Source organism: Atheta coriaria, unplaced genomic scaffold, assembly GCF_025399875.1.
Source record: "Atheta coriaria isolate IRGN ID8LTWV9N9 unplaced genomic scaffold, Caltech_Dcor_3.1 hic_scaffold_10_pilon, whole genome shotgun sequence".
Classification (NCBI taxonomy): domain Eukaryota; kingdom Metazoa; phylum Arthropoda; class Insecta; order Coleoptera; family Staphylinidae; genus Dalotia; species Dalotia coriaria.
Window position 1 is genome coordinate 5,437,577 of NW_027045452.1, and position 121,896 is coordinate 5,559,472.

The window sequence follows — 121,896 nt, forward strand, 5'->3', positions numbered from 1 at the left end:
GAACGTTAATTTTTCACATTGTTTGCAGGCTGACCGCATACGATACGATACTTTTTATGCATGTCCTTGGGATGGTGACGTGAATACTGTGAAGATTCTCATGTTCATGAACTTGAATTCTAGTCACAGGTTATGCCTGCCACTTGGTGATTATGGAAAATGTTCAAACGCTCTCGTGTTTTCTGTATCAAAATTATACGTTCATTCGAAGCGATATATTAAATTCATTTTATTTGTAGGTGTTTCAGTTTGCTTACTCTATTGTGATGGGATATATTAATTCCATTAAATGAGACAAAACATTCAGTGCTAGTTAAACGGATATTTACTAGAAATAATTAATGCAAATTTTATTCGTTAATTCAATCAATTTAATGTTAGTGATACGAATTGCAACTTCTAGCTATATCAACAAATAAGCTCATAAAATGAGCAATGAAAGTATTTAAGATTAGAATAATTTATGGCACGTTCAAACCAATAACTTTTTTCATTTAAATTGATTCATGGAAGCACAAAAACAAACAATATTTATTTGCGCAATCCTGTTTTTATAATTAATATTCTATGCTATTATAACTAATTCTACTAATATAAAGATTCACACGTTTCAGTATCTGATTTTTGTATTAACTCCACATGTCTGCGGAAAGCTGTTGTCGAAAGCTGAAAAAGTTCCTTCTTTCGAAAAACCCTAACATTCTTTGCATATCATATCATATCACTTTCAAGTACGAAAAAATTTAAGAATCATTGTTATTTTACATTCCACATTCTATATCAACAATAAGTAATACAAGAGTATTGTGCACTAGTATTTGAGTAAAACAATTTATAAATTCTAGTCTTGTATCAAATTTTACATCAAGATAATACATATATGCATACATTATATGTTCATTAGTTTGCTGATTTCTTTTTGATGATTCTATAAATTATTGATGCAATGTTCATCATAAGAATGAATTATGAATAATAAAACAATAATAATATAATTCACGGTGTCTATCTTACAAAATGCAGTTTATCGCGCATATTGAAGAGCTATTTCACAACATACTCAAACAAACGTCACGGAATAATACGTTAAAAATGAAGAAAGCTGTGGGCATTAAAATTTTATTAAGAAGTGCACAGGGGTATTCCTACTTAAGTTTAATTAAGTTTAATTAAGTTTAATTTTTTATTCCGGAAATATTAGATATATAATACATCAGTATCAACACGGAGGAACATTTGCTAATGTAACCTTCAATTTAGCCACGCATATATTTGCAACATTTTGTTTTAGTACTATTTACTATTTGAAATACAGTTTAAAATCATCTTTTAATTTTATAGGTGACAATCAATAATTTAGTATTCAGAAAGATTAGAATTTATGAGATTTTCACTTTATAATCAAAATATTTAGGTTTATTTATATTTAAGTAATCATTGTAGCCCCCTATTGCTGTGTTTTTATAATTGAAATGCAAACTTGTAACAATGATTTGCAACCGTATGCATGCGGACACATTTTTCCTAGCGTTTGCTGAAGACGTTGGTATTGCCTCCAAATACAATTTTTCTACTTCTACCTTTAAAGCGACAGTTTTTTTCATGAATAAAGAACTTTAGTCAGGGGTTTTAGTCACGGGGTGGAGCTTGCGTCTGCGTATTTGCAATGCTCCGCAAGTCAAAGCTGCTGCTGCTCGTGTCAGCGCGACACGGCATTTATAACCAATACATTTGCCAGTAGTATGTGAGCGAATTTCAAAGATTTAAAATACAGAAACCCTAACGTGAAAATAAAGTGGAAGTAGAAAAATTAGGGTAAGCATCATAAACGTTGTCAAACACTCGATTGATTTAACGTTCGCTACGTTTGCACTAAATTATCGTAGTTAAAGTGCCATTAAGTCCACTTGATACTGAATATACCTACTATTTAAGCTATAATTCCATTTTATACTTCACGCGATTACACGCTGCACTGAACAAAAGATTATCAGTAAATTTCATCAATAACGGTCTCGTCGCTTTGCTGGCTATATTACATACATACCTTTATTTGGAATTTAGATATAGGTATCTCATATTATAGATATTATCATTGGTATAATTAATATCCACATCCATACATTATAATAATATTATAATTAATTATTAATTGTAAATATCAAGCAAAATCGGAAGTTAGACATTCCAAGATTATATTACAAGTAAGATTCATTCAAGACACATACTCCTTTATAATTTTTATTGTGCAAAAGAATGAATAGAAACTTGGAACTTACGGCTCTATTAAAGAGTGCAAATCTCTATTCAAAATACTATGGCTCCATCCCCAACAATAAAATAAGATGTGCATTGAAAAACGTAGTTTTTGTGATCTGCGCTTTAATATTTTATATTGGAAATATCGGTTATTTAGTTCATGAGTTTGAACACGGAACACATTTGGTCAACGTTTCCTTTACTTTGTCCACTTTATTATCTTATACATTCGCACTCATCTCAACTATTTGGCTAAAAAACGAATTTAACGAGGTTTTTATGATATTCAGCATGATCGAAAATAATCCATATCTAAGTCTAAAAATACAAAAGTGTTATGTGGTTTTCATTCCAACAACAAATTACAAAAGTTCCTATATTATTATGTTGCAATAACTGCTACCTTTGGAATGTTGATGAATGAATTGCAAACGTGTAATGATAAATCACAGCAGTATTCTTGCGGATATGTTTTTCCAAGTGTAAGTTATTAATTTATTCAAAATACTTTCCTTTATAATTATTCTTGTTTTAGTACTTTTTTATTAATAACATTGAACATTATCAGCGCATTCTCTACAATTTATATTCAGTTTGTTTCATTGCCGGCATTACATTGGGTTTGATGAACACCGTGCTTTTAATATACTGTCTGCTGATATATTTTGATTCATTTTATGATGTATTTAAAACGAATTTGCAACAAGTTCAGTCTACAACAAGACCGGAAATACGTTATCGGAAGTTAATAGTGGCTCACAATCAGCATTTATACTTCATTAAGCAGGTCCGACGGACAGGGATAAAATGTTTATTAATATTTACATTTTAGAATATGGATGACCTTCACAAAAGTTAATGGATTGCCCACACTTTTATTGTTTGTGTTTGGCGGATTGATAACTGCGTTGCTTTTTATCACAGTGTTAATTGTAATATTTTAATTTGGGTGGTTGAAAATTCTTTTTAAATTTTAATTTTTAGCAATTTGATATTGTATCATTTTGTCACATATCTTTGTATATTATAATATTATTCTCAATGGGATGGATGGGGGAAAGAATATTAGGATTTGTAAGTGCACCTAATTTTAATTCGAACATGCTTAGCTTAACCTTAATTTTTCATATTGTTTGTAGGCTGGCCGGATACGATACGATACTTTTTACGCATGTCCTTGGGATGGTGATGTGAATAGTGTGAAGATTCTCATGCTGATGAACATGAATTGCAGCCACAGATTATGCTTGCCACTAGGTGATTACGGATCATGTTCAAACGCCCTCGTGTTTTCTGTATGAAAACTATACGCGTCGCTTCCGTTATATCAAAATATTACATTTATTATTTTTTGCAGGTGTTAAAGTTTGCTTACTCTATTGTGATGGGATATATTAATTCGATTAAACGAGACCAAACAGTTAATGTTAATTGATCGAATATTTACTAGCAATACTTACTTATACAGTACTAATACAATCTGAATTTGTTAATTCAATCAGTTTAATGTTAGTGATACGATTTGCAGCTTCTTGTTATATAACTAACTAGCGACCCGCCCCGGCTTCGCACGGAAGTAAAAAACCGCATCAAAATTCGATGCGTAGTTTCAAAGATTTAAGCATACAAAGGGACAGACAGAGAAAGCGACTTTCCTTCTTCAAACAAAAACATCAACCGGTCAACTTCAACCCACACGTACACACATGCTCACGTCTATGCTTGGGGTGGGGGGAAGCAACGAAGCATCGTACATAAAGGAGACGGGGATAATAGAATACTTTTTTAAAATATGCAAAATTAATGTATGTTTTTCAATCTTTCTGAGACATTTTCCTAATATTTTTTTCCGTAAGAACCTTCTACAGAGTATTAGAAAACTACAAAAAAAATTTTTTTTTTCATGTTATGGCGTGACAACGGGAAACGGGTTTCATTTTTATATACAGTAGAACCTTGATAACTCGAACCTTGTTAAGTCGTAATCCTCAGTAACTCGAAAAGATATGCTATTCCCTTCCGCTGAACCCCGAACGACGCAGTAACTCGAATTTTTTAGACTCAGTAACTCGAACAATAAGTTATTTCCCTGTGAGGCATTACTCGTACATTTTAATACTCAGTAACTCGAACTGCAAATACTACCTCAGTAAGTCGAAGTTCATAAAATTTTATGATTTCTTACTCGAGATTCCCGGAGCTCAAAACTCGGGATTCCCGGAGCTTAAAACTCGTGGCAATAAAATCAAAAAGGACTGTTCGGGGCTCGGGGCCTCTTATCTATTGTTTTTGTTTTGCACACGTGCAAGGAATGAATTCATTCAATAAACTTTCTAATTTCTAAGAAACACAGATGTTATGTTTCTTCATTTTTGGTCACTTTTGGTTACTTGGCTCAGTCAGTACATATTTGTTTGGCTGTTAACAAGCAACAACATGAGTACAATACAGCAATTGATACACTACGAACTTACATTGAAAGATGTAATGATATCGAGTATCATATATTCGGTTCACTATATGAACTAGAAAAAATAATTGATAAAAAATCTGTAAATGGCTTGAATCAAACGAAGATAACAGATTTTTTATCAATTATTTAAAACATAGAGTGTAAGTTCATTCATTATATTTATGTACTTGACTCTCATTTTATGTTACCTAATGTAATTTGTCGTAATAAATGTTCTATGAAATTGTGCCTTTTTATGTCGAAATTTGATGAGTTAAATCTTCATATCTCGAAATTCTTGTTAAGTCGAAAACTTGCTATCTCGAATTTTTTTTGGTTTCCCTTGACATTCGAGTTATCAAGATTCTACTGTATTAAGATAAGGTCATAAAAATGGCAATGAAAGTATTTTAGAATGGAATAAATTAGTGCACATTCAAAAAAATTACATTTTTGATTTAAATCAAATCACTCTATATTTTTAAATTTAGTTTTTATGGGAACCGAAAAACAAACCATGATTATTTGTACTATCCACTTTTTTGAGAATTAATATTCTATGATATTATAACTAATTCTACTAATATAAAGAATCACACGTTTCATTATTGGTTTTTTTATTAATTCCACATAACTCCCCCAGTAGTCTGCCAATGAGAATACAAACAAAAAATCATTTTTATCAACAAACCAATAAAAAATTTAATACAAGAAATGATTTTCTAAGAATAAGCTACAATATTTTATTTCGAAAATATTGGTTTATCTCATAAATCAGTTTTATGATTGTAATAATATCACCAATGTGGCTTTTACGAAATCAATTGTATTTTTTTACACACATTATTTAATTACTATTTACTATTTAATATTCTCCTTTAAAACCACGCATATTATTTTTAATATCATTTATTAAATAACTTCATTTAGGGGTTGTCCAAGGCAACTAAAGCTATTTCTTACATTACATTATATGTTCATTACATGTTCATTAATTCGCTAATTTCTTTTTGATGATTCGATAAATTACTGTTTGCGATGTTCATCATAAGTTTGAATTATGAATCCTAAAACAAATATTATATACTTCACGGTATTTACCTTACAAAATGCAGTATGTCGCGTATATTGAAGAGCTATTACACAACATACTCAAAAAACATAACGGAATATTACGTTGTAAAAAATGAAGAAAGCTGTGGGCATTAGAACTTTATTAAACAGCGCATGGGCGTATACCAGCTTCTACGACAACACATTTTCTATTAAAAATGTGTTGAGAGATATTATAATTTTAATCTGTTTTGTTATTTTTTATTCTGGAAATATTGGATATATAATACGTCAATATCAACACGGAGGAACATTTGCAGATGTATCCTTCAATTTATCCACGCTTATATCAGCAACATTTAGTTTGTGTACTATTTACTATTTGAAATACAGTTTTAAAATCACTGATACACTTTTTAATATGATAGATGACAATCCATACTTTAGTATTCAAAATGAAAAAAATCTACGAGATTTTCATTTTAATAACAAAATATATCGGTTGCTTTGTATTTATGCACTCATTGTTGCAATAGGCGGTCTTCTCATAATTGAAATGGAAACATGTAATGACGATTATCTACCGTATGCATGCGGATACATTTTGCCAAGTGTAGGTTAATAATTAATGTGACTAATTTTTACTTGGTGCATGTTTATGTTTTAGTATTTTTTCATTGATCACAATAGCTTTATATGGCGGATGCTGTATAATTTGTTTACAGTTATCTATCTGGGATACCTGGGACTTAATGTGTTGAACAGCGTATTTACGGTTTATGGTGTTTTAATTTATTTGGACAATTTTTACTGTATATTTAAGTCTACACTTCAGGAAGCTAAATGGATAGACAACGTTGTTATTAGAAAACACAAGATCATTTTAGCACACCAACAAAAGATGTACTTAAAAAGGTTTGTATTGTTTAAAAATACTTCTTCCTTTACCCGTAAATAGACGCTAGTTTTTTCACGGTTTTGGGGCATAAAGAGTGGTACTTTAAACTCGGGTGTCCAAGGCAGTGAATAAAGTATTTTACTCACGGACGGCTTTCATGGGGCGGAGCTAGCGCCTGCGCATTGTCTACGGTGCAAAACAAGGCCATATGAAATGCCATGCGCGGTCCGTCAAACAAGTCAAGACTTACAAAAACTACAATGTGAAAATATAGTGGAAGTAGAAAAAATAGCATCACGTGGCTAAACGTTGTTAAACACTCTATTGATTTATCGCTCGCTACGCTTGTGACAAAAACTCCCGTTTATTCACTTAATATTTAATATAATATTAAATTTATAACACGATGATCAAATATTAACATATTAAATTATAGGATATGGGTAAATGTAATGTTAACAATTAAATGGATAGTACTGCTATTTCTTTTGTGCACTGGATTGGCAATGGCGTTAATTTTTATAACACAATTTATTGTAATATTTTAGAATACATAGTTGATTAATAATCAAATTATTAAATACGATTTGCTTTTAGAAATTCAATCTTGTCGCATTTTGTCAATTGGAAGCATATATTTTTGGTTTATTACTCTTGGGAGTTATGGGAGAAAAAGTGTTATCTCTGGTAGGAAAATTATGTCTCAGTTAAACAACAAATCAAATGTAATAATATATTTTTATTCTATTTCCAGGGTGAACAAATACGTCATGATACTTTTTATGCATGTCCTTGGGATGGAGATGTGCATAGTACAAGGATTCTTATATTAATGAATATGAATTCTGGCAATGGACTGTTTTTACCTTTTGGAGATTATGGTGTTTGCTCATCTACCATGGTGCTTTCGGTTTTGCGATTTGCTTATTCCGTCGTGATGGTATATCTTAATGTAACAAACTATTTTCAATTTTTAAAACTTGAAAAATAGTGAAAAGCACCAATGTTTCGTCAATTTTGTTGAAAAATGTAAATGTAAATGTCACATAACAGGTATCATAATTATATAATAAATAATACAATAATACATGAACGGCAGTATAAATTTCAAGTTTTAGATTTCAGAATATCAGGCATTAAAATAAATAATTACTTTATTACAGTTGTTAAATATTATATATTCGTCTAATAACTTTTTGATGAACCGAGAGACGATTAGTTACGACATTTCATTTTTATATACGAGCATTATTGACTAAATGTTTTTAAAAAACGTTGGCTTATTTTGTATATTTAATAAAATATTACCCGGCACTTATATTATCAGTTAAGATTATTCTCATGTGAATAAAATGCATATTTTTGATTAGTGGACTAAACTAAATTTTTGACCCTCATATTTAGTTTGATGATTTTCATGGCTTTTTGCTTACCACGCTCGTTTTCCAAGTGTCACATGTCGGCCGTGTATAATAGGCGATGATAAAAGAGGCACATGGCTTACAGCGAGGCTAAAATATGAAATTTGCTCACTTTTAATTAATAACCGCCGGTTGTCACTCAAGCTGTCGGCGGCAGGCCAGTTTCGTACATTCGTCAAGCTCACACCGCCCAGAGCGATGAAAAACGTTAAGCGTTTACTGTTTAGTTCGCCGCGACTCGCATATAATATAGCGCTGTCGTGTGCGTGTATAATTTTTGCTAGATTTTCATTTGTGAAACATTTTATTCAATTGCATTATATATATACATTAGTTTTTGCCTGCAAATATGTCTGAGTAGTTTATAATAAAAATTAATTCAATATTTACTTTTTGGTTTCAGGGATTATGTGTCATTAGCGCCATTTAATTATATAACTATAACTATGCTTTAATCATTATACCAATTTTCAACCTTTATTTAACACCCTTTAATATGTACTGCGCCGTAAGTAAATGCACAAGTGCAAGCTCTACCTGTGACTAAACCACGTGACTAAAATATTTTAATCACGGAATTGGCAATACGTGACTAAAGTGCCACTTTTTTGGTTACAAAACCATTAATGGTTGATGCATATAAGTGTTTTTTGCAAGTTTGAAATTTTGAAAGTCAAGTTTGAAACTTAAATTACATTCGTAGCGATTACACTCGTGTACTTAGTTAACCTCCTCGTGGAGCGTAACCTACGCTTTCCAATCTCAATGGCAATAGCCACGCTCACTTGCATGACATTGTGCGCCTGCATTTCGACGTGAATTGTGCGAGTGGCGCTGGATAAAGCTATAATTTATCCGTGCTAACATTTCGCCGAACTCTTGCGCTGCGTGGCGCTGAATTCCAGTTCGCGCTCGTCGACGAACAAAAGCGCATACCCAGTGCACGCTCGCTGCACGCTGGGGCTGCCAAGTTTCGTCTTTTGTGTCGTTGTTCGCGTTTGTTTTGTCAGCCAGCGCACGGGGTGATGCAGAGTGAAAAGTGGCGAAGAAATCAAAACAGGGATTGCAGGCGAGCGCGCGAATTGTGTACAAAACTTTTTAAACTTCAACATGTCCATGATTATGACGCTCTCCAATTTTTTATCTTCAAAATTACGAAGAATTTTTATTCAAAGACAGGAAAATTACGTACTACTTCATCAATAAATATCATTTTTAATTAGTTAATAACTGCGCATATACTACATTTTTCATTTGTTATAAAAATATAAAGAATTCTTAAGAGGAAAAAGGATTAAAAATCTTTGCGTAGGCTTATATTGCGTATCTATAATATATATAATATGCTTGGTAAGCACATAACTCATCAACGCCTACACCAATTTGGCCAATTTTTTTTAAATGTTTGTTAAAGTCCAAGGATGGTTTTTACGGCGAGAAAAATTTGAATAATTACCGGGAAAACCCTAAAGACAGCCTTTTTCTATAGGATAAAAGTTGATATTGAAATTCAATCATAATTATAGTTAAATAGTTAAATTCGAGATGGCGCGCTGAAGTGCATTATTAGCAATTCTTTATATAATTAATTTCTTTAAAATAAAATTGCGAATCTTATTGATAGAATTGACACATACTATGTCTAGAACAAGGGAGTATAAACTAATTACATTTTTATTAAACACTATCGGAACGAAGTCGCGGGCAAAAGCTAGTTATTGAAATAAATGATATTTAATATTTCTGCATTATTGCAAATTTAATCCCATCCATGCACAAGTATAGATTAAGCAAACCCTAAATAAAACCCTGAATTAAATTTAATGAATATCCAGCATAAAATTTTAATTAGCACGTTAAAAATTAATCTCATTTTATAATTCGGCGTAAAATTGCATATTGAACTCCACCGCAAAAAGTTGATCCAGCAAATTAATTTAATCAAAAATAATAAATTTGCGCAAATTTCATTGTTAATTATGTTTCGTCTACATTATAGTTAGTTATGGCAAAGTTAATTAAGTAGCGAACTAGAACGTGCACGTTAAGTTTAGCAAACTTGTAACAAGTGAAACCAGCGAAAACATCAGTTTCGCCAACTTTTGTTCAACTTGTAACTTTATCATTCATTACAACCTTCATTAGTCCAAGCAACTTGCCAGAGACCCCAACACGCCAGTCTAATGTGTCTTATGTCCTTGCTGACCTTGAGACATAATTACTTAATAGCGCGCCATGCGGTGTTGGCATGGGATGAGGTCAGACTCTGAGGTTGCTGGGGCAGGACCTTTGTGACACGCACTTAGAGTGGCAGAAAGCGTTAAAGGACTACACGGACGAAGGCATTGGGATTCGAACAATGGGGGCGGCTGGTTCAAACAATTTTCCACTTTCCACGCGACAACGCACCAACAACGACCGATTACAAAGGCCTGCAAAAGGCGATCAAGATTTCCGTGGACAAATTTGACAAATTAACTCCTTTTCTGTTCTTATTCTAAGAAATGAATTAGGTTTTAATTGAGGGAATGTAATTAAACCAGTTGATATTAAAAATTGATCCGTTCAAGAACAGAAAAAAAAAACAAAAGGAGACAAAGAGTCTAAAGTAAATTACATGTAGAATTGAACGGATATTTTTGGCTTTCTAGTGCAAGAATCAAGAAGCACAGCGGATGTGAAGCACATCGTTCCGCATTTTCGACATTATCTATCGGCATAAATCACGAACTCAATTTGGAACAGCTTAGCCCGGCTGGAAGGACGACATTAATCTGCGGTCGGGATTTTAATAAATGAGAATCAGATTTTTCCGAGCGCGTGCTACTTCAAAACCTAGCCTCAATAAATCGGATTACATAACCTTCGACTTTAAATTCGGTAATATTCGGTAGTAATGTTTATTTTTAGTATTGCAGCGATTGGTTTAATTAAACGTCGTCGAGTGCGCTCGTTATCTTGTGTTTTATTTCGCATCGTACCGCCGCCATTTAATAGCGCAGTGCGCCGAATAAAATTGACAATACAAGCTTTCGATTACGCACGTAAATTGGAAAGCTCGGCGGCGACCAATCGCGCAACAGGCCAACGCTAATAAGTGCCGAATGCAATGTTTACTTTTTCAATTAATGGTTTTAATTTGACGGCAGTCAAAATGTAGGTCGCGCCATGCAAATTGCAATTACCGTTTTGGAAGTTTGGATAATTATCCAGTTTTCTATTTGGGGACTGACAGTTTTTGATTGCACACTAATTTGAGTTAACCAATACACTGATTTAAACAGAATTTCAATGATTTGGTTCCATACACTCATCTATAATATAAAAATGAATTGCAAAATGTGTTGGTAAGCGCATAACTCAACAACGCCTAGACCAATTTGGCCAATTCTTTTTTTTTAATGTTCAATAATGTCCAAAGATGGTTCTTACGTCGAGGAAAATTTTACTAATTGCCGGAAAAACCATAAAGACAGCCCTTTTCAATAGGATTAAAGTTGGCAATGAGTTTCAATCATAGCTATAGTTAAATAGTTGAATCCGAGATGGCGCGCTGAAGTGCATTATTAGCAATTCTTTATATAATTAATTTCTTTTATATAAAATTGCAAATCTTATTGAAAGAATTGACACATACTATGTCTAGAGCAAGAAAGTAAAACGAATTACATTTTTATTAAACACTACCGGGACAAAGTCGCGGGCAAAAGCTAGTTTAAAATAAAACTTCAAAAACAATTTTTGATTTTTGATTTTTTGACACATTTTTTTAGTTCTTTGGCGAATTAAACGTGAATAAATGTATATGTGAATCTTTAAATTGTGACTTTCGTGAGTCTATTTCATAAATTTTGTGCATCCTGATGCTGAAAGGTGGAAAAAGCGAAAAGGTTATCATTGTGCATGCTCACGGCACGACGCAGTATATTTTTATTTCGTGCACGATTTGTCGCCGTAATGGAAAAACGTGTTGGCCCCTACCGGCCAAGCTTATTTCATCTAATCATTATTTATATACGAGTAAGGGTCTGCTAGCAGCTCGCATTGAGATGCAAGCAATTTAAAATTGCAATTTTTATAAGAAAAATATTATATTTTCTATAAAAAAATTGTACTTTCTGTTGTGTGAATTTAGTAGACATGGAAAATGTAGGTACGAAAATGTAAGTAAAACTGGGCGCGGTTTAATTCGCCAAAGGGTCATATATCAGCATTTAAGTCGAAACCTTGGCCGCCTCGTGCCGTCTCACCCTCGGATGGTTGTTATTACACTCGTTTTTGGTAACCTGCCGTCCGTCGGTTTGTTTCTTGCTTTTCTTTCACCCAGCTCGCTTTTTTCCAACTGCGCGTGCGAGTTTTTTGCGAATATCGCATTTTGCCTTTTGCTTTTTCAATTTAAACTTGAAAATTATATTTCTGCGGGAATTGCGCAACAAAGCATCTCATAAATAATCCACGAAAAAGAAATACAAAAACAGAAAGGACGACGGCAAAAAATATTGGAAATAGAAGACCAACAAAGAAATAAAAACGAAATAATACAATAAACATCCTGCAGGTATAAAACAGAGCCGAAATTTAAATATATTATTTATTAGAAATTTGTAATTCAAAAAAGAATGGAATCGAAACCAATTAATAACAAATTCTGCCAATACTTTTCGGTGCACAAAAAATATATCCTCAATTTGCTGTTTTACGGCTACACCAAGCAAGTTACCCTGCAACCCTTTCACCGTTTCAACATGTGTTATAATTCACGCGAATGCCACCCTTTTTCACCTTTTTTAACAAAAAAATTCGAAAAACAAAAAAATTCAAAAAATTGAATTTTTATTATGTCCGACAGATGAGAATATTAGAAAAGACAATAACGTATCACAAGAAACAAAGAAAAGCAACAAAAATTAACAATTACATTGTTTTGACCAAAATTGTTGCAAATAAAACTTGACGTTTTAAAGTATAAAACATTGCTGGTGATTCTTCAAGTTGTTTATAAATATTTCACTCTTTTTACTTGCGTTTATGGTACAATTGGAGCTTTTGCTTGAACGAAGCTTCTGTTTTTGTTAAAAGGGCTGGCAACGAATATAATGGGCGAAATTTTATTATGCGAACAGAATAAGCATCAGAGCGCGTGCAATTTAATTTGCATTTTATTAGCGCCGGCAGCCCGAGAGGCGCGGAGACGCACCCGAAGGTGTTGTTGCTACCTTGGTGGGTCTAGACGTCGTTTACGTCCCTACCGATGCCCGGGCGGTGCAACCCGAGGCTCGTTAATAAAACTAACGCGTTTTAAACGTTTCTTCCGTCTCCGCACGCCGCGCCGAAAGTGGAAGCAATACGCAGCAATGACTACCAGTAACCGGAGTGTGCGGAGTGAGCAGTTAAGCGCGAGGAAGGACGACTTTTACGACGGCACGATAGAATTTAGATCGATATTAAGGATTCTTGCACTTTCTACATGCCGGGCTTGTTTTTATTTTTGGACTATTAGTGTTTAGTTAAAAATAGCAACATAAACGGTTGATTTAGGGCTGTTGGGATGTTAGAACTGTCAAAAAGAACAAATTTAACCAAAATTTATACAAAAACAATATTAAGACATAAAAAATTATTATAGGACTTAGATAACTTGAACTTATCTTCTAGTAGCTTTTGTCCGCGACGTTATCCCGGTAGTGTTTAATAAAAATGTAATTCGTTTTTACTCCCTTGTTTCAGATAAAGTATGTGTCAATTCTATCAATAAGATTTGCAATTTTATTTTAAAGAAATTAATTATATAAAGAATTGCTTATAATTCAACTATTTAACTAAACTATGATTGAATGTCAATTCCAACTTTTATTCTATAGAAAAGGGCTGTCTTTAGGGTTTTTCCGGCAATTATTTGAACGTTTTTTAAAAACCATCCTGGGACTTCAACGAACATTAAAAAAAAAAGAATTAGCCGATTTGGTTTAGGCGTTGTTGAGTTATGCGCTTACAAACAAATTTGGCGATTCATTTTTATATTACTACTTCTATTAGTTTACTAAAAGTTTAAAGATAAATACCTACCGAATCATTGCATTCAATTATTCCGCGTAATAAACGCTAACTACTTGAAATATCATACGAAAAGTGATGGTGCATTTGTGTAAACATTAAAACATGCATGCGTTACACTCAAAGTTCTTTAACTTCCTGCATTGGCGCGTGTCGGCGTCGGTTTTGTTTTCCACATTCAAAACTCCGCTTTCCGCTTACGCGCGCGCGCGCCTTGCCCGATCGGTTTGTGCGACAATGAAATGAAAGTTTACGCGGAAACTTCTTCTTACCGAGCGGTGGCACGCCATCATCGTCGCAACGCGTGTTCGGGAAATTGCGAAATTAAATTTTACTCAGTGGCAGTCTAGGTTGTGGCGCGTCGGTGCTAGGAAAACGTCGAGTAATATCATAAAAAGTTAGTTGAGTTCTAACTTTTCTATAGTAAATTCTAATATATTGTTTGAGAATTTTATACATATAAAATCTTTAAAGTTTTTATGCATATAGGTATTTCCTAAATAATACTAAAAGTTTTGATTTTTTTCTTCAAAACTTAAAAAAGAGTCTTACATTATTGAAATAATATTTTAAAGAAAATTAAATATTTTAAATAAAAATATTTTGTAAAAAAAATTGTTTAGGGTACACCGCCAAAGCATTTTTGGGTGGTGGTGGCAGGCGCCTCCACCACCACCATCCGTGTAGCTCCACCGTTGCCACCGCTGCCGCCGCCGCCGAGTCGGGTAGTCACAGTCGAGGCTTCGCGCTGAACGCACGCTGATTGTCTCGCACAAGCCGCCACCGGCCGCGATCTCGCGTAGACGTATTCCGCCAAGCTGCAGCTATCTCATCCACCCGCCGAAACCAATATATTGTCGATAATTCTGCCGACACAGTTCCAACTTTGTTTCGAATTTCTCATTCCTGTATCAGAACCACAAGTTTAAAGTTTCACGCGTTCGCTGTGACATCGAGTTAAATCTCCGCCTTGTTCTAGTGCTCGAGTTTTGCCCTCCCAGAAAAAAAAACAGTGAAAAAAAAAAGAAAAACATTTGGTATAGGTAGAAAAAGTTCAAAACAAGGTAAGTTTAATAAAAAATATTTTATAATACAAAAAAAATTCAAAAAAATAATCAAAGTGATTTTGCAAAAAAAAATTGTGAATTCAGGCGTAGGTATACAAAATCAAATTTCCGGTTTATGTGTTATACAATACATTTTTAGCAAAACTCAAACTGATTTTGATGTTTTTTTTAACTATAAATAAATATATCACACTGTATATTCTTGTTATCTGTTATGACGTTGGTAAAAACGTGCGCGTTGTGCAAGGACGCTAATCCACCCTCAACCCCCAAAGTCGGCGCACTCGTGCGAGAGTTATAGTGCGAGTTGCGTCCCTCGCGAGAAAGTACCCGCATCACGGGGTGTGTTACGGGGTGTGTTGCGAGAGCGCATGCCAAACAACACGTATAGTTTCAACGCGAGAACATATTCGCCACGTACGCACAATGTACGTTTATTCGTTTTTCTTCCACATTTTCGTCACTTTCGCTCTCGTATAATCGCACCCTAGCAGTGGTACTTGTTTTTTATACCCACCTACATATCCCCCGCTTTATTTCTTACTTATATAGAAAAAAATATTAATATTTTACCCATTTTGTCTGTGTAGTCTAAGTTTGCGTTTTGCTGTGCTTAGCAAAATTTGCAACGAGTGGGATTACAAGGATTCCAGCGCGGTATCAACAATGTACAAATCGTCCTCATTTGTATTTGGAGGCGGCCTATATTCGCACAATGCTTTGTCGCCGAGATGGAAAACCACCCCTCAGCGTCGGCGCGTAATTGTCCTTGAATCCTTCGGCGTTATTACGCGTAATGCTCGTTCATTTGTGGCGGATTACCTAATCCGCTTGCAATTTATTTGAAAATCTTAAGAGACAAAGTTAAAAAAAAACAAAATCTTATGGCACAAACCTTGTACACTCAGGGAATTGATTTTAAGTTCGTTGCGGTTGTTAGCGAGAAGTTGAAGTAGTTGACGGAGCTATCACGGTAGTTACCGGTCGATTCACTCCCTTGTTAATTACACCATCCTTTCAACAAGAGTAATATGTTGTTCTTGTTGTTGAACTTATCCAGCTAAAACTATTCATATTTCTCTGCGTTGCTCTACAAACACAAATATTTATTCTGCATATTTCTGTATCCTACTAACACACTGTATAATTAGTACATTAGCACAACTAGTATGCAATATCATGGACGCCGCCTTGCATAACGAATTCCTTTCATGCTAGTTATGAATTTTTAATAATTAAACAGGCCTAGCCGCCGTTTCCTTGCTGTTTGCTATTCAGCAGGATGAAGCAATTTGCGCGTCGCATAATGCCAACCCAGGTACCGAAGCGTATTCCTGCTGCGTGTGGAAACGTGTGCGCGTGTGTGGGTGTGGTTGCTCTAAGAGATAATCTCGCAACTGGATGTTTGACGCGCTACCATAGTCCTGTTTTCCTGTGGGTTGTTACGGTGTACAGCCGCAGGGGCAGGATGTGGCGTTTTACGACCGACCACAAATTTACTCAAACAGCAACACACGGCTTGATTGATCTATTAATCATTCATGTTTTATGGATTTGTTTTTATACGCATGCGCGACCGCGAAAAAATTATATTCTTTTAAATATTCATTAAAACAGTTATTAACTGGAATTCTGTTGGAATAATTTTTGTTTACGAGGGAACTTTGTTCGATTTTTTGGTTATTTTCAGTGCCGTGGTCCAGCAAGATAATAAATAACACAGTGTTATGCAGTGGCCAGCAGGACTAGAATATTTACCGTTTGGTGTGCACTTCAGTGACGCGTTCGTTACACGCCAAATTTGTAATTATTGCGGTTGCGTTCAAAATGTCACATAAACTAAATTCACCAGCGGTGTGCACGGCGAAACTTGCTAATTTGGTGTTTTCATTGTTTTACTAACATAGACTACATGCTAACACGGTAACTCCAATAGATAACATTAAAATTTAGTAGAATTTATCTAAATACAAGCTTTTGCCTGCGACTTTGTTTTGGTAGTGGTTAATAAAAATGTAATTCGTTCTTACTCTTTTGTTCTAAACATAGTATGTGTCAATTCTATCAATAAGATTTGCAATTTTATTTTAAAGAAATTAATTATATAAAGAATTGCTAATAATGCACTTCAGCGCGTCATCTCAGATTCAACTATTTAACTATAACTATGATTGAATCTCAATGCCAACTTTTATCCTATAGAAAAGGGCTGTCTTTAGGGTTTTCCCGGCAATTATTCGAATTTTTCTTACGGTTTAAACCATCTTTGGACTTTAACAAACATTTGAAAAAAAGAATTGGCCAAATTGATTTAGGCGTTATTGAGTTATGAGCTTACCAACAAATTTGACAATTTATTTTTATATGTATTATAGATTTTTGAACATTAATTCGAATAACACTGGAAACAATGCAAATGGCTTGATAAGTAATTAACTCATAATTAAAAAATAACATTTTTGCCGGCGGCCACTTTTTAATCCATTTGCCATTGTCCCAAAATTTTACTCAGAGTGTTATAATTCCATTGAAAATATTAAATTATTCATATCTCTAGTAAATTGTGTTGTGATGAGTTATGAAACACTCTATAAGTCTAAAATTTTATATCTGGCTAGAGGGTCGTTGTCGTTATGCTCGAGCTGAAGATTATTATTTCTTGTAATGCGTCCTTTCGCCTGTTACAGTCTACGTCCCGGGCCGAAACGATGATAGTAAAGTTTTCGAGTTCATTTAAGTAAAGTGGAAGTCCTTCCGTTTAGCCGCCGCTCGACGGTGTGGGCGTGTTGGCCTCGCACTGCAAGGACAATGAATCCAGACTCAACCAAATCCAAAAGCTTTCGTTGAGAATAAATGTCTACTACGTATTTGAATGTTTTAGGTTTAAATTTTAAGTAAAATTTAAAATTTTTGGTAAAATATTAATTTTAATTAGGTTTATGAGCAATAAATTTAAATTTCCTGCATTTTGCCCTTAACGAATTACCAATTTCCGGCGTTAACTACAACTACAACTCAGCAACATTCAAACATTTTGCATCCCACCCTTTGGTAGAGGCAAACGCAAAACTTTCCCAAATGCAGGACCGACTTCAAAATATCGCATGCACGTTTCTCGATGCGTATCCACTCGTCACGCTCGCGGATCCTCGAGGCGACGGCAGAGATTTTGGCGCAGGATCGATTAGCTCGCCCAACCTACCGACACGCGCGCGAGTATGAACTATATTGTGGTAACACGTTATTTCCCTTTCGAGTCGACGAATAGTTGGTGTAGCTAACGGTTGAAGCGCGTATCGAATGCATTTACGGCTACATGTGCCGTGCATAAATACACTCAACACATATACACATATTCATATTCTCGTGAAGCGAGAGTTTGGAAGTTACGAATAGAACTAGGAACAACGCGAAGTGGTGGTATTTGCAGCCGAGGATTTTCATACCGGCAATATTTCTGCATGGGTCGAGGTCGCGCTTTTGGCATAACTAGCGTATAACTGGAATATAACTTGCTCGATCACTTGTGCTTCAACTTTAACAACTTTAGTTTTAATCGTATCTAAAATACGTACGATGTGTTTATAGCCAATAATATAATAAAAATGTAAATATATAAAGAATTGCTAATAATGCACTTCAGCGCGCCATCTCGGATTCAACTATTTAACTATAACTATGATTAAATCTCAATGCCAACTTTTATCCTATAGAAAAATGCTGTCTTTTAGGTTTTCCCGGCAATTATTTGAATTTTTCTCGCCGTTAAAACCATCCATGGACTTGGACAAACATTTAAAAAAAATAATTGGCCAAATTGGTCTTGGCGTTGTTGAGTTATGCGCTTACCAACATATTTTGTGATTCATTTTTATTTCTTATAGATATTAAATTTTGAAAAAATATAGACGAGTATTACTTAGGTTAGAGTTTGATGAAACTTCATTTTAGGTTAGCGTCGCCACGTCAGAGTAGTAAGCAGATAATATAAAAATCCAATTTGAAAGTTTTGTACTTTATATCTAACTCGCTGATAAATTCAGAAGGCAACTCGACCAGCTTATTATACGAGGTGTTATCTCGTTTTTTCATTTTACTTCTTTCCGCCTTTAGTTTTCAAGTCTATTACCGTCTCGTTCGCTAGTTTGCATCAGCATCAGAGCGTCAAGCGTCGTCGTCGGCGTCGAGCTTAATTTAAAATTATCGAGATGAAAGTTTACAATCTTAGCACTTTCATCACTCATCGCTTAACCCGTTTAATCTCATTTGTGAAGTTTCTCAAAAAAAGTTTGTAAAAAATTTACATCTATTTAAATTATCATTTTTTAAGTTTTCTGAAACACTTTGTATTATATTGGATGAGAAAAGTATGTAAAACAAAGAGTTGATTATATTTGCGTGTGTTTCTTTGATGTCTTAATTTGTAATTTCCACTCCTTTAAACTTATTAAACGCGCGTAAACTTTTGATGCAGATATTAAACGAAGCGTGAGTGGGGTGGAATAAGGGCGTAAAATATTTCCAACCGAATAGAAATTAGAGATTACTCGGCTGGCGATGGCAAAGGATGCGGTGGTAAACGCCTGGATGGGTTTGCACTTTGGGGAACACGTTTGGCAATAAATGTAGATTATGCGCGTGACTGTGTGCGCCATGCGGGTAGCCACGAGATGTGAAAGTATCTAGGGACACTGGGGATTTCTAGTTGGTACTGCCTGACATCAAAGCTTAGCCACTAAACCAATAAATCAATACTATCCAAATTGAAACAATGCACGTATAAACAAATAAAAAATCTTCTTATAAACAGTTGTAATTGTTGATGTTCATGCTAATGTGGATGTTGATGCGAATTGTCAACACACATCAACAACACGTCGAATGGTAATAGTTGTTTTCCGCACGTAAACCAGGTCCATAGCGCGGTCCAAATGTTTGTACGCCTGTTTCGGGGCCTGGTGCGGGGGTGTCGATATAACCCTCACTAATGACCGACTGTATCGGATCAGTGTGCCGCTGATTGCCGCCGTCGAGAGCATTTGCATAAATTCGAAGAGCGGGTCCCGCAACTAAAGAGGAGAGCGACTACCACCACAACACCGCCGTCACCACCGCCCCAGAGTGGATTAGATGGCGAGATGGGCCCATGGCTTCAATACTCGTGATTGCCGGGCGCTGAATAGCATTCATTTGGGTTTCCCGTTTTATGCGGCACACGTGGCGGCCGCCAATGTGCATGTAGGCGCTAATAGCGTTAAAACGCCGTCGACAGCGGTTATTAGATTAGGACACGGTGGACGCACTGTATGCGCATACGGTGTCAAACATTGCGGCTTCAAATGCGACAAACAATTAGTGCCACCCTTCAAAAATTTACATTTTATCAATTTAAACATGGTTTATAGCTTGGGAAAATGTTGATGAATAAATTTCAAAATAAACCATTTGGGAATAGTGCCATTTTTACATACATCCGGTTTTGTGATGAAAAATAAATAAAAATAATATTTTAACAAATTTTATAAATTTCTAGAGTCTTTAGCTTTTGTCCGCGACTTCGTTCCAAAAGAGTTTTATAAAAATGTAATTCGTTTTACTCTCTCGTTCTAGACATAGTATGTGACAATTTTATCAATAAAATTCACAATTTTATTGTAAAGAAATTAATTTTATAAAGAATTGCTAATAATGCACTTCTGTGCGCCATCTCAGACTCGACTATTGAACTATAACTATGATTGAATCTCAATGCCAACTTTTATCCTATTGAAAAGGGCTATCTTTAGGGTTTTTCCGGCAATTATTGGAATTTTTCTTGCCGTAATAATCCTTGGTCTTTAACAAACATTAAAAAAAAAGAATTGACCAAATTGGTTTAGGCGTTGTTGAGTTACCAACAAAGCGCTTACCAACAAATTTTTCGATTTATTTTTATATCATACGATTAGATAATCATTTTCATTAACTGAGTGTGTAAAAATGGTATAAACTCTGATTTTAACTAACCCTTAGCTTAATTAAAACTATATATTTTAGAGTGTGTTAATTTGCGCTTTCTTCGCCGTAAATGGCCTGCTTCGCATATATTACCAATGTGCATCCACCCTTCCGCCCCTGGAACATTAACGGAAAGAACAGCTTTCGCGTTGCGCCTCGCTGCCGCGCCAAAAGAACCGAAATAAAGTCACCCCGTCAGGTAGGCGAGAGCGCGAGGCTTTACTTTAATTAAGGCGCCATTTATTTCTGACGCGCACGCTAAAATCTGGTTAGGAAGCGAATCGAAAGTGCCCATTAAGATAAATATCTAAAGTGCTAATAAATATCCAGGTAATTGCTACCGCGTGCACTTTCTTTCTCGCACCCAGGGCGCGAAAAACTTAATAACCCATTGGTGTGAGTATATCAACCTCATGGTCTCACTTAATGGGTGCAAACAGGATAATGTCTTCTTTTTTATAAAAAATTTCTTTGTTAAATTCTAACTTTATTTCCTAAGGGTGTTTTTGTGATTTCAACCCTCTAATGAGTTGCAACCTAAATTCACAGATCATTTAGGATATCCTGTGTAAATTTAAAATTAAGGAGGAGTTGCAAAGGGGAGGTAGATTCAGAAAGTGTCCAGGAAGCAAAAATTTATTGCGTTTTTTAAGCATTAACTTATTGCAGCGTAAATGAGCAGAATGGGAGGCGGATTTCCTGCTTTCTTTTAAAAGCTAGATTTTGTATGCGAGGGTTGTTGCTGCCCCCCAATTTGTTGGCGCAGAGAGAAACGAACAGGCAAAAAAAGCGCTTGTCTACGGCGGCGAGACGTAAGACATGTTCGCCGGAAATTCAATTAAGGTAATTTTTCATTAGCGCAGAGGGTGCCAACCACCCCTAGTGCAGTCGCACAGCGTGCAAGCATCGAATACCAATGACTTTTACATCTTTGGATCGGGGAATGTTTGTTTAACGTAAACAAATACAGTTTACTGTGGAATTCTTATCCAGGCATAGAAAACCGAACCTAAAATATATTTTTTTTATGTGTTGACGTTGTAAACTCTAAATATTAGCACAGCGGGCTTTTTTTGCACCGCAACATTTTTGCATAATAAAATAATGCGTTTGAGATGAATGTTAATGACTTCATCGTCTTGTTTTACGTCGGTGTGTTTTTTATTTTGCATTTTTGTTCGATGGTCTTGCGAGGCCAGCGAGTCCATCACCTCGGGGGCTGTATTAGCCTACGTTATGTTCCGCATTTTTCCTCCCACAAGACTGAAGCGTGCTTCGTGCATGAATTTAAATTGCCAATTTAATATGTAAAATTATTTTCCATTTATTAACTCGCACCAAGCGCGGTTTTTCTTTCTTCGGCGCGTTTTCCATAACGGTATAATTTAAAGTTGAAGGAAACTAAGTCAAACTTTATTTAATTTTGTGTGGCAAGGTTCAAAAACATTAAATTTGCAACAGAAAAAAACTATTTTTTCAAAAACTCAATTTTGGAAGACAATTTTTATGTTAGTCTGAGATGGAAAGAAACCAAGTGAAATATTGTGATCGGATGCTCGTATATTGCGTTGAAGGGCGACCCTTACAACGGCAGGGTGTTATTTTAACAAGCATATAAATTGCGTTTTATGCCTTTCACGTTTCATACATCTGCCAAGTGCTTCGAACTCTGGTCTAGTGTGAATTCAAGAAAAACGAAAGAAAACGCAACTTACAACATCAAAATAGAAACTATTGAAACTTCTAATAAATATTTAAATATGTTTCCTTAAATTTAATAAAAATTGAAACATTTTAATTGCTTGGGACAAAACTTTTTGCTTCCTAATTAACTTTTTTCAAAAACTTTTTCCAATATTTTGTAGCAAACTTTTTGGTCATTCTCGTTAATTCTTTTGATTAATCGTTCGCGAACCTCCATGCCTCGGTCGCTAAACTTTTTTGCCTGCGAGCTCGGAATTCACTAGCACACAGGATGTACGCCGTCGCATTCCATCAATAATATAAAAAAAAACGCGTTTCGTGCCAGCGGCGCCAATAGAATCTTTCCAGTCTCGTCATTGTTTCTCGCGATGCGAAGGTTTTGCGACTTTTTGTCTTCTTGTCCTTTTTACAATTCGGTTTTCTACTTGGGCCATGGAAAAGTGTGTCGCAACATTCGAAAATGCTTTATAGCTCTCTTTGTGTTTAGCTGTGAACAGGATAAAATACGACTGGCTCGTGAATGGTCCTGAATGCCGGACGAATGTAGGACAACAACACAAAAAGCGCGCCAACTGTAAGGAGGAGGTATACAAAAAAACACCCACGCGAACTTCAGGGTACCGGACAAAATCGCGACCATTTAATGCAATTCCATTAGCAACTTAGTCCAAAATATACAAAGTCATTAAATTCATCCATTCAAATACTTAAAACTTCTAATCACATAAATTTATTCTTAAAGCTTTAAATTATTATTATTTTCTTTTGGAATTTTATATTCTCGATATAATTATTTGAAAATTGAATTATTTAATACCCTGTAGAATACATAACACGCAATGGTGTATTTGTGGATGAGAAATGCGCGTTTTATTTTGTTCTGAGGTGAAAATGAAAATGTGTCAATGAAACTTGGCACACGCGACGTGAAATGAAAAAAATCCTTTGTTTCCAGCTGAAAACAAAACGCGCACGTCGTCAACATTTAGAGAACGCATGCTAGAAGCACTCAACAACTACTTTAGAAAATATTAACAAAGCAACAAAAGAAAAGGTTCTCATTTTCAATTTCTAAGATTTTTTTGTTTAATTCCAGGGTTTCATCAAGTTTTGTCTAAAATTCTGCTTTTCCTTTATTTTGTTATAACGCACTCACAATACTAGATTATTCAATTATGAATATTAATAATTATTAGTGGATTAAAATTGTGCTTTTTAGTTTTAAAGACTAATTTTAAGAAATACTGGCTTTTTACTTAATTTCTGCTTTATGTTACAAATATCCAGCTTCTACGTTGGCGTACAAGATCCTTCGGTTTGTTTTGCGTGAGAAAATGGAATTGCGAAATTGCAACTTTAGAGCATAATAAATCATGCGAGAGGGCGCATTTATTGCTTTGCGTCGGGCACGTTTCCGGCTCACAATGGCGGCGTGCCTAGCCGCCACCGCCCACACTACTCGCCTTGTATAAACAACTATAAACCACCTAGCACAGTGCCAGATAGTATTGTCCTGTATATCCTACTACTCAAATAATCTACTCCTACACAACCTTTTACATATTAATATACAAAGTGTTGAAACATACTGTATATTTTTTCTCCAACAACTTTTTGTTCTTTGAGTTATGAAGTAGACTCCAAAGAATATGGGTTAACATAATTTTTTGTTCCGCATTTTGCATAAATTTTCATGTTGATGTTGCCCTCCAAGAGTAACGTACACAAAAACAACCCTGCCGGATATCCAGCACTTTGTGCAAAATGTACGCCATCCTGTACGCTGGAAACGAGGTTAAGTGATCCCCTAGGCCCACTAATGCCTTTTCTTAAATTTAACCCTCTCACACACCTCCAAAAAAGCAGAAAAGAAGAAAAATTTAAATGTGTAAAAACTAGCAAGCTCCAGATGAAATCACTTGGTTTCTGACCCTCGACAGTGAGAGTAATCAAGTTAAACTGTGGTCTCTGCCGGCCGCAGTCAGCTGACTACATAATTAACAACGTAAAACCCGAGAATTGATTTTCGTTTAGGTTTCGCACGGCAACTTTCCGGCGCCGCACGCGCGTGGCGAGTAAATATTTAATGAGCTTTGCAGTTAATGTCTTTTCTATCTGACAAAATCTTCTCCGTCGCCTGACGCCTGAATTTGCTTTGGTACATATGTAATGCTCGGGCGGGCGAGCGGCAGCTTTACGACCAAAGTTGAATTATGAAAGGGTTTATGAGCGAGTTTGTCCGCGCTAATAAGGCGGATGGTTTACTATCATGATTTCATGATTGCGTTCGGCCCCGGACGAAATTCGTTTAGCTACGGTCGTGTCTAGAACTATGCTTTTGGTCAGAGCTTAGTCCATACAGAATACGATAATCAGTCTTACATACAATGTGTTTTAAGTAATTAAATACAGGCACAATTTAAATTTTCTACTAAAACATAAAAATAATTATTTTATTAATTTTTGAGGACAAAAATTTGATTATACATTTTTTATTCATAAAAACATGCTGTATATAGTATAGTTTTTAGACATGCTCGTAGGCTTGCGGCCAGTGCTTAATTAATCCTGGTCCGTTGTCGACCGGCAGCTTTTGGGCATTCGGTGCTCTACTTTCCACATTATTGTATAAATTATTCCCTCACTTTTCACATTTCCGTATTAAAATATCTTCGCCATCCTTGGTAATTAGCGAAAGAATAAATCATAACTATTTTTATTAGGAAAAGAAAGAATCAAATTGTTATTTTTTTATTTGCATGAATGATTGTTGTTCTCAGGAATCTCCTGATAGCAGGGCACGTTAATTAAAATTGTTTAATTAACCAGACGAGATCCCGACGGCGAAAATTCTTGGTATTTCGAGTTGTTCGCATTGTTATCAAGTTTCTCTCAGATTATTGATGTTTTGTTCTGCAAATCACATCCGTCTAATAATATAATGGCCCTTGAGGAGAACAAATAATTGGAAGAAACGTAATTATAGGTTATGTACCTGTTATAGGTTAAAAGTAATGTCATCTTTTGAAAACAAAATAATAGAAAAATAAATAAATATTTAGAAATAAACCTCTGCATCCATCTTTATTGTCCAAACGGAGAACACTTGTCTATTTACGCGCGGATGCTGCGTGGCTCGAAAGAAACAACAAAAACTACCCTACATAACCTACAAACCGAGTATAAAGGCGCGCAGAGAATGAAAGAAAGCGGCATTTCATATCGTGACAAGTCGGCGCGGTCGCCGCGAGCGCGTAATGCTGAATATAAATAAAGCGCATACAAGCATGTAACAACATAACTCATTTCGCGTTCTAAATGAAAACGTACATCATGTACTCGACGCGCCCGCTTGATACTTGTTTACATATCTCTTACAGATGAAGCATGCAGAAATGAAAAAATTAAAATACAGACAACGAGGTTAGCTGAATAAATCAGAGATAAATACAAAAATATATAAAATGTGTGTTATATAATTGAATAAAAGTTGTAAAATGGCAAACTATAGTTTTCCAATTAGTTGCACAAAATCAACAACTTTATGATCGCTAACAGTTAATTTAATAATAAATATGATTTATACGTCTGTGCACAGAAATGTCTAAAATTGAGTTTTAAATTTAAAATGAATATAAACAAAGGTAATATTTAAACAAAACGCCATCATGCCCGATTGCGTTCCGGAAACGCGCGTAGCTCGGTGTTATATAAAGGCAGTTCTCATTTATTTTTATTTTTTCAAGCTCTTTGCTCTCACGTACGCTTCGACTCCCACGCCGTGCTGTATCTAACCTCACACCATTTTGTTCTTTCGTTTGTTCGTGTTCACGTTATGCGCATTATTCGCCCTCTCCTGACGCACAACCTCTGCAAGCACAGCGTTAGCAGTGAACGAACAACTCCTGCGACTAGTAAATTTCGCCGATTCTAAATTGCTTTGCCCTTTTTCGAATCGCGCTTTTTTTCACAGCGCTATGCGCCCAGTTCCTTTATTACTCCTCCGGCGCGTTCACAAAGAGTTTTTCCACAAAGCGCAGGTCAGGATATGCGAAAAAAAGCAATTGCAATTAGCTCTCGTTAAATCGTTAAATTGCTATTCGTTGTAAAACTTGATTTTTGCCAGACTCACAAAAAAAAATGTACAAAAAATTGCGTTTTGAGGTCAAACATTGAAATTTGTTAGGAAAGTTATTTCCAATTCGATACGGGCGGGTATCTGTACGATTACCGACCTTTTATGCGAAAGTTCGAAGTCGTCGGTGGGCTTCTGGCGTTTCGTTTTTATCCGGAGCGAACAATTTCATCCTCCGGCTGCCCGAATTTGCGCTCACGGTTTACATATAACACTTATCGCCTCTCGCCCGGAGAGTCCTTTGGGCCGAAAGGTTTTTACCATTTTATCGAGCCAGGGGCGGCAAACGCGTTGCTGCTTTGGGGCCAAACTATGCGCAGATAGCCTTTTCGACCCCTCTTATTCGAAACCCAGCCGAGCGTCACACCCATATTCTTCAATTCGGCGCAAAGTGTGGGCAAATCGAACGGGATGCTCCACAGCCTACACACAACGCACATGTTGATAAGGATAAGCGTTAGTATATGGGTGGTTTTATTTTACGAGATGGAATGGGTCTTAATGGTGCGATTTGCATATTTGGCAATCAAACAGAGGAAAAAACAGAATTTGGCTAACAAATAACTTTCAACAGCCATCTATCGGCATTATATTATACTACAACCACCAATACGTTCCTAATTCCTAAAAATTATAATAAGAAATAATAAAAAGTCTGTTATAAATCCGGAAACGTTAAATACATCACGTTTTCTTACCAGCATGCATAAAATAAGCAATATAACAAAGTTTACTCTCAAGTTTACGATAATGCCTTGGTTGTTCATGTTTGCGCACGCTTGATTGCTATTTATTTATATTTTTGCAATAAAAACACGCTGGCATAAAACAAGCAACTCACACATATTGCTCTCGTTCATTTTGTTCGCAACTTTAAAACGCAATATTATTATAGAGGCCATTCGCGCTTATTATATGACTTTACGTCTTTAATTTACCAAGTTTATGACGCACTCAAAGCTGTCGACTGTCTTCGCTTCTCGGTTGATATTCTCAAGTATCGGACTAGGGATAATACATCCCACCAGCCGCTTTACAGCCTTGTTTATTGCTCGAATTAAGAAACTATTCGCATTTATAATAAAGTTATACGAGTCTCGTAAACACCGCAAACAAAATACACAATGAAAAGTTTTACACACAATAAGCAAGCGTAAAGTTTAAATAAGTCTAAAGAACTGTTGTATTATAGAGAAGCACTTATGCTACTCGTACTTACACCTAAGTATTTTATTGTGCATGGCGCTATTGTGCTATTAATGCCACCTGTCGAAAATTATAGAAAACTTTGTTTGTTACTAGTTTGGTTATGCACACGATTACCAAGATATGCATGCGCGCTGACGAGGGATAATAAACAAGGATTGTTTAAATATTTACGAAATTAATGCTCGCGCACTCGCGCGCGAAACTTTCTTAATTAAAGCGATACGAAGGCAGCACGACACTTTCGCCTGGTTTCGCCAACGCTGCGAAACGTATGTGTATATATATATGTGTGTGTGTGTAATTTTGCGTGTAGATGGCGCAGTAAATTTCTTGCGTGCCGCCATATCAACAAACGCATCGCAGCCGGGCCAAACAAGAAATTTTCGTTGCGATGCGGTCGTGTATAATCATGCGAAATTTGCTTAATTACTGCTCTAACTGATGCCGCCCCCTCCAAGCCACTGGAAACTTTTGTTGTAAACTGAACAACACTCGAGCAAAACTTTTTAAGTATATTAAACTAGTAAACAACAATATTGTGCTTTAAACTTTAATCTCGTAGTGAATATATGTCTATAACTAAAAATTAGGCAACTTTATGTACATGTCATCGAATAAAATAAAACATCAGCAATTTTTTGTCGATACTATTACTTTTTTTTATTTTTGTGTAAGGATAAATCAAGGACGTCCATCAAACCGGGGAAAAACATAAATGTACACGACTCACGCCAAATGATCGTCGAAATAGTTTAGCTGTTCACTCGCCCGTCGTCCCTTCGATCACGCTCTATTTATCACAATCAGATAAAGAGTTATCAAATTTATATCTTTATATCTTTCTTGACAGGACTCCTTCGTTACTTCCGTTATCTTTTAGTTTTTTCTTCTAAATATGCTTCGTCCATTCATTCAACGGAATATCAGTTATAAACATAAATCAAACAAAATAATCTGCTTGTTTTGCATGAATACATTCAACTCGTAGTAGGGAGTTTTATTTAAAAGCGGAAATAATTCCTATGAATGCCATAAAAAATAGATTTTAATATGAGCGACCATTAATTATGCTGAAATTTATTGTTTCAGAGAGTGCGCTTCTTCGACGTTATGAACCTGTCAGACCCTTCTGGGGGGCGCGCGTGATGGACTCAACCAAGGAGTGAACGCGAGGAACTCAAGTGAAGCAGCCGGAAGAAGAAATCGTAAATAATACGAAATTTACGCGTCAAGAATATAAAATGAAATCGTTGTGCGGGCTGATACTGCTTGTTTTCCTTGGTTTCGTCTATGCTGACGACTGTACCACGTAAGTAAAAAAAATATTTTGTGGTAATACAACATCATAACCTATATTTTCAAAAATTAATCCTGCTTGATGAATTTCCTTTACGAAACATGGAAAGTTGTCCTCTGAGAGGCCACAGAGTGCATATTATCATTGATTGCACAGTGCACTCGGTCGGCCGTGTGTTATGCGCAATGAGTTTATGGAGTTTATGCATTATTGCGGTGCTTGTTAGCAGTCCCCGACGGTCAACGCGGGAGTCAACATTGTTAACTTTTGGCAATTGTCATGCACACAGCTGTGCTCCGCATGCATAACGCGAATGGATTTGTTGTGCACGTCGTCGAGGGTAGCGCGTGACTCCCGATGCAATTTTCGGACCGAAATTGCGCGAGGAATATTTGATCAGTTTTGGCTTGCTAACGTGTTCCCCGGTTGATGCAACCCTCCAAAAACTTGTTTTTCATATCAAGATTGGCATACTACATAGTTATGACTGAACGATGCAATTTTGAACAATTTACATGTGCATTTGGTTGCCTATGTTATGTGTTATATATGCTTCAATTAATGTGGTGGTGTTGTTGCAAATTAAAATCTGAGATAAAATTTTTATTTGTTTGAGCTAATGAAAAACTATTTGCGCATTCAATGAAGGTGGAATTTGTACACATTTGTAACCGTTTTGCGTTTCACTGCGTTTTGTTTTACGATTTCGCCATCGTGCGAGCAAATAACGGCCGCAATATACAAGTTTATGAGCATATGCATACATTGCGCACGTACGGTCCCAGCAGCGTCGGGGTGGAAAAGTTGGAAATATCCCGATGCGAGCATATAAAAGAGTGGATTTTAAACGAATTTAAATCCACAGCAGCCATGCGGCGGTGGACGGTGTACAATTCGCCTCGCTTTCATAAACATACGATCGCATAAACTCGCTGCTCGTTTGCTTCCCTCTATTCTGTTTTTCAGTTATTCTGTTATTGTATTCAGAAATTCGAAATGTTTGCTCATTGCCGCCTCGCGCCTGCATTTGTTCTGGGCGCGGTGTTGTTTTAGGGCTGTTTGCGAACGTACGCAAGGCGCGCTCGCTTTTTTTTTCGTTTTCGTACACCAGCCAGCGCGTAGGGAGGACAAAACGAAACGGACAACAAATTTAGATTTCAATTAGAGATACACCTCTGTACAGCACCAGCCTCACAAATTTTGTATTATGGACAACAAGCACATAGAATCTGATTTATATTTCAGCATTTGCAAATTATTTAAACCATGGGAAAGGAAATGAATCATTAATTATTATTAGTGTTGTAAAACTAAAGTAAATAGGATTATAATTTTAAATGAAAAGGATTATCTATATTATTAAAATAAATCGCAAAATCTGTTGGTAAGCGCATAACTCAACAACGCCTAGACCAATTTGGTCAATTCTTTTTTTTTAATGTTTGATAAAGTCCAAGAATGGTTTTTTCGGCAAGAAAAATTTGAATATATACCGGGGAAACCATAAAAAGCAGTCCTTTTCTATAGGATACAAGTTGGCATTGAGCTACAATCATAGTTATAGTTAAATAGTTGAATGCGAGATGACGCGCTGAGGTGCATTATTAGCAATTCTTTATATAATTAATTTCTTTAAAATAAAATTGCGAATTTTATTGATCGAATTGACATATACTATGTCTAGAACAAGAGAGTAAAAACGAATTACATTTTTATTAAACACTACCGGACAAAGTCGCGGGCAAAAGATAGTTCAATATCATTTTTAATTATTTATACCAAACGTAGGCAATTCAAATGTCAAATACTAAAAGTACCTACATAGATTGTTTTGATAGATTTTTACAAAACAGTAAAAAAACTAGGTTAATAATTCTTTCAATCACTTTATTTCTTTGCAAAATGACCATTACTTCAATCTAAATAACTTTTCAAGTTGTAAGAATTTTACATAACTTTTTTATGCTCCAAGTTATTTCTGCTTCTTAACATCTCAAAAAGAGGACAACATTCAAAAGCTATAAAAAGTACATTTTGTATCAATATTCTTGTGAATGTTTGGGTCGTGTTGGTTTTGATAACACGATACTAAACTGCAGATTACAACATTGGCGCTCGTTTACACCCCTTCTCAATGTTGGTACCGCAAGCAGCAGGGTAGAGTTTAGAGTTTACGGCAATCGCGAACAATACTGTGGGAGTTGAGCAATCTCGGTTTTAGCGACCCGTTTACTTTCTTATTTATACCTTTCCGCTTTTAGTGGTCGGAGGTGTTAAATCTTGGCTGGCACTGCTCCCGTTGCCTTCGTCAAGAACAACCTAACGACTCGTGTCGAGTTTTATCACTTAACAATTTACAAATCTTTACTAAACTACTGAATTTATTAAATCAACTCAACGTTTAGTACCTACTACTACAACAATATTTGAGCAATAACTGTTTATTATCTGCAATATAAAACTGAATCGCAAAATCTGTAGGTAAGCGCATAACTCAACAACGCTTAGATCAATTTTGTCAATTCATTCTTTAAAATGTTTGTTGAAGTCCAAGGATGGTTTGTACGGCAAGAAAAATTCGCATAATTGCCGAGAAAACACTAAAAACAGCTCTTTTCTATAGGATAAAAGTTTGCATTGAGATTGAATCATAGTTATAGTTAAATAGTTGGATCCGAGGTGGCGTGCTGAAGTGCATTATTAGCAATTCTTTATATACTTAATTTCTTTAAAATAAAATTGCGAATCTTATTGATAGAATTGACACATACTACGTCTAGAATAAAAGAGTAAAAGCAAATTACATTTTTATTGAACACTCGCGGGACGAAGTCGCGGACAAAAGCTAGTAATAAAATAAAATATAAATTATTTTAAAAATTTTACAGAATAATTGCATTACATTGTGTTATTTGATTTGACAGAAGGTATGATATACACAAAATAGGAACGTGTCTCTATTTTCGTGTTTCCTAGAATTGGTAGATTGAAGGGTTCGGTTTGGTGAATCGTCGATATTCATCGACGTATGCAAATCGTCGCATTTCAATGCGTTCGTTTGACGATCGTTTCTGAGCGCCGACGATATTTGCATAACCAACGAAGGCTGACTGCAACTACGCAGCCAACATTTCGCTATTTCTCTTGCGTATCGGAATTTTATTTCGGTTCGTAGATATTTGTATACGAAATATATAAATATTGAAATAAAATTTTGTTTAAAAAATCGTATTCATAATATTAATCTTCTTCTTTAAATTTATAAACTTCGTACTAGCTTTTGCCCGCGACGTCGTCCCGGTAGTCTATCTATATATATAAATGAAACCCGTTTCGCGTGGTCAAGCCATCACATGAAAACGGCTAGACCGATTTGGCTAATTTTTTTTTGGCAGTTTTCTAGTACTCTGTAGATGGTTCTTACTGAAAAAAATATTAGGAAAATGACTCAGAAAGATTGAAAAAAAAAAAATAATACCCTTTTCCCGTTGTCACGCCATCTATGTGTGAGATTTCAGAACGCATATACAAACTTCGCATGACTTACTTAGTAATCTGTGGTAATTTGTGACATACCCGCCGCGCCAACAATATTGACCGGTTGATGTATTTGTTTGGAGAAGGAAAGTCGCTTTCTCTGTCTGTCCCTTTGTATGCTTAAATCTTTGAAAATACGCAACGGATTTTGATGCGGTTTTTTACTTCCGTGCCAAGCCGGGGCGGGTCGCTAGCGATGTGACTGGCAGAGAATGCCTTACGGCATTAAGTCCGCCTTTTGTACAATATTATTTTTTGTGTAATAAAGTGTAAATAAATAAGGCGGTATGAAGTTCGCCAGGTCAGCTAGTGTTTAATAAAAATGTAATTCGATTTTACTCTCTTGTTCTAGACATAGTATGTGTCAATTCTATCAATAAGATTTGCAATTTTATTTTGAAGAATTTAATTATATAAAGAATAGCTAATAATGCACTTCAGCGCGCCATCTCGGATTCAACTATTTAACTATAACTAAGATTGAATTTCAATGCCAACTTTTATCCTATAGAAAAGGGTTGTCTTTAGGGTTTTCTCGGCAATTATTCGAATTTTTCTCGCAATAAAAACATTCCTTGGGCTTTAACAAACTTTTAACAAAAAGAATAGGCTAAATTGGTCTTGGCGTTGTTGAGTTATGCGCATACCAACAGATTTTGCTATTCAGTTTTATATTATAGATTTATAAGAAAGAAATTTGGCTGTATTCTTCTAAATTAGTTGAAAAATAGAAATAAAATCTAGTAACACTGTGTTGAAATAAGAAATGAAATATTCATATAATTTAATGACTTAGTGTAAAATTGATGATACTCTGTATATTTGATTCTGCCGGAGATATAAACAACATTATGGTTGATCCTGTTTTTGCCGAGAAACTTAATTTCCGGATCGCCGCCGCCCGAATTTGTTCATTCGACGATGTGAGAGCATCGCGTGGAAATTTGAAATTTATACGCGCATGAATATTTGACGCTGGTCGCTTTCCATCCAAAATGTAGAAATACAATTTATTAAATATTATTTTTGCTACAAACAAATATATTCGTAGGTATTTTAGTCCAAATGCAACAAATGTGTGTAATTATGTAGATAAAGAAAATTATGCCTCAACCGCTTGGGAATTAACGTAAATAACATTTATGTTGATAAAATTGTTCTATAATTTTACTAAATATTAAAATATTTCTTTTTTCCGGTATATATACGCAATCCATTTTGAAACAAAAAAGAACGCACATTGACATGAAGTATTTAGTGTTTTCTTTGTTGATTTGCTGTGTAGTAAGTGTTTAAATTATTATTTTATTACATTTAAGTACATTTAATGATTTTCTTCAGGCAGCCCAAAACAATGTCTTGCAAAATTGTCTCATGACAAATTTAGAACCAGTCCAGAAATGTGAAGAAGTTGCAATCTTAAAAACCATGTTTTCAGATATTAAGACTTTGGAAGAGAACATAACCAATGAATACAAAATATATTCAGATTGTCAAGATATACAATGCAGGGGTCGATTTTTTTTCAGAATTTTGGAATTATTAAACAACTTCAACGTAAACGTTAATAGCAAAGTCGCCGAATTAAAGGAAGTATTTGATAAAGGCGACTTTTGCTTTATCAACACTTTAAGGGACATTGCACCCACTCTACTCCAATGTCTACAGCCGTAGATTTACGATTGAATCGCAAATAAAAGTTTTGTAAAGCAAAATACTGAATAAAAGTAATAAAACGACGGAAATCCGATGAAAATCTATCTACTGTCCGAGGGTCAGGGTTATAACTCACTTCCACAAGGATAACTCCTTTTAAATAGCGACAATAAATCATTTTCAGCAAAACACATAAAAAATAATTTATTATTCAATTTTTGTTTATTCTTTCCCGCTAGAAAATTTTGTAAACAAAATTGTGCGTCGAGTAAATTCGGTAAACGTTGTCTGCATTATTCAACGCACGGTTTTTCTTCTCAACATAAAGAACAAGCAAAAAATGTGAGCAAACATACAAACATAGCGCTTGTAAATAAACATGGCGATGGAACATCGACAACAAAATGGCCCCGAACAGCATCACCAGCAAGAATGACTGAGCGATGAGCACACAATGAAAATGAGCGAATGTCATATTAAATTTGCTACGAAAACATATTTGTGTTTGTGTTTGCTGCTAAGGCTGACGGTTGAAGGATGGCCACGAATGGTGAAAGCATCCTAGCATTAAGATCTGAGATGAATGGGAGCAGCAATACTCATAGTGACGAAAAGAGGGAATGATTGCTTGTCGAGATAGAATTTCTTGCTTCATTAAAGCCATGTCCTTGTCCTTGGCACGTAATCTGGCAATATGTTCAATGTTCACATTCCGCCCGCTTTGTATTCACGGCAATGTCTTGGCAAGGGGGAGAAAGTTCTAGTTCAATGTCTTTGATGTGTTCTTGGCTTGTGAGTGGGACAGAAATTTGTCAAAATTATCATCTACTGCGCTATAAATCTTGACGTCACAATGGAAGCATCTCTTACATATTAATTTTATTTATGAGTCTGGTTTTAACATGACATGTTAAAAATGTCAAAAGTTTTAATTTATTGGGTAATCAAGTCTCAATTGTCGAGGTAGTGTTTAATAAAAATGTAACTCGTTTTTACTCTCTTGTTCTAGACATAGTTGTGTCAATTCTATCAAAAAGATTCGCAATTTTATTTTAAAGAAATTAATTATATAAAGAATTGCTAATATTGCACTTCAGCACGCCATCTTGGATTCAACTATTTAACTATAACTATGATTGAATCTCAATGCCAACTTTTATCCTATAGAAAAGGGCTGCTTTTAGGGTTTTCCCGGCAACTTTTAAAATTTTACTTGTCGTAAAAACCTTCCTTGGACTTCAACGAACGTTTAAAAAAAGAATTGGCCAAATTGGTCTAGGCGTTGTTGAGTTATGCGCTTACCAACAGATTTTGCGATTTATTTTTCTATTATAGATGAGCAGAAAGAAAATTATAGAATAAAATGATATTCACATCCACAGAAAAATGTCATGTTAATGGAAAGCAACCACAATTTTGATTTGAAAGTTTGTAATTACATTTTTGTGCTCCGCAGTAGAAAATAGAAATTGTGAAAATCTAGGTTAACCATACTTGCATATTGTACATTGTATCGCGCATGTTCACGTGTCAGCGTGTATTAATTAGATCGGGCGGTTGTAATTAGCAATGTCGGCGAGTGGCGTTCGCGCATGAATTGCAAATTTGCAAGTTTGCTCACATTGTTCGACCGTTGTACGAATACGGGCAAGAACTGAGCGACAGCGAGACATAAATTTAATACAAGACGACAGCGACATGAAAACAATCTCACATAAATAATTAATTTCCCAACGCAATATCGGATAATTGAAATACGCACTAAAAAATTGAAATCAATATCAAACGATTTCAAGTGTTTGACAACGATTATCAATGTTCCAAACAAATACAAACACGAATAAATGTTTATTATGTAAATTTTTGTATGAAACATAAACGATTATCCACAAACGGGATTTGTTTGTGTATTTTTGTTTATTTGCCAAAGCACACGTCGGTAAACAACCACTACAGTTATGAGGATATGTGTGTCATGTGGATCTCTTTGTGCGGATTTTTAATTGAAGAGTGGCCGAAACGCGGTCATGCGGAGCGGCCGAGTTTTCAACACGGTATTAGGTTATTTCGCTTTGCAAGCCGCGGGAAGATAGGACGCCTCGAAAGCGGAAAGGACGATATACACAAAGCTAATATTAGCCGAGCAAAATTGAATTATACACATGTACAGATGGAATTTCTATCGAAACCTCTCGAATTTAACAGAACGCATAAAACATTCTGTTATATTTGAATAATACAAATATTACGCATCTGTTTAATAAAAAATAAAAATTTTATTTCTTAGAATGTGAAATAAATGAATTCAAGTTGAAACGTGTTAAGGGATCCGTATAAAATATTGGAACGCAAAAAGAAACCCGAAAAACTCATGGGGATCGCACCCAGGTTGTCTATGGCGGTTTAGTTACTTAGCGATGACGACGTCACCCCAATTTTCCAGGTTTCCTCGCATTTTCCGTGTATGTAGGCATAACCCCACAACCTCCACAAGTCACTCTGTCCCTATCAAAGCGGTTATTCTATAGGGGACGTTTTTCTTTGATTTCAGCACACATCTCCACCTTTTTGATGTATTTCTTCCTTCGGGGTCTTTTATACCGCTGACTCTGGCAGAAATTTTATTAATTGCCACCGAAATATTTCAATTATGTGCTAACACGGAAAATTCAACCATAACAGTGCTTCATTACGGAAAGAGTATAAAATTTTATTGATGCACTTTATTTCTCAAATTACCAGCGTACTACTCGTATACGCTTATTAAAATCGAGTGCCTCGCTTTTCCTCTTCGTTTTGAAGATACTATCGACCTAGTCAATGTTTTACTTTTAATGCCAAATGCAATTGCCGGCGAAGCGTGCATGTCGAGTGACTTGGCACACAAAGAACAGATGCAGCGCACGTAAAATGTTATTTCCTGTATCTCGTATCCCTGAAAGTACCTAAAGTTTTACGGTGTGCCGTTTTGATGCTCCTTACCCGGAATTCCATTGCGTCTACGTTTATTTAGCAATGCACCAATGCCAATTCCCTCACCAACAGCGCTGTATAAATTTGTACAACATTTATGCGGAATTATAGCTCGAAATAAAGCCGGTCTTGTCTCGGGAACCACGTGTATAATGCGTATGCGAGGGTGGCTGGGTCTCTTCATTTAATGCGCTTCGTTTGCGCTTCGTTTTGCGCTGCGCTTCGTTGGATCCGTGCGGTTTTTACCTTTGGGTTTTGTCGAGGGTTTTAATGCACGCGCCGGCGCTCGTTAAGTGACTCACCGCAATGAAACAAAGATATTCCCATGTCAATAAACATCATTTATGATTATAACCTAGTATACAATTGAGGTTAGGAAACTTTTTGCACAACAATGTAGAGGGCGTGGTAAGTATATACATTGCCTCGATTTATTTGTGGGTGATAGTAGAGTAGAGAAAACATAACCAAAAAATATATACATCATTCGTCCTTGAGTTCTTGAGGAGAAAAATCACAGCGCGCGAAATTTTTTAATAAAAATGCAAAACGGAATGGCAAAATATGCTGATTTGCGGCGGTGTGGCGGCGTGGTTGGTAAAGCGTGCGCGAGAAAGCGTCATAAAGCAGGTCGACGGCGGCGGCGGCGGCAGCAGCGCCAGGCAATTATTTAGATATAGATAGACGACTGCGAGCGTAACGGACGATCCTATTTTCATGATAATATATTTGCACTAAGCGCACATAGATTTACTCCTTTGCTTCTCGACGCAGAGTGCTTCTCATACAAACGCTTGAACGACACATAAACCTCCCGAGGCGACATCTATATAAACAGATCAATTTTTATTCGATTTTCCTTGGAATATGTTTGTAAAAATTTCAGCAATATTTTTGTTTTGTGTTTTAAACATAGAATTTTACAATGCACGATTTTTAATATAAAACACTAGCATTTATTGATATCACATCAATTTCCAAGTGTGTCGTAATGCAAATCACACAGATCTTGCCTGAAATGTGTGGAAATCTCAGCGATTTTGCTCCTCATCTCGTCAAAATCGATCCGCCGGCCTGTCTGCACGATGAATCCTCGCAATTCAATTCAACTCGTGCTCCTTCCTCTCCTCGGTCGTCTGCTTACTGCCAGAGAGTTTAGAGTGGAGTTGTTTTTCTCTCGTCTCGGGGCGTCCTTCGCTCGCGGCTTACGCCCTTTGGTTGGATGGATCTCAATCTCGCTCGCCTCGGCTAGATCTCGAATTTACGAATTTAACTCGCCGCGCGCGTACACAATGTGCAGCCGCGGAACGGATTCGCGCCTGATTGTTGTTTAATTGCGTATTGGGAGTTTGTCGCTGTAATGGGATGGATGCGCGACGAGGAAACAAAGCCGCACTTTCTCGGCCCGCCGCCGCCGACGCGCTCCTCGAGATATTCAAATTCAAATTGAAGATTTCGGGATTTACGGCGGCCGGGAGAGCGACGAGATTTGCGATTTTAAGTGGGCTTTATAAATTCGATCATTAATGACTGCGCGCAGCGTGAATTTCTAATCGGAACAGGGATTTGTTAGTGCAGCAAAGTTTTGCAATTAAAAATATTTCAAACACAGCAATGCTTTACGATTTGAACTAAAAATTTGTTAATTAATAATTAACCAGAGAAATTCGTTGATTATCTACCTGTTTGAGGCATTCAGATATTAACGATCGCACTGACTAATTAGTGAAGTGCATCACATTGGCACCCGTGCTGCATCATCGGTGCGCTCAAAATACGCCGTCGACCGGAAAACGCGCACGAAATTGAAAACGCGCCCTTCTACCACTGCCCACGAGCCAGCGGGCGTCTATCACAGCATAACCGCAACGAACCGTGATATAGCAAACCGTCGCACGCCACCACCGCCGCCCCCCGGTTCGAATTCGGTGTGCAGTCGCATTGGCGATGAACTTTTCGATTCAACGCGTCGCAATTTTCGACACTACTACGCTCGCCAACATTATATTATGGAATTTATTGCAGTTTAATGAAAGCTATTTATTCATTATACTGCAGGGAATGTGACTTGATGAAGAAATAATTTCAAATATGACTTAATTAATTATCGATGTTTCCTTAGGCGTCTGTCCTTTGTCAGGTAATCCTCTTGTAACAAGGATTAATATAACATGGACATGACTTATCATATAGATATTCTAAAACAGGGTTACCGTAAGTTTTAAAAGAATATATTATATTAGTTTTGACCGCGACTTCGTCCCGGTAGTGTTTAATAAAAATGTAATTTGTTTTTACTCTCTTGTTCTAGACATAGTATGTGTCAATTATATCAATAAGATTCGCAATTTTATTTTAAAGAAATTAATTATATAAAGAATTGCTAATAATGCACTTCAGCGCGCCATCTAGGATTCAACTATTTAACTATAACTATGATTGAATCTCAATGCTAACTTTTATTCTATAGTCTTATATTCTATAGTATGTCTTTAGGGTTTTCCCGGCAATTATTCGAATTTTTCACGCTGTAAGAACCATCCTTGGACTTAAACAAACATTAAAAAAAAGAATTGGCCAAATTGATCTTGGCGTTGTTGAGTTATACGCTTACCAACAGATTTTACAATTTATTTTTATATTATACATAGTTAAAAATTATAAACAATCTTTTTTTCAAATTTTTTAGATAAAAAATATTACGATAATATATGAAATTTTAATTTACGGTTGGCAACCCTAGTGATATAACACATCATTGCCATATTACCAGATTAAACACGTTGCTATAAGTTCAGGTGCCATGCACGAGGTCGAAAGCTATACCTTGGGACGGTACAACAATTTGTCGTTGAACGTAATTTGCGCACGTGTCGCACGTGTGGCTTCTGGATAGACATGATCAAGCAAATTTGCAAATTCAGTAGTGCAAGGTGAAGCGATAGGATATCAAAGATACCGTCGTTTGGTAACGACGAGCACAGCCGCAAAATCACAAGCAACGAGGTCGATTTTCACCAGGAGTATTAGTGATATTAGTAATCCAGCGCGACGATGCCACTGGTGTCACAGTTCGTACCTTTGGATCATCTATAATCAACTGTGTCTTTGTACATTCAGTAATTAGGATTGACTCTCACACTTGAGAATCAAAATGTAATTATATAATGCCTTCATGGAATTCGCAATGATATTATAGAGTCTGTAATCTGTACGTATAGAAAAGAAAATTGTGTTAGTTACAACATCAATAACTCAAGAACGGCTGGACGGATTTTGATGATCATTGTTTTTTGGATTTGTCTTTGCCCTGTAAAGCATAATAATTATTAAAATATTGCAAATTATTATTAAAAGAAGAGTAAATAAGGGATAAAAGTTTACATAGAGATGCAATGATAAATATAGTTCAATACTTCTATCAGAGATGGCGTTAAAGTTTGTTATTCGATTTCTCAGTTCTTTAACATGAAATAACAATTCTTATTGTAGACAAGCTCAACAAAATAAATCTTTTGAATAAGAAAATAAAATTTAATTACATTTTTACTTTGTTTTTACCAGAATATTAACTATTTTAGTGCTTAAACATGAAAACACCAAGATATATATATTTTATAGGTTATAATTAAATAGGCAAGGCGTTAAGCAGATTGTAACTTATTTAAGCTTAACGCAGTAAACACAGTTAACGTGTTTACTACAAAATTTCCCCACACGTCTTGCATTTACTGAAATTAGTCACCCTTTTACTAAAAACTCATAATATCCCTGATTGGTTTTTGTACGCAACTAATTAATTCTACAAAATTAAATTTAAATTTTTAGTAGATTGGTATAGGTATTAATGACGCACATTTTTGTTTTCAACATTTCGATTGTAATCTGAAGCGTGAGCCCGGATGGTGAGCGTATCACCATATGTTGTAATATGATTTTAATGCCGCCGGCTGGGAGCTAATGTGCGTCCACGCGACCCCGTAATGGCTCATAAAAAGTCCTTTTTGAGTTTAGGGCCTGATCCATGCGCGCGCTCCACCTTTACCCTGCCCGGGCCACAACCAACTCGCCGCAGATCGACGCAAAGTACGCTCGAGGCGCGTTTAGTTTAATGTCTTTTGCATTTTTGAATCCAAATCGACCTGATTATGCAGAACTGCCATTTTTATTCGTTTTATTACTTCTTTTTCTTGTGACGATGCTATTATTATCCAAATAATATGAACGCTATTCAAAATGTCAACAATTTACTTACAGATTCGGCCAACAGATGGCGTTCACATTAGTTTTTACTTGCAAGCAATGCTGCTTACATAAAAAACGTATATTTCATAAAATTATAAACAGAAAAGTGATTTGATCTTATTAGCAGACGTAAATATTTATTTTGAAATCCAAAATTCGATTTGAAGATGATAGCATATTTTCAAGTTTATTCACTTGAAAACCTTAAAAGCACACACATGAAAGCTTCAGTGAATAATTAATTATTGCTTTTAGCTCAATTCTCTACTCACGATACGATATTATTAATGCTTATGTATAAATAGCCGAGTTGACTGAATTTTGCTATTTGCTCATTTTATAGGATATAGAGAGGGATGCGCCCATTAAAGTTGTGAAAGATAAATCCGTAAGCGAATAATTAACGAATCCCGCGAACGAAGCCTTAATTAAAAATGCAAATAAATGTGTTAGCATTGCATAAAATAAACGTTAATGAAAATAAACAAATGTTCGAGGGTATCCGAGCGCGCATTGCGCATCAGTTTCATTATTCATTCAATTCTAAAGCTGGGCTCAGCTATCAAATCACGCATATATCGGAAAAACATACCTACTCGTTTGTAATAAATGTTGCCCCAGGGTTTTTTTGTCAAATTTATATAGTAACGTCACATTAATGTGATGAAGTATATATTTTTAGTTTCTACATTAATAATATAAAAATAAAAGGCAAAATTTGTTGGTAAGCGCATAACTTAATACCGCCTGGACCAATTGGGCCAATGCTTTTTTTTAATGTTTGTTAAAGTCCAAAGATGGTTTTTACGGCGAGAAAAATTTAAATATTTGCTGGGAAAACACTAAAGATAGCTCTTTTCTGTAGGATAAAAGTAGGCATTTAGATTCAATTGTAGTTAAATAGTTGAATCCGAGATGGCGCGCTGAAGTGCAATATTTGCAATTTTTATATAATAAATTTCTATAAAAATAAAATGACGAATCTTATTGATAGAATTGACATATACTATGTCTAGAACAAGAGAGGAAAAACAAATTACATTTTTATTAAACACTACCGGAACGAAGTTGCGGGTAAAAGCTAGTAATTAAAAAATATATATTTAGGGTCATAGAATATTCTTCTTTACAGAAAAATATTACCTGACGGATTCTACTCATATGCAAATATATTATGTGTCAATTTTTAACACAAAGGATTCCATAATAAATGAATATATAAATAATTTCAGAATTTTGATAAAATAAATGTTTTAGATAATTGGTTTATTCGTAAAAAATAAATAACTAAAACTGTATTATTTTTATAAGAGAAATATAATAATGTAATTTGATTGAAATGATTTTTAGAATTAAATTCAATTATGGTGATCAAAGCATCACAATACAACAACAAAGAATAATCCATGATCTGCTGCAATACATCAAATAAAAATTAAATATTTTAATATATTCTAGTTGCAAAAACTTTCAAAACTATTTAATTAACTTGTGTTTGTGTTCAAGCTTAAACTTGATGTGTTTATCCCGTTGGAAAATTAAGTGTCAGATTTAGTTGATTTTTAAATCGCTCGCTTTACGACAATTTCTTCATCAACTCAAAACTTGCTTTAATCCCGGAATATAATGTAACTCATGCAGAAAATAAACTAACAATTTTTCTTCGCATCACTCTAGAAGCAATTATGAAAATGTTCAACCTGTTTGCATATCAAAAGCATGATAAGCAGTTAATTTATATGCTCCCTATCAAATGTCGTTGTTGGGGCGGTTTGGGGATAGCGTTCCAATCAGCCGCATGTCGAATTCGTCGAAACGGGGCGCGAATATGAAACGCGTGCATAATTCATAAGACGGCGACGCCTAATGGATTCCGTAATCTGTGCGCGTCCGTTACCCCACTGCGCGGCTCACACTATCATGCAGCATCCGCAGGATGCCACGGAATGATAAGCGCCGATAAGCCACGTAAGCAATCTCGATTACTAGCGATTACCGACAGTGCGCCGATTGCCCGTTTGCGGGACCGCATGATCTACGATTCGAATTATGCGAGAAGGGTTGCTTACTAGTTGTTACTGTGTTGTTGTACAAGATGGGGCGAGGATGATTTATAATATAGGCAGCCACATATACACAGTCGAAAATATGCCACGTCACTAATTTAATCAATACTTAATTCTTAATTTAGATCGCAAATATCTTGGAAGACAATATTGCAGGAATGGAATTCTAAATCAACTGGTATCTGGCAAGTCTGGCGAGTGGCGCAAAATGCTGACGCGCTCTCAAACAACTCATTCGCTAATGAAACGCGCAATGTTCAATTTGAATTAATCACGCTCATTCTGAAGGGGCTGGAATTTTCGATAATTAATGAAGAATCATTAATCAATTAGTACTTTTGCACACTAGTGCGCAAAAGTAACTTTTACACATGTTGCTAACAACTTTCTTATTTAATTACCTAACCGACAAAATGAGCTATTTTACATTTTTATATTTTATTTCCAGTGGCTTCTCAGTGGTAGCACCGGAATTAGCTGTGCCTGGCAAAACCACAGCAGTTTTGATCACTCTGCATGGTCCAGCCAGCTTGCAACCTTTAAATGTGACGCTTCGACTACTCCCAGATCCTGCGCAGGATTTCAGCGAAGATGGACCGTCTACACTTGCTAATGACGTGCCGCTTGTTATAGCAACGCAGGAAATCAAAGGTAATTCAATCTTTCTTTGCATATCATTCTTTTTCACATAAAAGAAACTGTAGAAAATAAAATAAAGAATTTTTCCTTTTGAGGACTTGTTGTAATTTGGAAAGTATTGCAACAATCCTATAAAACATTTTTATTTTATTTTATTAAGAGTATTCGTAATTACTCTCTTGTTCTAGACATAGTATGTATCAATTCTATCAATAAGATTTGCAGTTTTATTTTAAAGAAATTAATTATATAAAGAATTGCTAATAATGCACATCAGCGCGCCATCTCGGATTCAACTATTTAACTATAACTATGATTAAATCTCAATGCCAACTTTTATCCTATAGAAAAGGGCTGCCTTTAGGGTTTTCCCAGCAATTATTTGATTTTGTCTTGCTTTAAAACCAATCCTTGGACTTCAACGAACATTTTAAAAAAGAATTGGCCAAATTGATCTACGCGTTGTTGAGTTATGCGCTTACCAACACATTTTGTGATTCATTTTTATATTATAGATTAAAACAACGTCCTTTTCTGAAGTAATTTGTATTTTATAGGTTAAAGTAATAATAAAATATTCTCAATATAAAAATAATTGTTATTCCTTTACTTCCCTCCTGGAATTTAATGTTTACGATATAAAACCGAAAGATAGAAGAAGGACATTCTTGGATGGACGTCTCGTCCTCTAAAGTCGGTCGGTCGTCGAACGTCGAATGTCGAACGAAATGACAATCTTTCGGCCCGTTGACGCGTGAAACTAGTATTGCGATTTTCGTTCGCCGACAGAGCCTTGCGCTTTCCTGCGCGCCTAATCGAGCACAGATTTAATTTATCCTGCCGCGAGGAATGTCATTACATTTCCTCAGCTTTCGGCATCACCGATTTTCAAACCTATTAAAATTATTTTATCACTATAGACGGATTTTTCTGTAGCTACATTTTACCCTCCGCAAACGCAAATTGTAAATTCAATTCAATTTTACCGCGCGCGCGACGTCAGCAATAAAATATTTTCGATGCAAGGATAATTTAAAATCGAATCACGGATGATTCGAAAGATGCTTCGGGCGCTTCCTCAAACAAGATTTAATTCGCTCGGAAATATTCGTTCGGGCGTCGTCAGCAGTAAAATACAATTTGCTTATGTCGTTTTTTTCTGCGTCCGCCTTCTCTGATTGCACGCGCAGGTTTCGGGTCTCCGGGTTGGGATTTCATTTCCACATTCCAGCCATACACGCGCGCCATCGGCGAATTCTGACGAAATTGAAAGTACACCTTCCACGCAGCAGAAAAAAAAAATGAAAACAGCAGTTTGAAGCTTCAGTATTTGAGCCGTTTATTTTGAAAGTGACCTAACTCCGTTTTTCAAATTTTTGCCGGTTACCATGGTTACATGTACAACTTCATGTTATTTATCAGTGACGCACTTCAGATTGCTTATATTCAGAGAAAATACGGTACATTTTTTTACACATAAGTTTTCCGAATTAATTGAATAACTGAGCCGTGCAGTTTGAAAGTGGCCTAACTCCATTTATAGTTAAATCAAGATATTTACTATTGATAATGTCGGAAAGCAGCGATGAAGGTAATTTCAATTAATTAGTATTTACAAGTTCACCTCATTTTTGGGACAATTGCGTTAGTTAATTAACCTGTACGTTTAATTAATATAAAACTTAAAATTTAATATTAAATTATAGAAATTATTGCACCCATGAGGAAGAACAGAAGGAGACCACTTAGTTCAAATAGTGAAGAAGAAATAGTAATTAATAATTTAAAAAAAAAGCGAATAAGAAAAAGAATTATAGAACAATATTCCCCGTCAGAGGATGAAGATTCAAATAACAATGGAGAAAAGAGTGATGCACCATATATCTAAAAAGTGCGAAAGATTAAACAGAATTCAGGAAAAAGATATTGCAGTCAAACCGGAAGTATTGTTCAAGAAAAAAATTTCGAAAACAAAGATTGTGGTTGTCGGAATGCGTGCACAAAAAATTATAATGAAGAAGAAAGAAAGAATATTTTTGAGAAGTTTAGGGGTTTGGCAGACTTTAACAAACAAAATGTATTACTTCACGAAGCTGTCTGTGAAACGAAGACGTTTTGTTTTTCAATTTGAAACATCTTAAATTATGTTGAATGGACTTGGGCATCCTCGAATTTTATAATGAATCTGGTTGTTAATTTTTAAAGTGGCCCAACTCCATTCTTGATAAGGAAACGCACGTTATTTACTTAATAATTGCCACTATTTTAACAGGAACTTTAAATTTAACATCCTTAGATACGCTTAAGCAGTATGACTCCTTAGTATCTTATACCTATATTTTTAAATTCATTGAAACGCAAAACTTTCAATATCTCGATTTGAAGATAAATGGAGTTAGGCCACTTTCAAAATAAGCGGCTCATTTTGTTCCTTGTGTTTCCAAGATTGCAAAATTAATATCAGCAGATTTTTGATTTTCCTCGGGAATGTCAAAAGTGGTTCGGCATCTAAACGAAGAGACACATCAAATGTTTGCTCGTTTACCAAAGGAGTGTTTGCACGTCCTTGCACAAAATCAATCCGTCGTCTTCTTTATTGACACGCGCCAACCACAACTGCTTTGCTTCATCAGTTCCAAACTAAGCCCTTCTGACGGGTGGAAAAATATAAAAACATATACAGTGTGTATATGCGACCTTATCGAGATACTCTATAGATGTGTGTGTGTTGGGTAGTGTAGCTGATGATCGAGAGCAAATCGGTAATCTCTAATCGTTTGATGTTGAATTTTCCTTGAAACTCACTTCGGATCCCGGTGCGGTTCGCTTCATCTCATCAGCGCCGCTTCTGTGTGTATCAATGCAGGATTCCTGGGTGGTAGGAGTGGTGGGCTTCGTAGTTACATACGTCGATGAGCAAACAACGTTTTCAAAGTGCCTCCGCTGCCGGCTCGCACCAGCGCGCCGCGGAAAACAAGCGGTGAAATTGAACGGGCGGCAGATGCGGAGCCGGCGACGGCGTCGGCGCTTACACAGTGGATTATGTTATAGTTTCGGCCCGCTTCCAGCACCCACCCGCCAGTGCACAAAGAGTAAAGCGATTTAATCTGTTTTTCTTCTATGAGCGCGGCGCCGCGTTGCCGCCACCAACAATTTTCACATACTCACATACCCACATTATAATTATACAGTTACTTTACAAAGAAATCGTAAATTACATGGTATATAATTTTTACAAAAGAGAATAAAACACTGATGTAGTATTTGTATAAGGAAATGACGTCTATTTTATTTAATTTCCCTGGAGAGTAAAATTCTGCACAATTTTTATACAACGCGTTTTTTATTAGGTAATGATGTTAAAAAAGCAAATAGTATATTATTCATTAGTTGAATGTTATATATCATGCATTAAAAAAATTTTAAACTTATATAAATGACACAATTTTATTTTTACTTTAATTTTCCAAAAATGTTATCAATGCATTTGTTGGATTTTTGCTATTTGATCTATTTTGAACCGTTTGCTAACACAGGATATGAACTGCTGATTTGATCCCCGCCTACAATGCATTGATTCCTCGAAGCGTCCTGCAAAACTGTACGAGGAATGCGAAAACTGGGACATTTAGAAAATGGAAAATTGAAAATTACATTCCGGTTACGGCTAGAGTGTGTATATGCTCGCTCGACCGGACATTGCATGCAATACATTCAGGAGGATTTAACCCAGAACACATGCTCCAAAAATTCTATACCTACCCTACCCTAAAACATAGAACAACAACTATGCGCTTCTATAGATGTAGACATTGCGGAAATTCGTTTTTATGACGTAATATTACAGAAAAATCGAAAATAAAAATAAATTTAGTTTTGCAGTAGACAAACGCATTGTATATTTATAAGCGTTGTGGTTTTACGCTAGTGTGTGGCGTTCATTTTCTTTTATTGGCGGCGACGATGGCGTCCCAGCGGAAATCCCGTCTAATGACAGTAACGCGTTCTTTGTGCGCTCGCGCGCGCGCACTTGCCTTCTTATGCAAACATTTATGCGGCAACGCCAAACCGACTTCCGCATCGTTTCCACACCGTAATCCTAGCCAACCCTTTGTTACCTGCATGCATGCTGCACATTCGCACTTCTACACCGCATGACTGTGTAATCCTAAGACAACAAACAACTTCAGATAGAAATATTCGCAATCTAGATATTTTTGTATGCAGTTGCAATGTAGTTCTGTATACTGTTTTTTGTTGCAATTCGATTACAGCAGAGACACACTGTATACACTTGAAACGATTTTCTAAGCGGTTCGACGTTGCGCTTCAAACGTATTGAAACAAAACAATATCGCATTCAGCATTCAATTATTCGTAGCCGACATAGCTTTGCACTGAAAGCGACGCTTTCGTTACGTTGACGTACGCCTCATGCAAGAGAAATGTTTAATGGAAATAATGGAAAAACAATGCAGCGTTTTCAAATGTTTTGATCGATTTTACTTCCAGGAAACAGCTCGATTCATATCGCAATAATACTTACAATATATTATGCAACGATATAAAAAATAAATAACAAATTCACATAAATTCGGTTCTTTATTTTATTTTCTAAACTTTTGTGTGAATGTATATTTGATACGCTTTCACGCATAAACTACTAAACCAATTTTGATCAATTTTGTTATATAGATATGCTTAATTAAGAAAAAGCAAATAGGCTAATTTAAGCCAAAATTTAATGTATAGCGGTTAAAATAAGAGATTAAAGTTAATATGATGATTCAATCACGTTTATAGTTGTCTAATTCAAATGTAGATGGCGCTACGGTACACTTTTTACATATTTTATTTTATTATATTAAAAGTTTTAATTTTACGGTTTACAAGATTAAAAAACAAAAAAAAACTAAAACTAAAATTAATTTTTTTATATTGTTGAGTACGTTGTTAGTCTCCTTGACTTTCCATCAATTCCTTGCACCTTGCTGAAAAGATGATTGCAAAGGTTGCAAAGTAATGCTAACTTGGTAGGAAGTTCCCGGCACTCGCGGGCGGTAACTTTCGAGCCCCAAACGTAATAATAACAATATTACAACTTTCAACACGGCCGACACGCGGCCGAAGGGGGCGCAAGGTTGCGTTGCGCTTTTGTTCGGCATACCTTTCGTTGCCATCGCTTCACATCAACTTTCCTGCAAGTTTTCACCCTTCTTCGGATTCTTCACTTCACCGCCGGTGGCTTTCTTTGCGAAAGTCACGCGGTGATTCGACGCGCTTCCTGCCAACGTCCGCTTCCGACTTGTTTATTCAACATTCACTACTGAACGATATTTCAAGCAATATTGCATTTGAAAATATTGAATGAAATATTTTGCGCTATCCGTCTTTGCAATCAGAGGAATATATACGGAGGATGCGAGCGAAGACAAATTTCGAAGTGATTTAAAAACGGCTTTGTGCACTGGATTATCGTGACTTATGCGCTCCGACGTAAAATGAAAAAAAAATGAGGAGTGTGAATAAAGCGGGACGGGCCGGGCGCGCCGGAAAAACGACGGCGCGCTTTTCGCACGCCATTCATCATCGCGCGCACGGCGCACTGTCCCAATTTCCGGTTTATTCGAACTGAGCAATCCATGCATGAGCTTCGGAGTCAGCGCGTTCGCAGCGAGGACATGTACGGAAATCTGATTTATGGATTTAATGCGCGAAAATATAGACAGAATGGGATTTGTTATGTGTTTGAGTGCTACAAATGCGATGGTGGGTTTGTGAAATATTGAAAAGTGTAGAATCATAAAAGAAAGAAACGTTTTATCATGAAAACTTGAATGTTTTATGCAAAATTTTCTTCAAAATATTATTAAAAGATTAAATTTTAATAGAAAATATTGCCCTAAGCTCTTTCAGCCTTAAAAATATAAACTATAATATGAAAATAAATCGCTAAATCTGTTGGTAAGCGCATAATTCAACAACGCTTAGGCCAATTTGACCAATTCTTTTTTTCAAATGTTCGTTAATGTCAAAGGATGGTTTTTACGGCGAGAATAATTGCCGGAAAGACCCTAAAGACAGCCCTTTTCTATAGGATAAAAGTTGGCATTGAGATTTAATCATAGTTATAGTTAAATACTTGAATCCGAGATGGCGCGCTGAAGTGCAATATTAGCAATTCTTTATATAATTAATTTCTTTAAAATAAAATGGCGAATCTTATTGATAGAATTGCACCGGTAGCAAAAGCAAAGTAAAAAGCTAGGCAAAAGCTAGTAATTTATACTTTTGCATTTTCACCACTCAATTTTCTTTTATTTATTATTCTGTTATTTTAATAAACTGAGTTAGAATGATGTAAAGGTAGGCAACTTTAAAAACACTTTGTCTATGTTTATGTCAATTGACCAAAAAGGAGAAATGAGAAATCAGAAATCTTCAGGATAAGAATTTTCGAGAGGAAATAGAATAGTTGGATTTGAAGCATGCGGGCTTAATGGCCAGGAAATTACAATAATGACGCTGAAGTTGCTGCGCCACACGAAACACGTACACAGCGCATTCAAGTCCGAAAACGACGACGACGTCCTCGCGCCGCGCCGCCTCCTGGAAACGAGGAAATTAACTTCTGACTGGCGCACGACCGACACATCGCTTTCGACGCGGGCGCTCGTCTTTTGAATATACAAATATTCGCGCCCCAAGACTCAGATAATCCGGAAAGCGAAACGGCGAGAGACGAAACAATAGCAATAATGCTTTATCTGCATGCCGAAGAAGCGAAAATGTTTGAGCGTGACGACGCCGACGCGCTTATCTCGGTTGGTTTTCTTTTGTTTCGTTGAGTTTTATAGCAGGAAGAAAAAAAAATTTAGGCCAAGCATGCAAATTACTTTTGCTTATTCTCTCTCTTGTTTAATATTTGTGTTTTGAACTTATGAACTTGTTTTGACTTTGACTTTGACACGAATGAATTTTTAATGTTGTTTGTCAGCCTGAATTGATTTGAATGACGAAAAGTTGGTAGGCTTTTCGCCAATATTGAGCCCACACAATGTTTTCCAAAGTCGGAGTGAAACACAAACACAAATATACGAAAACGCAATTCTCCTCGGCACGAAGTCATCGCGTTATTCCCGAGAGGTCCTTGAATCAATAGCTCCGAGAACCCGACATCTCCTGGACGTCTCTATATGCCTTTTTGTGCGTCTAGACCGTGACACGCTGCAAAAAATTTATGTTTGCCTACCAATTGTCTCTCAACTTTATTACTTATTTTATCTCTTCAGGGTGTGTGTGTATTTTGTTCAGAGTAAATTGGCCGGCAGTGAAGTGCAGTAAAAATATGAGTGCAAACAATGTCCAATTAGGTCAGATCCAGGTCACTAGGTGGCGGAATAACGATATTCCGTTCGAGCGCAGGCACTCATTGTTCATTTACGAACGATTTAATTCGCATTTCGAGTGTACTTTAATGAAAAACGTTTCTTTGCTTCTAGGTCATGGCATTCTGCCGTTGGAAGTTCCGGCTGACTTGGCGGGCGCGTTCCTGCTACAGACGCTCGTGAATTGCACCGGAAGCAGTGCCGCCGCCGTCGCCACCAACACTGTCGCCAATGCAAGCGATGAATGCCAACTGCGGAGCTCGTCGCAGATGAGACTCGTCGGGCCGGTCAGGGATGTTATTATTCGGCCCGCCAAGCATGCATACTCGCCCAGCGAGAAAGGTGAGAATCATATTTTATTCAAAAATCAAAAATAAACAAAAAAATTGAATCCAACGGAAATTGAGCATAGGTAACCCGCTTTGTAAGCAATATACACTGTACCTGCACCAACAATACTTACTAAACGCTTAAAACGCTTTAAAGAAAACAATTAACGACCATCTCGTTAAAAATTGCACCCAGGTTGAACTAAACTTTTAAAGTTGATACATTATAAAATTAAAGCCAAGAAAAAACTTTGCTGGATTTTCTTTTCTCCTTGGCAACTTGTGTTTTTTTTTCTGTGCTCTCCTCTGCGATTTTACGAGTTGTAACTCCGATAAAACTCCTTCGAATGCGTCCTCTAATGGACGTTAAATAATGATATAGCCGCGTGTTTTTGACTTCAAAGCAAGTTAAACTTTCGTAATCCACTGCTTGGCGCGCTAGACCAGACTAGAAAAAATATCGCCCTACTTTTTCTCCTGTGACTTCTTCTTTACAATCACTTCTTTTTATTTCTACTTCCGGCAAAGGTTTATTTAGCTAAACAGTAGTCGGTAAACAAGGTCAGTGAGTGAAGTGTGAGTTGAGTATTATTTATTGGTAAAATCAATAAAATATTCTTTTAAATCAGCAATGTTGTCTGAACATTAAACTAAAAAAATTTAAAATTATGTTTTGATTTGTTTAGATGGCCCAGCTAAAAGCCGGGCCTGTAAAAAATTCTTACAGACTCATTTGAGTTGTTCCCCTCCACGGAAATCTTTAGTAAAAGGCGAAAGATTTATTCGCTTTGAAGGGAAACCAGAGTGACGAAGCTTATACCTGCTTTACCCTATATTCAATAATAATGTATTTACCATATAAGAAGTAATAAAGACCCATCTTGCGTTTAAAATATAAACTAAACTAAAATATAAATTCCTACATTTCATCAAATTTAAATTTAATTCCACACACAATGCATTGATCACTATTTAACACGAATCATGCATAGTGAATCATAGGTAAATTCAGAAATTAATGCAGATTATTTGGTTATTTATTCTTTGATAATATCAGTCACAGAATGAATTTCATATCAAAATATTGTATGATTATTCAACCGAATTTGTCTGTTCATTATCATATTTCAACATTTATATAAAACGCGTCCAATGATATATTTCACAAATAGAATTATAGATGGCGCTGATAGTTACATAACATTATAAAAAAGGTTATGTTATAACTTGCCGAGAAAAAAATAATGTCGGTCTATATCTACAATAAGATAGAAATGACACCGCAGTATTATTGAATGCTCAATGTAATATATCTTCACGTGTAATAATATGATGTGTGCACTTGTGAACATTACTACATATCTTGAATATTACAACGTTTGCATAATGTACACAAAGCCCGCGGCATCCATTTAAGTATATTTCCCAAACACGGTTGAATATATCTAATATCCAAGCACCTTGCGATGAATTATTGTCTGTGTAAGGGGGCGAACAAAATGAAAGAAACGAAATTGCGAATCGAAATTAATATTAAACTCGATCGAAATGTTCGACGCGCTGGAAAACCGCCTCCTCTCTCGGTCGTTGCTCGTTTTTCTCGTTCGTCGTTACGTAACACCGCCTCTAACTCAATTAGCAATCGTTGGAATACATCTCAATTTCTTACTGCTCCGCGCCAGCATTCCTTACTAATTCCAATTCTAATACTACTACGTGAGTATCATTCGTTCTGCGTCAATATTTAATTAATTTGCTTTCGGAAACGATGCTTGGTGCGAAAAATATCAAACGAGTTTAAAACATACGACTTGCCATTTCAATTAAAAGTGTTAATCACGCCCGACGTGAAAATCCCTTCGGATTTTACGATTTCACTCCGACTGCCGACCATTAGCACGCCCAAAACTCGCCGACACTTTTCATTCGCAACTCGTAAAACTATAAGCGAGCGCTCATAATTCGTAATCTGTTAATGCTCTCTTCCACCGACCCGAACATGCACTCGCGTAGAACCTGCAGCGACGATTTTTATTACGAGTTATTTCGCTATTTATTATCTGCGCGCAGGGCGCGCTCGCTGCGAAATGAATGCAAACAAACAAGTTGTGAACTTTTGTCCTCATCGTCGCGTGGCACTCGGGCGCATTAATGTTTCACTCCGCTTTTAACATTCATTAAAACTCCTCCAATCTGTCGGCACGCGAAAGTTTGAGTTGCAGGCGCCCGCAGTCTAAAAAAAACAAATAAAACTAAACAAATGCAATTGAAGATTTGGTATTTTCAACATTTGTAATACACCTAGCGACATCTGCCGGGTTTAAAACGAAATAAAAATGACTTTTGTTATTTACTTGTTACGTGACGTGACACAATGACTTTGTTTGTGTAGTTACACAAAGTTTAAAATACGAGCGGAATGTCTTTGCGCGCTGTTTGGATTTTCACGGTTTTCCACTCTTCTGAGCAGTGGACGAGATTTGGAGTAAGTTTGCGTTCCGGCTCGGGTCGCACGTCCGCCGATACATTTATCGTTTGTTGTTTCGAACTCGTGACACTTGCGTCACGGTGAATAATGCGCGCCGGAAAGCGAATAAAAGACGCACAACAAAAAGTTAGCCTAGTCGAGAGGATGACTTTCGGACGTTCATAAATCGCAAGCGCCAAGCGAACAAATCGTCTGGGTGCTGTGCCGAAATGTTTGCCAAACTTCACGAAAACATTTATTATGCTGTGTCCCCGGGAAAAATAATTTCTAAATTAGGAGTGCATTTTATTTGCGTCGAGACAAAGAAGTGGGTTTATTAGAATTAGAGGATTTCTCGTGGACTTGGGTTTCGCCAGCGCAAAAAGCGGATTACTTTTTGTGGCGCCGATTTACAAAAACGTCTTGAAGAGAGGATGAGGCGAGAGACGAGAGCTAATCCTTCGCTTTACTTGCTCGCCGGCATTCTTGGGACGCACGCTTGAATCGCAAATCTCCTAAATAAACTGAAAATAAAGCGCAAACTAAATGAAACAAAAAATTAAGTGCCAAAGTAGATTTTTTTCGTTTCACAAAAAATTCTTTTTTTTCTTTGCTTTTTTTGCAGTTTCTTTTTGGGTGTTGGCTCTGGATCACGATCTGCAAATCGCCTCCAGCGCAACGGGTACAGTGAGTGTGATGGACCCGGCCGGGACAAAGGTCGCATTCTGGGATCAAGTGTCACTGGACGAAGGTAACATTTTTATTTTATGTCGATACCATTTTCTCATAAAAATCCCATTTGCAGGCGTGAAATCATTCAATTTACCGCTGTCAGAGTTTGTGCGTTTCGGCCGTTGGTCAATTCACGTCGAAGTGCAAGGCAATGAATTCACCGCTCCCATCGAAGTGGCGCCGGGGGCGGGCGGTGGCATTCCTGATGTGGCCGCCGCTGAAGAGCACTACGTTGAACTACGTTTCGGCAGAGAAATGCGCAGACGATACAAACCAGGATTACCATTCTCCGGAAAGGTACATCATCACATTTAACACGTTGAGGACGGCGCGGTTTTTGGGTGTCTGTCGCATCGGGCGGCGTTTGAGCATTTTCAACTCCGTCCAATTAATTCAGCTGTGCGCCACTGGTGGTTATGCGTTGCTGTATCAAAAAGCGATTGTTTTTACAGTTGCGTCGCCATTTATTTATTTTCTTTGTAATGAATGCCTTTAACTTTAGAGTCCGACCGAAACTATGTGCGAACTGAGACGGCAAGTGACGACCACGACTTAGCCGCGAGTTAGCCGAACGACGCACAATAATTCACGAACACTGAGTTTCGGTTCTGCCAAAAGTTTCAGCCAATTTTTGGCCGAAACCAAATTTGAAGCCAAAACTGAAACTTTGGTCGGTCACTATTTATTATAATATGTAATCTGAGTGACACATTTGATGACAAAGATGCAAGGCCCGGATTGTATAGGTGAAACGAGGAGAAGATATAACCTAACCAGTGGCGTAGTCAAAAATGAATAAGTCTCGTTTCAAATGAGCCGTGTACCACCGGTGGTACACGCCGTCCCACAGACCAGACGCGTGTGTACCACCGGTGGTACACGCCGTCCTCAACGTGTTAAGGTTATATAAAATAATAACAGGTTATGTTGATGTATGATTATATAGGTTGAGGCTATGAGTACTGAAAAGTCAGTGCGGGTGCGTGTGAAAGTTTACGACAACACCACTTCAATCTACAGTCAAGACATCGAGATAACAAACGGTGAAGGGACGTTCATCGTGCCTGCTATTATGGCCGACAGTGACGTCATCGCGTTACAGGTAACTTTATTTTCACTCAATCATTGTTCGAGCTCGACTCATGTACTACATGTTATGACACACTTCTTATATTTATTTTATATAACGAGTGTTAACCGAAAAAAAAAAACGAATAAATGCTTCAAATGCTAACGTAGAACAAACAGTGAGAAAAACACGATACGATCGTAGGTACGTTTTTGCTTGTTTTTGTTTTTCCAACGGTGGAACGTGTTTGTTAGCGGATTTGGCGGATTGAAACCGAACGTCATCCATCAACATCATTGCGAGAAGCGCGCGCATTATGTTCGCGCACGGCGAGTCGAAAAACCCGCGCGCGTACAAGTTAAGGCACTTTATTGTTGCCGAAGTGATCGATTGATTGACACCCGTTTTGACGGCGACGTCGTGCGATATATTCGCATCGGTTACGCGCAAGCGGACAGCGCGCTTCATAACAACTGAAAAAAATAATGTGTGTGTGTGTTGAGAAATGAGAAATGAAAAGAGCGTGAGGCGCGGCGGAAAACAAACAGGAAATGCTACGATATGCCGAAAATGACAAGCGGATGCACAATATTTCCGATAGCATTATCGACACTGAAGAGGCCGGAAATTTAATATCAATATTTTTGTCATGTGAAAATGAGTGGATGGTTTATTCTTTAGGAAATATTTTATTTAATTTATGCATGAATCAAAAAGTTTTATTTGACTTATTTTTACGCGAAATAGAAATTATGTACCTAATTTAAGAAAAACTAAGTTTTGTCCGCGACTTCGCCCCGGTGTTGTTTAATAAAAATGTAATTCGGTTTTACACTCTTGTTCTAGACATAGTATTTGTCAATTCTATCAATAAGATTCGTAATTTTATCTTAAATTAATTAATTATATAAAGAATTGCTAATAATGCACTTCAGCACGCCATCTCGGATTCAACTATTTAACTATAACTATGATTGAATCTCAATTCCAACTTTTATTCTATCGAAAAATGCTGTCTTTAGGGTTTTCCTGGAAATTATTCAAATTTTTCTCACCGTAAAAACCATTCTGAGACTTTAACAAACATTTAAAAAAAGAATTGGCCATATTGATCTAGGCGTTGTTGATTTTTGCGCTTACCAACATATTTTTCGATTTATTTTTATATTATAAAAGAATAGTATAAAAAAATACTTTATGTGAATCTTAATTTTCATTTAAATTAGTTTTATGCCTAAAAAACACGAAAAATTTTAACAAAATAAAAATAATTCCTCCTCCAGGCTGAATTGGTCTCCGTGGAAAGCAAAGAAATCGAAAGCCATTATGTACTTGCACGCGAACCAATCCACAAATGGAATTCATCATCCGATTGCTATCTGCTCATCGAGGGCGTCGAACACACCCTTCAAGTGAGTAATAATATTCGGCGCAGATAACGTGTGACTAAATAATTACATACAATTACAATTTCCTCTCCTCCGCAGCCCGAGGAAGAAGCTCACGTGGCAATCCTATCGACATGTCCGTGTGAGCGCGACCTGCATTACGTCATCACGACCGATGGGCGCGTCACGGATTGGGCGCAGCGCCGCTACGAGGACCCGCTGCCAGCGGCCGGGAGCGCCGCGCAACCTGCGGGCGCCGTCTGCCGATTGAATTTCAGGTGAGTTACATACTTGAAAACATCTCTCCAGACTCACTATATCATGTTTTATAATACGTACACTCAAGTTACCCCATGGTTCAAGCACCATTCTCGTGAGGTTGTGTTAGCGTTATTAATATTATAAATAAAAGCGTCTCCGGCGCCCATCAAGCTGAAGCGATAGCACGGATCGGGTTTTGCAGGTAACAGAGATAACGAGAACTGCGGCACGTAACGCTCACGTTTCGTTCTTAACGTGACGCGCAGAATATCAGAATATGATACGTGATATCTCACTGATCTTGGTTATATAATACGTATTTTAATGCGGAGCTCATATTTTCAGGTTATTTGAACGTAGGCAACCTAATTTACTAGTTATGTATGTCAAATGTCAAATAGCAGTCTGATGCAATCTTTATAACCTCAAATGGATATTTTTTCCTGCAGAAATGTCGTTAAATCCACGTTTTTAAAATCGCTTCTAAGAGCATTGTATATGATAAAACGTTTTGGAGGATGTCGCGCATAAAACGTTGCGCGGTTTTGTGTGGAAACTGGAGAAGCAATATGGCGCGGCTGGGAAATTTATAATTTTCGTTTTTAACCTCTCGTAGAGTGCGCGTCTCGGCTGGTGACAGTTATGAGGTATTTTGAGCCGGAGCCGCCGTCGTCTACGTGCGAGTTCAAGACGTTCACGTTATGCTCCTAGCTGCCTCTTATATTTCGACTTTTTTTTCTCTCGCTACACAACATTTTTCGCTTCTTTTTCACGTTACTTTGAACCGTCTGCCACGGTTTATTTTCCTCTCAGTTTTTATATTGCGGTTTTTACATAATAAATTTGTTACCAAAATAACTTTAAGCTCTTTTTCGAGGCCTCTATGCGGGACTTGTCAAACAAGATGGCCGACTTAACGAATTTTCTCGATTGTGCTCGTTAGTCCAAACGGGAATTAACGCGGGCCGTGCTAGTTTTTAAACTTTGCTTTATCCTCACTTGTTTAGAACGCAAACCTTTACCCTTTTCAATTAACTCTCGGCAATCTCGCTGCCAACTTCGGCGCGGCTTTACTTTCCACCGCCGCGGATTGATTGACAACCGAAAGTTGGAAGGTTTTCGCTACAAGGTTTTACAAACTCGTTTGCACGCTGCGACTGCGACCGCAGGCCCTGATTTTCAGGCGCAAATCTTGCCCCAAGAGGTTTTTGTCATTCTCTGCAAGGTTTTAACAAAAAAGTAATCATTAAATCAGCAAAAAGTTTTCCAAGCAAAGCGAAATTTCGTATTTGAAAATAAGTTAATTAGTTTTTTACTGAAATCCGTTCAGAAGTAATGATTTAGTGCCTCAAACAGTTTAAAAAAAAATTATTTCTCTTACAAAATTTTAATTTCCAATATGTTTCACTATAGTTAGTATAATATACTGTTAATAAATTGAAAACAGTATATTAAATATCAAGTTGGACTTTTTGTCACAAAGTTTATTAAAATCGAGCATAGCGAGCGTGACTACAGCCCGTGACTAAAGTACTTTAGTCACGGCCTTCCCCAACTGTGTTTAAAGTACCGCTTTTTGTGTTTCAAAATCTGGCGCTTTAAAGGTGAAAGTAGAAAAATTAAAATTTCTGTTATCAGTGATTATGTTAAAATAATTGCTTCTAAAAAAATTATTTAACAAAATGTCAATAAGTTAGTTTTTGTCAAATCTGATATTCCCGTCTGATAAAACGAATTTCGTCGGCGCTGTGGTAGGATAAATTTCACGAACCAACGGATCGCGAACTTCATTAGACACGACTATCTACTTTTATCGTAATGAGCTTACTCTCGGCGCGCGAGAGCGAAATTCGCTCTTCTCACTTTTACACGCGCCGGTAAGTAGAGCGATATCGACAAAGTCTAGACTCAAGACTATGTATTGTGCACAACAAAGGCACCACCGAAACCGAGACAAGAGGCACTTGGTTGGCGAAGCCAAACTATTAATATTTCGAACGTTTGTACTTGTAATCAGCAGCAAACAAACAATAAAATTAAGCACAACTGTCTTGCAATTTTATTTTATTTGTGCCTGACATTATAAAGTAAATATAATGTTATGTTGTTGTGTTTGTTATTATTTACATAAAGTGAACAAGTGTGGGTTTTGAGTTGGCAGTTTTTATGCGCGAATATGAAAACAACACATTTGTCTTGGTTTTAATGTCAATAAGAGCAGCTTAGCGCCATCTCTGATTTATTTATATAACGATAGCAACTATGAATTATTCTATAATATAAAAATGAATCTCAAAATCTGTTTGTAAACGCATAACTCAACAACGCTTTGACCAATTTGGCCATTTCTTTTTTTTAAATGTTCGTTAACGTCCAAGGATGGTTTACATGGCGAGAAAAATTCAAATAATTGCCGGGGAAACCCAAAAGACAGCCCTTTTCTATAGAATAAAAGTTGGCATTGAGATTCAATCATAGTTATATTTAAATAGTTGAATCCGAGATGACGCGCTGAAGTGCACTATTTGCAATTCTTTCTAAATAAAATTACGAATCTTATTGATAGAATTGACACATACTATGACTAGAACAAGAGAGTAAAAACCAATTACATTTTTATCACTATTAAAACATTCATAACGTATTTTATCCGTTTTAAAGTTAATTTTTTGAACACTTAACTCATGTTTTCCAAGCTATAATTTTTGTTTATGCTCTCATTCAGCAAAAATTGCTTTAGCCGATATTGAAGCCCAATTTTTTATTTGCTGTTTTTCACTCGAAATAGGAAAATAAATTTAACGTTGTATATTAATTTTTATTTTTTAACATCAAAAGTGACTTAACCCCAACTTAACTACTTTAATATTGTCTAGAATTAATATAAGCGAATTGCATTCTGCGTAAGTTTGCGGTTTCGTATAATCGCACGCGTTGCACTGACATCTTTAAGACGCTCACAACCCTCACAACCCCTCGACGTCCTGGTGTGCTTGTCAGTGTCGAAATTGGCGGTCGAACATCTGCCACCAAACCGGGCTCTACTGCCGAATCCAGCTGCTGCTTACAATTTCTATTTTCGCTCCCCTTACTTCTCGATAGTCTTCTCGCAGTCGCGCCGTTGGCTCGGACAAGATGTAAGTATCGAGGAGCGAATGCATAGCAATAACCACAAGGACTGCATGACAAGCAGCCACTGGGCTGCCGGCCGAGGACGACAAATAAACAAGTCGGTCGCGGTGTGCTCGAGTTTCCAAAGCGTAACTTCCTACTGAAATGGGGTCCACTTTTAGACGAATGTGTACCACATTCAGAGAGTGCTTTTGACTTTAACTTTATAGAGTCAGTGGGTATACATTTACGTATCTAGGGATTTGTCAAAAAGTTTATTGACCTAGTTTACACTAATTAGTATAATATTATAAAAGGAAATCTGTGTATGTTTGTTATGCTTTAACACAAAAGCCAGTGAATAAATTTTTATAAATTTTGGTACAATAATATTTTAGATCATATAAAATAACATAGGCTATATTATGTCACTAAAATATAATTTACAGGGTGTAAAAAAGAGATGAAAATTGGTATGTAAATTAATAATAGTTTTAGTTATAAAATTTGAATACAGATGGCCCTAAAAGGCATTATTAACAATTTTATTTGATTTTTTTATTAAAATTTACGCGAAGCAAAAGTTTGTATGATATTTTTATTACTTTCATTTGTGAATACGTAATCCATTGTATATTTTAAAATATTTATTTATAAAATTCTACGTGATTTTATTGGATTTTACAATTTTATATGTTAAGTTAACATGTTTTACCCTGAGGGCATCTTCATGCCGAATTTTATAAATAAATATTTTAAAATTAGTATGATATATAAATAACCATGATTGAAAATCAACAAAAACAACAAAAATCGTAATATTTCTGGTCCAAATTGAGACAAAAAAAAGACTAAATCCGATTTGACAGTCACTGACATGGCGCTAATAAGAGAATTCCACCAGCTGTCACGCTTCGATCCCTCGACAACGACAGCTCCTCCATCCAGCCAACTGCAGCCGCTTCCGCTTCCGAGTGTTTCGATATTATTATTAATAAGCCGGCTTAAGTTTTCGCCGCTTGCACTGCGTCCATTTGGCCGGTAATGGCGCGCAATAAGGCGATTATTAAAACGTTTTCGATTCCACGCAGAGAATATTAATGCTGTGCCGATTGGGAACTGTAGCAGATTAAAACTAAAAATGTTTTTCCAGACTTAGGGGACTTTTGCTCGCGCCGATTTAATCGAGCGATTTTCATCCGACGAATAAATATATGTGTATATATATATAGAAAGTTTGCGCCCGAACTGCGTGTTAAGCTCTGATTGTTTATTGTGCCTGGCTTAACCAGGTTTCTTAAAACTGGCAGGCGGCAGTCGAGTGGAGGAGAAAACTTTGCTCGCAAATTTTCACGTGGATTATACGCTTAAACTGTTGGAGTCTGTTCATCGGTTAAATTATTATTGTTCGTGCCGGGCGTAAAAAGACGTTAATTAAGTTGATCAGTGCTTCATTTGCATTTAGAAGAAAAAGTTTTATGTAAAATTTTTTATAAATAAATATTAATGAATAATTATTTTCTAAATTGAATTAGATGTTGAAAGTTCTCTTTTTATTTAAAAGCGACATGACTAAAGCATTAAGTGGAATTGCATTTGAACATTGTGCATTCGTCCGGGTCGAGGAATGCTTTCGATTCGACGACATTCAATAATAAATCACTACCAACTGCGACGAGTGCGAATTTCGCAGCCACGGGAGGCGCACCAGATGCCTTTTCATTATTTCGACTCGCTCGCTCGATCCTAATTACGAACTTTGCGACGCGGCGAATGCAATAAATGCATGTTTGACATGCAGTCATTGAATTGTTTCCGGGTGTAGACTACGTCTGTGCATGCTGCGGCTCCTCTTCAATAGTAGGATTAATGTGGTAAACATCAATTCTGACTATTCAAAGCTTTGCAGCCAGCAGCACAATAGTGACTATAATCTCTTTTTCGACATTGCCAAAATTGTAATGCATTCATATTCATAACTCCAAAAATGCTTTTTACAATTTAATAATATGTAAATTTTAGGAATATTTAACATATGAACAAATTTTATAAATTTTAGCATTTATTTCCAATATAACTGGAAATTTTGATAAAATTCATTCGAAATTTCCATTCCAGTTACGAATTTATTAGTTGGATATTAACGAGCAGCTTCCGCATGGCCAATCACAATGACCGTACACCCCCGGGGCTAAAACGTAAAAACAAAGAGCGCAATATACAAAAATACGTCCAACAGAGGGAAAAAAAATGGGTGTCGCAAATTGCGCTCGTAATTTCGTTGCCCTTTATCAACTCGACGCTTCCGCGCTTTGACTTTCATCCTCGCAATCGTGCGCACGTTCATAAAACTCCCTAATAATAGTTTTATAGGTCATCTGCTTTTACGATATCCACTGCGTTCATTATCGGCCGGGTGCGAGTTAATGACCGTAATAATATCGAAGGAAGCAACCCCTCCTGCGCGGAAATTGACGAAGGGGTGCGCGATAGAATGAAAAATTTCCTGTTGGTTTTTCTTTTTAAATTGACCTGCGATAAGGATCTCCATAAAGATGGAAATTGATGCATTTGAAATTTACATTTTATTACTCTCCAAAGGAATATAATTTAATATCTGCTGTATTAACTTTCAACTACAATCAAAATTATACTCAAAAGATGCATATATAAATAATGCAGAGATGAAATGTATGCTCTATGACCTCAAGAACCTTCTGTGAAAGGTCTGCGTTTGCGTATTATAATTAGAAGCAAATATTTGCGTTAGATTAATATCGCGCGTTCGTATCTTTCCATCTTTCGTTTGCCTACGTTTGATTGTTTGATAACGGTAAATATTGTTCGTGTTTCGACTTTTTTAGAGAGTAAATTATTATGATGACCTTGATATTTAAACATAACTATTTTTCAAATTATACAACAATAATATAAAAATGAATTGCAAAATTTGTTGGTAAGCGCATTACTCATCAACGCCTAAACCAATTTGGCCAATTCTTTTTTTAAATGTTCGTTAAAGTCCAAGGATGGTTTATACGGCAAGAAAATTTTAAATAATTACCGGGAAAACCTTAAAGACAGCCCTTTTCTCTAGGATAAAAGTTGGCATTGAGATTCAATCATAGTTATAGTTAAATAGTTGAATCGGAGATGGCGCGCTAAAGTGCATTATTAGCAATGTTTTATATAATTAATTTCTTTAAAATAAAATTGCGAATCTAATTGATAGAATTGATACATACTATGTTTAGAACAAGAGAGTAAAAACGAATTACATTTTTATTAAACACTACCGGGCAAAAGCTAGTAGCTACATAAAGCATCATAAATACTAATTATTATTATGTTTGTTATTGTTTACAGTTTCAATGTGAGATCTGTAATGGCGCCTGTCAGTCAACTCCTGGTTTACTACATCACCCCACAGGGTGAACCCGTCAGCGATGTGATCAGCTTCGACGTTAAACTGCTACATCGACAGGTAAGTCAATGTATGGCAAATTGCAAACAAGAAATCAAAATGGCGGAACTCAACTTACCTGGCTTACTATACAGCTAGTAATCTAGTAGAAAGGAATAGTGAATAATATATTAACATACGCACAAATGCACCGCGCTCACAGTAAATCACATCATCAATCGTCCATAATACGCATTTACGCAGCCGGAGTAATCAGTAATCATGTTAAATCTAACGTTTAATTTGTAAACTGCATTTGCCTCACGTCACTACGTCGCTGTACATTGAGTTGCATACATTATATATGTCTAGGTGTATATTATGATGGAAGAGCGCGAATGGTGGCTACCGAATCAAGCCCTTGACTTGGAGGTGATTGCGGAATCGTCGTCGTTAGTCTGTCTGCTTGGAGGACGATCTGGTGGCGGTAATGATGTCCGGTTTGACCCGCGCATCAGTGAAGAACGCTACGAGAACAGTATCACTGGTGAAGTGGACTTTCTGGAAGCAGGAGTGTCGTTCTTTCAACGGCAGTGTGTTAAACACGATACAGGAATGTCAGCAGTGTCATACAGGCAGCGAGGATCCGGAGCTGGACCTGCATCAAACCGGAGGAGACCACCGGAGAGTTTAGTCGGAGGCACAGCGTTGGATCAATTGTGGTTATGGAAATGTTTTAATTACACGTAAGTTGAAAAGTTGAAGAAAAGTTGTTGTAACATCATGTATAATACAAAATGGTAATAGAACGCTTCGGTTTCGATTTATTTTTATTTATTCCGTGTTATCGCTTTCACGGAACATTGTGACCGGCAATAAAATCGTCCTTGTGGGTTGTAACTGCGCAGGCAGATGGCGTCGTTTGAGGTGGGCGCGGGTCACCATAGTTCCCTGGAGAGCAAGTCGTAAAAAATGTCACCTTTTAATGGCGGGCTACGTGTACACAACAATTTATACAGAGTGTTTAAAAAAATCAATAAAAAGTCAAAAATCGTTAAAATATTTGGAATTGTTGGGCATCAAAATAACTCTGTTGCACCACAAGTTACATTTTAATAACTGACCGAGTGCAATTTAATGAAAAGGTTCTATTGAACGATTTTAACCCGCGATTTTTTTTTTCATGAAGCTGTTTGGGTAATTGCGTATGTTACACGTGATGCTTGCGGCGCAAGCGGAAATCGTAAAGGAATTGTGCAAAAATTGAAAAAATCAAATGCCCGCCAGCGCGAGAGCGCCAACACCAAATGAACGAAATTGTTTTCCGCTTCGTTTTCCAACTGTTTTTTTCCAACTCAGATAAAACGTTCAATTCACACGCAGAAAAAATTAATTGCTTTGCGAACGCCCAGGTTTACATCATTTGCTTCGCTACTAAAAACTAATTTAGCAATTTTACTAATAAAGGCGTTTTTATTTTTTGTTTCGAAGATTTTGAATTCAAAAAGAAAAGCTAAATCGTAAAGTAGCATATCGTGCTTGAGTTATGGATGACCGCGGTCTCGTAAATCGCCCTCTAAGCTCGCCTAATCGCGTTGCAGACATTGTTTGCTTGCCCCCGCCCGACTATCTTTCAACCCTTGATGCACGCACAGCACACCAGCGCTTCTCTCCCCTTTGAAGCTAGCCATTTCCGCATTTCTCAACCTTTATATTGCGACGAGATTTATATAGCGCCGGGACCACCCCATCGTGTGCGCGAAACGAAATTAACAACATTCCGATGTCGACATGTCGCATTCCGCCATCGCCATTAACCCTCGCCACTTATTAAGTACGTAATAAACACCACCAAAATGGAGGATGAACTGAAACAGTAAATTAATCTAATCACAAGAGTAACATTCAAAATATCCAAAGATATTAATAAATTGATATTACATATTTTTTTTAATATTTTATCAAAAATTGCCTTCAAATTGTTTAGATTCTTAGCAATTTCTTGCTTTTTCACAAACAACACTTTTCAAACTATTGCACGGTCCATCGTTCCATTCGCTTGTATTCTTCGTATCAGGAAAAGTATGCGCACAGTGTTCAATATTGCCAGCGTTATCTGGTTGACCTTTTAACCAATGTGTATAAACAAACGGTTGTCCAGTTGATGCCCATACGTATGTTCCTTCTTTGCCTAAATCGGTGCCACCCAACCAAAATGATGCACTTTCCATGCCTAAAAAGTTTTTTTTATAATAATAATGCAATCTTTAAATTGAGGCGACAAGCAAGTGTTTACCAGCTTTCTTTATAGTATTCTCCAAAGTGTCCTGTTCACTTTGGCTATTGACCGTCGCCAATTGCAATTTTTGTCGAGCACAATGTTCAGACGCTTGGAACCAATTTAACTTATTATTAAACATACAATTATTAACAATTACAACGAAATATATATTAATAATATATAATTCAATATAATTCGTACCCAAAGGTTCTTTGTTATGTAGTAAGTTTTTATAAAACTTTGCTGCTGATGGGAAACACTGAACACCGCCAATAATAAGCAAATTAACTTCATTTTGACAATGAGTAAATGATATTTTTCCATTTTGTGACTGCTTATATGCAGTTTAAGTCAAAGTTAAAAATATATACTAATAAATTTACTTCCACTTATAGGAGTACTTATGGCATGTTTTATGGGTAAATAATTATGTTTAAAATGCTATTTTACGATTTTAACTTTTGCTAATTCTATAAATATACGTATATAATGATAAGTTCATTAAACAACTAGCTTTTGCCCGTGATTTCGTCCCGGTAGTGTTTAATAAAAATGTTGTTTGTTTTCACTCTCTTGTTCTGGACATAGTATGTGTCAATTATATGAATAAAATTCCCAACTTAATTTTAAAGAAATTAATTATATAGAGAATTGCAACTAATGCACTTTAGCACGCCATCTGGGATTCAACCTTTCAAATTTTTCTCATGGTAAAAAACATTCTTGGACTTTAACGAACATTTTAATTAAAGAATTGGCCAAATTGTTCTAGATATTGTTGAGTTATGCGCTTACCAACAGAATTTGCGATTCATATGTATATTATAGATGCTGCGTAGCTAACAAATATAAATCGAAAATTTTCTCTGGCTTTATGCCGACTCCTTAAATATGATTCTTATTTTAAATGTAAACAAATATAAAATGCAAAATAGTGCATCTTTGGTTTGGTCAAAAGTACTTTTAATCCAAAATTTACAAAAATTGGGCAAATATTCCACCGTGAAAGCGTTGAAAGCAAAGAAATAAACAAATTTACATTTATATTTATAGTATATGTTTGAATGATAAAAATTGATTACTTATTATTACTTATTACTTACTTATTAATTTACTACTATACATAGAATACATTTTTTAGTTTAGTTTCAGTCCTAAACTAAAAATCTTTATTTTTGTTGTTCTTTTTACAGTGCTGAAATAGCATCCTCTGGTCTGACAATCACCGGCCCATCCGAAGCGGGCAAATGGTCCCTTTGGGCATTGACCGTCTCGACCAACGGCGGGTTGCGCTTCTCCGCTCCCGTGAATATTAAAGTTTTCCGCCCGCTGCAAGCCGAATTCCATCTGCCTCCAACTCTGCGAGTGCGCGAAACCTTGGAAGTCGATATCAAAATTAGCAACAATATCAACTCCTGCATGGATGTAAGCTCATCTCCATTAATTACCTTCTCCCCATTATAATTTGTTTACATTGTATTCCTATACAGATTACAGCTTTATTGGCATTGAGTGAAGGCGCTCAGTTTCTCAGCAATGGTCTACTCTACGTCACGGAGAGATTACGCCTTGGGCCTCAGGGTGCAACATCCTTAGTGGTCCGATTACTGGTCACTACACCAGGGCTTAAAAACATGACAGGTATAGATAATTATTTTGAGTTATTAATGCTACGCCCGTAATAAACGCATATCACAGATTGAATCAAAATATTCGTCGATTCAATTATGCTGATGCAGTGAGTTTATAATTGCAGGACGTGTGATTATCGATTGACGCAATTATTTCTGACGATTATGACGCTTTAATGAAGCCGGGAGTGCGATGCCGCGACGCGCCCCCAGAGAGTGCACAATAATCCATCATCAATTATAATTAACGTACTTTTGTTTCCGGGGCATTCAGCTTCCAGCGCAATAGTTGCAACCCAAGCGGATACTCAGAAATAGTTTGAATATTAGTTTATTAATTGTGTGCGCATTATTCACTTCATTCATGTGCATACTTGTCGGTTTAGTAATTGTAATTAATTTGATAGAATAAATATACAGTGTGGTAATTTGAAAGGAAACTTACACACTGCGTAAATATTTACAATGAGGCAATTTTGTTCGATTGTGGATTTCCTGTTCACGTTGTGTTCAATCCTTTGCTCGAAAACAAATAAACGAACAGAAGAAGCTTATTCGCTTCACTTTTCGTAGATTTTCTTGTTTTTTTTTTTGTTTTGAAAAAATAAAAATTTTATTTAATATAAACATGAACATTTCAGTGGAAGTCAATGGTTATAGCAGTCCTTCCTGTGATGGTACAGAAGGTGTAAGTAACACATCTCTAGCTGGTGCAGTGGTACGTTCTGGAACTGTCAACGTGCTTCCCGAAGGCGTAGTGAAAACCGACACGGAGAGCGCATACTTTTGCGCCAACGGTAATGACGTTATTTGTACCAAATGCCCGCAATTTATTGGAAAGCTATAACAATTTGTTCCAAATGCTGTGCAGAGAACATGATCATCTCAACGGTGGACAGCTTCAAGTACGAATGGATCGGCGCGCCTCGGAATCGCGATGGCATCATCATGGAAATCAAGAGCGACGGCGGCAAACGATCAGGTCCCGTGCATGTCGCGCTCGCCAGCAGTCATCTGCCCAACGACAAGATGTACAAGATCACGCTAGGGGCCGCCGAGAATACGATAAGTTGGTTGGGACGTGGCAAGCATGGTATGAATACGAAATTTCCTCATAAAACTCGTCCGAGTAGAAAAAAATATAATGTTGTAGAATATGATGTGCAACTTGTGAGCATTCCGACACCGGGCATCCTCTCACAGGATGAATGGCGTACATTTTGGTTAACATGGGAGAAGGGAATCATCGCATTTGGGCGCGGCTCAACACTGATGAATCAGACACTCTTCAAGTGGAAGATGGACAAGAAGGTGAAGATCCAACAGATCGGCTTTGCGTCTGCATGGGGCAGCCTTGCCGAATTCAGGTAATTACCGCACGCGATCAATCACATTGTGTTGGAAGCATTCCACGCAGGAGTAGTGCGTTTGTACGCAATTAAAGCTCACACGCTTTGTTTCGCATCGTTCAATTAAAGCCGCCGCTGCGGAGAGAAAACTGCAAACTGCTTGCTGCTTGGCACGCCGCGCACGTTTCTTTCGTTCCGGTGGTTTTATTTGGTGTATCGGGCTGAATTTGATTGATGATGCGGTGTGCGAGCGAAGGCACGCAGAAGAAGAAAGCATCGATCTATCGACGTCGGGGCAGTTTTCTTTGTGCAGGGCGATCTTTCAAAAGGCTTAAACTAGATTGATAACATCTCAACGATGCGCTCTATACAAGTAACAGTTTCTGAAACTTTCCTCGAAACTAAAAACTTGGCCCAGTTTGTTTATCCAAACTTGTATTCCTTACAGAGTGTGGAATTTCAACGATGAATCAGGATTCTCGCAGGTTCTCCATCTCGACACGCCAAAATCTGTAGTTCCAGGTTCGGAGTCTGGGGAACTTCAGATTTCTGGTGGTTTGGCATTGCCTACATTTACTAGATCTCATCAAACCGGTGCACTTTCTGATACACTCTCTACTCTTACCAATTTACTTGCTCTGCAACATATGGGTTCGAAAGCTAATGAAACGTTGCGTCAAGATGCTTTTGATAACCTCCCGGGACAAATTCAGACTATGCTAGCTTACCGCAAGGAGGACAACTCGTTCAGCGAGCATCAGATGTTAGCTAGCCATAAATCCACGGTGCAAGTGCTGGAAGCGCTCACCAAAGTGCAGAACCATTTCGGCATTGATCCGGAGCTAATCCGTGGCGTTAAGAAGTGGGTTCAACTGAGGCAGGAGGACGATGGCAGTTTTGCGCCCTTGAAAGCGGATCTCAAGTATCCGAACGCAAGCGGTATCGCCCTTCACGATGTGGTGGAGATTACCGCTGAGACAGTGATCGCGCTCTACGAGATTGGGATTGATAACGATGCGGATGCCGATACGGTGCAGAAGGCGAAGGTTTATCTAGAGAATGCGCTACCTAATCTCAAATCGACCGAAACTATTGCAGCCGTCACGCTGGCGTTGTTGTTGGCGAGGAGCGCCACAGCTTCATGGGCAGTGGAAAGATTGAGGAACATTTCAACTTCGGATGATGGAGAATTTGGATGGCCACATGTTGTACCAAAGAGGGATGCAGCTGACTGGTTGTATGAGTCTGAAGCAGGGAAAACTCTAAAAGAACCTTTGATTGGTAAGTTTATTAATTTACTTTTATTTTTATTGTAATAATAGATAAAATTACGTTTATAGCTACAGTAGAGGAATACAAAGCATCACTGTATGCATTGTCGACATTCTGTCTGATTGGTGATTTAAAATTCGCTGAATCAGTCACACGGTATCTCTTCTATCGCTCGCATATGCTGGACAAACATGGCGAATTACTTTATCCGGCGGTCAAAGCCTTTGGACGGTATGACGCTCTTGCAAAGGATAAGCATCGGTCTCTGACGATTTCTCTCGCTACGTCCGGAATGGAGCTTACTGATACACTCGAATTGAAACCTGATAAACTACCAGATATTCTACATTTACCCAGTTTACCAACCAAAGTGTTTGTGTATGCAACTGGTGCTGGATGTGCAACAGTCACTGTAAGTTCAAATCACAAATTGAGTTTTGAATAAAATTTTAACTACATTTTAATATTTTAGGGTAAAACAATGTATTCCACATATTCTGCGTTGAGTACTACACCTTTATTGGAACTCTATTCAGCTGTAGTGCAAGAAATTCTACCAGATCGCAGCTCTGTTGAGGAAATTGAAGGAAAATCACCAATGTTAAAGATAAAAACTTGTTTCCGTTGGAAACATCCCCAACCATCTGGGGTGCTACGCATGGAAGTGGCATTGTTTTCCGGTTTTGAGCTGACAGGAGCGCCGCCATATTTAATAGACCCTATGGAAAATATGGCCGAAATGGAGCATGGTTATAACGCAAACAATTTGTGGTTTGTTTTTGCAAATGTTTCCTCTGCATGTCCGGTTTGCGTTCAGTATTTAGCACGAAGTGTCTACGTCATTTCCTCGCTGAGACCTGCGTACGCAAAGATCTACCCAGCTAACAGAGAAGATCTTGCTGCCGAAGCATTTTTCCACACACAAATTGGCAGTCCATTGTTGCAAGGTATTACCGAAGATGATTTGATTACATGGTTTGGAAAGAATTCGACTAATAACAGTGAAATACTCAATGAATGTATTACAAAACAAGTGACAACCACACCTGCGCAAAGTGAAATTACTGAAACAACAGAAACCACTACTCTGCCTACTGATATTGTTAAAATAACAACCAGTCAAGGAGCAATTAAAGAAGATTTAAGCGTTACTACATACACAATCAATGTGGATAATAATTCAATCAGGAATTTGACCAAAGATCGGTTTTTAATTGAACCTACAGCAGTGCCAATAAAACTCGTAGCTACAACTGTTTCCAGTGCCACGACTGTTACTAATATGGCGACCACTAATACAGTAACGCCCTCTGTAGTACAAAGCACAGCCGCGCCAATAAAAAGCACTAAAACAGACGAGATTATTGTTCAAGGTAAAGACGTGGAAGTCTCTACCATTCCAGATGCCAAAATCGAAGATAATTTAATTGAAACGCACGACAGCAAGCCAATCATTGATGCCAAAATGGACGCCACCGAGGTGGATGTCATTTCGGTCACTAACGAACCGAATCAACTCATCGTTGACCTCAACGTCCAGCCACCAAAGCACATAAACACCGAGAAACTGCCTGAAATTCCGGCGGAACTAATCGAAAACGTGCCAACGACCGAGGAGCCAAAAGCGACGTTTGCGCCAGAACTGAAAAACGATCGCTACGTTCTTCTCGACAAGGAAGCTCTATGGGGCATGCTGAAGGAAGTCGTCGACGACGAGTTACGCAAGAGCAATAGCAAACTGTTCGATGGAGAACGCCTCAGACGTCAGGGCTACTCGTAAATAACAAACCTGAAAATGTGATCCAACATTGAGAAAAATGAAAGACTATTAAAGACTATTTTACATGTTGCATGTTTACAAAATTGGACGCAGTTGAATGTGAAATTTATGAACGTACACACCAAGTTTTGTATATAGATAAGATGGCGGCCAACTAGCTGCGACCACGTAAAGCTTTCACACAATATTTGTGCCAAAACCAAAATATGAGACACTTCTTTCGAACAAAACACTTCCCACTAGAGCACAAGACCTTTTGTAACATATATATTACTGTAAATATTTTTAGGGAGAAGAAGCGCAAAAGAAAGTGTTACCATTCCGCCCAAACAAGAAGAAAAACAAACATAAAACTGTACAATGGTGCCAAACCGGAAGTGAAGAAAGTTTTTAAAAACCCTGATGGGATTGGAGGTGCACGACACTTTTCTAAACGTTTACTTGTCGAAACATCGAATTTTTTAATGTACGCCAAATAGGTGCGAGTATAAAAACTTCTAGTTAAAACGTATTGTACTACTCTAAACATGAAAATGCTACACACACAGAAATGTATTTAACGGAAAGCAACAACACCTCTATGATGAAGCACATTTTGTAAATACATTTTCTCGAGCCCTTGTTCCGTCACTATACTATATACTTATAAATATAAAAATTAAACGTATAAAATTAATAATAACTATATATTTTATAAATATTTGCACGTCAATTCATTATTACTTGTATCGATATAATATCTAAAGCCAAAAGTCGATGTTGACGCCAAAAAAAAAACCTAAATGATACGCGCGTTTACGTTGGGTTTAGTTTTGTTCTTAACGTCAAACTAAGCTCAATTTAAACAATCAGTAGATGATTAATATTACTGTAATATTAAATACCTTAGAGTACACTAAATACATGAACCCGTAACGATAAGAAAATGCGTCAATAAAATCGTATTTATTTGTAAATAACTCGTAGGATGCGTGCGCTCAATAAAGCTAAGGAAGTAATCAAGTTAAAGCAAGTAAACAAACATGAACATTACACAGAAGCAATATTAATGATTCTGTTGCGCGAGTAGTGACAAGTTCAACTTGGAGCAAAGCATGTGAAGATGTGTAAGAAATAATTGATATGTGGCTGCGTTATTAGCTCTATTTTAAATACACGATTCCACAGAAATGACAAAAAGAAGTATTAATGTATTCATGTCATATCAATGTTAATAAAATTGCATTTAAAAAAATAATAAATCTATGTTCTTTACTGTATATTTGTTAATTTAATTTGATTTGGTTCAGAATATAGAATGCAGGAATATTTACGTTAGTTTCTGCAATTTTTTGTAAACAAAGCTTGTTTTGAAAGGAATAATTCAACCGAAATGCTTATCTTATTATGGCAAGCATGAAGAATTAAATACAAATAAGTGCATTCTAGCGCTATCTAGGAAGAAACTATGGAACTATATTCAAAAATGTTATCTTGGTGCATTGGTTTTTGCAAGCAAATGGCCAAATTCAGTCTTGAAGTTTTAAGGAAATGATTCATACAAGCTATTTCTATTATACTCCAATAGAAAAAAGAACTTTGCAAAAATTACAGTGCAAATGCGCAAAATTTTGGAAAAAATAGTACATTTTGACAAGAATAAGCACTTTTCAGAATTTTGCATGCAAAAGAGAGTCAAACACTATGAAAAACATTAAATTACTCTCAAGTTCTCAATTTCTACAAGAAAAAATGTTTTTAATGCAAAATTTTTGAAATCTGAATTTTTTGTCAGATTTGACAAGAAATTTTTTAACGGCTCAGAAGTTGGTAGCAATGTGAAAGTAGTCAAAGTAGTTAGAAGTAATGGCTCTTCAAGTATGTCATAAATATTTAAATTCAATAATTTGTGTATAAATTTAATTAAAGCACCAGTTCTGTTTTCGTTATTACTTACATTGTGAAAATAGTTAAATCAAAAATCAAGTGGCGTTTTTGCCGCGCCAATTGTTCCACATCCACCGGAAACTTGATGCCGCTTTTGTTTCTCATCTTTGGGATCCAAATCATAACCTAAAGATAACCAAAATGAACATAACCTATATGAATATAACATTTAAATTCAAGACTCACCAGCGGGTAAGTAAAATTTCTCAATACATAACTTCTTTCGAAGTAATTTAAACGTATAATCAACTGCACCCGGATGTGAGGATAACAAAGAATTAATGGCTGCTAATTTGTCAATATAGAAAAAGCCATGAAAATCAGATAAAACTTTGTTTTTCTCATAGTGTGTGCCTGAGAATGAAACCAGTCGCAACGCTATATCGCACGCGTTGATTAAACGAGCATTATATATCTTCTTTAACTAAAATTAAAGTAAAACCTTGTGAAATTGATATAATGTGTACAGATTTCTCTTACTTTTTCATTTAAATGAGTGGGAATCGAAATCATTGCAATTGCAAAACAATTCCTTAGTATACATCTTAAAAAATACATAAACTTAGCCAACTCATCTAAATCATCCCACATGAGTGTGCCTAATTGATGTATACAAACTCTCAAGATGTTTTTGTTGCTAAAGTTACCATCATTAGCAAACTTTGAATCTTGTACTAATTTGTTAATATGATTTATTACAGAATTCAAAGTTTTATTCTTAAAAAGGTTTTTATCTTGGCCTAACAAAATATTGTCTTCACTGAAACACATATGATGATTTGAATCAATATCTTGACTTGGCATTGATTCAGATAAATCATAATAGTGTCCAAATATGGATTGTGCTTCTTTTTCATTCGTTGGTAAATTCTGATATCGAAATGCAATTTTCATCTGTTGATCATCTTGTTTATTGTGACCTTTGTCTTTTGGCTGTTCTTTAGCCAAAGCAGGCAGATTCTTTAGTAATTCATTAGGATCATGATCCAAACTAACTGTTACTGAATGTTGACCACATGCAACACCTTCCACAAGGAAATATTTCAGTAGAGTTTTAGCAAATATTCCATGTTCATCTTCTTCTATAAGTGTTATTGATCCAACTGGTATACCTCCACCTAAAAACACAATAGTTATTAAATTTTACAACAATATTTTAATAATTACCTAAAACTTTATCTAAACTAGGAACACCAGTCGATACCAACAACTGTGAGTTCAGAGGATTTGCTTTAGTTCCTGGTATTCCAACCATGATAAAAGAATATAATAATAATTTATTATATGTTCTTAAATATAATTACAGCTGTTATAGTGTTTTAGTTAAATTTTATTAAAAACAAGTTGCTTTTATTAAACTTTAACCTGAAAGTTGTTTAGTATTTGTATTATCCGCGAGATGTCGATAGTATTCATGTTTCATGTATTAAACGGATCTAATTTTTAAAGTCAATGCTTGAAGTTGAAGTTCAGTCCGTTTTTGTAATTTTAAATTAATGTTGTGATACAATCATGAGTGTAACGTCCAACTCTTTTGATGACCAGTTGGTTGATTTGATATGCGTGAAGAAAACTACGACTTCAGTACCTCGCTTACCAAATTTCCTCACTCAAGTCCTTTATTCGATCCAATCGATTCGTCAGAAGCGTGGACGCGGTGGCACACTTGGTGAAATCTGTAGTTTTATTAAAATTCAATTCGGAGCTACCGGCGATGTACGAAGTCGTGTTGAAACCGCCATTAACAAAGCAATAATTGATGGTTTCATCATCAAGAAAGACGGACAACATATGGCAGTTACACCAGTTGCACGAATGCAAAATGCTACTACGACTCGTGAAAAACAAGCAGTTATACGATTGATACAGAAGATATTTCTGTACAAACCAAACATGCGAAAACCCACAGGACGTTCAGGCAAACGCGAATCACCATTCAGAAATGTTTCAACTGCCACGTCACCAATTCCACGAAGAAAAACAGTATCCAAGTCAGCAGTTTGCGCAGTTCTAACAAAAATTGAGTCAGTATTGATGAAGCATCTTGCAACCCCTGATGATGATGATGATGATATACTGTGTCCTCCTCCATCTCCCCAAGCGAACCATGTCAACAACCTTTAAATAAATCTGATAACAAAGAGTCAAATATGAAGAGATCGGATATGAATATAATCACGTTCGTGAAGCCGAAAAACCCGGCCAAGCGAGCTTTGAATAACACAGCTGATGAAACTTGCTTAAGTTCAAAACGTGCCAGGTTCAGTTGTGAAAAGAAAAAGCATCTCTCAAACAACTCGAAAGATTCAAAAGATTCAAGAAATTCGAAAAATTCGAAAAGTTCACATAGTTCTTCCGAAAATGCGCATCGATGTAGAAAGTCTGATGCAAATTCAAGATTCGGAAAAGACTCAACAAGATAATTAAACGTACATCTCAGTTTATTTCAAAAATATATCTAAACGCGTATAACAAGTTGATAAACTTTGCAAATCAAACAAAATCATAGTTTCTGCACGTAGTTATTCAGTTTGCGAAGGTCGCCTGCATACACTTCGACTTCTTGCATTCCGTGCTCCTGATTCAAGAGATGCAGATGGAGTTTACCATCTCCGGTAACCACAGCCTACAAATAATCACATTTGACGCAATTAAATTAAAGTATTACAAATATATGTAAATGTCTACCATATAAGACGTTTCAGACTTGAGTGGTGATACTTTCAACATCTTTATCCTTTCCTTCAAATGCACCGTAATCTGCGGAAAGAGTTCGCTCACACTCAGATCCCAAATATTAATATTATCATCACGGTCAAGTGTGTAAAATATGCAAGGTCTGTTTCTCGACCACTGAATCATCATGATGGCGGCGTCAGAGACTTGATTACTGATAGTCATCAATGGTTTCTCAAACTGTTTTGTGTGTAGAATTACTTCGCCTGTTTTACACCCAGCGAGGAAATAATTTGAGTTGTGGGGGCATCCTTCCAGAACATTAACAACCGTAGAGAGACCTGATATAAAATTTGAAGTTTAATTATTTTGCTTGTATTGAAAATGTGTTATTTTATTACCAGTGTTATATCGTCTTGGATTAGTTCGAGTTCCGCTCACTAGTGAATGTAGAATGACACCAAAGTTGGTAGAAACGTAAAAGTGATTCGGATCACTTTGACTAAGGCACAAATCGGTGCATTGCAGATTAGTATCAGTTTGATGTTGCACTCCAAGTAGAATTGTGTTGTTTCTGACTAAAGATATTCGATTAAGACCCAAACTTTCCGTGGGGGAAACGATCAATTCCCAGATAACAACTTTTCCACTTTCATTAAGTGTTATAACCTACAAATCAATATTTGGTTATATTTTCAACACTGATCTTAAAAAACTTGAGAAATTACTTGAAAATCATTAGATTTCAACGGTTTGAAGCATAAGACTTTAACTACCATCTCCGTAGAACCAAAGTCTACATCTGTCAGGTAACTAGGAGGTCTAGAAGTATGGTTATTAACGTCTTCCAATAAGTCCCAAACAGCCAAGGACCTTTAAAAGAATAAATGTTAGTGAAAAGTTTCCCAAATTGTCGTGAAACAATTTACCCGTCTGTGAAACCACCAAAAATTAATTTATCATTGTCCAAACCAAATGTGACATCGCTTATTTCTCCATACGCAGTAAAATTATCCTCTGGGGTTGTGGGTTTTAATAAAGACCATACAAAACCTTGACTTCTCATGTCTTTTTGCTCATGCACCGTAATAATCTTTGGATTTTTATTAGAATTTGAGAAAGTCACTGATTTCGTTGGTCCTATCTCTTCTGTCGGCAATATTAAGTACCCTTGACTGAACGGGAACTTCCCCGAAGTCATCTCAGCCTTATTTCCGTATTGATTTTCTTTCAACAGTTCCGTAATCAATTTCTCTTGCGATTGAAGAAATCTTTGTAGATTATATTCATTATATTCAAGAATATGAGGTTCTTTTAATAGATTTACTTCTAGTGTATCACTACCCACTCCCAACAATTCTTCTTTGAACTGTAGAGGATTTTTTGATTTGGTAATTTTATCGATAGGAAACTGTGTCCATTTATTCACACAATTTATCACATCAGTTTGGATTTCTTCGTCTATTCTGTCATCACCAGTCTGTGAAGCAACTTGGGTACTATTCCTGTTACCGAAACTTTTTATAAACACATCGTAACTCTGCGCGGGGAGATCAAAGAGTGTGAAATTTTGTTGGTCTAAACGTATCATACTCATAAGTTCTTCACCGCGTTTGTTCATTTTCTGACGTGCTTTTATAATCTGACGTTGTTTTTAGCCTCGGCAAAATTAACAAACTGCAGGGATGATTTCTGTTCTTCAAAACCTTCATCAGATAATGAAGATAACACTGGTTCGTGTTCTTTAATGCGATCCAGGACTTGCTTCCGTTTAGGTTCGTTGGAATCATTAGGCATGTCAAAATTACCAGAATCCAATTTACGTTCTTCTTCAGCCGAATTGACTCGTCTGGGTGGTGATGGAGTTTCTTCTTTAGTAGGTTCAATCTCATCTTCATCAGATGAAGTTTCTTCTCCTTGCGTAGACACATCCAACGGATCAGAACTGGAAACATCCGAAGCATTTGACACAACAGACGCTTGTGATGATGAATTGTATTCTTCAAAATCCGAAGCGTACGAATCAAAATCATCTTCGTAGTTTTCAGTATCATCTGGCTCTTCAATAGTCTCTGTTACCACTTCGGTGTCTGTTTCCATCTGCGTGCTAATAGATTCCGCTATACTTGCCGTTTCAGTTTTGTTCTTTGCTATCTTCTTCAATTTATTAGCTTCGGGACCTGCTATGTTGGAACTAACAATACTAGGCCTTTTCAAAGTTGCCGTTTTTGGTCTTTCTACTTGACTACTGCTACTGGTATCAGGGGATTTTACATCACTTGATTTTTCCGGAGGTTTTTTAAGCTTTTCACGCATTTCCTTCTTTATCACAGACAAAGGCTTGGGTTTCTGTGTAACCGGCACAGGCATTACTTTAGACTTGACACTATTAGATCTGTCAGAAGAAGATTCCCTTGTTATTTTGTTTTTAGGTTTGGATGTTATTCCTTTGGATACAGCTGTTTTCGTAGAACTGGTCAATGATTGTTTAATTTTAGGAGACGCTGTGTTTAAGGCTTTGGTGTAAAGTGATTTATCGGGATAATATTGTGATTTAGATACCTGGAAACAAACACATAAATAAAATCAATAGTGATTAGAGTAAGTCATGAATTTATATTGATGGGATGAAAACATTAGACAATTATCAATCTAATTAGAGTGAGTTCAAGGTGGTTGACGTAGGTTTGACCTTACTGACAGAATGATTGGCGTTTTATTATTACCCTGCTACTTGTTGGACTATTAGACATGCGTTTCTTGACCGTTGCATTGGTATTTCCACTCGAGGTTGACGCTGTCGCCTTGAGCACACCATTACTTGGCGACTTCGATGAAGTTTTTGATGTTACCGTTTTTTTCTTCTCTTCTTTGTCATCATCTTTTCTTCGAACAAGCGGTTTACTAGTTTTTGTTTTAGCTGCGACATTCTACAATTTTACATAGTAATATATTATTTAAATAAAATTTAGACTAAACTTACCGATTTCTTCAAGTTCGTCGACATGGAATCGACCACCACCGGTTTATATTACTTCTTCTTGTTAAATATTCCAAGTAATGGTTTTAATTACGTTAGGTTATGATAATTTCTGTTTACACTGACTGTAGTCAACGATACAAACAATCATCACAATGCAATTGTTACTTTTCACAAGCATCACATTACGCTAGGATTGATTCGAAAGATTTGCACTAGAAAACGTGTCAAAAAGTGGACCTTACGTATCAAGTGGGTCAAAAAGTTTGATACAAACAAGCGTATGTGGGACGTGAGCAGGGGGTGGAATATCACAGTTGGGCGTAAGCAACGCGTCGACCCGCGACTGGCGGGTAGCTCAAACTGAAGTCCATGGTGGCGTCGACGACGTCGTGGGTCGCGTGACCGGCATTACGTTTGCATGAAATAATCGATAGTTGTTGATTCGTAACCCAACTGCGGGTGGAACGTAGTAGCACATAGTATTTACATTATCTTTTAATTAAATGGTGACATTAGAGGATCAATTACAACATTAAAAATGTAATAATTATAAAACATAAGCAAATATTCTGTAATTTATAAACACATTAATTAATTACATGTGAATAAGTTTTATTAACACAAACACATTAAAATCTATTGTCCTGCATTCATTGGAAATATCAGCGACAGGCACGAGTCATTAAACGTTGAGAATCAATAAAATACTATTTTATTTTTTATGAATCATTCATACATTTATTTGCATCTCACATTTATATTGTAATAGGATTCATATGGTTCTACAGCTCAGATTTGAGGTTATATTGTAATCACAGCCGATATAGCTTCAATTAAAACCTACAACAATAATAAAATAACTACGGATAATGCTAAAATAGATTTAAAATTTAAAATTTTCGTAGATTTCGAACAATGCATTGTTGCATCCAAAACATTATCATATTCCCTGATCATTTTGTCCGAATTTTTCGCATTCGCGACAGTTCTAAGACGCATTGTTGCATCGTGGAATAAAACATTCGATTTTCCATCGAATATATCAAACATTGTGAATGGTAATGTAATGCTTTTGTAATTTTTACCAAAGAGATTATCCAATTGTAAAAATACATCCGTAGCGTCTTTAATCCAGAGTGCAGTTTTATTTTTCAATGTCATTAGTTGACCAGGCGGCGCCCATGATAAATGGCACGGTTCTTTATGGCAGAAAACGCGAAAATTATTACGATTGATATTATAAGACATTTCGCGCGGATCTTTGAAGAATTTTTCATAGTTGTTTAGTGATAAAAATGCAACGTCACCAAGGCCTTGATTTAAACATCTAATTGCACCGTAATCACCAACTAATTCTTCTGTGTCTGCGGATTCTGAGTCTGGAGGTGTGATCATATTATTATGATGTCCAAGACCATGTGGTAAATGCGGCGCAGTTATAGAAGAGAAAAAGTCTACAAACGCGACCTCTACAGGACATTTGTTAAGAAGATGGCGACTATGTAACGCGTGCATGGCTGAATTCCATGCAATTCCATCATATGATGGGAAACATGCTTTGGCTCCTTGTAGATCTTCAAATTTGGTGTATCCAGAGGTGGTTTTTACTATTCCCACTGTGAGATATTTATCACTATCGCCGACTGTTTCATACAGGAGTGTTTTGAGGTTAAATTTCCTAAAAATCAAATTTTAGAGCATATTTTGAGGTTTAAATATTATTTTTTACCTTTTTGCTATATTAACATAGTCAGGTTCAACTAGGACTACATCCGCCGCTCCAACTGTGATTGCTTCCATGCAATGCGTAACATTATCCGCTTTAATACAGTCAAGATCCGGTTCAACACCATAGACAGCAGCGGCTTCCCTCATCCAACCACATTTTGCATTTTGTAGAATAGAAGTGGTACACATTCTAATTGTTCTTGGTGGATGACAACCCGTAAAACTATTCGCACTCAAAAAGCCTGGTGCTTCTAACATGTAACTATCAATGGGTTGAATAGGATCCAATGGTACTATATCCTGTTTAAAAGTTTGAATGAGGGTTAGAAGAGCTTGTTGCCATTCGTTGGCTTTGTTGTAGTCTAATGTTGATAAAAACTTTTTAATTTCAGAGGCTTTTTGTCTAAAAATAAAAAAATACAAATAATCACTGTAGAAATTAATTATTTAAAGAAATATTACTTTTGGGCACCAATAACAGGCCATGGTTTGACAACCCAGACACATGGGTTTCTCGATGTGGCATTTACCGGAATTTTAGTACCATCTCTACATAGGTAACTATAACCTTCCGGGGAGATACTGATTGAACCTGGGGTTATCCCAAAATGTATTTTCACGTCATCTAAACGTGCCCAACTGATGTCACCCACACCATCAGTAAGACAAAAGAGTGGACCACGACGGCCCCAATACTTATCATTGGTATTGCATCTTGCAGGATGGTCACACAATTCACATAGATTCGGATAACTTTTTTCTAAACATAAATATAGTCAAATTAATATAAATATCCAAATATTTATGTAGATATGAAAACTTACTGAGTTGTGAATCCAAATTTGGATCATTTACCCAAGGTCCAGCTTTACAAGCAGTTTTAAAGAATGTTGACGATGATTTTATTCTGTTTTCTGTGAGGGTAAGTGATTGGTCACAACTTTGTGGTATGGTAGTAGACTCTAAAAAGTTAGTAATGATATTCGTCCAATCCGTTTCATATCCATATCCTGGATGGCAGAAATTTTTATCTTTCAAATCATGCACGGAATTAATTCCAGACTCATCGCTAACTATAGCTACCACTTCATATTCATAATTCTCTTTTGAAAACTTCATTTGATTTGTTAGTAAAACATCCACTTCTGAATTGGTTGCGGAAACTAAATCTTCAGGTGTAAACACGGAAAAATCAACTTTTCCTTTGGATATTCGTCGTAAACAATCCATTCTAAAATCATAATGATTGGCTTAACAATGCATGAATCCGGTTTTTGGAAATTTTGATCAGTTTTTTTTTGTTTGGCGTTTATTCTATTCGTTCACTTACCTGTCGATGCCGACAACACATTCAACTTTACTTTCCGGTCTGTCCAGCGTTGGGCAATGCTTCGCTGCTTTTTTGAATCCGCCGCGGCCATCGACGACGCAGACCCGCACTGTAGACATTTAAATATTTACTAATTAATGAAATATAATGTAAACAAGAAAAACGAAAAGTCGTATAACAAGGTAAACAAGTTTGGTTTTCATTATTTTAAGTATTAATCATTCTTCATTGCTTAATATTTACACCATAGTCTTCATAATATAAACGAATATGCCTAATTACTAGGAACTTTCCAAAAATATTTCTTACATTGTAATTTTCAAAGAATTTACAATGTACTATTAACTTATTTGTTTATAACATGATGTTACAAGTTGGATCAGTGTCTAATAAGATGGTAAACATCACATTTTTCGGTTGGTTGATCTCGGAATTTAATTGTTGATACAAGGCAGATACATTTCGCGTGTATCGGACGCCCGGAGGTGTAACCTTCAGATGGATAATATTACATTTCGATTATGAGCGCGCATCTGCGTCCGCCATGTGACGCAAAGTTGTTTATCTTTTAATTTGAAATACCAGACATCACGAAATGATATTTTGTTAGAAACAGGATCACAAAATTGAATTATTGATGAAATTTTAATTTAATTAGAAATACAACCTATATTACATGAATAAAACTAAATTTATATACAGGAAAGAAAAAAGTGTTGATTTTAACACTTATATGCAATATAATTCAATTGTATTAATATATTTGGTATCTTAGAGTCGATCATGTGATCAAAAGTGAATCTTGCGTATAAATTTGTTGAATAAGATTTTTTAGCTTTCAAAATTTAATATTTTATTTTAGTTTTTGTTTTAGCCATAAATGGAGAGTTGAGAGTTGAGGTTAGTGAAGATAGAGGTTAGTAAAAATTAGTAAAAATTAGAAGACAGTTGTTATTTCACGACAGCTTCAAACAACTTTAATAAATTAATTTTTATAAATAAAACTTACATTTATTTCCATAACTTGATCCAATAACGACCAAAATAAAGAACACAAACATGCAATAATAAATTTTTAACTTCATTGTTCAATTTATTATTTATCAATTTATCAAATTAAGAAAACAATTTAAAAAAAGTGATTAAAACTTCACATAACTTGATTAATCCTTAATTTAACTTCGTATTTTTATTATTCCTTTAATTAAACTTAAATTTAACCTTGTTGGTCTCTTCGCGAACGCGCACTCTTCGCGTGACACCGTCCGACTGTAGAGCGCAAATTCAATCCAACATGTTCCTAGACCGCTGCAGCCACACTTGTAAATTAATCGCCGTGTGCGTTTTTGTTCGAAACTCATGAAGGACGTTTGACCCGCCAGCAGACAAGCCGGTCGTCTCGTTAATAAAACGATTAAGCTGTTTAATACACTTGCATATCAAAACACGTACTAATTTTAATATGTTGATTACCTGTGACTAATGGTAAATACGTATGGATAAACCAGAATACGTGCCATCCTTCATACTCGTAGTGTTGTTGATGATCGCGAGCAAGAAAGACTTGGAATTTCCAAAATATTCCGATTGGATTTTGTGTTTTGGGAAAGACCACTTAAGTGGTTTTGCAATTTCTCGAAAACTCAGACTTGACGGTCACACAAATTGACTTTCAACACCTGCCAACATGTATTACCTATAGTATATTCATGCATGTATTAATTAATAAGAAAAAATACATAGTTAAGTCATTGCCAATAAAATTATGCGCGGATTTCCTTAACAATCATGTATTGACGTGCACGAAGGAAGATCAATTAAAATGTTATAAATTTTATATCTAATCGTTATTATATGGTAATGACAGCATACATCAACAACTTACATAAATCATGTATGTATAAGATTATTTACGACTTTTTAGAATTCATTAAAAAAATTTCATCCAAAGCAACATAAATCTACAATCGCTGAATTACATCGAGTAATAATTCGATACTACACCAACAGATGTCGCAATCTATCCTAAACCACACATAATTTGATATTTTTTACACATTTTCTAAAATAAACTTCGATCAGTTACACAGAATGTCCCGATTTAATTAGACGCATCATGCATCATGTTCAAGGATGATCTAATCAAAACAATCTTTGTTGTATATTTATATTTAGCTAAAAATAAACGCTTGACTGCGAGCGCCGCATGAAAGTGTGTTATGAGAGCGAGAATAAATTTTTTAGACGGGTGAGTTCAACACACCATGCACTAACGCAGATTTTGAATTCTAGTCTATAGCTCACCAGCTTAAGTTAAGGCATATCACGCCATAAGTACGAGTGCGGCAGCCAACGGTGTCAGTGCACTACCGCAACACGATGATTGAAACAATATCAAAAACAAGTAAAGCCAGTTTTGCACTCAAACTCAACGATACGGAACACACAGCTGTGCACAAGTGATATACTATGTACATAAAATTACCTTAACTTTATGTGTGATTAACAAATATAGCCCATAATCAGTAATGTGAATAAAGTGCTTCAATGTTAAATATAACTAGAAATATCATAGTAAACACCGAGTGCCAAATGGAACGCAATTTGGTAATGACATTGGGACCTCCCACTCACCAAAAACTTTTATCGAAATTTCTCGGGTCCGTTTTACCTGAACTTGGATATTTTCTTACCTGACATTGAATTTTTCGTCAAATATAAAGGAACTTCAAGCTAAAACTCAAAAATTGAGTTGAAACTTGACCTTTTGATAGAAATTCTATTAGTGCAGAGTGCGTTTGTTCTTCAATGTGATAACAAGTATTAACTGATAAGTGATAAATGATAAGTGCCAGCTGATACAATATACTTTATCAAAGTTGCTAGTGCATATAATAGACACACAGCAACACAATGTTGCAAGTTCAGCCAGTTGTAATATTTTATTAGTCTGCGACGCGTTTTGACAGCTTTTTCGAAAGTTAATTACATACATTTAATAATATTTTTCGAAACAGTTCAAGTTCAATGTGTTACTTTGTAACAATTTGAACAAAAGTGAATTAAATACTTAATGCGTGGTGTGGATAACAATTAGAGCTGATATCAGCAGACTCAACACATGTTGTAAAATTTAATCTCTTTAATATGAACAAGTCATCAACACGAGGACCACATGGAAAATTTCAACTTGGCGGTTTTGAATTTATTCGATATTTAGTGTAAACGCAGTGAAGTGTAGTTTGTGTGAAGTTTAATTGCGGAAGCATTGAGCTGGATGCAATAACATTGGTGACTCATCTACACTATTCTAAATTGATGTTGTAATAGTGTATCAACATAAAAATAGACTGTAATATCTTGCGAGTTACTTAATAATAAAGTGAGCAAGCGAAACGTGCACAATGGGACGAATTAAAGTCAATGTTGATTTGCTGCCCATCAAAAGTCATTATTTTTTCTTTATGGCTGGTGAGTATTTCAACATTTCGAGATTATGTAGTTATTCATAGGTTTATTTACGAGTAGAACATTGCACTTGCTCATTAAAATTACTCGCCATTGTGGAGATAAACGTTGTTTGGACAGAAGTAACGGAAATATTTCTTTGATAACATCAGAATAAATAGGCACTAAATATGACCTTGAACTTTTCGGAAATTTATCAAAATTGCCAAAGTTTCACTTTCAAACGAATATATTTATATTTCTGCAATATTCACGTTTAATTAATTATTTTTTTTTTAATTTTTGTACATTAACTTCTTTTTCTATAGTTATTTATTATATTTAGGTGTTATTCTTTCAACGTAATCACTGATTTCACTTATTTCCATTTTACTTCGGCTCAGACATGTTACATACGCAGAATTCGCAAATTAAAAAAAACACTCACAACACGCTAAAACCAAAAATTCAAATAAGTCTTTTTATTATTCATTAATGTCCATCTTTTAACGCATAAAATTAACTTTTATGTTCAACTTTAAGCACTTTAAGTAATATAAAAATCACTTTTTTTATCAACCATTTTAAGTAAAGTAGTTGCCTAACCTTAAAATACTTCTAAAATGTCCACACCCAAACAGATATTTGTTTTAATTTTAAATAGCAATGGGTCCGATTTTACCCCAAATGTCAGTCTACGGAAAAGAAATGGGCATCAGTTCCGTAGTAATGGGTACAGTCACCGGTATACTCCCCATATTATTTCTCATAGCCAAACCAATATTTGGTATCATCGTCGACGTGTATCGCAAGCATCGAAAAACAATTTTTCTTTGTCTCATCGCCACAATGGCGGTTTCCTTCGCCAGCATCTACGTACTACCACCCCGCGCATTGGAAACCTACACAATCACCAAGGAGTGTCAACAGATGGACACATGTAATGTCACAGTCAGTAAAATATTCTTTCAGCAAACTATTTTTGTCATTTACATTACAAAATTGCAATTATATAAAGATGTTTTTATGTTTTTATTAGGAACTACATGTAACAAATGCAAACGAATGTAATAATTCCACCATTGAAATGATCTGCACATGCGCAATAGATCCAGTCAACCATATTGAACTTCCGTTAACTCGTCACATCGCAGATAACTTGATTTTGAATCAAACCGAAAATAAATATTGCACTTCTGCTAATTTAACTGCAGTCTGTGGTGGTTATTCAAAAGAATGTCAATGGAAATGTGTTGAAAATACGGAAAGCAACAGTAGTTGCTTGTATAAAACATGGCAGTTTTGGTACTTTATTATTTTGATGTCCATTGGAATGATTGGCTTCAATGTGACGAATTCAATAAGCGATGCGATTTGTTTTGATGTGATTGGTGATGAATATGACTACGGAAAACAACGCGTTTGGGGAACTATTGGTTTTGGCACAACAGCATTCATTTCCGGATATTTCGTCAACTGGGCATCGAATGGTACAACAACGTATGGACCTGCGTTTTTGATTATGTTGTTATTTACTGGTCTGGATTTATTTGCGTGTTCAAAACTAAAGGTAAAAAATCTAGACGCCCCCGGGTGGGATCGAACCACCGACCTTTCGGTTAACAGCCGAACGCGCTGCCGATTGCGCCACGGAGGCGGGCGAGTGCCACATTTTAAACACAACATGAAATAATTTTTTTTTTATTTTAGTTGCCTGTGATGGAAACCCCTGAAAATATCTTCAAAGACCTCTGCAATCTACTCCAAAACAGACATACTGTAGTCTTCGTGACATTTTCTGTATTTGCTGGAGTTTTAGACGGTTTTATAGTATATTTCCTCTTTTGGTACTTGGAAGATTTGGCGGTTACAAGCAACACCTCACAAATAAAACTAATCGAAGGACTTATTGTTGCTGCTGAGACTTTAGGAGGAGAAGTTATTTTCTTCTCGATCTCCGGGAAGATTCTAGAACGTTTTGGACACGGGCATTGTTTCAGTATGTGTTTTATTAATTATGCTCTAAGACTGGGACTGATTTCTGTGGTGCCATCACCATGGTGGGCTATTCCTGTGGAGTTTCTTCTTCAGGGACCTACATACGCATTGACTTACACTACTATCGTTGCGTATGCTAATGCAATAGCTCCTCCTGGAGCATCAGCCACTATGCAAGGCATTGCTGCAGGAATGGACGACGGTTTTGGTAATTATACAAAAATTTTATAGGTTATGTTTATACACCGTGGTAATTTTTAGGTTATGCTATTGGTAGCCTTCTGGGAGGTTTCCTCTATCAGACTGTGGGTGGTCAGCAAGCATTTCAAGTATTTTGCGTTCTTGGACTTGTCTGCAGTGTGACACATCTATTTTTATACAAATATTTCCTCCAGCATCACATATCTCCGGATAGACAACAAAATGGCGAATATAAATCACCTGGAGAAGCAGCGCTTGCGCTTGATGACACATCAACAGCTAGTATACACTGTATATGAACTTTGACAAAGACATAAATTATACTTTAGTTTTTATTTCCACAATTTGATCCATAACAACTGTTTTTGGTGTTGTTTGGTGTATTGTGTGTCGTATGCAATCGAAAAGTGTGCGCGGTGGTGATTAATGAGTGATGTCACGGGCTCGCACATGGCGGAATTCACACCATAAACGCGTAATTTGGTAATTTCTCGAAAAATCAACACAAACACGAACGCATTGTGAAGTAATATGCGAGCCATGTACTTCTTTCGCAATATAAATGCCCGTTTTATGATGTTTTATGACTCGCGAGACAAATGTTTTTGCGCTATTACGAAAAGTTGAAAGTTGGAAATTGCGCGCCGATCAAGGTAATAAACGGCGACGATGTTCGGCATTAAATTACACCCCTTCGAGCGACACGCGAGACGATCTTATTTATTTTGGGCGACGTATGCATTCTGCATAATATTTTATATCAAGTAATATGAAATGATCCACTAGGTGTCAGTGGTTTATCTTGTTATTTTAAATTTAGTATTTATTAGGATATAATACAACAACACAGGTAAGAAAATTGACTTGTCAGTAAAAAATTATTTAGAAATATTGAATTATTTTATGATCTTCTCGATTTATCTCGACTACATCTAGGTACGAACTAACTTTATTTAATAAACACTAGATGGCATAAAGTATACTTCTATGGAGGAAAGGTACAATAATTGAAGATATATACCAGGTAAAAACGATAACCCGTTACTCTGGTTTCCCTTCAAAGCGAATAAATCTTTCGCCTTTTACTAAAGATTTCCGTGGAGGGGAACAACTCAAATGAGTCTGTAAGAATTTTTTTACAGGCCCGGCTTTTGGCTGGGCCATCTGAACATATCAAAATAAAATTTCTGTTCTTTAGCATTTTCTCCAGTTTTTTTGTCTCTTTCATTTACTTAGTTGTTATTTACTTATAGTCCTTTTTTATAGTTTCACAACAGAAAATTTAAAAACTGCTACAGCAAGACACTCGACACTCCTTTTTTTTATTTCTTCAAGGGCTATTAGTTGGCAACCGAATACTTCAGATTGAAGATGAAGATATTTTAACAATAAACAAAAGAATTTCTGATGTCTGGCAACATATTTTAATCAAAACAATATTCCTGCAACAGAAAAAGAATTCCTCCACATGTCTAATGTTACATGTTTTTCTTTAGCAGTATTATTATAGTTATTATTATGGTATATAACAAAAGCAAAACAATTATTTAACGACCAAGCACGCGCTCGCAACCGACGATAACCGATGATAGATAATTCGTGTAATTCGTTCGAATTTCCCGCATGAATAATTTAGCGCCCGCCGCCTGACCATTAACCACCGCATTCGGCTAATGTTCAACTGGCAGCGGTCACCTCATAATAATCGAACGGAATGACCGCACCGATTGCGCTAACTATTGTTTAGCCGTGTGTTGTATACGCGGTTGCACGTTGCTCGTGTCGCGTTGTTGATAACTTTGCCTGATATCAATAATCCACCGCTGCGCGGCCATGCATTTGCCCTCATCTATAATTCACGAGGACCAGCTCCGAAACGTTCGTTACCGCTGTTACCAACTTACGTATATTTTCACAATTACGCTTACCGGTCACCACGCGGCGGACAAATCGAACATCGCAAATGTGACCCATGATTATATCTTGACAGGAAAAGTGGACATTATTTTTATCTGTACTTATATTTTATACTTGCATACTAGAAAAATTATTTTGCATTGAAGTACAAAAATGTTTAAAAGGCAAGAAATTTTTCCTATTTTTTTATATTATACTAGCTTTTGCCCGCGACTTCGTCCCGGTAGTGTTTAATAAAAATGTAATTCGTTTTTACTCACTTGTTCTAGATACCTATAGTATGTGTCAATTCTATCAATAAGATTCGCAATTTTATTTTAAACAAATTAATTATATAAAGAATTGTTTATAATGTACTTCAGCGCGCCATCTCGGATTCAACTATTTAACTATAACTATGATTAAATCTCAATGCCAACTTTTATCCTATAGAAAAGAGCTGTCTTTAGGGTTTTCCCGGCAATTATTCAAAATTTTCTTGCCGTAAAAACCATCCTTGGACTTTTACGAACATTTTAAAAATAGAATTGGCCAAATTGGTGTAGGCGTTGTTGAGTTATGCGCTTACCAACAGTTTTTGTGATTCATTTTTATATTATAGATGATAAAATTTAAGAAAACACATTATTTAAAGAGTGGAATCCTATAGTGTTGTTTTTAAATGTTATTGATGAATATTTTGGCTAAATAATTTTAAAAAATGGCATTTTTATGCTTTTTTTTTCGAAATATTTATAAAATGACAAACGACAGCTATGTAGTTATTCACAATGTATAACTAAAAATGAAACATTGATAGATGCCATTTATTATACCCATATTTACCGCAGTTATATTATTTGCGCTCGCTGTTTGCCGTCGTTTTGTCCTTCGGCGACTGTCGTGCCAAATTTATAATTAATGCCGTCCGTGCGGTGTCATCCTTAGCGGGCCGCGATTGTATCACCAGCGTTTGTTATTATACGACATTATAAAGCTGTTGGATCATAATTCACGTATGGCGTGTGCCTTTGTGCCATCCCTTGCGAGCGCGCTCCACCTGTGCGCCGACGAAAGTGTTTATTAGTGTTGAGCCTCGGAGCGACTGTAATTAGGTGTCGTCCGGGGGCGGTGTCGCGCGTCCGATCGTGGGATTTCGCACGTGGCAGGATGCAGCCGGTGAAAAAAATCAACCTCGCATCAAACGCACACGCGCGGGCGGGTAACAAGGGATGATCATTCGTCACGTGCGCGCAATCAACTTGCACACCCCACATGCGTAATAGTTTTATGGTTAAGGGTTAAACGAAGGGCAAGCGGTAGTGATAGATATTTATTTGTATAGACGGATATAAGCAAATATTGAAATTTGGGAAAAATTATATTTTGATTTGTTTAGAATCTAAGAATCTTAGAATTTAGAATCTAAACTTTAGATGATCCAATGATGAAAATTTGTCATTTTTTAGGTTAGAATTGAATTATGGCACTTTATAACTAAAATATCTTCTCTAATATAAAATAATTTGCAAAATCAGTTCTTAAGCGCATAACTTAACACCGCCTAGAACAATTTAACCAATTCTTTTTTTTTTTAAATGTTCGTTAAAGTCCAAGGACCGTTTTTACGGCAAAAAAAAATATGAACAATTGCCGGGAAAACCCTAAAGACAGCCATTTTCTATAAGATAAAATTTGGCATTGAGATTCAATTATAGTTATAGTTAAATAGTTGAATCCGAGATGGCGCGCTGAAGTGCATTACTAGCAATTCTTTATATAATCAATTTCTCTAAAATTAAATTGCGAATCATATTGATAGAATTGACACATACTATGTCTAGAACAGGAGAGAAAAAACGAAATACATTTTTATTAAACACTACCGGAACGAAGTCTAAGGCAAAAACTAGTTATTCTATTAATTTTGTTTTTTTCGTTTTTTAGTCGAAATTTATACGTCCAAACGCCCCAAAGTAGAATTACATGTGATCATCACCTGAAAGAAACTTAATGCGACATTGTGCGCTTGCATGAAGTCGTAAGCCGTGAGAGAATATCGAACAGTTTCAGGTGTCCAGGTCTCAAAGGTGGAAAATACGTAGGTATTCTCTCTGCTGGCACACGCATAAAGCTTGAAAGTCGTAATAAACACGCCTGCAACATTATTACAATACTGTCGCACCCCCGCTAGACTTTGAAATCACAAAAATTCAAAAAGTTAATTTTAATTATTCCAAACATTAGCTTGTAGTTAATGTAATTAATACATTTTTAATTGATCATGCACTTTAATGCATGTGTTTGTTTAAGAATTCCGTAGGAGGAGATTCCCAACCCTTGCTTACCAATGGCGGCGGTTACGTCGCATTTACGCGGCGCAGCCGGTGACATAAGTTGAATCGTTTCGCGCTTTGACTTCTCTGGCCTGACCAATGGATACGATGACTGTACGCGCGCGAGGGTGGAGTTTCGGCGCCGATGGCGTCGCGACGCCCGCCGCCACCACCATTTCGAAGTATAATAATGCGGCGGATATGTTTTGTATGTGTCGCGTGCGTTTCGCGTCGATGTTATTAAATGTTGGCACGTAATGTTACAGTTTACACCCACGCAACCACCACCACCACCACTGGCTGGGGTTGTAATGTTTTTGGTTTCATTTGATTGCAGAGTGGTTTTCAGTATCAATGCGACTGTAATTCATGCAACTTCTTCCGGTCTCTGAATAGATATTTTCCTTGATTATTCTATTATAAATTTATTTTGTGTTCAAAAGTTTGTGTTTTCTATGTATATGGATCACTTGAATAATAACACGCCGCACGCGTTAGGTGTAGGAGGCGCGAGTGGGTTTCATCACTATGTGGATACAACAGGTGGAGTGCTGCCGGTTTCGGCGTTTTCGGCGTTTCATTTGCTAAGGAATTACAACTACTTGATGGGTCCACATACAGGTAACTAATTATTATAATACGGAGAATTATATTTTGGTTTGTTTAGATGGCCCAGCTAAAAGCCGGGCCTTTAAAAAATTCTTGCAGACTCATTTGAGTTGTTCCCCTCCACGGAAATCTTTAGTAAAAGGCGAAAGATTTATTCGCTTTGAAGGGAAACCAGAGTGAAGGGTTATCGTTTTTACCTGGTATAAATCTTCAATTATTGTACCTTTTCTCAATAGAAGTATACTTTATGCCATCTAGTGTTTATAAAGTAAAGTCCGTTGATACTTAAATGTAGTAGAGATGAGCAGTTTTTTGATTGTACACGTTTAATTATTGTGTGGTAATGATAAGAGATTTTGTTTCACTGTCATCTGCATAATTTCATTAATCTACGAAAAAAAAATTAGGATTTTTATTAATAAAATCACTAGAATTGCAAACATAATAATAATTTCATAAACACAATTATTCTTGAATAATATTTATTAACTATAAATATAACTGCTTTTATTTTACTTGAAACCAGAAAAAAATTGCTAAATTACATTTTCACTATCTCTGGCAATCAAATTGGTTCCCTCTGGGTTTCAGTTAACTGCAAAAGTCTACATTTTTAAACAAACTATAAATTTATTCACTTTAAAAGAAAACCAGAATAATGAATTACCACTTTTACCTGTGTGAAATACCTGTATGCATCGAATTCATACTGAAGAAATTGCATACATGTCATCTATCATTTATCAAAGAAAGTCATTATATATTAAAGAATTGAATAAGTAAGTTACTTACACAATGATTACAGGTATATTCGCACAAATACTATACCAAAGAAGAAAGAGAATCAAAGAATCAATTTTACTAATTCAATGCAATATCATAACATTTGCACATTGAGCGACTGTATTCTAAATAATTCGCATTTTGCAGCATCGATTTGCTAATCGTTTGCCTATTAAATACAATGTGAATGTAAATTATTGCAATTAAAACATGCCTACCCGAAAAATGCGCGATTTTTATGCATAAATTCCTCTATAACAGCGAAATTATAAAAATAGCGAAAAAACTGATTTTTAGAAGCAATTTAAATTTGTTCAACATGAAAAACCACAAATTAAATAGAATCACCTCAAATTGTAACCCTGCAAATGAAACAACACGCAATATTTTTCATACTTGTATGACTGACGCGTTCGTGTTGCGTTTTGCGGTATCGTAGAATAATTGAATATGAAAATTAAATGATAAACACACAACCTAAAAATATATACTACCAAATTCTTCATTTTGTTTTAGCGCCTTAACCACAAGACATTTGAACGTTCATATTCAATTTGCTTTTATTACAGACATATCAAAGTCATCTAGTTTGAGCGAGCTGCACAGTCGGTTACAACCCGAACACGCATTGCATTCACCGAGCAAGCCGCCCGACTGCGGCAAACCGCTCCCGCCGCTTACCCTCGACGTCGGCAAGTCCTTCCCGACGCTGTCGCACCACCAACCGAATCTATTAGCCGCACACGGATTGTTCAACAATATTCACTATCACGCACATCATGGTGTTCTGCAACCTGGCAGTCCTAGCACGGGATTATTGTCTCCAGATGGTTATATGTCTTTGAAAAGGCATAGAGGTGAAAAGAAACCTATTCCTGAAGATCAAAAGGATGAAAAGTATTTTGAACGACGTAAGAGGAATAATCATGCGGCGAAGAAGTCGAGGGATGCGAGGAAAATACGTGAAGATCAAGTAAGAATAAAGAGATTTGTTGGAATTTATGATATGAACTAAATTAAGAAAATTCGAAAAGTTCAAAAAAATTAAAATTATTATCTAGACAATTTTACAATCTATAATGTAGACATGAATCGCAAAATCTATTGGTAAGCGCTTAACTCAACAATATAATGGCTAATTCTTTCTTTAAAATGTTCCTTTAAGTCCAAGGATGGTTTTTACGGCGAGAAAATTTTGAATAATTGCCGGGAAAACTCTAAAGACAGCCTTTTTCAATAAAATAAAAGTTGGCATTAAGATTCAATCAAAGTTATAGTTAAATTGTTGAATCCGGGATAGCGCGCTGAAGTACATTATTAACAATTCTTTATATAATTAATTTCTTCAAAATAAAATTGAGAATCTTATTGATAGAATTCACACATAGTATGTCTAGAACAAACACTACCGGGACAAAGTCGCGGGCAAGCCGAGTTTATAATAATTCTGTTTATTGTTTAATCAAGTATTTTGCCAATTACGCTATGAACATTAAAAATTAACTTTTTTTTTGTTTTAGGTGGCTTTGAAAGCAACAATTCTGGAACACGAAAACGCCATTCTTAAAACACAAGTGCTCACACTACGAGAAGAAGCTTCGTCGTTGCGACAAATGCTACTTCAGAAGAAAACCATGGATTTGAATTCGTGATATGTACACTCATTCTTTAAAATATTGTTAAATTAATATTATGCATTACTTGTGGTATTTTTCTGTAAGATACATTTTTGTTATCAATCGTAACTTTATAGAACTATGCACAAAAAAATTTGTTTCCGAAAATGAAATCAATAAGATGGTACTAATAATAAATATCTAGATGAAGTTAGATAGCATAATAGACCATATTGTGTACTTCTTCATTTGATAATAACTGATACTGGTGCAGTTAATAACAATTAGTTTAACATGACATCACATTCATCGCATTTAGTGATGAGGAGATACGAAGTTCTAAGCTCCTTCAAAATAGAAGGAGAGAAGGACCCTAGAAACTTGCAAAAGTTAAGATTCATCAGTCAAGCACCCTGGAATACTTGTGCCTAACCCGTAAAATGTGGTGGGAGAAAACTCTGGTCGCGTGTGAGGCCTTAAATCCTATACATCGTAACACCAGCTGTTTGTTTTGCCCCACATGCTATTTACGTCAAAATCCCAAGTATTTTCTGGTTAAAACCGAGGATATTTAAAATGTATTCCTCTTTCTGTAAATTCAATGGAAACAGTATTAAAAATTTACAGTTTAAAATTTAAACTTATGCAAGAATATGAATCTTTTTTCGGCATTACAAAGTCCCACTCATTTTAAGTTCCATTTCATTTACTTTGTGAAATTTTTGGCATTATTTTGTGCATTTTAGTTTACTAGCCAGTTTTCTTTTGATTGAATGTGTAATGTAGTGAAACAAGAACAATACAGTTCGTTATCAACAACAAATGCAATGTTTATTATGTACATTATATGTTGCAAATTTTATGGGAGATTTAAGAGGGTATTCTACTCTAGAGGTTTCAAAAAATCGATTTTTTTTTCTTTTGATATTTTGAAAGTTTAACTATTCAAGAATACGTGTACAACAGGATTTTTCAAAATTCAAATTATTTTCCGAGATATAGCCGTTTTGGTGACGCGGCATCCATACTGGTTCGCATTGACGCGAAACTTTAAACGTGTTTTTCTCGAAACTGTATTTTTCGAGACGGTACCCACGATTCCTCAACTTCTACTGAACCGATTTACTTGAATTTTTTACAGAGTCTTCTTTATAGACTTTTCTTTAAAATGAACTACGCTTATCACCAAATTCCGATTTTAAATATTCCAAAAAAAATCTAGAATATCAAAAAATAAGGGTAAAAAAATCACTATTTTTTCAAACAGTCGCCATTTTGTGAAAAACTTTTTTTTTCACTTGTCCGTAGTTCATATGATTGCGACATTATTCTAGATTAATAATTAATTATTCTAGATTAATTCAGATCACTTGGAGGGCTAAAATCATGGGTACGGTCACGTGCCAATTTTTTGGGACCTCCCACTTCATCACCTGCTGGAATTTAAAATTTTGAACTTTTTTCAGTTTTTATTTTTTTTTGTATTCTCAAAACATTAATAAATAAGTGCTAAAAAAATGGATAGTAAAAATATTAATTGATTTTTTTTACGGCCTTTCAAAAATCACATGAAATTCATGCCTCTAGAGTAGAATACCCCCTTAAAACAAATGACTACAGTAACAGCACATGTACACTTGGTTGCCTACCATGATTAGACAATTTTAAAATAAAAGGAAACGCGTAAACTTACTAGAAGAGTAACGAAATCTTTTCTTGTCATTTTATTTACCAATAATTGATAATAATAAAACTGCTCAATATTTATTTACAAAAGTCACTTATTATAAATACTTATGCTTATACTTAAGAGGTAATACAAGTAAAAATTGTGAGGTAAATTTTTCAATGATATTGAAACAGTAATGCCTTAATACCTGCTGTGTATGCCAATAATCCTGATTACTATTGAGGTTGTGTGGAGTGTGAGTGTAAAGATATCATTAACAAATAGAAATATTCTCAAGTCATCTGCTCCTAGTGGAGCAAAGTGCTGCTGCCTGTTGTCAAAGTAAACATTTTCAACAACAAGTCATCCTGTGATGCCCATTTGATTCAGCAAAATACAAAATTGAGGTAAAATATCCTGCTTTGAGTGTCAACCCGTATTCTCAAGCAAAACTGAGCCCATCAAGCAACAAAGTCAAGTGGTCTATTGAAACCGCCCTTGCGGTTCATGTACTGCCGGTATTTGCGCTTGAGGATGACGTGCACGTTGCCCACATCGTTGCCATCCACCTTTTTACCTTTGGTGGTGTCGAACGTGCAGAAACCCATCATTTTCATCATCTCTTGCTCATCTGGTGACTTGCCCTGTAGTTCCACTTCCGAGACTTCGGGCCGTTCGGCGACACGATGGGAGCTGCGCGCGGCTGGCGAGCGAGATCTTGAACGGGAATACCTTCTATCATCGCGTGAATGTCGTCGGCGATCCCTATCGCTGCGATCGGTTCGATCGCGCGACCTTTTTCTTCGGAAGCGCTGCTCGCGCGATCTGGATCGATCCCTGTCTCGGTCGCGCACGTCCCGATCTCGTTCTCTGTCTCGCTCCCGTCTTCGCGGCGACCTCGACCTGCTCCTTCTTCCCATTATCCTACAAACAGGTTGGATTTGTTTGAGGTAATTTTTCTGTTTTTTCGAAAAATCGGAAAAAATATACGCACCTTAAAATGTAACAATCGGTTGACGTATGTCAGGAAACCATTTTTAAAACCACGTTGTCAGATTTCTTCGTAATTTTTCTACCACGCATGAATTTTTTTAGTGTCATTTTAAAATTTTATTTAAAAAATACTTTTTTTGAACACACTTTTCGTATTTGATATTTTTTAATTACATTTTTTTTAAATTTTTAATTTTAGGTCATTATAATATTTACAATGGCCACTCGCATTTATCACGCTTACTTACACATACATTACATAACCTTTAATTGAATTTATTTGTTTGTTGTATTATTAAATTACTCTAAGGTAAGTTATATGTGTGCTATTATTCTTAAACTTATAAGATATAATTTTTGGAATGAATAATCATTTTTAATTCACTTCTTTTTTTGTTAGACTTGGCAACATCGATAAAAATACTAGTTTACTGTGTCTGCCACCTACGGCGCTATCCGTCTGCAATGCGTTGGTGTGCGCGTGCGCCATAAACGCTCATACAGCACGAGCCCATACGAGCGAAAATTGTCTGCAGGGCGGTTTTACCGATCTTTGCCGATCGGTGTGCGCGCGCACGCCGCCACTGATATGCCCGACGTGTAGTGCAGATGCAGATGTGGAAGAGGAAGAAGCCGCTGCGGGCGTAGTAGGTACAGAGTGTGCGGAGACTTGAAGTGAACGCGGTGATCTGTGTGCGTAGAGTGCGCCGGCCGTGCCCAGTTAAACGTACGTGGAGTGACCAGCCTGCAACGAGAGCGCAGCGAGTGCCGAGTGCATTATTGGATTTACCGACGAGGAGCGCCAGCAGACAGCGGCACACCGCAGGTAAGCCTGAATTCATGCATCACACTTTGCTTCGCGCCGCTGAAAGACCGCCATTTCGTGCACCGCGCGCGCCGGCAGCAACCGCCGCAGTCCATAAACGCCGATCCCGTCGATCCACACATCACATCGATGGGGCGTGTGCCGCGATCGCACCGCCGAGTATTTTTATATACGCGACGTAATCGCCGAACGCGACGCGAAACACCGGGGTGCGAGTGGGTGCATTCGCGTCAGACACGCGCCTTGATCCACCGAAACCCAAAATTTTATCTGACTTATACAGGAAACAAAAGTAATTCTCATCCAAGTATCGGACACCAGTGCGCCATTATCATCTTTGTGGCGGCGAAGGGTTCACGCGCGCGGTGTGCGTACGCGTATACAGGGTGTGTCACTCACTGGTAATTAAAATTGAACGTCGAGCGCTTATCATCAATCAAATAATTGCGGTACGTGCGGTTTGCGCCTCGCGAGCACATCCGCACAATCAACAATACAGTACTGCCAAATGAATAAAACAAATGCCAACCTTTTGACCTGGCAAACAAACCATTGTTACGCTTTTGTATTGTTGAACACAACCAGGTTCACAGAAGTAGTCAAATGACAAGAAAACTCTTAATTATGAATCAAAATCATACTAATTTTAAGAGATTTATGCATGTAGCGTTCAATTTCAAATCCAGGGAAAATTTGTTACATGTTATGTCAATTTCTATCGTTGCTATCGGCAACCATAATTGTTATTTCCCCTTTTGACATTGAGCTAACCTCCAATTTGAAATCGCCGGTTTACTACGAATTTTACACACTCTATAGATACTTTTTTTTTGGTCTACTGCAGACGACACTTCCCGCATTCCAAAAACGTTCGGAATGCGAGTAATGCCTCCTGTTCTTATTGGTTTTCCTCTTTTGAACGAGAATTTCTTGCAAGTTGCGTTGTAATCCCGCGTCTAATTTAAGCATTAGTATAAATAGAAATGTTCGAAACAAAAGATGTTTCTACATCTAAAGTAATAGTGACATAATGTTACCGTTAAGCTATACAAACAATGTATACACTTTATTGTCGCCACAAGAATTACTTATCAATATTACTACAGTCTTATCAGCTTTTAAATCGAAATCGGTTTGTTGTATGTTTCAACTGGGGCACTCCAATGATGAAACAAGTTGAGAGTGTTTATCAGTTGAATTGATAAAAATTATTTTATTGCAACACTTGTTTCTGGGCGTGTTTACAATGTTGTATGTTGCGAAAAGAGGATTATGACTCGCAGTTTGCGGATTGAATAACCGGTAGGTAACGTTATTTTGGTAATAATGTGATTCGTGGAAAAAACAGTCGCAGCCATGACTAAATCACATTCTCAGTTAATATATATATATATAATATTCAACGCGAATGTGTGCACTTTGCATGTGTTGGTGAATCTGTTGTGTTGCGCAAAACCAGTAGGATGATCTCATCGCGGTTGTGACCTGCCGGCTGCTGTGTGATACAAAAAATTATTTGGATGACAATTTTATTCGTAGTGTAAAAGGTTGCCGGAGGAAATTCTTGCATAATTCTTGTTTCATCATGCACAGTCGATTGTTGGGTTGTGTAATTAATTTGAAATTGATTTTTTTTCGTCTGTTGGTCTTCGGTGTGCTTCTTTAGGTTCTACCAGTTGTGCTTGCGCAATATCTTTCTGCTTGTGGGCATGTTGAGTTAAATGCTGGAGGTATTGATAAACTTGCATCTTGTGCTTTTTTCCTTTCTGCACTTTTGTGTCGGTGCAACTTTCTCTGATTTAATTATTATCGGAATAGGTTTATCCTGTTGCTGAAAATGTGATTTTTTTATATATTCGTTGTCAATAAATTTTCGAATTGTTATTATCGGTTTATAATTCCATAAAATTTTGAATAAAAATTTGTAATTTGTAAAATTACATTTAACTTGTCTTGTGCGTTATGTAGCATAACTTCATTTACGTATCAATATGATATTATTGTTTATTTTTGCTCGTTTGGCTACTTGCCAGATTCGATTGAGTTTGCTGCGTTCGATCATACACATTTTCCATTACTCACATGTTTACCGAGCTGTACGAGAAATGCTAAACTGGTTAAGCGGCTTGGAAAAACGTGCCGAAATTAAACTAGCCAAAATGATGCAAAGCGCCTTTGCGTCGAATTAAACGCACGTTCTCGATAAGCTTTATTAGGTCTTCATTGCGCGCAAATACAGCCCCACCGTTTGTGGATGTGTGTTTTTTGTGCTTCGTTGGCTTCGTTTGTAAACAGCGCGTACCAGACGCGCAGGAAGCAGCCAACGCAGACAAATTGCGCTTTTAATTTTACTGCCTCCTGACTTACTTACTCACAACGCCGACTTTGCTTAGTAAAAGCTTATTAAGTACTCGATATTTTCTGCCGCGAGGATACGATGTGCTATAGATATTCTACGAAAGTACGTTTTCATGTGCAGTTTGAAAATGTGTGCTAATTAAACGAGGTATAAATTTAATTTTTAATTATAATAACGTAACGCTGCATTAACGCGACGTAACTCGAGAGAAAGCCACAAGCAAAATTGCATCGCCATTTTCCACTTATAGATTTATCACGCTTTTTCGCTTACAAATTGCGATGAATTTGACCGGTTTTATAGTTTTATTTTGTTATGGGACATAAAGTTGTGGTGTGATGTAATTTTGGTTGGTTTGTTGTCAATATACAACCTTGATGCTCGTGCAATTAGTAATTGTATGCTTTGCGAGACGAAAATAAAATTGCATCAGTTTGCAAATGGTGTACTACAATTATAATCATATTACAATTAGGTATATCGCAGCAACTAAAATACTATATCCGTCGCTTATCCGGTGGCATTCAATTGGTGAGGTTTCGGATTTATAATGCGAGTAACTGTGCCTTTAATGGGCAATCAGGTATTAATTTTAAGCGGAGATGTAATTAAAATCGCCTTTATGGTCTCACGATAACAGTAAATGCAATTACTGGTTTTTTATATTTTCTTAGAAAGCGCATATGCAGACGCAGATGGGCGCGCTCTGTCAAGTTCTTAAGATGTTGCTGTGTCAGCGTGTGCTGTTTGCACAAATGCACATATTGCGCACGACGACGCTTACTTAACAATTATTTAACAATGCACAAGAGTGTGGTGCGAAAAGGATGGGATGACTATCTCTTCGGGAGCTTTTGCTACACACAAGCTGTGGTAATATGTTGGATGACATGATCAAAAATTCTGCTAAAAATGTTTGGGAAAGTTTTATTTTTGTTGCTAAAATTTTAGTGGGTCGCACTTCACATCGATTTCGATGTTTGTTTGGTTTACAAAGACGTTAGAAAAGTAAACAATGGCTCATGAATAATGCAAAACGAAAAATTGCAATGCGAATTTAAGTTGGCGCATCGAACGTGAACTGAATTTGTTAAATTTAAAATTATCGTCGACAATTTTGCTGGAAAGGAAGCAGCGAAAAAAATGAAAGCAGATTTATGTGCTTTAATTATTTATTCAAATGAAGAGTGAATAATAATTAACACGAGCGCATCGCACTTACATTTTCCTGTATTTTTATTTTTGTATGCGCGTGCGTGTGGTTGTGTGGTGTGCTTCTTTCCTACCGTATTTATTTTCCGTACGAAATTGCAGCGCTTAAATAAAAGGCGCGTCAATGCATCACGCCTTCGTGCGAGACGCTAAAAATAACGCGAAACATGGCGGAGAACGTGTTGCTAATGCCGAGCGCCACAAATCGACTTTTGACTTTTGCAAATAGACGACGACGCGGCTTTGCCCACATGCGGTACTTACGATTCCAATTTTCGCGACTGCACTCTATCACTGTAATTGGTCTGCCATCCGCAGGTAAATGCGAAACAACTTCATATTTGGACCTTACATTCATTGTATTGCTATAAAACAATGTGTTTATAAAAATTCTCAAGTCCACAAACTAAGTTGTTTTCGATTTTCATTTGAAGAAATGATGTCATAGGAATATTTAAACATTTTGCAATAATTGTGCACATTTAGTAGTGGAAAAACATATTTTAGGAAACATTATATGATTTTCATATTAACATTGAATGAAAATTAAACTTTTAAAAATTATATTTGGTCAATTTTGGCCACACAGCTCTTAATATTTATTTTTGGATGTAAAATATACGAGAAAATATATAAAATCCACAAATGGATATCAGCGAGTTACGTTAATAAATTAAAAATTAAATGATGCGTTTTATGGAATTTAAGTTATATTATTTTCCCCCGTCATACAACTTTATAGAATTCTAGATTTGCCGTATCGCTATGTTTATCTCTAGTTTTTGTCGTATTGCGTATTGTTTTATACTTTGCCCTGTAATTCTAATGGATTGTTTTGTGGCATTACGTTGAATTTGTTTTTATTTGTTTAAATAATGGAAATTTTTGTATTTGCGACGAGAATAATCATCGCAATATTTACGTTTATTTTGATTAAAATAATTTTTAGAATATTCCATGCATTTTAGAAATAAAATGTTGAATTTTCATTCTGGTAGATGAAGAAGTATAATATCGATAGAAATTCCATGTAAAGATGATCAAATAACTAGTTTCGAGTTGTTTACATGAATTTTAAAATTTCATTATAAAATGATGTCAGAATATATCTATAAATAAATAAACAAACTTCTTGCCTGGCACAAAGTGCAATAAAATTATATCCGATAAGAGAATGTCTCGATAAGTAGGTACATTTGGCGATACACACCATGTGTATTTGCGTATCTTTCAATAGTCAAATATACTCGCAGGTGCCTCACATGTATATCTCGTTGCAAACGCAGAAGTCACCCAGCTGTTGTGTAATTTTACTCAATTTGTAAACACTGCGTCAAGGTCGCCTGCCGTGTTGAATCTTCCGAATTAATGAGCGCGCCAAACACATTAAATGTGTTAATGAAGTGTTGATGCAATTTATATTCAGCATAGCGTCTATATGCGCAAAAAATACTGAAGTTTACTACAATCAGGAAAAATTGCACTTAACTTTCATTGTTGAAAGGTTGTTCATTGTTTCTTTTTTCTTCATTCATTCGATGAAATGCGCTTGTTTAGTGAATGTGTGTGCCCATGAAATGGAAAACGTTGTGTCGTGGTACGGCGCGCACCACGAGCGTGCAGGAAAACGGAAGTCGCGGCGTCACCGGCGGCGTCACTCGGGCATTTATAACGACTTTATGCGTTTGCATTTTGGTTGTCAGCGACGACGGTGCGATATTTTCATGCTTTGTGAATACAAGCTTACAATCGTACGATATTAAGTTTGTTAGTTTACTGAAAGGGGGCATGTAGGAAACTAGCAAGTATGTATTTTTATTGAAATTCCTGACGATTGCGCCGCGTGTTACGTTTTTATCACCGCAAACAAGTTGTACGTAAATACGATTCCGTATTCTCATTATGGGGACAACTTGCTTTGTATAGATTCACAGGAAATTCATTTTAACTTTCGTCGAAGAGAAAAAAAAGTGTTAGTTTCACTAATAGCTTATTTTTATAATTAAACACTGGCATTATTTTAATTACTAGTTATTAATAAACAATGTTTTCGGTTTCACTAGCAACTTAGCATATGCTAATGTACCTGTATAGTTGCTCATCCAAACAAAATTTAAGGTCAATGAAATGTAAGAGTAATGTGGTTCCGACCGCAAGTCACAAGTCACAACTCACATGCAACGCACCGGTACACACCAAGAAATTTATTCTTGCATTTCGGTATGCGTGAAAAGGAATTCTTTCGTTTTTTTTTTTCACACACCGCACGCATGTGGTCGTAATGGCTTACGACTCATCATAATCAACAGCAACCGCACATTTATATTTAGTGTGCGTAATTATTTTACATCTGTAGATGTTTATCGGCGCCGCGATAAGGAATTATTTGCTACGCACCATTACGGTCGGACTCTAGTATTCGGTACGAATTAAATACGGTAGATTGATGATTAACATTAGGTGTAATTGCAATTTGACCGCAACGATAAAAAGAGTTTCTGTTGATATATTATTAAAAATGAAAATGTGTGACCCACATTCGGAAGTGGACTGAGGTAGTTTTGCTTAATATTCGTAAACAGTAAGAAGCAACGGGTCATAAAGTACTTTAGTACTTTCTCCTTACTTCGGAACAATTATTATTAATAACACTTTTCATATGTTTTGGTTGGTTGAGGTACCATGCACTTGGCACACTTTAAAAAGAGATGTAAAATGTTCTTTCTCAGAAACACATATGACTACATTTTTTACTAGTTTTTATTCGAGTTGATTTTAGCTTAAATGATTTCTGTTTCAGTCGTGGAAGATATTATGTGCCCACTCTACGAATAAGATTCTTAATTTTAATGTATAGAAATGAGAAATTCTAAAGGGATTGCGCCTTCATACCAATTTTTATCACTTATTTTACACTCTTCAAGTTATATTTTGGAGCTAAAAAGTAGCCTTCTTGCTTTTTTTGGTCAAAAATATTTCTAATCCAAAATAGATCAAAATTGTTTTAGTGAGTTTTGCGTGAAAGCGTCACAAACAAACTCCTAATTACGGGTATAAAATATTAGTTAGGATACCTATACCTACCATTTTCAGTTTTGAATTGCTTAGATTATATAAATTATGAGCTAAGTAATAATTTTTCTTAGTGAACTACAGGATAAGGCTAGAAACTTTTTCTTCGCAAGAGGGAAATTTTTTAGTTTTTGAACAGAAATTTAACAAGTTATCCTAAGATACGTCTGTGAAATTTTAGCTGGTTTATTACTGCTTTTGAATATACGGCGGAATTAAATTCTTTACTTAAGTTCTTATTCAAGAAATAATTAGCTATGCCACATAAGGGCTGCGACTTTATAGACTAATAGACGAATAATAGCATTGCGTGTATACGCTAATCGTTGAAGATTTTGTTGCTATTAAGTAGGAAAAAATTAAAATTAGATTTATATGATACATGTTTGAACACGCGACCAAAAGTGCCGAGACAATTAGCCAGAACCGAACTTCAAAACAGCGTCTAAGCGTTGCCGTCGTTAGGCCTCTTGTTGTTGCTGATGAAGATTAAGTGCGTCTCTGGTCGAGTCTGCTGGAGAGACATTGACCGTGAGTGGTTCGTGGCTTTCATTGCTTTTTACTTTTTTTTACATTTCTACATTACTGCTTTTTTGTGTTCAATTGCTTGACGCTTACGTGGGCTCTTGGGTGTCTCGAAAGCAGCAGTCTTTACCGGAATTTCGAGGGCTATAGCTTTAGAATTTCTTGTTTTCTGCGGTGCCTTCCATGGTGCCAGTCTGAGTAGCGCTCGTGCTTACAACACCCACATCACAATAAAGAATATACGGCGATATGGCGTGCGGCTCCGAAATAACTACTTTTCTTTTTGTCTTCGTTCGAATTTTAGCTTCGAAGTCGAGACATTCGAGACGCGAAAGAGAACGATGAACTTTAATCCAATTCAAGTTCATTGTTATACCTCTACCAAAATTCAACAATCTGCATGAAGGTGGAAATTATGCTAATTTATGTCAAACATTTCAGTGTTTTTGCACGTTTTTATTGTGTATGTATTCAATTATAATAACAATTGAATTTTATATCATTATTTTGCTGTGTATCTTCATAATGATTCGACATTATTGTAATAGAATGGATTAGGTAGTTACACTTGTAACTGCTACATCTTGCTCTCGACATTCTCAAGCGAATCTCACTGACTCATTGCTCAGAATGCATGCCGATAGCATGCAATCATCACATTAGTCGAGTGTAGAGGCCATTGTTTGATGTGAATACATTGATGCAGCAATCTTTTATTCCATCTCTCAAACAAGCCGTTTTTTCTTTTTCGGATGCAATGTGTTGTCAAGTGTGGTTTTTTGTTTACAGGAGAATTCATAGAAGATGATCCCATTAAACAAACACACAACTATTGACTACTTGACTTCTTATCTAATCTCCTTGCCTTTGAAGAATTTTTTTAATGGTCTGCTTATTGTTGCTTATTATTTAACGATAAATTAAATTGGGCTTTAAACGGTGCTTTCCTGTGTCAAAAACATGTAGGTTGATGGTAGCTAGCAATTTAACTAACTGTGGTTTTATTATATCAATTAAGTGCTTTCTACAACTTCAAAGAACTTCATTTTTTTGTCTAGAGCAAAAACATGAGATAATAATGATTCAGCTTTATCAACAGTCGGAGTAAATTATGTGAGCGTCGATAGCAAATACACTGCCATTTGACGCATTGGAAATTTAATCACGCGTAGAATAACCACTTCATGTAGAAGTACCCGCAAGTCATAGGTAATCTGAATCAACACCTCTGCTGTTTACTCCTTGCCGCATGCGTATATTGGAAATCTTATAACTATAAAGCCCTGCAATATCGCGGTTGTGTGTGGAAATATGATCCACGATTACGAAAATTTAGAGCAGTATTTTATATTAAGCCATAAGTGGTAAACGCGATTTTCAATTTTCTGTTGAAACGTGTAAATTTTGTTCGACGGTGTATTAATTAAGTTTGCCGAGTGGTTTGCTTGAAGGCGTATTTACATAAAGGCGTGTGTTGGAAGCGCGCGCGCGGTGTGTTTGCGCCGTCGGCTTTCGGTGTCAACGACCGGGCGTCGCGGCGCCTAGCCAAACTGGCCGATACATCGTATGCCAGACTAATAGAGCGCCGCGCGGCCATTGTCTTTGCTCCCTTCACCGAAAACAATACAAATACATCCACACAAAACGCGATATTGCTTTATGCGCTGTTTTTTCTTGTGTGTCTCGAGTAGTCGTGAATCGAGGGTGGTCTCTCGCAAATATCCTGCTTCCCGGATTTAATAAAACCGGATCAATACGGGTTTTATTGTCCGCATTTGCTAAATAGGTTTATTAGCAGGATGTTTTTCAGGTCACAGCCTGATCTGAAGTAGATGTAGAGTGGTTGCGATTGCGTGCGCTCAGGCAGCACTCACGAGGAGTGTAAAATAATATCTTCATCATAAATCCGCGATCTGATAAATAAGCTCCAACGTCTATCAGGCGCGTTCACTGCCTTAATAGGGCACTGAAATATAAATTAACCACTTTAAGTGGAAGGCGAGTCAACGACGACGCCGGCCACCGAGTTGATGCGGATTACAACTCGCTAGACACGCTCTGGACCTACATAACACGAATTTGTGGCGAGCTGTCGCGACGCTGACGCTTCTGCTCTGCTACAATAAGTAATCCAAAAGAGATTTAATGTCTTCTCTGGTTGGTCTTGGTCATCACTCAGTCATCACTCATTGCTTACCATTACCGTGTACACACACACACAGACACACACACACACACACACACACACACACACACACACATACATTGAACAAGTCAACGAACTCATTACGCATTACCCTTTTACACTTTACGGCGTGTACTTGGTCTCCTTACACTTTCGAGCTCGACTGGAGATGGAAATGTAGATCTCGCTGTCGATCTGTTTTTATTTATGTTTTTGTATCCATTATGCTCTCTTTTGTCGTGTGGAGTAATGTGGCAATGAAAAGGAACTTCTTGCAAGTCGCACATTTAACGAGACTCTGCCGCTTTTTTCTTCTTTCCTGGCGTTTTCTTTTGTTTGTGACGTCTTTCATTCATTTAATTCTCACATAAATCATCAAATCGTCACGTTTCCAACCGAACGCCACATTTACGAGAATAAAAATGCTCAAACAGGTGTAAATTCATGTCACGTGTTGCATCCTATATTTAAACCACCTTCGACATTACATCCACACTTGACACACCCCGCCTGCAGTAACTTAAAATAACATCTCAGATGTGACCGCCTTTGACATTTACTTTTCGCTGTCGTGTTTTCCCGATTGTCTCGGGGATTTATCTGATGACATTTAGCATTCTAACTGCAACTATAGATAGCTACGAGGGTTTTTTCTTTTTTTTTTGTAGCCGGGTAAGTAGCTACAAAAGAAACGTTTCAACAAGTGCCACATTTGTTTTCTTACATCGTGTTAAGTGAACGCTGGTATTTAGTCGTGCGTGCACTTGAAAAAGTTTGCTTTACTATAATAACGCATTAATAATGCACGCGCACTGGTGTATGATCGATGAATCAATGCAATTATCTTTAATGGCGTATAATAGTCGTGTGCTCGGAGAGGTCGGAGGCGGGTTAGCAAGCGTGCGGCAAATTGTTTGCAGCGTGCTTTTTAAACCGTGTTGGTAAATGCCGGTTTGTGCCGTTTACGCGGATTGCATCTGGCACAATTTTAATAGAAATATAGGTGGGTAGAATTTTTTGCTCTATTTAGCTATAATAAGGTATTTATTTAATTAAAAATTGCTAAAATTTGATAAAAAAAAGTTGGAATTTTTGTATGTATGCATTTAGGTATGTGGTCTACATTTTTTTCGGAATGTACGATTACAAAAACCGCAAGTTTGTACTTGTAAAAAGTATCTTTTTACTCAACGATATATCAATTGGTCTTTTAATTGGATTGAATGTAGTTGTAACTAATATTTTTTGTGAGGGTGAAATTTAATAGCATTTTTATGAGCAGCGGGGCATGTTGGCTTGTAGTACGCAGAAAAGTATGAATAATGCATACGTCGGGCGCGAAGAGAGGGTAAATCCGTTGGTGACGCCACCACGAGCGCCGGGCGAGTTTAATAGAATAACGCAGTAGTAGGAAAACGTGGTCGGATCCCTGGTACGCAACCCACATTCCGAGTTACCCCTGGTAACGACGCGGCGCCCCTACATCGATCGTCCTGCGACTGTTCACTTCCAGCAGGCCAATCGGCGAGCTGATACGGCCATGTGCTCGCGAAACATGTGGACGCGGCCGCACTAGGAAATACCTTGACCTGGATTTTTCGCCAACGCTGTCGAAATTTTCAGCGTTACATTCGCCTAAGCTCCGTCTGCTAATCATATCAACATGTTGTTGTTGAATGATTTCAAGGCGGAACACAAAATAACCCTCGTTGAAGCACTGAAAATAAACTTAATTAGGCACATCCACGCCATGCAATTAAAATTGAGGCCCCACCTCTACGCAGGTTTTTATGGCATTTCGGGGCGCTCCAAGGTTCACGCACGCAAGAAACGTCTCTAATATATCTAAAAATAACTACGCGCGCGTGTGTGTGTGTGTGTGTGTGCGCGCAGTTGTACATACATACAATTTGGGATACGGCATGCACTCGCGGCCCGCAGCATCCATCCATCTATCCATCCATCCAATCGAGGCTTTTAAACATTTCAAGGCAACAACAAATTATATTTCGACCCGAGAGTGGACTAGTCATAGCCGAAACGCAAACAAACACGCCGGCGTTCTGGTGTTGGTTTAGTGATCTCTATTTTTTGCTCTCCTCGGCGACTACAAACACGAACGGTGTACGTGTAAATTGTCTATGATGTAATGCTCTGCCGGCTGTAACTCACGTTTGTATAGCTGCATCAAATTAGAATTAGAATTGGATTCACAATCGTGGCATAACTTATTGCCGGGAGGGTTATCACGATTTCATGTTGTTTTCTCTTACACTTTGCAGAGTGAAAAACGTTTGCGTGTACAATGCGCTAATACTAATTAAATTGTACAAATTGCAAACATAAATATACTTAATGCATTATCTTATGGTGAGCAATAGGCATAAATATTCAAGTAAATACAAAGATAATAAAATTCTCATTAAGATTATCTTGCTCGCTGTGATGCGGCACAACAATCGAACGTTTGTTGTAGTTCATTGCGGTTCATCGTCGATTTTAGATAGTAGTTCTGCTTGAGCTGCGTGTCGAACGTTTGCGGCTGAACTTAAATCAACATTTTATTTCGTAAATAGTGCGAAAAACAAAATATCACCTTTTTTAAATGACGACTAACTGTGCTTGGTAAATATATGTTCATGTCGCGTTCACACTGAATGAAGTACATAGTAAATAATGTCTCATTCAAATATTAACATTAATAGGCCATTGAATGAAGCATGTTCAAAGTCGTCGGCGTTCTTGTTGATTTCATCGTTTATTTAAAGATATCAACTGCAATTTATGATAAAACTCCATTCATGGCGGTGCTAGATTATGTCACCGCACACAGCGATGATGCGCCTACGTGTCGAAGGTCAATTCAATGAACCCGAATGCCCACACGCACACATAAACCACATTTAAATTTCTCGCAATTAACGCATCGCTCGTTTGCTTGCAGGTTACCAAGTTAAATGGCAGACACGAGCCAGGCGGAGCAACCGCCGCACACAAACGGCATCTCCGAAGATGTCGACGAAGATGATAGGGCGAAAATTCGCCCGGCGGATATTGACGCTGACGTGCGCGAGATGGAGCGTCGCAAGCGCGTCGAGAATATTATGAATAGCCGACTCTTCCGCGAGGAGCTAGAGCGGATCATTGAATTGCAGCTGAAGGATGGGTCGGGGACGTCGGGCCTCATGCAGCAGATCTCTGACATGATGGGCGGTGTGTCGAAGAATGCAGGCAACGCGTTTAAAAATTCCAACTGCGTGGTGCCGATCAATGATATTCGTGGCATTGAGGCGATGGGATATGCAAAGGGCGAGAAGATTCTGCGCTGCAAGTTGGCGGCTGTGTACAGACTGATTGATCTGTACGGGTGGACGCAAGGATCCAGCACACTCATCACCGCCAGGTTGAATCAGGACGAGGAGCACTTCCTTGTTAATCCCTATGGTATGCTCTTCCATGAGATGACTGCTTCCGCGCTGATCAAGGCTGATATGCAGGGCCAGATCGTTGAGCAGGGCACGACTAACTTTGGCGTGAATCTGAGCGCGTATTCTTTGCACGCTGCGATTCACGCTGCTCGGCCTGATATTAAATGTATCATTCACGTTCATACACCTTCGGTGGTGGCTGTGTCTGCGTTAAAATGCGGCCTGTTGCCGATCAGTCAGGAATCGGTGGTGATTGGCGAAGTAAGCACGCACGCCTACGTTGGTGCGCTTACTGACTCCGATGAGAAGGAGAAGATTGCGCGCAACTTGGGCCCGAACAACAAGGTGCTGCTGCTGAACAATCAGGGTGCTGTGTGTTGCGGCGAGACTATCGAGGAGGCGTTCTACAACGCGCGCAATACTGTGTTGGCTTCCGAGTCGCAGCTGAAGTTGATGCCGGTTGGCATCGACAATCTGGTGCTGCTTTCCGACGAAGCACGCAAAAAGATCTACGACGCTGCGCATAAAGCTCCGGATAGCTCACCACGTCCAGATCCGCCCTCTGTATTGGAGAATAAGGTGGAGCGCAAATGGCGCGTAGGTGGTGTAGAGTTTGAAGCGTTGATGCGAATGTTGGACAACGCCGGCTTTCGCACCGGCTACATTTATCGTCATCCGCTCGTTAAGGGCGACCCGCCTAAACCTAGGAATGACGTTGAGTTGCCGCCGGCTGTTTCATCTCTTGGTTATTTGCTTGAAGAGGAAGAGCTGTACAAACAAGGGTAAGTTATTGTTATTTCTTTACGTTTGAACATGACATTTTATGCATTTGTTTATTTCCAAAGGCTCTGGAAAAAGATGGAGGGCGGAAGGAAGGGTTTCGACCGCACACGCTGGCTGAACTCGCCCAACGTCTACCAGAAGGTGGAAATTCTTGAGACGGGCACGCCAGACCCGAAGAAAATCACAAAGGTAGAGATAATTAAGTTCGAAGATAAGTAGGTGAAAACACGCACGTTTGCGCGTTGAAAATACTCACAGCCCGAATACTCCTAACAAAACAAACATTTCATCAACATTCCTATTCGTAACAGATAGCGCCTAGCCGATTCCAAATATTGATTTGCTAAAGTTCTCGTTAATTGTAGTCGTGTTGCATTTCTAGGTAATAAACAGTTCTATAACCCCATTAAAAAAAATAACAAGTAAAACTCATTAAAACGAACAGAGCGATATGTAAAGGGTGGTTTTACGACGAAGCAGCCAATATGCAAGGCTTGCTATCGAACTAAACATATAATTTTATTAGAATTGCAGTTTTACGTTGCACAAAGACATAAAACGAAAAGCGAGGGCGTAAAAAATTCTTTTTAAGCGATATATCGCGTGCTTAGTGCATTTATTGTAAATTTTGCTTTTGTTTAAACAGATATTTATCATAACTGTTTCGAGGTTATGCGAAATTCAGAAATATGTCGGTTTGAACTATAAAATTTCGTACACCAGTCATTTCATTATTCGGCAAATCTATGCGAAAGTAAAAATTTCTGTGCGTCGAATCTCAGAGGAATGGATTGCGGGCGGTATGTCGTCGAAAAGCGAGCGAAGATTTCATACCGCGTCATTTTCTGCTCCCGTTAAGTACAACTTTCAGTCTTTTCTTCAATCGTTTGGTTCAAATTCTTGAAATTAGCAACACTAGTCATAGAGATCGTATCAAATGCGTGCGACTGATAAAAGAAAACAATTTTGCCGCTACAAATTTTAGTGCCATTATTTCCATTAGTTAACGCATCACACAGAGTTACACACAGTTTTTAAGTAAAGACATACTGTAATTTAGATAGACTTTAAAAAAATTGAAAATTACATAATTATTAATGCTTTGCTGTGTAACTATTAATAAATATTAACCATGAATAACGTTTTTGGTTTTCTTAAGCTTTTTGAATGGTGTTTGGATTCAAAAAGTTTGGTGTGCCCGTGATGTTTTGTCGTATCTCGTTCTCTAGACATTTGCGTGCCAGTAAAACCAGTACATTAGAGTTTGCTTTAGAACTTTTGACTTGACTAACTCAACTGCGTTTGAAGCGTTTCTGGGAAAACAAGGTACAACAAACGCGCAGGCACACACGACACACTAGCGATGCGCGATTTTCTCGCTGTTTCGATTTCGGCTCTAATGTGCTGGTTTTGCTTTTGCAGTGGGTCGCGGAAGAATCGCCGACTCATTCCAGCACGCCGGTGAAAATCGACTCGGCGTTGCAGTTTGTACCGAAGAACACGAATCCCAAGGAGTTTAAGAAGCTGCAGCAACAGGTAAATATCCCCATTTTGCGTGTGTAAATGTTTGATTATTATTTATGCGTGCGTTGCGTCGGAAAGATTAAAGATTACAGAAGAGCCGACAAGATCAGCGCTGGTCCGCAATCGCAAATCCTCGAAGGTGTTACATGGGAAGAGGCGAAGAAGATGCAGGATGCGGGCGTGACGCAGACCGGTGACCAAGTAGTCCTTATGGGCGCCGCCTCCAAGGGCATTATCCAGCGAGGCTTCCAGCACAACGCCACCATGTACAAGTCTCCATACTCTAAAAATCCATTCGATTCCATCACCGACGAGGACATCAATGAGTATAAGCGTGTCGTCGAGCGAAAAACAAAGGGCGAATGTATGATTAATACTTTCATGACGCAAACTTCACATTCATGATAATTATATTTTTCAGACGACACAGATTATAGTGAATCAGAAGGATTGTCCTCTGCTCAAATCAACAAACGAATTAGCGACATTAGATCTCCAACTAGCGAAACGGAAGAGGAGAGCCGAGACGGTGCGTTAATTAATTGGAATTTCCTCTTTGCCGATATTAATAGCTCGTTTGTTTATTTTTAGAACCTCAAGTATTAAGGATAGAAACGAAACACGCTCCAAAACCGAGCCAACCGGAAGTCGTCCTTAGCGACGGTAAGTGCCTCTTCTCTCATGAATTGTCAAAAAAATTTGTGGTAGTGTTAGGCTGGCACTATCTAATTGTATTTGCTTAGTTTATGTGAAACGCAAGTGATGCAAAGAGGGTAAGTGGTCAATGCAGAAGTTGTTCTGTTAGAGATCACTTTCAATCATTTGAATCATTTCATCATTTTAGAAGTAAAAGTGTGATTGTGTTGCTTCTCAACCATAACTTAACTGCATGATTTTATTTAATTTTAAACGCATGATTGCACAGTTCCGAATGAAGGTTATGGAGACGACGATGTGTTCTATCCAAATCGCGAGTTTACTAACATTGATTTGACATCAAGTCAAGGTAGTTCTGTTTGTTTGCCTAGTAGATTATTGGATTAATTTATTACACAGATTTTTGTTTTGCATGTTAGGTCGTGTCGTCGGCAAACCGCCGACGGATAGTAAGCGTTCCACAATGACAAGCATGAGAAGTAAGTGTCTGAAGGAATTTTCTGCATATATTTGTTTGCTTTTGCTTTTGGAACTTAGACTTTGCTTAGTAACGCTGCCGCTTTATTTGTTTGTGTTGTCCTCAAATCAAAAAATTACAGAATCAGAGCGATTACGATTAATTTACTTTAACATTCAATAAAACGCGCATTTTTGTTTCTTTTCGCACATGCTTAGGTTGCACTAAAAAATGGCAGACTTCATTTCATCGCACGACCAGTTTTTTTGGTTTTCCCAAAGGATCCTACACAACACCGCGTCCCGTGCATTATCACTATGCACAAGAACGAAATGTACCCGTTTTCATCACGCGTCCGCTCGTAAATTCCAATATCAAGCCTGACCAGCCGGCGAATGTTGGTGTAAAAGTCGTGGGCGACATTGCATTAAACGTGGACGTGTCGATGAAGACGATGCGCAATTTTATATATCCGTTTGCTCGCGCGCTCGACCTGATCAACACGCGCAGCGCCGAATCGCAGACAAGTTACGTGAGTACCCACGCAAACACAGATGCGAATTTTGAGCGCAGCATTGTGAAGAAAATGCACGAGAATCTGCTCACAGACTTTGACTCTTCAATAATTACAACGAATAGCTTATTGGATTCGTCTATCTTAAGCGAGTCCAGCGGCGACTCTGTTCAGACTTGCATGATGAACACCTTACCGAAAAACAGATTTAGTGCGGTATTGAAGGAACTTGAGTTAAGTGGACATATTAATCTGGAAGACTCAAATGCAAATTATTTTATCTCTGACATGCTGAAAACTATAATTGATACGATGAATTTGAGTCGACGTTCTGATTCCACGCAGAAACGCCGCTCCTCTACTGGTTCGATGTCAACGCATTCATTTTACGAAAGCGAAACTTCGCCAAGACAATGCCTCTCCTACGAAGACCTTACCGACGGCGAGTACCGTTTTATTCAAGGACCTTCTTTTAATGACATACCAAAATCACTGCACAGGAATTTTTACGTGGATTCACCCCGATTCAATCCTCTGCCTCTGTCACCGTTGTGCGTAGTTAATGAAAAACAAACACAAGTTTACGAACATACAAAAAACGTAGGTACATCCCCCAGCGTTAGTCAGTCACACGAATGGTCCTTGAAAACTTTTGAAGGCAAAGTTAACGCTATTCAATCAATTGCCAGTGTTCCATATACGGACGTCATCAAAAAGCAGACTCTTGATGACAACATCAAATCGAGCAATTCCAACGATAGCAGAAAATCGGATAAATCTGATTCAGAACTGGATAATGCATATTCGACGTATATGGTGCGCAATCTTGTAGATCTCATTCGCGAAGAACGCAAAATTGAAGGCGATAATGAAACTGAACTGGACAATGCCAGGCGTCGCATCCACTTGCAACATTTTCCGCATTATTTTTGCCCTTCACAGGACGCGCGTTGTATGCCGACTATACCCAGCGATGAAATGCTTGTCAATAGCCATGAGTCAACTGAGAACATGTCTGCTTTGAATGTAGACATGAATCTAATGAAACATTTAGCTGAAAATGCATCTTCTGAAGTGGACGAATGTATGAATTTGTTTTTTAGCTCTGCATATAACGATGTGGATTCGATTGTAGAGGACATTCTTATCCGGGCAACGAATGAAAAGGGATTTGAAGGCGCCGAAGAAAATTCACCCACGTCTTCAGGTGTAACGGACGATACGGTTAATCCCTTTGAGATTGATTTTCAAAAAGGTCCTGAGCTGATATTTAACTTTGAGCTACCTATTCATAGCGACGACTCTGGTTGTGATCAGTCGATTACAGAGATAGCTCATATCTTGGACCAAGAAATTGAGTGCTTTTCCCGAGGCAAACAAAGTGATAATTCATTCTATACAGCTTTAAGTAATAATAACGGTTCGCCGGAGTCAGCCGCGTTTCAAACCGCAGATTCGTATGGAAGTTACACAAATGTTCGAAAGGACATTGTCAATCAAATGAGTGATTTAATAATTTATTATATGCGTAAAAGCTGCTTGCACACTGATGAAGTGGTACTTTTCCCAGAAGTCCAGCATGACGAGAATGTGTCAACGTTGTTTGCAAAGCTTGAGAATCTTTTCAACGAGTACTTTAAACATAGCTTAAGTGCAGAGGAAGTCAGCGAATTGCGCATCGAATTGGGACTTCTTGTTTTGCGCTGTACAAACCACGAGTTTGATATTACAAACATGGAACGCACGTTTGCCATCAGTGAATTTGTCTCAGATCTGTTGGATTATTTCTTTGAGAAGGTCGTGAACTTGGAAACTCATTCGCCCTGTACGGAGTATGAGAACTTTCATAATGGCGTAGTAGACCAACTGAATTCAACTCCTGACGATCGAGATGAACAGGCTGAATGCGAGACGGAGGAAATGGCTAGTTTCCAGTTGAAACAACAACGTGGCAACGAGTGTTACTGGTTTTCAGCCCTTAAACCATCGGAGCGTTCGATTCTCTCCAAATCACAAACAGACACTCCCCGAGTTATCATCAATGTGGACGAGATCCCTTTGAGACCGCCGCCTGATTTGAATCAAAGTCTTTCATGCAGGCAATTTTATCAATGTCTTAGTCCAATCCAAGAAATTGTTCCGACGTGTTTAACATTTGACGAAGATGAAATTTTCGCCGAAGAAACTGTGGATATTCGCTATGAGGAAGCCCCAGCAGATTTGGAAGCAGTGGAATCTTTGTTTACTGCTTCCGACGATGCACTTCTTAAAGGCACAAATCTCGAAACGCGGTCATCGACAGAAATGTCGACGTCGTCGTCGCACAGTCAGGAGTTAGTCGGAGCAGCACTGTGCGAAGAATTGCAAAAGATTGTTCCCGACTTTGATAAAGAATCAACATTTCGGCTCACCAACGAAGTACATTTTTTGCGCTCCCATTCAACTCTTGCATCGAATACGTTTTCAACCACAACTAGTGTCGTTTTTAACACGGACGCGAATCAGCAACGTCATCTGAACACCACGTTTTCGAAGGATTCGTTTGAGACGTGTGAACCAGACGATGATCATTTAATAGCGTTAACAGACAATTGGTTGGGATTGGAAAAAGCCAAGTTTTAAATATTGAATCGTTTTTCATAATACACTCCTTAATCATTTAAATTTGCTTGTGAAATTTTCATTAATAATAATTTAATTATTGCATCATTTTTTTGTGGTTGCGTTTTTGGGGCATGGTTTGGGTTTTTATTTATTTTTTTACTTTGCTACTTATCATTAATAATGTCCAGGTAAATATAAGCTATATATTTTTTATTTGATTTAAATATATTACAATATGTTACCTGCTAGTTCTATAAGCATTTGTTTGATTTGATTATGTATTTTATAGGTGAGAATACCGTCAATGGTGATCATTCAGATGCGCACATGAGCACATTATCGCAGAGCAGCAGAGAGGTAATTATATTTTTGACCAACACATCTTGAACTGTGTTCTAATCGTTGATTTATTTGTATTACAGGACCGTTCGGTATCGGAAGGATCGCCCAAAAAGGACAAGAAGAAGAAGAAGGGCCTGCGAACGCCGTCCTTCTTGAAGAAGAAGAAAGACAAGAAGCGGACCGAGGCATAAGCTAGAACAGTTTTGTTGTTAGTAGCCTAGCCTAGCGCCGCCGTACACATTTTTAAATGTTCATAATCGATATAAATACATAACTCTTAAAGAAAGCAAACGCAAAAAGCGTAGCAGACGCGCTTTGAGGAACTGGGAAATAATCATCACATACAAGACACGAACTTAACGCAAATACGCGCGAGTGTTGAACGAAACACTGCCTATTTATCTAATAGTTAAGGTACGATCGCAATGAGAAACAAAACAACACACATAAAAAAAGTAAAATAATCTTCGTAAACCACCTCCGTCGAGACTGCCAGCTTTGAAACGATTTCGCACTAGATGAGTACACACGAACATTTTCAATATTTCGACGAGCATTATAAGTAATTACGAATAATAATGAGATATATTAGATAAGAGATAAACATTTACTATTTCAACAAACAAATTAACTATATTATCGATTCTTTTCTTTAGCTTTATTTGTACAGAAAACCAACTTTTTTGAAGATTATAACTACTGTTAATTATAAGAATTATAGAATGAAAAAAGGTATATTAAAGTGCGCATAAGGATTGAGTACGGGCGTATGAGGAACGCTTTGTTTGACAATGTTTAAAGGGCTATAAACACACTTTGAAATGAAACTAAAAGAGACTACATATGTGTATGTAATATTACGATGCCCCGCCGGAAGATACACAGCAATTTATGTATAAATTTATAAATTTTAGCAATTGACGCTTTATTATTACAAACATTCATTTTAACTTGCGAACATATTGAAATTCTGACGATTGTGACGAAGCATTTGCAAGAAAATATAATCTATTCAACAATGACCAACGTTTATGAACACGCAGAGAATCACACATTTCTGTTGTTATTCGTTTTGTGGCTGAGTTGTTTTCGCTTTTTTGAAGATGTAAATTTTTGACACGAACGAGCAGTTCACTTTGTTTATGCTTTACGCTAGTGTGTGCGTTTTATTTGGAAGCCATGTTCGGTGAATGCGACGTTTTGTACTAAAATTTACTCGTAAACAATTAAAAATAAGCAAGTGCATAATAATATTGATCAATGTGCAATGTTTTGTGCGACGCTTTTCTCTTCGAGCGGACATTTGAAAAAAAGATTAATATATTCTAAAGATATTATTTTTTAAAGAGTAAAAGCAAAGCTATACGTGAAGGAAAATTACTGTAATATTATCGAAAGAAGCTGGATGCAACAATATATCCGTTAAATCATGATCGACTATCTTTATCTCTCAGCGGAATCAGCTGAGAATAGTGAAGATACATACATGAACTGATAGCAAATTTGTGTCTCCGCATTGCAGTCCTAGTCATTCTTGTTAATATTATCGAGACAAAGTGAACGATTCATATTCATTCGCATGTTACTAATCGCATGATTGAATAACTGCAATAACAATTCATTGATATAATATTTTAACATCGACAAGAATGTTGTAGGATTTAGGCTGCAGAGAGAAACGTGGAATTAACATGTACGAGGCAAAATGGAAATAAGAAAATCGATAGTGACAATTTTGTGCGTTTCATAACTTAAATTATCTTTTGTGCATAGAAAATGAATGAATTGATTTTTATTTATAGGATTTATTTTTATCACACAGCTAATATAATAAATTATGTTATTATAACGACAATGATCATCTTAACAAGCACATCATTTACTTTTTACTACTTACAATTATCGTTGTGCAACGTATTAGAGCAATTAGTTAATTGAGAAGGTAAGTGAGGGTAACTATTCATCTTGATTTTGATTAATATAAACCATTACGAAGGAGTACGCCAATTTATACACCTAAAATAGTTCAGGTGAAGAAATTTACATGCTGAAAAGTGTCGAACTATAATTAAGTACTTACATTCAGCACAGTTT

General features: G+C 36.7%; 9 protein-coding genes, 2 long non-coding RNA genes and 4 other non-coding genes across 17 annotated transcripts in view; 8 read left to right on the top strand and 7 right to left on the bottom strand.

The window, feature by feature from the left end:
• Nucleotides 1-323, top strand: part of LOC135800862 (uncharacterized) — a 6,531-nt gene extending 6,208 nt beyond the window's left edge. Inside the window, exon 6 of the transcript XR_010550228.1 lies at nt 240-323. The gene's annotated coding sequence lies outside the window, so the exon portion shown is untranslated. The remainder of the gene's footprint in view (nt 1-239) is intronic.
• Nucleotides 324-14,879: 14,556 nt separating this feature from the next.
• On the top strand, nt 14,880-74,382 carry LOC135801330 (C3 and PZP-like alpha-2-macroglobulin domain-containing protein 8). Its single transcript, XM_065314767.1, has 19 exons — nt 14,880-15,201; nt 29,339-29,558; nt 44,472-44,674; nt 52,165-52,392; nt 55,472-55,597; nt 55,652-55,875; nt 56,525-56,680; nt 57,931-58,059; nt 58,135-58,313; nt 64,774-64,891; nt 65,183-65,556; nt 68,285-68,516; nt 68,582-68,732; nt 69,364-69,519; nt 69,594-69,815; nt 69,876-70,089; nt 70,520-71,352; nt 71,412-71,755; nt 71,816-74,382. The coding sequence occupies exons 2-19, from the start codon at nt 29,491-29,493 to the stop codon at nt 73,121-73,123; spliced, it is 5,265 nt and encodes a 1,754-aa protein (XP_065170839.1). The 5' UTR covers nt 14,880-15,201; nt 29,339-29,490; the 3' UTR covers nt 73,124-74,382.
• LOC135800625 (uncharacterized) lies at nt 34,240-34,828 on the top strand. Its single transcript, XR_010550200.1, has 2 exons — nt 34,240-34,367; nt 34,425-34,828. It is a non-coding gene; the product is annotated as an uncharacterized lncRNA (long non-coding RNA).
• On the top strand, nt 46,006-46,818 carry LOC135801336 (uncharacterized). Its single transcript, XR_010550355.1, has 2 exons — nt 46,006-46,253; nt 46,369-46,818. It is a non-coding gene; the product is annotated as an uncharacterized lncRNA (long non-coding RNA).
• On the bottom strand, nt 53,068-53,187 carry LOC135801549 (U5 spliceosomal RNA). Its single transcript, XR_010550393.1, has one exon. It is a non-coding gene; the product is annotated as a U5 spliceosomal RNA (small nuclear RNA).
• On the bottom strand, nt 72,535-76,446 carry Elp4 (Elongator complex protein 4). 2 transcript variants are annotated; one of them, XM_065314772.1, is made up of 5 exons: nt 76,217-76,446; nt 75,530-76,167; nt 75,236-75,473; nt 75,060-75,175; nt 72,535-73,132 (listed from the first exon to the last, which is right to left on the bottom strand). In XM_065314772.1, exons 1-4 carry the CDS (start codon nt 76,302-76,304, stop codon nt 75,078-75,080), a joined length of 1,062 nt encoding a protein of 353 aa, XP_065170844.1. In that variant the 5' UTR covers nt 76,305-76,446; the 3' UTR covers nt 72,535-73,132; nt 75,060-75,077. The 2 variants fall into 2 exon arrangements, with proteins under 2 accessions (XP_065170844.1, XP_065170843.1); XM_065314771.1 differs by lacking the exon at nt 72,535-73,132 and having other exon boundaries at nt 75,006-75,175.
• Nucleotides 76,447-77,472: 1,026 nt separating this feature from the next.
• Nucleotides 77,473-81,117, bottom strand: LOC135801332 (cytoplasmic dynein 2 intermediate chain 1). The gene is given in 8 exon segments (XM_065314768.1): nt 77,473-77,675; nt 77,738-78,066; nt 78,127-78,394; nt 78,454-78,598; nt 78,655-79,378; nt 79,381-80,287; nt 80,452-80,655; nt 80,709-81,117. Coding segments are annotated over 8 exon segments (2,724 nt in total). The 5' UTR covers nt 80,733-81,117; the 3' UTR covers nt 77,473-77,552.
• A 287-nt stretch (nt 81,118-81,404) lies between these two features.
• Tsf3 (Transferrin 3) lies at nt 81,405-86,197 on the bottom strand. Its single transcript, XM_065314769.1, has 8 exons — nt 86,071-86,197; nt 85,240-85,445; nt 84,776-85,185; nt 83,767-83,875; nt 83,261-83,667; nt 82,899-83,196; nt 82,438-82,839; nt 81,405-82,386 (listed from the first exon to the last, which is right to left on the bottom strand). Exons 3-8 carry the CDS (start codon nt 84,849-84,851, stop codon nt 81,549-81,551), a joined length of 2,130 nt encoding a protein of 709 aa, XP_065170841.1. The 5' UTR covers nt 84,852-85,185; nt 85,240-85,445; nt 86,071-86,197; the 3' UTR covers nt 81,405-81,548.
• A 39-nt stretch (nt 86,198-86,236) lies between these two features.
• Nucleotides 86,237-89,756, top strand: LOC135801334 (major facilitator superfamily domain-containing protein 6). The gene is made up of 5 exons (XM_065314770.1): nt 86,237-87,237; nt 87,878-88,164; nt 88,253-88,783; nt 88,924-89,419; nt 89,473-89,756. The coding sequence occupies exons 1-5, from the start codon at nt 87,171-87,173 to the stop codon at nt 89,709-89,711; spliced, it is 1,620 nt and encodes a 539-aa protein (XP_065170842.1). The 5' UTR covers nt 86,237-87,170; the 3' UTR covers nt 89,712-89,756.
• On the bottom strand, nt 88,798-88,870 carry TRNAN-GUU (transfer RNA asparagine (anticodon GUU)). Its single transcript has one exon. It is a non-coding gene; the product is annotated as a tRNA-Asn (tRNA).
• A 697-nt stretch (nt 89,757-90,453) lies between the features above and the next one.
• Nucleotides 90,454-90,574, top strand: LOC135801551 (U5 spliceosomal RNA). Its single transcript, XR_010550395.1, has one exon. It is a non-coding gene; the product is annotated as a U5 spliceosomal RNA (small nuclear RNA).
• A 3,559-nt stretch (nt 90,575-94,133) lies between these two features.
• LOC135801359 (transcription factor ces-2) lies at nt 94,134-96,769 on the top strand. The gene is made up of 3 exons (XM_065314815.1): nt 94,134-94,265; nt 95,606-96,009; nt 96,557-96,769. The coding sequence occupies exons 1-3, from the start codon at nt 94,250-94,252 to the stop codon at nt 96,686-96,688; spliced, it is 552 nt and encodes a 183-aa protein (XP_065170887.1). The 5' UTR covers nt 94,134-94,249; the 3' UTR covers nt 96,689-96,769.
• Nucleotides 94,314-94,433, bottom strand: LOC135801550 (U5 spliceosomal RNA). Its single transcript, XR_010550394.1, has one exon. It is a non-coding gene; the product is annotated as a U5 spliceosomal RNA (small nuclear RNA).
• Nucleotides 96,770-98,400: 1,631 nt separating the features above from the next.
• On the bottom strand, nt 98,401-99,476 carry ytr (U4/U6.U5 small nuclear ribonucleoprotein 27 kDa protein yantar). Its single transcript, XM_065314816.1, has 2 exons — nt 99,316-99,476; nt 98,401-99,245 (listed from the first exon to the last, which is right to left on the bottom strand). Exon 2 carries the CDS (start codon nt 99,239-99,241, stop codon nt 98,783-98,785), a length of 459 nt encoding a protein of 152 aa, XP_065170888.1. The 5' UTR covers nt 99,242-99,245; nt 99,316-99,476; the 3' UTR covers nt 98,401-98,782.
• A 372-nt stretch (nt 99,477-99,848) lies between these two features.
• hts (adducin 1-like protein hts) lies at nt 99,849-121,235 on the top strand. Of its 2 annotated transcripts, XM_065314814.1 has the most exons (9): nt 99,900-100,140; nt 112,438-113,703; nt 113,767-113,893; nt 115,127-115,240; nt 115,307-115,592; nt 115,650-115,757; nt 115,820-115,891; nt 119,750-119,817; nt 119,883-121,235. In XM_065314814.1, exons 2-9 carry the CDS (start codon nt 112,451-112,453, stop codon nt 119,991-119,993), a joined length of 2,139 nt encoding a protein of 712 aa, XP_065170886.1. In that variant the 5' UTR covers nt 99,900-100,140; nt 112,438-112,450; the 3' UTR covers nt 119,994-121,235. The 2 variants fall into 2 exon arrangements, with proteins under 2 accessions (XP_065170884.1, XP_065170886.1); XM_065314812.1 differs by lacking the exons at nt 119,750-119,817; nt 119,883-121,235 and adding an exon at nt 116,561-119,565 and having other exon boundaries at nt 99,849-100,140.
• The last annotated feature ends 661 nt before the right edge of the window (nt 121,236-121,896 follow it).

Coding starts and splice junctions, on each gene's coding strand:
- LOC135801330 (XM_065314767.1), top strand. CDS start 29,491: ATGAAATCGTTGTGCGGGCTGATACTGCTTGTTTTCCTTGGTTTCGTC. Junction 29,559..44,471: donor TATGCTGACGACTGTACCAC/GTAAGTAAAAAA, acceptor TTTTATTTCCAG/TGGCTTCTCAGTGGTAGCAC. Junction 58,314..64,773: donor GTCTGCCGATTGAATTTCAG/GTGAGTTACATA, acceptor TATTGTTTACAG/TTTCAATGTGAGATCTGTAA.
- Elp4 (XM_065314772.1), bottom strand. CDS start 76,304: ATGGTTGGAATACCAGGAACTAAAGCAAATCCTCTGAACTCACAGTTG. Junction 76,168..76,216: donor TAGTTTAGATAAAGTTTTAG/GTAATTATTAAA, acceptor TTGTGTTTTTAG/GTGGAGGTATACCAGTTGGA. Junction 75,474..75,529: donor CCACTCATTTAAATGAAAAA/GTAAGAGAAATC, acceptor CTTTAATTTTAG/TTAAAGAAGATATATAATGC.
- Tsf3 (XM_065314769.1), bottom strand. CDS start 84,851: ATGAAGTTAAAAATTTATTATTGCATGTTTGTGTTCTTTATTTTGGTC. Junction 83,668..83,766: donor TGTGTTGTCGGCATCGACAG/GTAAGTGAACGA, acceptor TTATGATTTTAG/AATGGATTGTTTACGACGAA. Junction 82,840..82,898: donor CCTGTTATTGGTGCCCAAAA/GTAATATTTCTT, acceptor TTTTATTTTTAG/ACAAAAAGCCTCTGAAATTA.
- LOC135801334 (XM_065314770.1), top strand. CDS start 87,171: ATGGGACGAATTAAAGTCAATGTTGATTTGCTGCCCATCAAAAGTCAT. Junction 87,238..87,877: donor TTATTTTTTCTTTATGGCTG/GTGAGTATTTCA, acceptor AATTTTAAATAG/CAATGGGTCCGATTTTACCC. Junction 88,165..88,252: donor TGGACACATGTAATGTCACA/GTCAGTAAAATA, acceptor TGTTTTTATTAG/GAACTACATGTAACAAATGC.
- LOC135801359 (XM_065314815.1), top strand. Junction 96,010..96,556: donor GGAAAATACGTGAAGATCAA/GTAAGAATAAAG, acceptor TTTTTGTTTTAG/GTGGCTTTGAAAGCAACAAT.
- ytr (XM_065314816.1), bottom strand. CDS start 99,241: ATGGGAAGAAGGAGCAGGTCGAGGTCGCCGCGAAGACGGGAGCGAGAC.
- hts (XM_065314812.1), top strand. CDS start 112,451: ATGGCAGACACGAGCCAGGCGGAGCAACCGCCGCACACAAACGGCATC. Junction 115,593..115,649: donor GCGAAAAACAAAGGGCGAAT/GTATGATTAATA, acceptor TATATTTTTCAG/ACGACACAGATTATAGTGAA. Junction 115,758..115,819: donor GGAAGAGGAGAGCCGAGACG/GTGCGTTAATTA, acceptor GTTTATTTTTAG/AACCTCAAGTATTAAGGATA.